Here is a 143,634-nt window from a genome sequence, read left to right as displayed (position 1 = left end):
GATATTAACATTTGGCTCAGCCTAATATGCTCCTTTGGCTTATAATATAGCCGGTGTTTTCACTGCATCTTCATCTCAAACACCCATTATAATTGGCATTAATTCAGTGTTAGCAAGCTGTGAAAATGTAATTTCCAGTTCAAGAGCTCCAATTGGAGCTTAGCTGAAGTGGAGAGCATTACACTGTCTGTTGAATTGGTTTTGCCTGGCTGAGATTACCCCGGCTCCTCTGCTGAGAGGGATGGGTTAATAGATCGAAGGCGGAGGAGGCTGAGAGATACAGACAAAGAAGAAAAAGAAAAGAGCATGAGTGTGGTTATTTAAAGGTAAAGGGAGGGGAGAGGCGTGTGGAGGTGTGAGGGGGGAGTAAGTGATTGGCTTGATTTCCCCTGTGTGTCAGTCATCATTGGGGAGCCGGTCTGGCCCCATCAGCCGGCTGGGAGCCCGGCTACAGCTGCTAATGCCGCTCCTGCCTACATCACATGGCTATTTGCAGGACGGCGCTTTGGTTTGATGGTCAGACATATTGGTCATCATTGCCTCTTTGCAGGAAATGAATGAACAGAGAGGAATGGCAGTTTCTTATTTGGCTGTCCTTTCCTTCCTCTTTCCCATAAATATGGAGGAAAGGTTTTCTATATTGTGTTTATTCATGCTGAAAATCTTTTATTAGGCCTTTGCTTTATAGATGACTGCCAGTTTTCTTTTCTTTTCTCGCTTTTGTTGCTTTGTTCTTTCTATTGTCTGATTAATTTCGAATGTGTGTCTGCACTGCCTGTCTGTCAACCCGCTTTTATGCTGCTGTGTTCTCAAGTTTTGTGGGATTTGTTCTCTTTATTGCCTGTCTGGTTCCTCCCTGAACTACTTGGCTCCATCACAAATCTGTGTGATAGTTGGACGTCTCTCAAGACTTCTCGCAGCTAACCGGGCAACGCTGGCACGTCTTGGTGTTTGTGAGACAGCGGGCATGTGTTTGGTCCCACCTGGCAGGGGGAGATAGAGAGGGAGGGGAGCTTAAAGGAGTGTGAATGAGAGGCCTGTTGTGACATCGTGAGGAGCGGGTGGGCATATTGGAGAGCAGCAGGTGCTCAGCCAATCTGGGAGGTGGCCTAAGCCCCCAAAACAGCCACCTCAAAGGAGGGGGAGCTTCTGATTGGCTGCTGATCAAGACTGACAGGGGCAGCGACCACGTTGCTTTGCCAAGGACCCAGTCTGAGTGCACCTGGCCTGGAGTCACATGACCGGAGATGTCTCAGACAGACCCTGTGTGTGGTGTTTGTGCATGGCTGCTTTGAAGTCCCTGGCTTTGGCTTGTTTTGTTGTGACCACATGGGGAGTGGAGGCAAGTCTCTTCCTCTCAGGAGAGCCGGTGGGAGTGGCTTTGTCTGTTTGCCAGTCTGCATGGATGTGGTTGCTTTTCAGCGGATGCCTCTTTGTTTCTCAGCTAATTTGATTTCATTCTCACATCTCTCATCTCTCCAGGGGTGGCCGGTCAGTGTTCAGCCTCTTTGCTATTAGAATACTAATCAAACACCCACCAGTACCAACTAAATACTCGACAAACCCAGAGCCAAGAGCATCCGCCTCCTCACCTTGTGTCTTTCAAGTGTATACTTGTAGGCCAGCAGAGCCATCTGGATGGAGCATGACTGCTGCTGCTGCCTGTATATTCCACACAGATTTTTGAAGCATTGGTGGAAGTAAATAAAGCATTAGGATATCACGGCAAAGCTAGTGTTGTCAAAACAGCGGAACTGGCCTCATTTGTCAAGGAAAAGCAAGATAAATGCAGAGCTAATGCATATTTAATAATTGTGTTTCTCTGGACCTTTTAAAAAGCATGTTAACCAGCAGCTCCTTAAGATACTAAATGGGTTTTTGAAGGACAAGCAAATGCACATGCTTGAGGTCACAGTGAGATTACTCTCTCAATAATTACTATTTCAAAGGATTATGTTGTGAAGCATTTTTATTTCTTGCTTTTTTACCGAAGAGAACCGACTAGATAAACAGGGTAGAATGACTCACTCCATGTCCAGTCTCGTCCTCAGTTCTCAGCTCTCAGACTTTTCTCCTTGACCCTGAATGACCCATGACTCTGGTGGGCTGTGACCCAAGAAGATTAAATTACCAAGAGGAAACAGTAACCCCTACCTCTGACTGCCACTGACCCCTGTCTGCAGTTTGCAAAGAAAAACTACAGCTATTATGTCATTATTTCCATCCTCAGCAATAAAAGCCTGTAGAGGAAAATGAAGGGAGATAAGAGCAGGGCAGAGCACAGAAGACTGAATAGGAGAGTGTTGTGAAAGTGTTCGTTTTTCTGTGTCAGGACAAAAGGTAAATCAATAGGAGATATTGATGCTGAGCTCCAGACTCACTTGTATCATTTCTGCTTTGTCATTTTTCTCTCTCTATGAAGTGTGATTTTGAAGATGTGTGTTGATACATGTCTGTGTGTTTTGTGGTGAGACTACCTTTCCTTTTCTTAGACTGATGTCACAAGATTGTTTTGTGGAAATAAATTAGTTCATATCAGTGTTCAAATTCATCCATGGATGGATGCAGGCAGAATTGCTTCAGCCTGTTTATGTTTGGTGTACAACACTCACCTGTCACTCAAGACAATCCTCGTTGTCTCCTCGGGATCCGCTCAGCGCTCCACCACTGCTGTGACCTCCTCTGTGAAATTCAGTGACCCCATCCTCATTCTGGAAGAGTGTACACTTGTGTATGTGCATGTTTGTGTGTGTGTGTGTGTGTGTGCTGGTGAGCCCTTGAGCAGATGGCAGAAGGACACCCATGTGTCAGTGACCCAGAGCTCAGCACTGCACCCATCACTCACCTCTGTAAATAATTAGTGCTGTGAGTGCTACAGAGATGCTGAATGTGTGCGTGTATGAACATGTGTGTGTGTTAGTGGGGGAAGTGTATTAAGATGTTTAATCTTTCATGAGTGCCTTACCATGTTATGATTAAGATAAGAGGGCTAAAATGTCAAAATCAATACTTTTAAATTAACAGTTTCTAAAATTACTATGTGTAAAATGAGGGTTTGCTTGTAGTGATGAAACCTGTGGAGCTGTTTTGGTTTAGCTCTAATCCTACCAACAGTCTGCAGTCCCCAATGGTATACTTTTTGTCATAACTCACAGGTGCTTTATTCTGTCATTCCTCTTTTTCACCACTCTGTCAATCAATTTGTTCCTGATGACTTCATATAATTGATTTCTGTTTCTGTTTTAATTAGCGCTTTTTAAAAATACCAATGTATTGGGGTCCCATGGGACAGCAGTCAGAAGAATTTAATTCCACCTATGCAGTTGTAATAGATAAAACCATTTATTGAGTTCATGTTTGCCATGGCTCCTAATTTAAAGTATCTTACACTATCGGGAGGAGGGTGGAGGGGTGGGTGTCAGTCATTTTGAAGGAGACCAACACAGATACAGCAGACAATTTATCTCTTTTGATTCAGTGTCACTGCACTCATTTATGACAGGCAGCTGTTTTCAGCAAATAATCACTGTACACTACCTGCCAAGCACCAAACAGCAAACAGACAAAGATAGCAACTAACTGGAGAACACAGGGGGAACATTTAGAAGCTGAAGAGTCATTGAGTATTTTCCTCAGAAGTTAGTGGAGACCAAAACTGAGCAAAACTGAGAGTGAATATTGGACTCATCAGGTGTACAGAAACATGACTTAAAATGAATACTAATGTCGTTCTGGATGTGTAAATAGTTCACCATATCAACTTTATGAAGTGATAATATGTCAGGATGGATTAACAGCTGGTTTTCATTGGCCAAAAAAATCTATTATTGCAGCTTTAAATGATCTTGATTTTCCCACACCTGAAATGATTTATAAACTGAATTTAAAAACAATATTTGTTTAACCTTAATCAAATGTTTTAGTTGCCTAAACTTAAACATACCTTAAAGTCATCATTTATTTGGGATGACAATGACCTCCAACCTTAATCATACTACATATTTGCAACATGCACACATTGGCATTGGATGTAAACATTTTACTGAATGTAATCCAAGATTTTAGAGATTTGGCCAACGCTAACGTTCATTTGTGTTGGTACAGCTAAGTCAAACCTTAAAGTTTAAAAATTCCTGGTTGATTTTGATGACACTTGTGGTTAACCATGGCAACAGCACGTTTCGAACAGATAGAACAGATGATAAATCCATGGTGATAAATACAACAGGGCCTTCTGTGGTCAACACAACCAAACAGACTTGCATTATTTTTAACACATTTATTTTAAATAAAATGATAACAACCACAAACTGGCACAAATAGCCTTCCTCACAGCAGCAGGTCACAGTAATGTTGGTAGGTTCGTAGTCATGCTTAGGAGTTGGATACATGCAGCATGTCGCTGGCAGCTCTTCATCTAACATGTCATTATAAATGTCTAATACTGTGACTGAAAACTCTTTTAACTTGATACAGCTATGACACAGTGTAAAGAGAGCAAACAGTCAACAGTGAAGCTGTTATCAGTGAGTTAAATTGGATTAGATAATTACTGTGTGCAAATACATTTAATTACTTTTGAAGAAAAATATATGTTGATAAGCAGTATAAAAACCCAGATTTGATTACATGAAAATCTCCAAACTTCTTATGAAAACTATTATAACTACAGTTCTACAGGAAGGATGGATTGACAACTTTGAGCTTCCTACTTCCTTTTGCCTAAGGAGTCAAAATTACTAGGTCCACCACTGCATTGAAGCTTTTCATTATCTGTACTCTGTATCTGATGCTCATCACTCTCCCATTCAGACTTGACAAGTTGGATCTTTCATTTCCACCCAGCTTCCTGTTTCAAAGATACATAAATTCTGTAGGTAACAAAGGTTTATTCTAGGAACACAAAAGCTCTCATTTCTTGTTTCCAGGAGACAAACCTGAGTCAAGCTGTCTTCAATAATTACCTTCATCTTACAGTGCCATCATTACCTGTGCCCACACATGTGTTATACAGTCAATCTACATAATGTTCTCCTTTTTCCCCTACGTAAATCAATTGTGCACAAGTGCAGGGATACATAAAACACCTACGAGAACACACACACACACACACACACAAGTAATTAAGTCAGAAAATCTGAAATTAAATCACAAACAGAGGCTAATTTCCTTGGCAATGGCACGGCGAACACATCTCTCCTCATAACTGGCCATTTAAGACTGAGCTTGTGCCATTGTCTTTGCAAAAAGAAGTAATCAGTGCAAGAGAGATAAAGAATTACAGTAGAGTGGGAGATGAAAAAGAGAGAGGTTGAGGGGATGGCTGACTGACGGGAGAAAAAGAGAGAGGGCCTTTGTGAATGTGAGTACTAGATGTATACATTTATAATCTGCTTAATTTTACATGCTGTTTAAACAAGCAATCCATTTTTAAACACTTCCATTTTCCTTGGCAAGCACTTTCTGTGCTGAGGTAAAGGAACTCTTTCTTCACTGCCATTTGCCATTTGGCTCAGACACTGAAACATTGAGACGAGCTGGAAGCACTAAAGTCATTACTGTGATGTTGTCGTTAAGCTGTGTCAATCATGGCTATATTTCTACTTTGAAAACATTAAACCAAAAACCATTTTAAAATGAGTGATTATTTTTGCTTTTTTTACATTTTGAGGCTCAAAGAGATTTTTTTATTCAAATTTAAATTCATAATAATCAAGGATTCAACTCGGCAGCTTTAAAACTATTTTTATGCTTCTCTGTTATCTCTGTCATTTTTCTTCCTCCTCATATCCAGTTAGACCATACATCTTAGAATATGCACATGTCAGACCACCTCAAATATTGAAAGATAAGCACCATCAATCAATGAGAAGTGTCTGCTTTATTTACTAAAATTAATTTTCTTGGGTCTCTTATCCCCCCGACAATAACCTGGATGTGTGGCAAATGAGTTCATGAAGAAAAATAGCACTCAGGTTGAAAGTGATGACTGTACATTTTCATTTCACCCATTGTGCATATCAAGTGAATCTTGAGTCTTGAAAAGGAAAGGCATTTAGCTGCCCGCAGAAGATTTTCAGGGACTGTGTCAAATATCATTTGATAAAAAGCGCCTGCCTGTACAATAAAGTCATACAAGGAATAAATGGCTTGTGGGAAATGGAGAACAGCAGCGCAGCAAGGGAAATAAACCACTAAGTTAAAAAATCATGAGGATTTCTTTCAGCCAACCAGCTGTCAGACACGTACCTCTAACAAAATCACACTTCCTCGTGGCTGCCAGCTTTACCTAAGTCAACAAACCTAAACATGCACTTGTTTTTGCCGCAGGAAATCTCCCCAGTATGAGATGCGTTTACGCTTGCGTGGCTGCAGCGGAAAGCTCTTGGCGTTCAGTGTGGTCTTCTGACTCTGCCTAGCTAACTTTCCTTCAGTGTGCCAGACCCTGACCCTGGCCGCAGGCCTGCCCCGGGGGTGTGTACGACTCATTTATAAGCCAGGATGACATTCTGGTGTTGGATGCTTCCTCATAACTAGCTTAGTTGGTTTCTGACTGGTCTGAAAATTTCATTAAAAAAGCCACCAGCTGTAGCTTGTATGTTACCGGAATGTGAATGGAGAAAGGGGGATCTACCCGCTGTGGTTTCCTCCTCTGTTACTGTGATAAGTTGGGGGAGGAGAGAGGAGATGAGAGGAGAGGATCTCATGAGAATGAGCTAAGACTGAAAAACACATATTAATTATTGCATGTGGGTAGGAAATATATTGTAAATACCTAAATATATATATATTGGTGTATAATAATGAGTGGGGCCATTATTTGATTTACTCTGTGGAATTCAATTTCCTCTGCTGAGTTAAAAATACTTACAGCATGTATTGTATGTTTAGGGATAATTTCTTCCCTCATTGCGGCCAAATAAAAGAGTTAGTGGAAGAAGTACTTTGCTACATGTCGCTTTGCTGTGGTCAGGGTTATTTCTGCGTGATGGGTTTTTGTGGTGTAAAGTCATTCAGCGGGGGAGTCAGTGATTTATGTGTCGTGCAGGACGGGGGCTACACATCTTGCTGACACAACTCGGCCATCAACAGGAGTTATGTCCCCCCAAAAAACACAAAGCTAACTCAGAATGTGGACCAAACCAGAGCATAAAGTAAGCATTGGTTATTACCTCTCAGTCTCTCATACACACACACATACACACACACACACACACACACACACACACAAGCCTCCGGGCCAGCCCTCCTTCACTTGCTGTTTGTTCATCTGTTCCTCTTTGCCCAGCACGAAATGTATGCATTGCCACAGAGCATAAATAAACATAGAAACACACATGCACACGAGGGGAAGCATCAACACTCACACTCTCTCACACACACACACACACATGCAAAACATGTAAAACAAACAAACCCGATCACACTGTAAATAAGCATATTTAAACACTCTCACAAAAGCAAACAAAAGTGCCCTCCCAGTTTATAAAAATCAGCAGCCAACCTGTATGTGCCGGTTTGGTTTTTTATTTATTAGCAGACTGTTTCCCCAACAATAAGTTTCTTTTGAATTAATGAGGTCTATACCCCCTTATCTTATCAGGAAGACACAGACTGATGGATGCAATTGTTGTTGATAACGAAGTGGAGCAGAACTCAAAGAAAATAACTGTGCGCTCATTATGCATGTAAGTGCACGATAACATGCAAAAAACATGCATAAATTTGTGGTCATGGTCTTGAGTTGTCAATCTCCCACTCACTGCACTCCTCTGAATCACCAATTGCCACTGAGAGCGAGCCAGCCAGCTTTATGCTCCTGCCATTTGACTGCAGAGGCAACATATAACGACCGAGTCTGCAGCAGCAGTCCACAAAACAAAGTTGCCATTCTGTTTCTTGCTCTGGCCCTCTGAGTCTGAAAGCAGTTGCTGCCAACTTGGTGATATGCCATCCAAAACTGGCAACGACGGCTTAGCTGGAGCTGGATCGTAGCCAACATATCCCCCCTTTTATGAACTACACATGCTCACAGAATAATACACAGCTGCACTTGCAAACCCAATGCAAAGTTCAATATAAAATACAGAAACAAGCCATACGCTCACCACACACACAGTCTCCCACCACCACACACACACAGAGAAGCTCATTTGAGAGTCTTGAGGTGTCTTGGCTTAAAGCAAAATTTCTTATTTAAGTTGGAGGAGTTTATCATGGCAGTATAGTGTCCTGAGTGGCAGGTCAAGACAATATTAGTGACCTTTCATAATGCAGAACCAACCAAAGCAGGATGAAGCGAAAGGAGGTGTGCAGCCAGCTTTGCGTCACGTCGGAGTGTGTGCTCAAGGCTACACAGGTCTGATTAGGAACGACTCAGTGGCTTTTTCCATACCAATAAACCACCCGTGTCCACATTTCCTCCCTCTCTCTCTCTCTCTCTCTCTCTCTCTCTCTCTCTCTCTCTCTCTCTCTCTCTCTCTCTCTCTCTCTCTCTCTCTCTCTCTCTCTCTCTCTTCTTTTTCTGTTTTTTTTCCTGCTATTTCCTGCCAACATGCTTGCTGCCGTGTGTTTCACTCTGAGTAGTCCTGAGTGACTCACCTCAGCCAGGTAACTGACAACATGTCTTGGACATCAGTGAGCTCATTAACATGCTGAAGCATCACCGGCCACAGTTGCCATGACGTCAACGGCACTGTGGAAACTCAATTGGGGATCGAGGTCAGACTCACATTCTGCCATGATCATATTACTATTCATCCCATCAGGTTGTCAGGAGAGGCCACTTTGGATAATTTGCTATATATTTCTTGTCTGTTTTCTCTTCTCATAATAGCCATAATTTACAATCAACACTGTTGTTCTACGCTGTTGATGAAGAACTGTCAAACAGTTTGAAATGCGAAAGACAAATTCAACAGCATTGAGAGGTGACAAAACACCTGACTGGCTCACTAATGTGCTTTAATTGTCCACACCAGGCTCACGTTGTATCAGAGAGCCTGCTAGACCATGTGAGGTGGAGGGTGGCTGGATGTTAGCATCAGATGAGTCAGCCTGACAAACCTATTCATTATTCTCATATTCAAAGGTGCAGCAAGGTTATAATTACCTGGAGTGTTGTTCTCATGCACATAGTGTACGGTATTATACACAAGCAGCAGCAGGTACATATTTCAGTATCAATCTGTGTGATTGCTATATACAAAGACAATCAGTTTACTGTTTAAAGGCTCCAATTAGGCTCTTAAATCTGCTTCTAGATTTGTTTTAAAAGAAGGTAATTTCTCTAAAAATCTGTATTGCTAAAACAATAGTCCATGAATGTGTAATGAATAGTGACACATGTTTTTCTTGCTATAATCTTTCCTCCTGTTCATACTGGTCATTAAGGGATCTCTTCATAATACACTTTCAATGTACGTGACAAGGGGAAAACATCCACAGTTCTCCAACATATATTTAAAAGTTTATTTCAAGCTAATATGAGGCTTCAGTCTTTTAAATTGAATCAAGTCAGTATATTTCAAAGTTACTGTCTTTTTGGTGCCAAATGCTCTCTTTTTGTTATGATCCTTCAACTGCAGCTGAACATGAAAACACAAACAGGGAAATTTGACTGAAAAGACTGTAGCTGTGAACAGAGATATCGACTTTATTTGACTAACTCAGACGGCTGAAGCCTCATATTATCTTGAAATAAACAGTTCAATACATTTTTGCTCAAAACAACGAGAGTCGATTTTGTTCTCCATCACTTACATTGTAGACGTTTGGGATCTTTTAATGGTTACTTTGAGTAGGGGGAATGATTACAATGAGCAAAACCTGTTTTAATGTTCACATGTGCACCTGACTGTTGTTTTAAGACAGATTTTAAAAACCTACTATCCTTTAAAGCTGGTACATTTACAGCGGTTGTTTTATTTCTGTCGATTAAACCTCACATTGCTCTGAGCAGTGTCTGTCTTCCTCCCTTGCTGACAATAACAACAATGATCATGGAAATTGGGGTTAATATTGCTGTGAACTTACTTTTGTATTACAAAATCTACACCATGCTGTAACTTTAGTGTGTAAATTCATCACATAAGCATATCAAACAGAACATCAAGGTTGAGGTCATAAACATAATTTTGGATGCCTTCCAATATAGGAGGCTGTGCTTGTACAAAAAACTAACAGCACCAGTCATTTCAGCAAATGCCCCAAAACTATACTGCATGTTTACGCTCAAGTGACTAAGCCCTTTGCTGGCCTTAACCCTCACATACTGTTCAGGATAGATCTGATTCAACATTTGAAAGCAGTAAAAACACCCATATGCTTTAAGTCTAAAACAGCCCAGAATATATAAAAAAATATATCAATGGTATTTATTATTATGACCTTCATATTCAAAAATGTTGTTTCATACTATTGATCATTATTATGGCTGTTCTGTTCTCCTGTTTTAAATAACATGAGATCATTATATACATTGATTTTTCTCTATTACGAAATAGTGTTGGACCTAAAGAAAACACTGTCTCTGCTCTCTGAAGTATTATAATGAAGAATAAATCATCCATTAATTGATGACTGTTAAAATATACTGTATAAGCATGCAAAACACATTTGTGGTAAATAGTTACTTGAGATGGGTTAAAAAAGATCCGTCCCATACTATGAAAGGTCAGAACAGTATGTAAGGGTTAAGAATGATGATTCTTGTCGTAAAGGAAGCGAGTGAAGAAAAAGTGATTGTTGGTGGTTGGACTTCCCCTCATCTTTCTAACAGTCAACGTTGGTTTCTTTTTTGTGCCCTGACCTTAAACCATGTGGTTATAATTTTAGCCATTATGATAAATGTAACCTGTAACCTTGATGAAGTAGTCATTTTAACCCAAACCATGAGCTTTCCATAACCCTGAGCATGTAGTTTTTGAGCCTTAACCATGACCACAGCTGTGTTAAATCAGAAAACAGTTTTATTTTTGCAGCTTGGATTTCTAATGGTTTTTCTGAATGCATTGAGAGATGACAGAGTCTTACTGATACGGATGTCACACTAGAAAATGCTTCTCCAGTATGTGTCATTCTGATGGGCACTTAATTAATTTGGAGGACCTGCTGAAGGAAACGATATGTGGAAAGTCAGGGATTTCAGCTTTTCTAAACGCCCAGCTTCATGGCAGTATGGATGTGTACTTCACGTGTAATTCTGTGTGCATGGATTTCTTAAGTGTGCCCTCGGATTCACAAATGGTTTACAAATCTGTGCACACAGAAGTTTTTTTCTACCATGGGACTCCAGGAGGGCTCCGTATGGCAGAGAAATGTGATGTGACAATACTGCTTTTCATCAGATGGGTTCATTTTTTACCTAATTATTGAAACCACTTAATTGGAAGTGAAAAAGAAAGGGAACCTAACCTTTGAATGAGGACATAGCTCTGGAATCAATCATTCATTTAAAAAGTGAGCATGATTATTAATGATAGGATTCTTCCTATGATAACAAATATGGATAGAAAAGAAATGTAATTAATCCTTCGACCTGGCTGTAGTCAACTCCAGTCATACTGCTACATATTGTAGCTTCTGCAGTTTAAAGCCAATGCACTCATATGCAATAAGGTTGTCTATTTGAGAATCACACTGCACTGCAAATATATATTTTTATTATGAGCTTACTGACCAAGTTTCAAAGGGAAATGTATCTTTTACTTTACTAGATGACATTGGTCAGATCAGCTATCTGACACTTTTCAAGATATATTTTCTGCATCAATTTTAAGTTTTCACAACAAGTCAAACTGTAACGGTGATAAGTAAAATTATCATACTCTTCTGGCAGCAGTGAATAGATAATGCTGTCCCCTTCCTCAGCAGTGACAGTGACGTGCCCTTTATTAAGGCACTAAACCCCCAAGTGCTCCAGTCAAGCTGCTTGGTGGCTAAACAGTGAACAACTAAAAGGGCATCTCCCTAATGTGTGACTATGTAAATGGGCGACGCCCTGCAGCAAATATGAGGATTTCAACCTCAAGAGGATGAGGCGGTGGGGGGTTGATATTGGGATTTACTGACCCCCCGCAGGCAACACACAAAAAATATAAATAAATCATGTATCTGCTACATTAAAATCATGATTGTCACACTGTAAGGCGCCACATAAACACAGCAGTCGTATCAGTTAACTCCATTTTTATGGTGATGTTATAGAGAAGGCAGCAGAGCAGATTAATGACCCCTAGTCCTCAAAATTGAAAGAGTTGAACAGGAAAACTCCTTCTGGTGGATTCATGTCCAAAAATATAAGAGCTATTTGCAATGTAAATGTATTTAAACTATAAGTTGCTGCTATAGGTGCTCACCATCTAATTAGCTGTTGACAGGTAGACAGGTGCCAGCGTGATCATATAGGCTGAAAACAAGCTGATAACAGAATCAGGCAGTTATTTTTGGAGCAGAGAATTTCTATTATGTAGGAGACACTGACACTGTGTAAAGCTTTGTCATCGCTGTCACCTGACAACAAAGTAACTAACTACCTTGAATCAGGTGAAAGAGTAGCTTGCTTTTTGCTTGAAATAAAAAAAACAAGTCATCGAGCCCATCTAGACTGCCACAGACACGTAGCCCTCAATAAATACTAAAATTTGTCCTTCACAATCACAGATATTGCCGGTTTATATTTTCTTGGACGCTCTCCAAGATGTCTATCAGCCTGCAGACTCCAATTTAAAAACTCAAGCACTGGATACTGAATATCATTGCCAAACCACTCCATCTTTTCCGTCTTATCAGACCTCCCCTCGCACAGCTTGGTCTCACAAGCAATTCATACACAACCTCTAATCCCTCAGGGAAATATGTGTGCATCCACCTGAAAACACATGATGGAGAAAAAAACACTACCTTCTAAAATATCAATAACTCTTACCATCAGTCAGTCTTCCTGTTCTGCTTTTGATGTGATACGTTATATGTTTCTCTGCAATAAGATGCTGGTCCCAGATGTAAATTCAGGCACCCAGACAAATACAGGTAAAGATATGCACTTACACACACTGACAAACTATATGAAACTTACACTCACACATTTTAATTAGCAGCACTTTAGCGCAGAAAGCACTAAACCGTAGGCTAATTAATCTCCACAGTCTGTATTTTCACTGCTACCACCTCGGGGAGGGTCCCAGGTTGGTCTTTATACATTCTTGAATTCATCTGCAGGGAAACAGGAAACAATTAAGTTGAAAATGGTAAGAGTTAACGGTGGAAAAGGTCGTCAGATTAATATGCAGTTGAAGGCATTTGCTTGTGCAGTACACTGATGGTCAATTCCTGCAAAATGAATGTGGAATGCCAACAATTTCTGCTGGCTTCCTGTGTGTGTGTGTGTGTGTGTGTGTGTGTGTGTGTGTGTGTGTGTGTGTGTGTGCCAGTTCAGCTTGGTCACAAACTGCTTCTCATTACAAATCCTCTCATGACTGTATGCAATTTGCTGCTCTGCTCTGTAGCCTTTTGTCAGCAGGCAGGAAAAGTACTGTCTCTCTTGTTGTCCATCACTGCCTGTTGAGGTGTCTCTGTCAATCGCTCTGTCTCTCTCTCTCTCTCGCTCTCTTGACCATTTCTAGGAACACAAGTCTATCGGCAAATTGTAGTAATTACCCAAGAACATCTCTGTGTGTGTGCTTCCTGTGTAGATGACGTCTGCTCTGGCCATTCAGGGATAAAATGACTGGGCTCTCTGTGCTTGTCGGAGCCACTTGGAATAGCACAGAAGGGAGGCGAAACTCAAGAATGCAGAATCAGAGCGTGAACCCACAAAGGTACTTCTAATCCTTGTGGTGTCTCAGCAGTAAAGGGCAAATGGCTGATCAGATTTCTGAAATCGAGGCTAGACATCCTGCTGTAATAAACCTGTGTGAGTGGGAGTAGATTGTAGAGATAAACTCTGATGCCCGTCTAATTTCACAAACAAAGCAACAGCTTTTTTGTCTTCGTCTTGGCGAGAGGTATGTCTGTATCAACTTCTGGATGACTGCTTCATTTGATGCATATGGAGGCTGATGGGGGGAAATGCAGGCCAGTGCAATGAAGATGATGCTGCCCAGTGCCCCTGTGTTAAACGTACAAACACACACACACATATACACACACTGGCACCACAAGACTAATCCTCTTAAGTGTCAGTCTGAACTGCAGGGGCACAGCAGGTCTCGTGCCCCTGCTGTGGGTACTGGCCTCATTTCCACTGCTCATTTCCTGCCCTGGGCAACACCTTCCTCCAGCTCATCTCTTACTCCTGTGTCCACCCAAAGAAAATGCCCCACTTCCTTTCTTCTGCTTAAAGGATAAAAGGATAAAGCGATTTTTGATATTTATCTTATTGTGAACAAATCTCATGAGCAGGGCTGATCTACTTAGAGGTATTGTGGTTATATCCAAATCCTGATATATATAGTCTGTTATCTGCAGACTTCTATTTTTATCCAAAAATGATTAAAACATAATTGAGCCACACCGCTGCTCTTTGTGACATGTCCCTTCACCACAAAGGTTATGGTCACGTTAATTAGTTGTTTCAAAATGTCTCCCAAGACTAATGACAGCAATCACATTTTCCGTACAAACTTTGAACTTAATTTATTTATAATGTACAATGTCGTGCAAAGTCGAGGTTGTGATATGTCGCAAAACAAGCTAACAAAGCTCTACACGGAACTACTCTCCAAAGACTGAAAATGTTATTGCTGTTTGTCTTTGGAGTAAAACTAACATGCCTTTGTGGTGAAGGAAAAATAGAGGTCTACAGTACATAGGAATACCACATCAAACTGGATAGATCAGTTCATTGTTCGTTTGACTCTGCACATGAAATTTTTTATCATTAAGAATAATTTAGAAATTCACCAGATTTATGCTTTAAAGGAATATGTCACTGAAAATATTTTGAGTATAAGTTTGTAGCTTGCACTTAAGAAGCCAGTATCAACACCAAACTAAGTATCTTAACATTGATAACCACCCATAGTATGCTTCTCCATCACTGACCCATATGTTTAGTATCTTTCAAACACTGATTGTTTCAGGGCCTCCTCATGCCTCTGAAGCACTAGCAGTAGCATATTTAGCTATTTAATGATAAAGCCACGTTTGTTTGGAACATACAGTAATGACCATACAGGTCTTGGTGGTGATCTCTGTGAAAGAGTAAGCTGCAGTTCTTTCAGAGTCACTTCTCAAGCCTAAAATATATTTTTGGAGGAGTATTCTTTGAATTCCTCCTTTGCCACCTTCCCTCTTGCTTCTTGTCTCATCTTGTTTCTTTCTTCTTCTCTCCCAGTTTCTTTGACATTTCATCCATCATTTGTGCTCATCTTGTCAATGTTTTTATGTCAAGCAGTGAAGTAAAATCAGACAACCCTGACAGTTATTAAGGTAAAGCTTTCACTTGCTGCCAAAGTGTTTTGACTTAACAGTAGATGGGTCTGTCCACTCTCACCTCCACCTAAATGCTGTCAAGATACAGAAGCTTGCCAACAGCAAAAGCACTCCAGACAGAAACTGACTAATGGACTACTTTACTGAGGCAGCTCAAAAGAAAAAAAAACTTTGAAAGGTCTGGAGTCCCAAAATCAACTGGATAGCAAAACCATTCTCTGCAGATGAAAGAGCTCACATGTCATGTCATCTGTCGTACTGAATAGATTTGAAGAACCTTAAACAGCATGGAGTCGGTCATTTAAAAACACTACATCACTGTTCTGGTGCTGCTGCAATGCAGTTCAGTTTTGTTTTTTGCCAGCTGAGAGGTCCGCACAGAGTGCACATTACCTTAAAAGACTGACTCATTCCAGAGGCTGCAGTGCTGTTTGACTTGCACGGCAACATGAGAGCAAAAAGATGGCATAAACACGGGAAATGGACAGTTGTGATTAACTGATTTGACGTTTGAGAGCTTGTAGAGGAAAGCATGTGGGTAGCAAAGCTGTAGAGTCAAGATGGAGCATTTTGAATGATACATTTGCTCCGTGAGACAGTCGGTTACAGTTTGTATTTATGGGAATGCTCTAAATCTCTGATGCCATTGCAATAAGACAAAAGGATGGGAACTTCAGCCAGGAATGATCCTTTCCCTATGCAGTCAAGCTGTTGCTTTATTTTAGACTTTAGTGAAAGTACAACAAAATAACCCTAACATTTAACCACTTTATTTTCCACAAAGAAACATCTTTAAAATAGCGATAACAGCATTAACTTGAGAGAATCAAACTGACATGATTGGAGTTGATGAGAAAAACTGTGTTAAATGAACAAAAGAAAATCAGATACTGTATTTTGTGACTTTTCTTCTCTAAAATGCACTTGTGGTAGTAATGCTCGCACGCACCTTCACAATATTGCCGTAACAAAAACACAGCTCTAGCTCCTAATGTTTGGTTTGAGCCATTGTTCATCTGATCAGTAGAATCCCTTTTCAGCATTACTATACATACAGGTTTTCCTCTCAAATATGGCGACTGGAAGCATCTTCAGGCAGTGCAAATGGACAAAAGTCATCATGTCCGCTGAGCAACACAGTCTTTGAAAATGAGCTTCATCCTCAGACGTCAACATGGTTCTTCCTCATTCTCTCCACTCTCTGCTCCATCACCTCTGCCATCCTTTTGTGAGAGCGGTTTCAGGAAATTAATTCCTCTTTAATACCCGGCACTAGACGACACTTCCACTATCACAGCTTCCTCATGTCCGGAGGGTTAGTCCAATTTGCCATCATTTCAAAACAACACAAATATGTAAACAGCTTAGAAAATATGCACACACGCAAAAAATTAAAAAAAGGAAAAAAAAATCCAAAGCATTTGTTTCCACAGCGCTGTTTTTTTTTCATCACTCCTCTGCAGTGCAAAAAATGAAAATACGAGGAAAAAAATACAAACAAAAAAAACAATAAATAGACTTCCTCTCTTATATATTTCTGTGTTTAAGTATATACATATTTATATACAGTATTTATGATCGGTCTCTACATGAGCACACAGCTCTTGGCCCGGTCCTTCCTCATGACCGGGGGCTGGTCGATTTGCTCAGTCCGGCCCGGCAGGGGCGGCAGGGGGAGCTGCGACACCCGCTTCAGCCCCCTGCGGGAACTGCTGCGTTTTAGCTGCGGCTTGTGTGGCCTCCGCACCGACGCCACCGTGGTGATGTGGAACACGTCTCGAACACTGTTCTCGGAAACCTTGGAAGTGCACTCTACGTAGGCCACCGCTCCAATCTGTCGACCTATTGTGCTGCCCTGCAACACAGAGAGGCAAATGTAGATGTTTAGAGATGTTTGCAACACCTTACTAGCAAAAAACATGAGCCTGTACAACTTTTGACATCTTCACAATGCATTACTCTTCTTCTCCTTTCAGCAGTTTTCAATAGTTTTGTATTGAGCTTATTTTCTAATAGCACTCTCTTGTATCCTCACCCTTTTAGTGGTTATGTTGGACATGAGTTTACTCCACATTAAGGTGCTGTGTTAAATCTAATGATATGAATCCCATTCTTCATTGTACACTGGAATTAATAAGCACCACATTTCAACAGCGGAAGTCCCATGCTCTCAAAAGAGCAGCACATCTGAGACAAACATGTTGATCTCGTCTGTAGAGTGAATGTCAATGATCTAAACATGTCTGGAGACAGACGAAGCTCCTCCATCTGAAGCATGAATTATGCAGATGCTCCGACTTATCAGTCTGTGGTAACAGCAGCAGCACAGAGCCCACCGGGCCAGTGTTGACATGGTCTATGGAGCTATTTAGAGTGAAGAGACTTAACTCTTACAGAACTCATCCAGTACTAGAGCTCACCCCTGAGTAATGTTACAATACACCCAGTTAATTGAGACTGTAAATTGTTTGCCTGAGATCAAATCAGAGTCAAATTTAATTTCAAATTCCCTCTGTGTCTCAGTACGGTGTGGTCTCTTCTTTTGTTTCATGATCAGACTTTAAACCCACATTCTCGTAGGATCAACACAAGCAAAGGTTGTAACAAACAAGATAGGACTGCATGTCCCATGACCCTAAAATCTCATGCTCTCCAACACAGAGAGCGCTTTTCATCCGCAGTGGATGTGGTTTGATTTTTATCACGGTTGTGCAATGAGCCACATATAAGAAGCAATGAAGTTCTCATTAGGTGGAACGGCAGATTTAGATTCAGGGGTGGATGTGGTGGTGGGAGGAGGGGGGGGGGGGGCCTGAGGTAAAGATTGTCGTGACAAGCGGAAAAGCTCGATCGGATCTCAGGCAGATTAGTGCGGAAACGTCTGGAGTTCACCCAGTGGTCACTCCTCACTGACTCCTCAGCTGTGTTGGAATTCAATTTAAGATCAACAACAGGATAGCAACAGAGGCTATTGGATTAGAGCACCAAAATGTTTATTGTGCACAGCTTGAGCATCTGCTGTGTGATACACATTTTCTGGCTATGTTAGCGAGACAAACGGTAGCTGCCTCAGATGAAAACTGTGACTGAGGAGTAAAACAATAGTTTAATGTAGGCCTTTCTAGTTATTTTACATTAGCTCTGCGGTTTGCCAATCCATCTTTTGTTAATGTATTTTACTTACATAAACTGTCTGTGTTTCAGTTGCTGATTTTTTATTTATTTATTTTTTTGGGGAGGCTGCATGCTTTTAGCCTCCTGCAAGCTCTCAGACAGCGGAGTAGAAAAAAGGCTCCTTTGTTCTGAGGGCTTTTGTGTGTTGGTGAAAAAGCCCCTCCACTTTCAGTATGTCCAACACGGGAGCACACAAAATGAACACGCTAAAAGCTGATTAAAATTCACAGATTTACAGAACAGTTTATCATCCCCTCCCTCTTCTCCCCATCCCCTTGGCTTAGAGGTCATGGCGGTATGCAATAAAAGGGCTCACTCATTTGTCAATGTCCGTTTTTCTATTCATCCTGCATTTTGAAAATCCCTATATCTGTATGAATATTTCATTTCGGGGGGAAAAAATATGTCCCTAGATATAAACTCTACCAACCACCTCTGCCTCTCCATCTGCCTTTGCCATACGCAACCTTACATCGTCTGTCAGCAAATTTCGGTCAATACGCCAACCCCAGCAACATGTCCCCGAGGGGTTTCACACACACAGCTCTTATTCTGCTGCAGTTGATTGTGTTGCATGAGCCTCCTCTCACACTCCCTTCCTGTGGGACTTTACCAGAGAGGAGATGCCACTGCTGATCCTAGATGGAAAAATTGCATATTATTGCTGGATTGCTTTCTAATTTCTTTTCTGCATCCGCTGTTGTTTTTAAAGCTGACTTCCTTCCCAGGGCTTCTTCTAAGTCCCTCTCTCATTATCCATCCCGACCCTTTCTCCTCACATATCCATCACGCGCTGGTTCTCACCTGCTCGTGGGTGACAGGGATGAGTCGCTGCTTGGAAAGTTCCCTCAGGGTGTTGACGTCTGTCCTCATGTCCAGTTTACAGCCAACCAGCACCACTTTGGCATTGGGACAAAACTCCTGCGTCTCTCCTTGCCACTGTGGAGACATGAACGGGCAGAGAGACAGAAAGACATCACTGATAATGCCAAATACTGGAAAGGACAGTGAAGAGCTGTCTGATGTGACTAATGAGCTACTGAGATACAGTGATAACCTTTGGCTTCTGACACCTGAGCTTAGGGAGATTAATGCTGTCTTAAAGGCAGACATTTGTCAGGTTAAAGAGTCAAAGGGAAAATGCAAAGGTCTTACATGTAGATTTGCAACAATTCAATTAGTTGCCAAGTATTAAAATAATCACCAACTATTTTGATAATCAGAGAAAAAAAATTCTCCCGTTCCAGCTTCTTCAATGTGAATATGTTCTGGTTTATTTAGTCTTTTATAATAGTAAACAGAATATTTGGGTTGTGGACTGTTTGAAGACGTCATCTTGGGCTTTGGGAAACAGTGATCAACATTTTTCAACTGATATTTTAATCAACAAATTGATCAATAATGAAAATACTTGTTAGTTGGAGCCCTACTTACATGTATATAAGAGTTTCTTTTAAATTGTTTAATCTAATAATGCCAGCATTACTGACATTGAGGTTCATCCATTCATACACCCAAAGAAATGTATCAATTGGTTGACCAACATAAAACTAATTGGCTTTTCTGATAGTTGTTCCAGCTGTTTATTAAGCAGAAAGCCAAAACATAATGTGAAGATTTGCTGTTTCACATAATTGTTGATTTAATATCTCTGGATTTTGAGCTAGTTTATGGATAAATGGCAATTTGAAGATGTTGCCTGGTTAGCTGTGGTGGTGTGTTGTTTAGCTGTATTTGTGAGTTTCAGCCTGATAACGTATAGCTCACTTTTTATATGTATAAGGGGGGACCCAAAAATTCCCGGAAGCCATGGACAGTACATAGAGAATAGAGTATACTTATTGGGTTTACAGCTTGCTAGCATATTCTTACAGCTTAGTGAAACTAAAATCGGAATTGAAGGGGAGATTCGCCACTGCCGAAGAAGTCCAGGAAGGAGGATTTGGACACAGTGACAAAAGATGACTACAGGAAATGTTTCTAGGAATGGGAGAAATGGGACAAGTGTATCGCATCTCAATGAGAGTACTTTGAAGGGGATTAGAAAGGTATGACTGAAAAATTTATAATGACAGTTGTTTTTTTTTTAACAATTCCAGGATTTTTGTGGCCCCCCTTATATAGCAACACTGTTGTTATAAAGGCAAACCATATTTTTTTCATAATCCCATGCACTGTTGACTGCTTCACTGTGAAATTAAACTTTCATTACACAAGCTAAAGAACCATGTGAGAACATAACAACTTTATTCATGCCAGCTTGGTTCAGGTTTCTGCAGTACCTGAAGTACTTTCTTCACACTGTCACCATCAACAAATCTATTTTCAGGTTCTGCTCTGAAAAGGTTGAGCAGTCTTCCTTTTAAAATCACCTTGAGATTAAATGTCATTTCTGAAACTCAGCTGCACTAACACAGTTTCTTCTTTCTGTGACATAAATACACAGCAGTAGCTGACAGCCCTGAAATACTCCACATGCCATGTGCAGAATGTCAGGGTGTCCATTCATCCTTTGTGTAGATAACAACCTTTGACCTTTTAAGCCCATCCCTATCCTGCCAATAACATCCAATCAAAAGCTTTGATTGTTTAACCCACTCTCCTCCCCAGCTGTCATCCAGCAACCTTGGTAACCTGCTTGTCCCTGGAGGTCAAGAGTCTAATTTGAGATGGCGATTGTCCAATAGGTTTTCCATGTGCCGCTGAATTTCAGAGATTACCAGGGCGACAGCTAGGTGTCAGAGGTCATGGCGACCCCCTGCCAAGGGATTCATGGGAAAATCAAAAAGCCTGACGGCACCTCTGCTTCCCCCTGTTGACTGAGTGCACTGAGGCTTGTGAGATATTTGTGGGTTAAAAAAAGGTGTCTCGGGTTAGATCTACAAAGTCTTCAGGGGTATTTTAGGAACTCCCTTTAGACCACTAAACACGTCAACAGGCCAGCCGTGAGAACTGCCTGTGGCCCACAAGGAGCACAGTTCAAAGGCAAACACACAAACACATGGCTTCAAGATGAGAGACCACTAAAAAGGCATAGGCCTGTTTTACATGACACACATGCACGAAAACAAAGCCATTAAGATGGGAGTTTCTACATACAGTAACAGTCAAAAGTTTGGACACACTTTCTCATTCAACGGAATGGGAAGGTGTGTCCAAGCGTTTGACTGGTACTATATACAACAGGGATTTCACAGTATGTGTGGCAGTCTGCCACTGACTGTAAAAACAAGACCATGACCACAATCCCGCCTGGCCAGGCCACCACCCCAATCTCAACCTCAGTGTCACACCATCTGGCTAAATGTTGAGCCTTTAACTCAGTCTTAAAATTTTAAATGCCAACAGAAATGTAATTTCTACTACTCAAGCTCAGGATAAGTGAACAGGCTCTGCAACAGCTCCTCTTTGATATGGCTGGTGTGGCTAATTTGCGTAGCTGATATTCTTCTCTAACCCACCAAGCTGCAAAGCCTCATTTCTTATTCTTAACTCTGCCCTTCCATTCTTCAGAGGAATGAGGGTCAAGTATCTATAGACATTTTGATGAGATAAAGGAATAGAAGCCTCTAACCTTTGTGCTGATTTGCTCTATTGTTGAGCCATAAAGCCATGCAGGCTGCTGGCACAGAAATCTGAGCAGATACAAAATGCTGATCAGGAAAGAAACTGATTTTTTCCCAGTTAGTTCTCCAGTGTCACAGCAAATATCAAATGCTGATCTGAAGTGTCGAGAGGAGGAATTGAAATAGAAAAAAAACAAAACAAATAAAACCCCACTGACCTTTTTTATGACACTGTCCAAAGTCTCTGGGCGGCTGATGTCGAAACAGATGAGAACTGCATCAGAATCAGGATATGCCAGTGGCCTCACATTGTCATAATAAGAGGAACCTGCGGACACACAATAACATATGGCATGAGGTCATGGTGTCTTCTGAGTAATTCCTGTGTGTACTTGTTTTTAACCTGATTTAACCCCATGAGGCTCCGCGTCCCAACCATATGGCTCATTCTGTCAATTAGAAACATACTGCACATGTAGGAAAGGTGATCTAGAGGTCATTATTACATGTATATCCCATTAAAGCAGTGGCTGTGACATGAACTTGGACATACTGCAGCTTGAATGCGCTCTCCAGATTCAAATGAGTCCTGATTTTAACAGTTGTGTGCACATATTTGAGTATCTTTGTCTCTTGGGCATCCACATGCACACAGCTGTGGCCTCCCTTTATCACAGTGCTTCACAAGGAATGTCGAGGGGTTACTCAGAGAAGCACACACACATACACACACGCACACTCAAAAGTGAATTATAGTGGGTTGAGGACCAGAGGACTTGTGCACACAATCCATAATCATCTTGAAACGACAGCGAATGCCGGCACAAAGGCCAAACTAAAGGTTGAACCCCTTAATTCTCTCGACTCATCCCTCATCCTGTCTCTCTTGCAAATGGTCCTTGTTTTAAAACATTTTTCTAACTGTTCTGAGGTTCACATGCACTCACACGGATTGCACCGCTCTCGCTTTTCATTTCGGTACCTTGATCAAATTTGAAGGCAGAGTGGCGCCTCTGTACTTTCACAAGCTGCTCGGTTACAAGGCTCTTGCTCTCTTACAGCTCTCATTAGGAGGCTTGTAAAAATATCTGGGCTCTCTGGGAAATGTGGCTGTGGCTGTGGGCACCCTCTCTCCTGTATCCCCTGGGAACTGGCATGGACCTGAACTCTTACTTTTTGATAGAAACAGAATCATGACTGCATAATTGTAGCATCATGAAAAGTCACAGATTTGTGGCAATCACTCCATTTCACACCTACAACTGCTACCAATGTGCAATGTGCAGTGCTATAAATCTGCAAATCACATTTTGTTAATTAATGCTGCACATTTTGGTACATAAAACATTTGACGCATTTAATCCCTCAAAGTCACATAAACTGGGTAATAATTGTAGATTATCTTTATAGTTGCTGTTACCGTGTTTCATACCAGATCTGACACAGTGGGCAGTCAGCATGTTAAAGTGCTATGTGCCTTTGTTTGGCAGAGTAAATGGAGTCTGCACAATGGTGCTACAGCCTGTTTTAGCATCACTATGCTTTCTTTGTTAATGATGGAATGAAACCATGACAATAGCTACACGCGGCCTGCAGCCCCAGTCATTCAGGTGGTGGTCCTATGTTGACCTGCTCCCTCCCCAATACGAACAATGCAACATGCTGCCCGTCACAGCATCACGAGCTGCATGTTAAAGATTGATGTATTTTTTTTCCACATAGACATGAGTGAAAGAGTTTTGTTTAAATTTGGTATTTCTCTTCTATTTCATCAAGGGCTAATAAATATCTTGAATGCCTACCCTGCCATATACTTTTTTGAAACATTCATTGCATTATTGACTTCATGGAAAACTGGATGCCAAATAAAAAAGGCTTTCAGAACCTTTGGTCTTATAAAGCGTGAGCATCCTCTTCAATCTGAGCTAGCTGACTCACGCATGGGCATGAAAATCCTGTTTCTTTGTAATCATTGGTTGTGAAGAAAGTTGTTTGTTGGCCCACATCTATTCTTGCGATTTAAAGTGTAACAGCATCATTGACTTACATGTGTGTACCCATACATGTAGAGGTGGAACAAAATAACAAACAATGCAGGGATCCTGCTGTCAAAATGTTGCTCTTCAGCACACCTAGTGTTAAAAACATTCACAGGGTAGTGCCTTTAAACTGAAAAGTTGAGCAAAATCTTTGATGAAAACACTTGTGTTTTCTACACCTTTAAAATACAGAAACATATTTTCAGTGTAATATAGAAGAACAGGGCATTATCAAAAAGCCCTTGTCCTTGCCCATATTGTTCATATAAGATTGCTACTGTGTTGTACTGCTGAGAGAGCAAGACTAACATTCACATTTACCCACGCTGTCCTCCCTCAAAAAAAAACCCAAATCCTGCAATGCCAAGTCCAACAGTCAGCAAAGCACACATTGTATGACAGCAAGCTCTGATTGGTAGTGGTCACAGATGAGGTGCTGTAGCTGCTGAAGTTGGTCTTTAGTATGTATCGCAGTGCAGCAGACCTGTACTGAGGTTAGAGCTGGAGAAGAAAAGAGGACACATGCAGGGGTGGAGAGGGGACAGAAAAGATTTAATGACTTTGACGCTGGGGCGTGGACATGGTGTAGAAGTATGCAATGATGAAAGAAGCAACCAGGGAATTAAAGATGAAGGGGAAGAGATGTCAGATGAAGGAACATTGAGACAGTGGTGCTTGTTTGACATAAAATGCAATTAGAGGCTGGAATGAGGCTGTTGGGATCAATTTGTCAATCCCAGAGATCTAAATGATTGGCAGGTCACGGTCACAACAGACCTTGTCACAGCGAAGCAATTCTTCAAAACTTGTACCCTGAGCGATAGGGAAGCTACCTCAGCACTTCTGCAAAGTCCTCTGAGGGAGGCGAAAGGAGAAAAAGTGCTGTGTTTAAGACAAGCAGGGCAGGCACAAATAAAAGCCAATCACCATAATGGTCAAGAATCTAATGAAAAGAAGAAAGGAGGATGTAAAAAGGCTCCTCTCCCTTTTTACTATGCCCAGTTCATTGATATTATTACTGTTTTATATTTATATGTTAAATCATTATTGTTTTCAGTCAAGAGTCATTCTGTATATTCTTGGGGATAGATCAGGTTTGCATTATTAGGTCCTCTCACCAGTGGGTACATTGTTAGGATGTAGGAAGATAGGCAAAACTGTTCTGTAGTAAATGACATTTTGTTGAATTTGGTGCACTTATGAACTGTTAGTGTGCTTAAAGTAGATTGTGATTGTCAGCAATAACAGAGAAATCCAGTGTGGTGTTCTTTATGCCGGTGTAAGAAGTGCAACAGGGATAGAGGGGAGGGACCCAAATACAGACATCTGAGGCAGAGCTAGATGCAGTTCAATGATTTATAACACAAAATCAAGGAACAAAGGCTTATGGGGTGGTGAGGCAGACATGGGTCAAAACCAGAGAAGGCAGTCCAAACAAGCAAACAAATCTGACAAAGAACAGGCAAAAATCAAAAATCCAATACACAGTCAAGGTCCAAAACAGGCAAATAACAGGTCTCAGAGCAGAATACAGAGGCTATAAAGCAACAGGATGAAACCTAAAAATCTGATAAAAAACAATGAAAATTGACTAGTATAAGTAGTGAGTGTCTGATGAGGGAAGCTACAGAGTATGGACCTATTTTCTTTAGTGCAGTTGTACTCCCCTGTGTTCTGTAGCATATCTGTTAAGTGGTTGCCTACGTGCATTCATACACGATTTCTCTGTGCTGAAACCCTGAAGCAAAGAGAGCAGTGTGTCATACTGAGACTCCAGGTCCGCCTTTAATTTCATTACAGTTGTCAAAAAAGACAACAAATTGGCAATGAGTACAGACTGAGACGTGCAAAGAAGTCACCGGCTGCACTGACAGTTAAATGAGAGAGACGAAGAAAACCTGCAGTGAGACGAACAAAGGGATGCGGGATGACTTCCTCTTCGCATATCCAAAATTCCAGTCATGCAACGACAAACCAAACATCTGCAATGCTGTTCATCAACAGAAATCTCAAATCTGCAAGAGAGAAACTCTGAGATTGGACAGGAAGTCCCAGCAAACTACCAAGAAGAAAAGTGGACCCATGGTAGGATAGCCATAAGAATCAGACACACACACAGTGGATGTTGGAGACATCATGTAAATCAGATTCTGGATACAGCCAAAGAACAACACCTCACCATTTTCAGATATAACCCCCAGTGACGATCACGCCACTAACATCAACATGACACCTGCAACAGAGACTCTTGCCCTTGACAGGACCCCTGCTACTCTGCAGGTCTAGAGGCTGAAAGGCACAGACTGACCCCCAAGACACTAGTTTTGTAATGTACATTGTTATGGACAGTAGAAACACAACTTTTTATATATTATATGTGTTTGGTACTGGGATAGATTGTTTTGTTATGACAGTCTCTACAGTGCAGTTATCTACAAGGGGAGCAGGTGTAGTTTACGGACCTATTTTTCTCAGTGCAGTTATAGCCCCATGTGTTCTTTAGCACATCTGTTAGGTGGTTGCCTATGTGCATTCAATTTCTACACATTTTCTCTGGGCTGAAACCCTAGAGTAAAGACAGCAGTGTGTCATACTAAAACTCTAGATCTGCCTTTAATTTCATTATGTAGATGTCACAAACACAACAGAATAAGTTGGCCAGATAACTACAGACAAATGAGAGGTGGGAACAGGTATGTAGATGGGGAAAGGAGGGAATATCTGAGGGCATCTGGTGGACAGCTTGAGGATCACAGGTCTTGGGAGTTGGGGAAAGTACCTGGACGAGGTGGACAGGAAAAGAGACAGAGAGCCTTGTATCTGTGTAGCTCACCCACCCCCATACTTACCTGAGCACGTGGTAGGTTCCAGTTAGGTGAGACTAACTAACCACTGGTATTTTGAGAGGGTAAAATGCCACTCAGTGATCAGTAGTGAAAAGAGTAGGTGGCAGTTTACTGTGAGACTGCAGATTTTATTTGTTCGTTTTGGCTTAACTTGTTTGTTGAACTTCCCAGGGTTCATTTTTGCTGCTGTTCCATTACTTTTTAAAATAAATATTATGATTCGGCCTGCCGGCCTGCTTTTTGTAACATCTCTTTAAAAGGTTTCCAGTGCCAAATACGCTACCAGCAGAGAGACATGACCAGAGATAAAAGAGGATGTAGCTCTACAGCAGAGTTGAGGAGAGAGAGTGTGCAGTGGTTGTTTGGGTAGGTAATGAAAGCACTGGACACGGCAGGACAGATCAAATAAAGAAGTATGAGAGCTCTGAGTTGGCTATTGGTGGAGCTGGCCTGTGCCCATTCACTGTGAGGTGGAACAAAAGGTCAATTGAATTTCAGACAGAGGCAGAATGAGATGAATGGGGCAGCAGGGTGAGGGAGCGAAGCGCAGTCTGGCAGGAACCACTAAAAATCATCACGTCTGGCAAGGAGTGGGAGCCTGCCACACTGTGCCAAGGACAGACATAAAACACCCCTCCCAAACCCCACCTCAAGCATTAGCATTAGCATTGGCGATCTCTCACAGTAGAAAGTGGATTTCTGCCTTTATTTCCACAGGGCTAATTAGTACTGAGCCACGCTGCAGCGCCACTCAGGAGGCTCCAACGAGCAGAGATGACAGAGGTGGGAGGAAAGAGTTCCTCGCCAGCCGTCTTCATCAAAGGCCAGAAATATCCCAGAGGATGCTGAGGCGGACAAGAACTTAGTGGAGCGCTAATATACAGTAATAATGCTTGAGGGTTTGTGGTATGACTTCATTCAATGCCTCCTGCCCCGTACCCCCATAGGGACAAACTGTCTAAATCATGACAGCTCTCTATCTGCTCATTCAACTCCTCTTCTGTGACAACTTAAGAGAGCAAACAATGAAATAAAGCTAAAAAAAATAAAACATAAATGGTGCAGAAGAAGTGTACATTAGCATCTAACAAAGCCTCCTAGTCTTCAGTGCATTAATCTGTACCATCACAGTAGGAATTTTCTCTTTCTCTCTTGGTTTGTTGCATGCTCGTTGCAGACAAAGCTTAAAAGCAAACCATTATGAGTGAGGGGAAAAGCATCGTCTTTGCCTGGAGGCTTTCTGATATGTTCATGAACATATGGCGAAGAATCAACAGCAACTAACAGCCTCATTAGGCTATATAGACACTCTGAAAAACACCCATGCACACAAACAAAGGCAGGGTTTGAGGAACAAACACCCTCTTAAATGTCACCAAATAAATGAAAACAGTGTGACTGAGTTAGCCGCAATCTTAGAAACACAACACATTCAGCAGCACATACACTGTGTCTTTTTTTATTCTCCTGCAGCTGTTTTTCTCTTGAAATCAACCTTCAAAGCAATGGCAAAACATTTCAAGTTGGGGTGGCCGAGTATCGTAGCAACCTGGAAGGATGCAAATGGCTTCATTGTGAGGCCCTGAAAGCAAGAAAGGAGGAAGGGAGCAGGAGAGTGAGGGGATGGTGGAGGCTAATGACTCCGGTGCATTGATGATTTGAGGTGACTAAAAGCAGAGAAGAGGAGGGTTGGGGCACCATTCTTCAAGAAGTTCGGCAGACTTTTCATTGCTGAATGTCCGGTCAGAGATGTGGGACGCTTAGGGCTGCTACAAAATCAGAGTACTCAAATAGAGACCACTGCCAAAACGCACTTGGAGAGAAGGGGGGGGGGGGGGTACTTTGACCCAGTGAACCCCACTCTACTGTGCAAGACAGTGTGTGTTTTATTATGTTGGTACAAGCCTACACAAAACTTTCTTTTACAGTCCCAAATTCAGAATCTAATACCGACTGCTGCATATGGTGCCACTTATTCCCCCTGGCAGAAATTTTTAACTCACACTCCAGGTGGGAAAATTAACCTTAAGGATTGGCATAAAGCCAGTGGGGACTTCTGATAGAAATCTAACACCGGTTGTTAAGGAGTAACAGCTATAAATTGTCACACCAGTGTGTTAGCAGGCTTTACATTTTGCTCTCAAATCCACACTGCATACTTTTAGGTTTTTAGATGTATTTTTCTGTTCCAGGAAGCAATTAGTTTCCATTAATTTCCACATGATAAGAAAATCAATTAGCAGCCTCTTGAAACTTGTGTTGTGTAATCCATCAGAGCGAAAATCAAGTCTGCATTAATTTTAGTGAATGTGACATTATCATCACGTGGTAATGAAGTTTAAGTGTAGACTGATGTTGAAAAGTTGTCACGGCAATGCTTCATTACAATAATGTGACCAATATTAATGTAGATGTGAGGTTAACTATGAGGGATTACACAACTTGAGAAAGTTTGCTAATTGATTTTCATACAATAAGGAAATTAATAGGCAATAATGAATAATGCCAGGAATGATACAAAAGCAGAAATTCAGTCAAAACATGTTAAATTGTTTGTATGGTCCTTTAAAGAAAGCTATAGCTTTAAAGGAGGCTTTTGCTTTGTCACTAGGGAGGTAAAACCATGCTACAGTATCACACTCAGCACAGACTTCACTGTTTTATACACAACTGCAAACATGGGCAAGGAGCACAATCTTCCATTCCTCTCAGTTACATGACTCAAGAATATGTTAGTACATACAGAAGGATATTATTTTACATTCATTGATCCTAATATGTCTTAATATGACAATGTCTGGGACAGAAGACAGTGCAGCATTTAATTTAATGATACAAAGGCTTAATAGGGATTTTTAGATTTCATGGTCTTCCACAGACATATTCTTAAAAATGTGAGCCCATTATTCTCATTTAGATCCATTAATTTTTAATACATTTATGATTGCTTCTGAGGGAAACGTGTCAAATGAATTTTTATCCAGTGTTTGGTTTTTCCTGGTAACAGCTGGACATAGATGAGCTTACTTGTTCCTTTAAATAGCCCACCTGCGGTAGAACTTCAAAATGACCACCACTGAGGTCTAAATATCTGAAATGTTCAACTTTTAGATTACACCATCATGTGAATTATTGAGATTTTGTACAGTATAGAAAAGGCACATAAACAGATGATTTAGGGCTTAGATATACTCAACTCACGCTATCAGACACAGCCTTCGTGTAAGGAGCTCGAGGCAGTGAATCTATGGGTGAAAAATCAGTGAAACAAGCCATTTGAAAAGCCTTTAATGAAGCAACCTCAGCTGGCCTGCACGCTGGACTGGGGCTTAGATCACTGGTTGCTCATGCGGTCCGACATATAGGCGGTACAAGTATATATATACCTCTCACGCACATAAACACACACACACACCGATAAAGCTGTTGATCTGTAATAGAGATGGCTGTGTCAAGTTTTCAAAGGTGTTAGCGCACAGCCGGGACAGTGGAGGTGACACTGGGTTAAATGGCCATTAACCTTCCATGTCGGCAGTCTTCACACAGAGGATATTGATCAAAGCCCCCGTGCTTACCCTCTGGAGGAAGTGCAGCCTTTGAAGGGCGTCGAGCACCTTCCACGGATCTGCTCTCAGCTCTGTTGCCGAGGACTTAATGCTTGTGTCTGTCGTCCAATCCCAGGTTTAAAAGCGGGGCCGGCCACAGCGCTGAGAGCACACAGGCAAGGGGACAGAGAAGCATTACTGTCTGTCTACTGCTCGCCCTCGGGGGTATGGAGATGGAGTAGTGTGTCCGCTTTCAGTTTCTGCTCACCCGCAAGCTCTTCCTTTATAATCACACACACACAGACACACACAGACACACACACTTTCATTCTACTGGAGAAAGAGCTATGCATTTCATCTCCTGTTGTTTGATCTTGGTGTCTGTTCATGTCGTGCTTTGCTTTTAAAGATCTCTCTGCTTCTTTTGTTGCTCACTTCTTCTGTCAATCTATATATTCACTGTCTTTGTTTAAAAGAAACACCAATCATGTCTCTATTTTGGTTTTACTCTTTAACTTAGGACTTCAAAATAACTTCAGATTTGGTGTGACAGTCTATATCTTTGTACCCCCCTCCCACCACCACCCCCCCCCAGTGACACTCTTAATTCCTTGGAGATGTTCATGTGTTTAGATGTTATAATACAAACACTACCCTGCGTTTGTTTTTGTGAGGAAGTCAAGTATCTGTGAACGTCTGTTGGCTGTGCACAGGGAGCACACAGAACCTGTTTTTATCTGTTTCTGCGTCTCCTCAAGCTCTGCGCCTCTCGCACCAGAACAGTTGAGTCTCGTCAAAGCAGCAGCAGCAGACTGTTTGGACAAGATCCACTAAATGACGCAGTAAAAAACAGACAAGAGCCTGTTAAAGAGCACCAGATGCTGACTTGAATATAATTTGTTCTCTGCACAACCTCTTTCACTGCCCAAACCAATCAGCGTTGGACCTCAGCTGGGTCTGACATCCCCAAGACAAACTGCAAATCCCTTTGCTTTATTTGTTCTTGTCTGGTTGCTCAACTTGAACGTTTAAAAAAGACGAGAGGGTCTCGGAAAGGGAAGGAGTATTTTTTCTAAAGAAAGAAAGTTACTTGGAACACCCAGTTTCACTTCTTAGAAGATGATGTGTTGATCAGATCAGACAAAGGCCTTGTGGACCTCATCTGTCCTTCCCTGGGGATGGACGAGTCACTGCTTTGCACGGATATCCAGATGAATTTGTGACAAAAAACCCCCCACTATGTTTCGCTTTGATTAATGCAGTGTGCACAGACTTTGCTCAAACCTCCTAAACTCATGTTATCATTCGTGTCATTTAAAGTTATTGTTTGTAGACTAGAGATTACAGCATCATTATTTTAATGTCTGCATCCAGACTAACATTAGCACAGCTTGAGAAAACGCAGTCCCCTCATTTATTTGATGGCACCACTGTGACAACACAGAGCACTGTCACACATCCAACAAAAAAAATGAATCTGGCTCAACTTTTGCCACGATGCAGTCCAACATCATCCGGCAATACACTGTGTTGAACAGTCAAATATGTGCAAGCAGACAATCCTCGTAGATTTGACTGGGGTGTGCATCGCTATCTGCCACCTGGTGAATTTTCAGATCCTAGACAGTCTAATATAATAAATCTAAATCCTGTAAATTATACTCATATACTGCAAATTTCAAATCACAACAGCAATACATTTTGAGGGAAAAAGCAATACCACTTGTGTTATATTTTCTATCAACATTTGACTAGAAAATGTTGACTCTAAGAGTATCAGTAAAATGAGCTGTGATGACAAATTTCCTTTTCATCCCAAAATATCTTTTCTTGAAATAGAATAATTGCATTGTGTAACATTTTATGGTAATGTTTAGGCACTGGCAGAATGTGAAAATGGTGCTGTTGTTGCCTGAACCAACCACCTGAACCTCTGTCTCTGGTATGAACATCCTGTATTTTGTACACCCGTCATCCACATAACTGTCGCGCTTTATTAATTCAAAAAACTGTGGCTTGTGAACATACTCCAATCAGCTATTATGCCTGTCAATGTAAAGTATTTATGACTAGTATAATAGTATATAAAGGTGATTTCTCAGAGATAGGGATACTGAAAAACTTATGTTGTAAAAATGTCTGTTAGTCTAATAAACTGTTAATAGCGCCTCCATCTGGTAAAGACACCATTAATAGGAAAAAAAACTTCAAGCTCTATTGGGTTTGGTGTTTGTTCTACAGCTCTATTTTCAACAGTCTTTGAGATCAAGCCAAATAGTTTGGAGTTTACTGCCAACGTTAGACACCCACTCTAATTCTTTGACCAAGTAGTGGTGATTGCCATGTCACAATGAATTCTGCTTTGAAAATCTCCCACTCCTCCCCAGGCACTACCATCACCTCACATACACTCACACAGTATTCCAATTCATCTCTTTTATTATTCCTTTTCACCTGTAAAACAGCAGAGATCACATCCTTTATTTGCACTCCTACACACCTTTCAATCTCATACTCTCTCCTTTCAAAACTTGCACTCCTGCTCAGGGATTTTCATTAAAACTTGTAATAACACTGACTGCTGGTTCTCTGTCCACAGCGGTCTAATATGAAAGAAGAACTGAAAATATTCAGGCTGCAGCTACATAGCCGTATAAAAGAAAAACTTGTGAGTGGAAAAGGACATCCTCGGCTCCATCGACTCCACTTTCTCCAATGCATAACCATCCAAACACATCTCTATCATGGTGCTATCTATCCCACAGCCCACTCTGCGACCCCCCCCTGGGAGACCAGCAGGGAGACATGGCACTACTTCAAGTGCAATTTCACTTCCACAAAAGCAGCAGCAGTGAGAAACAGAGGGCATTGGATCTTGTTTATAAATAAAGTCATCCATAAATGATGGGACCTGTCGAGTGTGTGTGAGCGAGGTGCAGGTGGGGGGTGAAGGATGGAGGTGAAAGACGGCCTCTCGCCCTGTATCCCCTTACGCTTGGATGGGTAGCAGACAGATGCTGAGAGGGTTTCGCTCCCATGGAGGTGGGGGGGCCAGAGGGACTGAGCGATAGCTTTGGGAGCAGCAGAACCAGTCAGTATGGCTGTTTGAAGTGGGCTGATCAAAGCTGGAGCTGCATTGGGTTCTGTTGCACTCAGCAGAGGGAGTGGACCAAGAGAAAACACACAGAGCCCCAAGTTCCCAGAGTGGGTTTCCTGTCTGCCTGCATGACTCAAGCATTCACTGCAACAACCACTGCTGCTGCTGCTGCTGCACATCAACGTATGCCTGATTTTGGTGTCAGGGTACATTAACTTCTGTCTCTTCAAAATAAATATTCCAAAAACATGGAAAGTACTTGAGTAATGTTTTCTTTTAATTACATTGCTACTCCAAATAATGTAGTAGTTTCAGTAATGATATTACAGTTACTGGCTGGCTGAAGACTGTGTTACATGTTAGGACATGTTTAAAACCTGCAAGAATATGAGTAATGTATAGTGAAGGATTTCTGCAATGTCCACATGGAAGGTTCACACACACAAAATTACAAGTTTTTTTAAGATGAGCTAGTATTTTTGATGTGTATTTATTAGTTCAGAGTACAGAAGAATAAGTTTGCTTCTATCTGAATATCTACTGGGGGAACATAAATAAAGCACAAAATGGAAGAGAAAGGATGCTTTGATAAGTGAAAATACTCTTCACAGACTCAACAGACTTATGTTTTGACTTCAAATATTCATACAGAGAAAGATATCACTGTATAATGTGAGCTGTGTCCAAGTCAGATCCATCAAAGTACCTACTGATAGTGTTTAGTCAGTTATTCATTTTTTTTAAAAAAGGATAAGAAAGCTCCCCATTCATCTGGTCAAGTCTATATGTGCCCTTGAAGCAACTTAACTTAGGATCAATAACTTCCTACTGTGTAAATGTATTCCTTTGCATGGTGCCATAGATCATGTTACTTCAGGTCAATGAAAACAGAGGCTACAGATTTTGGCACAATTAAAGCATGTCTTTGTGCAACAGACAAAAACAGTGCCTTAATTCACCTCCAGGACTGCTTTATATCGCCATATGTGCATACTTAGCTGAGTGTTTAGCATATAATGAGAACGCTGTGGTGGTTTTAAAAGTGTGACACAGTTGGCGTTTGTGTGTCTGCTTCCCCTAAGGACTATAGTGGGTCACGTCCCAAGGGTGCCACCGACAACCCTTACTCACAACACAATGCCTCGAAGGGTGGGGTGTTGGGAGGGGGTGGGAAAAGCACAGATGTACGCTTCTGCTTCAGTCTACCCCTTCTGTCCCCTTTCCCAGTTTTCAATCTAGTGAATACTTGCTGCTCTTATAACACGCTCTCAGCGAAGCCCCCTTCCCCACCCTCCTCCTCCTCCTCTACCCCCACACTTTTACTCGCCTCAACCCCTCAATCCCCTTATCTCTTTGCCTATTGGTTGAGGCAGCTGCTGCGCTTTCCAGCTACATTCTGCCCTGGCCCCTACCACAGGACCCCTCTTCAGCCCCCAATATGCCTCTGGTCAGCTGAGAAACAATAGGAGGGGTCACAGGGTCAGAGCTGTTGGAATTCCCATACGCAAACTCACTCAATCATAGACATGCCCACACGCATCTATACACAGAATCACACTAGTTCATCATGCACATACATATACACACACACACACACACACACACACACACACACACACACACACATTTCTTTATTATCTGTGGGATCTCTCTTTCCCTTTGCAATATTTTAATTATGGATGCACACTATATAGAATCAGCTTAACTTTTGGGAGATTTAAAGCTTATCCAATTTATATGAGGTTCCATTTACAGCAACAGTAGTTAAAGTTAGTCAACAAACGTACTGTATATCTTGTATGTCATTTAAAGAATATGGCTCTTGAATTGCTATATTTTTCTCATGCACAAATCTCATGTGCAGACCCATATCAACAATGAAATGACTACTCCTACTTACAAGTGTGTTCATATCCAAAGCCTGATATATCGCATTCCTCTGAGTTGCAGATCTGTTGTTGTCCAAAAACTATTGAAAGCGTGTCAATGAGTCACACTGTTTGTTTATTCTATGTTATGTCTTTGAATGATTTAGTATATTTGAAAAATGAATCATAATAACACTATTACAAGTAAACTCCACTAAAAATACACACATTTCGGTAATGACATTGAAAAAGTTGACATTCTAACAATTTATGATAATATTGTGCCTTACTCTGATTAATATGAATGTATCCTCAATCCATCAAACCGTTTGTATTTCTTTATGCTCACTAACAAAACTGCTCAAATCTTAATTTCATCCTTTCATTCTCTATACGTCATTATAATAGCTCAATTTTCCTGTCAGTAGCACAGCATGGCAGGGTTTAAGACAGGGTTTGTAATCTGAGTCAATGTGAGCCCATCAAAAGCCTTAAGTGCTCTTTTTTTCCACTGTGTATCAAAAGACTCCTTTTAATTTTATCCAGTGAATGTTCAATCCCTAATAACTTATCACTCTGATTATGCCTTTGCCACATTAACGGAGTAAAAGCCACATACAGCCTTTCAGCAGCGTGCCGTGCTGCTCAGCAGTGGACGTGCTATTTAAGCAGATTATACACTTTTGCCTGGTGCTCAGTGTTATAAGCTGACATGAAGGAATGTGTGGTGATGCTCTGGTCATAGCTGTATCCATGGTCGCATTTACAGGCTCCTCTGAGAGAGATAAAACATCAGAGGGACTGGGAAGCTATGTCCTCTGGGGCCTCCAGAAGTGTTTGTTTTCTTGTTTATGAGAGGGAGCACATGTGGGCTGCTCGAATTTTGTATCCACGTAAAAACAGACGGAGCAGCAGGCGCATGCCCACATGGCTCAGGTGGCAGTCTGCATTTCTGTGTGTGAGTGTATGTGTCTGTGTAAGTGTCTGTGTACGTGTCTGTTTAAGTGTGTGTGTGTCTGTGTGTGTGTGTTTCACTGTGACACTGAGGAAAGCAGATATTCTGTGTGGTAATTACAGCATGTGTGTTCCTGTCAGTGTGGCTGGCCGCCTTTCATGAAGCACTTCTGCCCACCCCCTGCTTAACACGGCCCCTGACTGCCGGTGACCTAAACGCGGCCGCCTTGACTAATGGGCTATCTGAGATGAGAACATCCAGGAGGGAAAGAAAGAAGGGAAAGATAAATAAATAGCACAGAGAAAAGATAAATCTATCTCATGAGAAATTATGTTATCCTTCCCTGCGCTATTGCTGAACCTTGTGTAATGCTTCCTTTTGTTTCTTTCATCTCCTCTCATAGCTACTGTAACACATGGGCAGCCATTTCCTCCTCAGCTTGTTGACCCTTTGTGTAATAATATGACTCACGGAGTGCTGAGCTCCAGGGATGGAGCACAGCTGCTTGCCTGCTCAAGAACCAAGACATTCAGCCCAGCAGCCAGGACTGCCGGCTGTCCTCCAGAGTTTCCATAATGTCACACATAGCCACTCAGAGGGTCAGGGTGCAATGAAGTGCAGCTCTGTGCATGAGACCATCATTATTCAAGAAGTTCAGAGCTGGAGATCATTTGCAAGAGGAGGAGGGGGAAGAGGAAATGCCCAGAACACAAAGGGGATTAATTCATCCAATGCCGAAATAATTATAGTTATCTACAATATTAGGTATGCATTCATCTGTATTTCCGTAGGTGCCATATCAGCTATGTGCAGCAGTCATATTTGTGAGCTAAAAAATACATTTATAGTGATTTCTTTGATGAAAAACAGCAAAAAGCAAGGTACATGTGTGTCCTTATTTGCAGTTTAAATATATTAATTTGCTTGTATTAGTGAGTGAATTGAAACCCTCATCCTCTCATAGGAGTGGTCAGTTAAGAAATCACTGAAATATGCTAAATGCTGTCTAGTGGTGTTTATAATTTACAGTACGATGACACACAAAGACTATATAATAATTTTATCCCACACAGTGTTTGATTCTTAACATGAAAAACGTCTATTTAGACTCAGCCCATTGACTGTAATCCCTGGGATTATCAGGTATTGCTCGACAGACAGGCTGCAGGCTCATCCCTAACTTGAAGCTGAGGACAGGCTGATGATGTTCTCTGTGATTCTGCTGTCGAGCTCATCAGGCTCCAGACAGACAGACCGGTACCCTGCACTGTCCAAAAATACCCCCACAGACATGCCAGTAACTGTCTGTGGATTTGTTTATTTCCAGAGCTTGGAAAAGTCCAACATGGCAGTCACATGTCAGACAGCATGATGACAAACTGCATTCAGTGATTAGCTGTTCTTGTGTTCAGACACTATTTGAAAAGCAAAACTTGCATCAATCTTCAAAAACAGGAAATTAAAATATTACATGTGACACTCTGTGATTGTATCTATCTGTCTGGTGCTTGGATAAAACCAGGGTTGCAACTAATTATTATTCTCACTGTGAATTAATAATTTTTCAGATATAAAATGTAAGAAAACAGTTTTTAAAAATGCAATTCGAATTTTCTTAGTTTTTACAAATCAGTACAAAATCCAAAGTTTACTTCCATGAAATTGTCATAGATGTCATGTGTTTATAGGTTTTTGGTTTTGTTTGTTACATAAAGGGGATGTTGAAGTATTGTGTGTTGGGGTTATGTTTCATGCTATGGTTTTGTGTGTCAGTTTATTGGAAATAATTGTTTATTGGGGTTTTAGTTTTCCCTATTTTTCCCTGGGTACTGATTTTCCCTCCTTTGCCCATCTACACACCTGACCTGTTTCAGCATTGTCAGCCCTGCTCCTTTGTTTCCTCCAACCAATCTGCTTCCTACCTGTTCGCCTGTCCAGTCACGTGTTCCCCATTCATTCATTAGTTCAGTTTGGAGTTTAGCTGTAGTTTCAGTGCAGTTTCTGTTGGATCCTTTGTTCAGTTTTGTCCTATATATACTGTTTTGCTCAGATCAGTCAACTTTTGTTTTTGCCTGCATAATTTTAGAATAAAGACTTCAAACTCACTCAGCCAGTCGTCTCTGCTCCACTACCCTTAACAGAAAAGCTTCATACTCGCACAACTGAGAAGCTACAACCAGCAAATATTTGGTATTTATCTTGATATGATTATTTTGATTATCAAAATCCTCACTGAATAATTGTCTGTTGACAGACTAATCGAAGAAGACAATTTTCACACTTTCCTGATATTTCCAATTCATTTAAACAATAATACTTAGACTGATCAATAATGAAAATAGTCATTAGTTGCACCCCTACTGAGAATCTTACATATAATAAAGGACAAACTGTTGGGTAAAGAGAGGCTTTCCAAACTTCTTGTTTAATCAGTGATACACAAACAGTTGTTTCAAGTTACAGTATTTCACCAATCTTGCACTATCTTCTGTTTACTCATTACCCGAAACCGTCATGCAAGCGTTCTCCCCCAGTGTATAGGAGTGCCTTCCAGCCTGCTGTGCATCATCAAAACAGGTTTCAGTCAGGCAGTTACTGCCCTGGGCTGGTTAGGCAAAGAGCAGGAACAACTTTCGGGCTTAGGCTCAGTGCATACATGTAAGCTTCTGTGAACAGTAGTTAAAAGGATATCATCATCCTCCCTTTAGGATGCTGAGAAAAATAAACTCAAGGTATATTTGATACTCTGTGGTTAAATGGGTGGCTGAGTTGCAAGTTGCCACCCAGCTAAGCAGTATATTGTTTGCAAATTGCAAATTATTCAGAGACTACCATTACAGTAATGATTTAAAGAGGCCAAATAAACCAAACGATAATGTTATCTCTTGTGATCAGCAGGCTCTCTACTCAGATCACATCAGCTCTGATAGAGGTTTCTGAGCATCCTCCGGCTCCAGTGAGACGTAGGTGTGAGGGCATAGGGGGGTCTGTTGATTTTATTTCTTCGCTGCGTTGCAGTTGTAGTCCACTCATTCCCCATTAAAGATTAATCAAGCGGAAAGTATTGAGGAACGGAGAGCCCACTGAACTCAGCGTGTTTTTACAGGCCTCTGGATGCCCTTACTGGTCAAGTGCACTGAGAATGTGAGGCTTAAAAAGCATAAAGACACCAGGAATGTTGGAAAGTCTGAATGATAAGAGAGAGAGAGACAGCCAGACTGTGACTCTGGCGCTGGGAGTGGTGTTACACACTTGTAGTGTCTTGTTATCGTCTCTCAAGTCAAAAACAATCACACCTCTGACTGGCAAAGCACCAGGCAGCTTTGTCATGAGAAATGAGTCACATATAAACATTAAACATGACTGTAGCACAGGAAGACTCAACAAAAAGAAGGGCTCTGAAATGTGTGTGAGTGGTAATGTTATTTACGAATCTTTGATCGTAATAATGGGATATTTTCCGACAAATAAAATCTCTGCACTTTATCGCTGACTGTGCTGCAAAATACTGTACTGAGTTCATGAAAGCATTTATAGGCAGGTCTATTCGAGGAAAAATCCTCCGCTGCACAGCAAGTGATGCGTTTCATGTTCCCAGCAGCAGCAACAGCACTTTGTTTGGAAATAAACTGAGAAAGTACTAGGTGGTTAGAATGAGAAGTGATAGCCCACACTGCCGATCAGACAAAGAAATGAATCAGAGTATCACATTTTATTGGAAAGAACTTTTCCGGATAACACTTGGTTTGGATGACAGGTGATCTCTGGAAAGCACAAGCGATTAGCACCAAAAACGTCAGTGGAAGATGAAAGAGAAACAAGACCTGTGGATTGCCACTTGAAAGTACACTCCAGCATGACTAAACAGAATATAAGCGTTCTAGTTTTCATGTGAGAATGAGGTCAGGTCTTAGAGAGAGGCAGCAGAGAAGAGAAACAGAAAGAGACGTGAGTGTAATGCCGTAGGAACTTTGGGGAAAGCCAGGTCTGTCATGACTTGGGCTTGTAAGAAACAGCATGGGTACCTCTTAGTGGGGTATTAGTCAGAGGCCAAGTTTAGCGGGGATTTTTCCCAGGCACCACTACCATATTGGGAAGGGAGGAAGAGTGCATTAATGCCTCAGGCTTGGTGGAAAACCCAAACTGGCTGACTACCAATGGGCCCCTTGAGCATTGACAGTAATCACTAATGGCCCTCAGACAAGTTATCACCAAACCATACCGACATTTTGAACACTTAACAGCTTGGCTTGCTTTAAAAGTCAATTAGGACAGAGAGACATGCAATGCTAAAACAGACGACACCATCTATTGTAATGAGTGGCAGCTCACTCATGTAACATAGATACAGACATAGAGTGTTTTTCTCTCATTTGAATTCAATTCAATCGCTTTCTAATTTATGTAATTCACCACATGGTCTGGGAGCTGAACGCTGGGTAGAATGCAAAGCACAGCTGAAAGTTGCCCTCTGGTTCCCAGTAGCTATAACATCTCCCTGTTTGCTTAATGCTTCTTAAAATGTCCAGTCATTCAGGGAATGCAATACAAATAAACAAATATCAGTAATGACCTCAATTAGACCTCAGACTTGTTCTCACCTATCCTCAAGGACTAGACCTTGCATAGGAAATGGAATTAATGAGACCAAACTAATCAATGGTCGACTTGAATACTACATTGGTGAAAGCTGGAAGTATTTTTTTTAATGGTAGTACACATTTAACCATTCGGCAGAAATGTGAACAAGGCTAGACACGAGTAGCTTAAATAGCCTCGCCTCAGATAGTGATCAATAATGCTTTGTGAGCGGAGTCAGACCACAGCAGGCAGACTTCACCAGCAATTAAAAAGGAGACAATACTTGAAGAGCTAAAAAAAAAAGGTTGTCAGAAAAAAACAGCTGTATGTCAGGTGGAATGGGTTGTGGCTTAGAAAGAGCAGGCGCAGGACTGACTGCTGTAAATGTCAGGTCAAAAAGAAACTGTCCAGTGGACTGTAGTTGTGGCACCATAAAATGGCACAGTGAAATTCATTTGCACATCCTCTGAAAATAGCAGGTAATGGAAGCTCAGTGACGTGTATGTGGCTGCTGCTGGTGGTGACTAATTTTGGTGAGTTGAAAAGGAGCACCATTGGTTTCATTTGCAACAAAATGACTATGATAGCTTTCTCAATTTTGCAGTTTGTACCCCCAAAGGTCAAGATTGCAATTGGCAAACAAATGAAATCCAAAGGTCAAAGTTAACCAAAGTTAAAGGAAAAAGCTCCCACAAATTTAGTTCACCTGCACAAGCGAATCCAGCATGTGTGTGCAGCAGTTTCATTGAGATCAATGGATATCTCAATGAAGTTTAGCCGTTATAAATTATGCAGTGGCCGAGCCTGACCACTGCACTGGTGCCTCTGCTGCTGCTGCTCCTGGTTTGTACTTTTTTTTTAACAGCTAGAAAGGGAGAGCTGAAGGAGGAGAGGGGATGAAGCAATAAGAAAATCATAATCTAAAAGAGGAAAGATGGGAGACATGCTATTTTCTTCAGATGAAAGCCTTTTTCATCTAAGTGTGAGCCAATTATTTTTCTTGTTGAGAAAAAATAAGAACATCTGTGTTTGCTGTGAATCAGTCAATAATGGCACACCAAACAGTGACTACTGAACGTGCACACACATACACACAGATAGAGAAACGCACATGACTACCACACACAAACACATTTGCCCTGTGGGCTGGGTGACGTCATGTTTGTTGTGGGGTTGGCGGCTCCTGAATGAAGATTAAAGACTAACACTGCCAAAGGTGGTTTAGGGTTTTTAAGATGGACAGAAGCACAACATTCCCACTACATCATTAGGCTCTTAGAGCCATGAGATAAGGAACTCTTCTAAGTTGTGGCCCTGGGCCCCAAAGGACCCGACCCCTGACTGACAAGCTCAAGCAGATTTACTCTCCGGGTCGACACAGGGTCGAATAAAAACAACATTCTTTCGCTGACTGACCATGTAACATGAAAATACTCCCAACGTTTCCCCCGGAAGATAGTTCAAGGTTTGGGAATGTTTATGGTAAAAGAAGGAATTCCCCCTGAGATGATCTCATATTTAGGCCTATGTTACTGGCCACATTGATGGTGGGAGCTGCTGGCTAAAGATGGCTATGATGAGATGCAAAGTATCAGAGTAGGTCAGTGCAGTAAATCCATCCACCCTGACAAGACTGGGATGAAAGTAGAGCCTGGCTTCTATGCAAGCATCTCATTGATGTGACTTTTTCCCCAGAAAGCAGAATCACTGTGATCGTACAAACCCAGTGACCAGAAAAAGTAAGAATAATTCACTTTTAGAGAAAGTCTCAAGGCTGCCAACATGGATCGAGGTGTAAACGTGAATGTTGTTCATGATTTTAGACTGAAATCACCAATACTTGTTATTCTGAGTTTAGATGAGTTTAAATTTGACATTTTTAAGACTTCAGAGTGAAAAAATCCCTGAAACAACATTTACAATATCACAAGTCATTAAACCCACTTAATTGAAACCTTGATTAATGAATCTGGAAGAAATGTCAATGAATTAATTTCTTTCAGGGTTGAGGCAGGTAGGTGAGGAGGCCACCTGCGTAAACTCTAGGATAGATTGCGCTCTTTATATTTAACAAATCACAAAATGAAATATGTTAATATAACAGTTGACTGTACTTGTGAAGGAAGAGGAGATTTCTAACACAGCTGCAGAACACATATCTCCTATCTCATATCTGATATTTAGCCCAGAGTGTCTCCAAACTGGACTCACTATGATAAAAACCTCCTTAACAGTTGGGGCAGTTACTGGTCCCTTCAGGGCAATCCAGTCTGAATTATCCACGCCCTCACCCTTTTCTCCCCCCCACAGTTCCCTGACCCTGGGCCAGAGCATGGGAAGAGCCAGCCACAAACAGCGGACAGCACAGCACTGGAAGGAATGCAAACACAAGGCGCAGAGACATGGCAGGCACCGACATTTCTAGCAAAGACAACAATCATAAATAGCAGATGCCCTAAGCTAAAAAAAGGGGGAGGCAGAGGGGGGGGGGGGGGGGACTAAAAACATAAGACATCCATCTGAAGTTGCTAGGTCAAAGCAATTTGTCAAAGAGATGACTGCTAGAAAAGTTGAAGATGGGAGTTAGAGGCGACACTCCCACGGTCGCAGTCAGGGACAGGCACCATAGTGGGGATGGGAGCAGATTGATTTGATGTCATCCTTTAAGAGACAGTGCAGACAGAGATATGAAATTGTCTTACCTGACGTGTCCCACATATTCAGCTCAATCCGGTGCTTGTCTATCTCAAAACTGGCTGTGTAGTTCTCGAACACTGTGGGCACGTAGTTCTGAAAGTAAGGGATTCATTTTAGTTATCCAATTAAAATGGACAAGATAAGCCTTTGTTTACACAGCCACAGGCTTCAGAGGAGTAGACTAGTGGGAATATCACATTTGTAGTGATGCAGCTGACAAATAAAGTAATGGCAGACACCAAAATTTCACACTAAAGTCAGTAATATAAATCCCTTTGGGGGTGTTATAGAAAGGTAGGCCTAGTATTATAGTAGATGAAGACAACGCCTTAAAGTTTTATAGGCAGCACTGCAGACACAATAAAAGTGAATTTAGACATTATAGGACTATTATAGTGATTTTACAGGCATTCATTACTGTTCCCTCTCCATCAGCTCTTTCTCTCTTCTTGTCTTAACATGTCTGTCTGTAAGCAGGTGGAATCTGCTGAACAAGTGCTGAAGTTGTCCAATGATATATTTTAATGCCAGTGCTCCACACTCATGCACAAACTCCTGATCTGGCTGCTTGTAGATACAATAAAATAAAAAATGATCAAGTTTTTTTAATAGACGTACCTCTGGATAGCAGTCCTTGGCAAAAACGTGCAGGAGTGCCGTTTTCCCACATTGCGTGTCCCCGACTACCACAATTTTACAGCGGCTGCCTAGACTGTCCATGGTTTGTCCTTCAGAGGTGTATCGTTGACGTGGGGATAGATTGCATCCAGCATCCGATACGAGACGCAGCGGAATCGAAGATTGGAAAGAAAAATGAGCAAATACATGCGCCAACCCGGTGCGCTTTTTTATCCAGCTCCTGCTGTCCGACGCGCAGCCCTCTGGTCCCGCTGGCAGACTCTGACTGAGTGGTTGGTAACCAAAACCACAGGCAGGACGCTCACAGCCCTCCCTTGGAACTCCGACACTTTGATTACTGGCCACGCCTTCCTAATATTCACGTCTGAGTCACATCATTCAGATGTAATAGCCTGTTCTTATGGGAAATAAAGGGTCTGGGACTAATGGTGACCTCATCTTCCTCTTTGTTGTTTGCCTCCCATGGTAGCCTTATGTGTTATTATTATATGAGTCAGTATATCATTGAGACACAAATAGTTTTTCTGCGTCCTGTTCTATCTTTATAATATATATTAGGATATAGTCCCTTAAAACACTTGTATAGCCTATTTGTGAAACCTAATAAATCATTTCTGGAAGTAGCTTATACCTCATATTTTGTGTTTCTTAAAATAATATGTCTGGTCCTTCACATATAAGTAAATATTTCTTGTCACACTTTATATTTACCTAATTATCTCTGTTGCATTGTCACCAGGACTAAGCAGAGTCCACTGATTATATTATGTCTTTATGTTATAATTGTGTTTAAAGGATAGGTTTACAGTTTTTCAAGTCATAAAACAAACACTCAGCAGCCTGTATGAGCACTGAAACAGGTTTTGCTCGGTGTAATCCTTCCTCCTGTTCATAGTGGCTATTAAAAAAATCCTCGTCAAATGTTCTTACAATGGAGCCTAAGTGTTAGGGGACCAAATCCACAGCCCTTGTTTTGAGAAAAAAATGTATTTAGGTTTCTCTGAAGATAATATGAGGCTTCAGCCATTAGAGTTAGTCAGATAATATCTTCAGTTACAGTCTGTTTAGTATACAATCCCCCCTTTGTGTTTCCCCAGACAGTGTTTTCCTGTTCAGCTGCAGTGGAAGGACAGTAATAAAAAGAGGGAATTTTGCTCTAAAAAAAGACTGTAACTATGAAAGATGTTGACTTGATTGGACTTATTTGGATGGCGGAAGCTGCATATTAGATTCAAATAAACTTTTCAGTACATTGGCACAAATGGAGAGCTATGGATTGTATCCCCCATCATTTATCTCCTAGTGGTGGGTATGAACAGGAGGAATGATTACAACAAGAAAAAACATGAGTCAGTGTTCATTTGGGCAGCTGACATACTTGAAAATATATAAACCTGTCCAGTTGGATCAGTGATACCAGTGGCTTTAAAAGGTCTGAGATTGATTTGATACACTACACAGATACTGCAATTAATGAATCCCATTTTTGGTGAGCAGGTAGTTCAGTAATATTTGATCACTACAGTCTTAAATGCTGGCATTAAATACTGCAGCTGGAGCTGATGACATATGGAAATATGTCATCAGTGGGTGCTTGATGTTCCCCTTTGAATTTGTAAAAAATATAAGTTCCAATAAGCTTTCACATCCAGATATGTGTATAAGTTGGAATTTTAAGTGAAGGTACTAAGGCAGTAAATACCATTTTTCCATCGCTATTAGGAGAACAGCACCAATACTACAGCACATTATGTCTCTTGATTTATTGCCAGCATGACCTCTTAATGGAGATACAATAAATGCAGCCTACATAGATAAAACAGTCCATCAAATTAAGTAGTCAGAGGTGAATGGGTTGTGTTTATTGGCCTCTTTGTCGTGGATTTCTGCTAATATTCACTGGAAGGGGAATTATTGGTTTCGTTGGAGATAATTAAATGACGTGGTACTATGTGTGGTGCAGCCAGGTGAGCACTGTTGAGTTATAGTTTCTTCTCTATAGACCCATACTGACACCTTCTGGAAAACACTGGTATAGCATTACATTATATGGGAGGACAACATAATCCAATAAATAGCAGTGCAATATGACTCATCCCAATACAATAGACGTGGAAAGAAAGTTGTTGAGATATTATGGTCTTGTCACACTTTTGTTGGAGATAGCATGTTGTAGTGTCGTTGGATTTGTTGGAAGTGCCTCTCTTGTGTTGTTTACCTCCTTTTATAGAGGTTACAGGACAACTAAAAGCAGATTAACTGCAGTCTGTGAGATTTAGTCTATACTGGAAGATTTACATACATGACAGCAAACACCACCCTGATGATAAGAACACAAGCCTGTAAATACTGTGTATAATAACCGATCACGAGACACAAGTAGAGAACAAAAAAACATCTTTCCTATTGTAAGATGAAAAGAGATGTAAGAGATGAAAGTCCTCAATTTATGAATATTAATTAGGTAATTTATCCTGGTTCTTATGGCAACACTTCACAATTATACGCTCTGTGTATAATAACATGAAGAATGATGAGGTTAAAGTATTAAGTGTAAGCATCCTTGGGTTTGTGAAGGTGCTATATAAATCACACCTATTATCATTATTATTAATATTAAGTAGTCTCTGTCTTTAGTTTAAAGAACTTCCCTGGTGGGGGTTGCATGATTACGGTACCAAAGACATAAACACAATAAAAACTGTTGATAGTTTGTCCTTTAGATTATCCTGAGGTAGCCTACAGTTTTGTAGAATTATGGTTACAGACTCTCTCCACCGCCCTACATATCATATTTCAACTGTAATTAATTTGCCAGAAAAGATACAAAACACACGATAACAAGTTAATGATGAATTTGACACGACAAAATAATTATGAAGAATTCTTTTAGCACCAATAATTGTGTAATGAAAATCTGATATTGTACACACATCATTAATATTGTATATCACACACCTAATCTGAATATCTGGAGTCTGGACTTAAGTAAAAAAAAAAAAAAAAAAAAAAAAAACATCTACATTGTTAGATACCACAGGTGAATGGGATTTTTTTTTCTTTTTGAGGGAAATGACCCTTTAAAATCAGAGTCGATCCCCTGTTTTGAGGTCAGTAGAGCAGCAGGTGGCAGTATAGTTTTTCTTCTAGAAACGTTGAAAAGTGAAGCCAAATACGGAAGTGGTTTAAATCTCTAATTCTTCCTAAATGGCCCGTAGGGGGCGACACAACAGGTTGTAAAAAGAAGCCCGATTGTTTAAACTCTATGAGAAAATGACCCAACTTCTAACTAGATTTACTATTAAGTAGCTAATCAGTCTATGGTCTCAGTTTCTAGTTTCAAGTCTTCTTCAATGCAGCAAGGTGTTTGGTCAGTGGTCCCATTTAGAGAAGCAGCGGGGCTATGTTATGATTGACAGGTCACTATGGTGTCAAGTTGATTGTAACATAACCTATTTCACAGTGTATTTCCAGTTCACAAATGATAGTTGTAACATTTTGGCTTAAAAAGTCTTGTTCAGCATTTGGTTGTACTAAAATACCCTCTACGGAATGGCTGTTCAGTATTTCTGGTGAGTACATTTGGTTTTAAAGGGTGACAATTAGCATTATCAACATTGTGTTAACTATACACTGTAAATGCACCATGCTAACAACTCACTTTGGGTTATGACAGTCCACCTTCTCGTCCACATATGGTCACTTCAAAAATCCAAGTTGGCGATGGTTAAGTTGCTAAACGGGAGGCTTCACAACATGGATGTATTACTAGAGCTCTTATAATGGATCCATGCTTCACACCGGAAGTTAACAAACTCCACAAGTCTAAAACTTCTCTCAACACATCCATGGTCTGTACTTCTAGATCAGGCTTCTGTATAAAATATAAACCCAGTAGAGCTCTGAGATCTACTGACTTAGGTCAGATAGTTGAGCCCAGAGTTCAAACTAAACATGGTGAAGCAGCTTTTACACAACTGGAACAAACTACCAGCAGAACTGAAATCAGCAGAACATTTTTAAATCCAGGTTAAAAACACTTCTCTTCTCCTGTGCTTATGATTGAGCTCTTTTAAAGCACTTTACATTTTAATCTTTCATTTGCACTCTATGTCCTTTTAATAATTTTAAAGCAAATCATTATTTTATGCTGCAATCTTATTTAATGCTCTATTCTAGCATTTTATTTATCTCTTTCTATTTTTCTGTACTTTGTTTTTATTATTAGTGTGGGGGGTTAATTGTATGTTTTAGTGTTTCTCTAATTGCATGTTTTTCTGCCTTGCCTTGCCTTGCCTAAATTGGACACAAACTTATTGTATTTAGAAGTATACTACCAATAGCATTTTCATATGTCAAGAGAATGTGAGAATGGACTACTTCTAGGTCTTGCCTGGCAGACAGCAGATTAAACTAATCTTTCAGTAAATTATACTTTCCTATATCAGTTCAAATTAACTGAGTGTACAGTAATGCCCACTTGAACCTCTAGTGTTCTCATGCTGATTATCCAACACAGTCTGCTGCACTTGCCAGCAGGTGGATATAGTGTTCTGCATAGTCACTGCCTATATACTGCATCAGTTGGACTGTGCAGCATGGTCGTGTGGAGGCTTTGATGGAGGCCTTGATGGATGTGTTACTCAACTAGTAAACTAATTACACTCATGTCTAAGTAGAGTAGAGATGTGCCAGATCACTCAGCAGAGGAGTAAAATGCGTAAATGACCAGAGATTGAATTGGTGAGGAGCCAGTATGCTGTATCTTGTGATGTCTAAGCCCTTAGTTTCTGTAAACTTTGCAGGCAGGGTTGATGGATCCTTACAGACTAACACATCACTGTTGCCTGTATAATAAATAAACACTTAGACACACTAGCATATCACACTAACACTGAAACTCTGAGACCAACCACTGATTTTTTATTACCCCATGTGGTGCAATTTAGTGGGATGAGAAAAGAAATGTAATGCTGTAAGGCACCAGTGAATGAAAGCATGTACTCAAGATTTGCGTGTTCTAAAGTATTCCCACATCATTTATACTTATACACCACTACATTTCAGAGGGACATATACTTTTCACTCCACTACATTTATATGACAGCTACTAGTAGTACTAAATGTATAGTTCTGCACAACCACACAGGTGTTTTCAATGACTGTAGCTAATTAAACTTCTAGTCAGGTATAACTTAGGAGGAGCTTTGCTGGGAATTAGCGATGTCATCTACATCTGTGTCCTTAAGAGAACGATAACAGTGTGAGTGGTCCTACCCTGTCAGGTCTGGTACAACAAAATCAATGAAAGCATGACGGTAGATGTCAATCAAGCGCAGTAGGTGAAAGCACTGGTTTACTGCTTACTGATAAAGTATGATGCATCATTTCTGAATGAATATAAAACAGTATGATAGCAAGTTAGGATTTGCTCTACCCATAAGAGTGACAATATTACAGTGGTGCTTATTCTTTAATGTATGTTGTAATAAATCAATATGTATAAAAATATAATACTGACAGAGTTCACACTGCATAATAAATACTTTACCTTTGATAAGTATTTATGATAATCATTTTTGAGTGCAGCAGTTTTACTTTTCAGACTGCTTTTCTTTTCTTGCCTTTTGCTAACAAAGTCTGAGCATAGTTTGAACACACGTGTCAAGATGATAAACAAGATAGAAAATAAGACAGAAAAGAACATATTGTTGCCACGCAGATTGGGTTTTTTGGGTTTTTTTCTTTACTTTTCTAAAATATGGATATTTTTACCATTTCTAGCCTCTAGAATTCTATTAAAATTGAAACAGTCTAAGAAGGGAACATAATTGGTTGGACTATTCGCAACACATAGATATATGCAACATGTGACATGGGGTTTACAAATAAGATAAGATAATAGAAGAGAAGATAATTCTTTATTAGTCCCACAATGGGGAAATGTACAGTGTTACAGCAGCAATGTGGATAGCAAAAATAGAAAGAGCATCAGTAAAAAAGAATAAAAAGCCATAAGTAATAAAGTAAACAAGCAATATGAGCAATTGGAAATAAAACAAATGTAACATTATGTACAAAAGGAATATTGATTCATTTTAAGCAATGTCACAAGCTAAAATGACTGAGAGCTGCTGGTTTAGTAGAGCAGAAGCACTCAAACTATGAATGCAAAGCTCTGCTCGGAGATACTGTAATAATACATGAAAGAATAACATTTACCTGTATGTTTTAAGGAGGTGCCCACACTGCAAAACTTTCAGTCTGGTGTCGTAATAAGCAGATTATTCACCTTAGCCACAGACCATCAATGGTAATAATTCATGCAGACAACATGTGTGGGATTTGCGTAGTTCTTTAGAAGATTTGTTGTAAATCCCAGCATGTATCCACCTTTAATGGAGAATGAAAATACCTGTGTGTTTGTAGATCAGACACACACACATCCTCAGAGACTGTCCAGACTCCCTGCAGACTCAGTCTATTTGCTGGCAGAGTGGTGACACAGTACTTTATCCAGGCCGAATTACACCACCGAGCAACATTAGGCATTCAGTAACCTACTTAGACAATAGAAGAAGTCTCCAAACTACACCAGGTGTCAAAGGCAGTACATCTCTGTTCCTGTGTCCTATTCCTGCGCTCCTTTAACCACAGCCATTTCCTGTGATGGAAACCCTATTTAGCTGCTGGAACATCTTCTGAAATTTTCCCCTCTGCCTCACTGTGAAGCTTATGAAGAAAGCCTTTGCGCTAGATTTATCTTCTTTGTCATTTTTTCACAATCTCCAAGTCATTTTCCTGACTGTGCTTTGCTGGTACATTACCATACTGGCCCTGTCGGAGCTAATGAGGAGATGAGCCACTCTGCAGCACTCCCAGCATACTGATGTATATTCAGAGTGGCTGAACGTGGTTGGTGGGGATGAACAGACAGTCTGCCTTGTACCATTTCTGCCTGTGTCAAAGCAAAAGATCAATAACGCCTGCATCCTACATCATTAAGGCCCTTGGGGATATTGATTGGGACGCTGCTGACTTTGGCCTCAGAATTGCTGAGTGGCACTTTACGGCCACAAGGTGTCTCACCACTCCTTCTGTGGTCACATCACTCTGAAGAGACAGGGAGCTGGTCTCTTAGCTCTGCATGCACAGAGCTTAAAAAATGTGAATAAAATCTGGTTTCATCTTGTGACATTTTGGTTCTATGATCACAAAAAGGTGTTTAACTGTTAGTTTCTTCCACCCGAGCCACTGGGACTTGCTCCAAAATGCTCATTGTAAACCATCTGAGTTTCATGAGTAGCCCTGTCATCCTGCACTAGCTCTGGCTCCTTGTACAGAAGCCAAATAATACAGAAAAGGGTTATAGCCGATCATTTCATCAAAAACTGGCATGACCTCAACACAAGCTCATATTTTTCTGAGCTGCCTGCACAGGGAAGTTATAACAATGAGTCGTACGCAGGCCCAAAGTTCCTGCGAATCCTACTGTAGAATAGGCAGCATAAACAGACGTTTCCTCTTGCTGATACTGTTCCAGCACCAAACCTCACATGCAGCAGTAAACAGCCAGAAATGCTTCTTGGAAGAAATATTTATCCATTAATTGTGTCAATAACTTGTATTTTATTATATCTGATGTGCAGAAATACTCTAAAAGTATTTGAAAGAAAAATCAATATCATATTACAGTACTGATGTTTCTCAGCCATTGTTTATCTCTAAAGGTATTGTCACTCTTTCACAAATATTTATTGAAGGCTTAGAAATGTTTCTTTGGAAGACTTTTTCCTGAAACCTAACTTGCAGCAATCAACAGATTTTGAGTGTTTGGCAAGGTTTGTTTTAAGCTTTATTTGCCTTTTAGTCTTAATGGATATTTTTTGCATAATCACTTCTCTGCTTGATGCAATATAGGCTTATCTTATAGCCCTACCCAAACAGCCAAACCCACCCAATCACACACAGGAATCCTTGGTTTCATCAGCTCTCCGTGTTTTCCAGCCTGCCTCTGTCTCGTCCCACTCGCACTCTCTGTCAGAGCGCGGCGTTGACAGCCACTGGCCACTAAACAGCCCACTTTGTCGGGGATTGTGTGCATGCAAGACTGCTGAAACAGAAGCTCTGAACCTCACATTTTCTTTTCTTTGCAAGGCACTTGCAGCTAAAGCAATCAAGCCCGTCCACGGCACTAAAAAGCTCAAGCTAAAAAGTCATTTTCATCACTGTCTCACAAGCCAACACTCCCTGCACAATGTCTGGAGAGGACGCACCTGCCCAACAGCAAAACGCCGTGGACCAGAAGCAGGAGACCAAACCCACCGAGGAACCCAAAACCGAGACGGAATCGGCACCCGCCGCCGGAGCAGCTGAGGCAGCTGCTACCCCCGCGGCCACCACCGAAAAGGTCCCCGAGGAGGAGGCGTTTACCTACCGCGCACTGGTGCTCACCGGTTATGGGGGCTATGATAAAGTCAAGCTGCAGGTAAAGAAGGGCAAGCCGGTGCTCAAGGCTGGCGAGATCATGGTGCGGGTCAAGGCTTGCGGGCTGAACTTCGCTGACTTGATGGCCCGGCAGGGGCTGTACGACCGGCTGCCGTCCCCGCCAGTCACCCCAGGGATGGAGTGCTCCGGGGTGGTGGAGGCTGTAGGGGAAGAAGTGACAGACAGAAAAGTAAGCACACATAACTCTCAGCTTTCTCTTAGCACACGAAGTCTCATTTTAAGTTTGTGCTTTATTGTTTAAGTGATGAATAAAAGTCTCGCTTCATTTTGGAGCTGAACACATACATCTGGATATGGGCGTGTCAGGCTTGCTCGCTCCTCTATATGCCGTAGGCTACACTCTATTAAACAGTATGATGCTTTAATGAATTTAATGCCTATGAGCTATCAGCCTATGTAATTAATATGATGATGATAATGACAAAAAGAAGCATATAGTTAATGTTTGATCTGTGATGGGTGTTCATCCATTAAATCACTGGTGCGTAGAAAGGAGACATCACTTGTTGTCCCAAAGTGCAAAGAAGCCTGTTTGTGTGTTCATGTGGTATTTCATGTGTATATAAGTACACCAAAGTGTGTAAAGTACGAGTTGAGTACAATGAGAGGAGCAGCAGGCGTCGCCCCTCATGTCTCCCCGGTTTTTCAAATTGCGTTGCCTTTGCGCAACTTCAAGTGAGCAAGTGCGCGATCGCAGTAGTAGTTTTCTTGGGGTGGAGATGGATTCACTGCTCGTGTGTTTTGTAAGTCTTAAGTCTTAATAAGCACGTGCAAATCCGTGGGATGCTCTCCAAGCAGGCTGCACCTACGCTTTACTTTACTGCGCTTCAATGTGCGCCAAGGCGCGGAGAGCTGCGTAAAGCCACCCAGAGATATTCACGATTAGACCGGAAATCAGACCGTCGTTCCTTCAAAACTATGGCTTTGGGCATTCGCCTGAGAATTTCTTTTGTCTTTTTCTTACCGAGACAAAATAAGTTAAGAAGATATGTCCTTACAAATATTTGCAGTAAAGATAACAGATATAAATGTAACCTTGCATTATAAGATTGTCAAAGTACCTATACGGCCTATAAATGCTCGTAATACTGTGCGTAAGGTGTCAGAGTATATCTCTCCTTGCAATTGTCAGAATAACGTCTTTTGTGTGAAAAACCATAAAACGATTCCAACGCTTTTCTCGCAAAATGTGTATTATTAAGGGACTTTATCTTGGAGGGTACGGGAAGATGCAGTGCACAGTTATTAATGTGTCTGACTTGACACCGGTGGCTGAGACCGGAGTCACCGACGCCTTTTGTTACCGGGAGCGGTGGCGCACAGACTAGGGCGAGGCGCGACGCAGCAGACAGCACGGTGTGAGAAATGGGATCACTCGCCCTCTTTGTCACCAGATAGCGTATCGCCTCTGCTGTGTTCAGAAGATATTGACAGTCATCAACATGTCTTAATTAAAGTTCAAGCAGACAAAGAAGACAAGTTAATTTCATTCATAATGCAAATAAATGAGTCAGAGTTCTTTTTGATATCCAACCAGGAAGAATTATGTAGTGAATGAATGATATGTCCCTTTCTTACATAGCATGATGAGTCACAGGCCTATATGTCTGCCTCCTGGCTGCATGGTATCACCAAGGTAACGCCTTTTAAAGGCAATTCAACTAGAAAGCCAAAATGTTACACACCAGTGATGATGAGTCACTGCTGTTTGTTGTAAGAGCACTTACATTTTCTCACATCAGCCAGTTAATTTCTCTTGATAACACAATTCTAATCACAAGTGTGGTACAAGTGCAGAATCAGTGCATCTGGCTGGGAGTGGCACATATGTCTGTCAAGTCTGAATCCATATGGATGGGGGCTCTATGCAGAGTAATGGGAGAATGATTGGTGATGGGTCAGCCAAAAGCAGCCAGACATCATAGAGGGGCATGAGCCCTGTGCCTCACAAATACTTTATAGCTTCTTTCCACACTGTCAGTAATGTAAATTGGATTTAAAGGTCAGACACTACATGCACACACATGCACAAACACACTTGTCATCAAGACCTCACACTCCCACATCCCCTTCCAGCCCTTACAGAATTAAGAGCCAATCTTCCTAATGGATGGAGATCTCTGAGATCTTTTGGCAGCTAACTCAGAGAGAATGTGCTGACCCTGATGGCACAGAAATTTTTGGGAGGCTCATTACTCACTGCGGTCCTATCTGTCTGCCTATCTATCTCTGTTACCACCCCCTCCACCACCACACACACACATGCACACAAAGACTACAGTAATGGGTGTGTCTGATGTGTGTTTTCTACACATAGAGCATAGAGTGTACACACATCCATGAACACATTCATAGCACATTTAATTAGATATCAGCAGCTGAGTAAAATGTGATTGATTTTTAAAAAAATCTTTGCAACATATCAATGTAATGTTGAATCTCATGTTCTCCAGTCTAAGTGCCTGTTTTCCCACACAGATATGAGAAGAACATGTTACAGCTTTGGTTTCTTTTATTAAATGAGAAAAAACATGTTTATATTTGGGGGGGGGGTCATGTTAAGTTATTGAACTAAGCTACTGAATTGGTACACGTATTGAAAAATGAAAAACATCCAGCCTGAGGTCTAAGCATCCCTTGACAATTCTTCCACTTGCACCATTGTTGTCCCTCATACTTCTTCTTCTCCGTCTTTGTCTTGTTCATTGTTTTGACACTTGCTGGCTGGTGTGTCTTTATATGTACTGTATTCATTATCCTCTGCATGCCATGTATTGTATTTCAATAACCGCTGCGTCCCCTTGAAGAGACAATAAAGTAGAGTGAAGTCATACTACAGTGCCCTCACCCGAGATGACCTAAGAAGGAGTGCAGGGAAAGTGAGTCTAACAGTGAGTAAGCGAGGGAAGAGGGGAAATATCACACTCAAGCTCCCCTGACACCAAGAATCAGCACTTTTGTCTCCAAAACCTGCTTTAAAAAAAAAAATTCATGCTCTCCCTCGGTGAGTTTTGGTAGGATCTGACCCATATGTTCTCAATTACCTCCCTCTGGCCCACATTGTCAGTCTGGTATTTCCTCCATCCCTCCCTCTATCTATCTCTCTTTCTTTTGTATAATCCCTTGATTCCTCCACCATTGATCGTACTGTCAGTGAATCCTGAATCTTGACACTCTCTCTTTCTTTTATGCTAATTTGTCTTTCAGGATGTCTATCCCTTCCTATTTGTCCTGCTCTTCCATCCTATTTGTCCTTTTCATCATTTAGTGTTTGTATTTTACATGGCCTGGTGACAGTTGGCTTTAAAAGCTGCTGATGAATTAAAGAAGAAAATCAGATGTCTCTGTTTTGTTAGTTTTTTGCCCCATTTCAAATCTGTCTCGTGTGGGTTTCCTGAGGTTGAAAGTGAAGAGTTGCATCGAGGCTGTTCATGTTAATCAAGCTGAAAAATAAGATGAAGAATAATGGCATTTTATATGGTGATTTGCATAATCAGAGATGCAGTCAAGTGCAAAAAGCAGCATGTAGGCTCTCTCGTCACAGACTCTGCTGTATGTAAGCAGGGTGTGGTCTTTATTGGAACATCATATAAAATGTGTTGAAACACAATAACACCTATGCTGATGCTGGGGTGATATTCTGTTCCCTTTAATTACATTAACAGGAGACATTCATACTCGTGTGGATGTCACCTTTAACTTTCTTAATTTGCCTCAATCTGACTCATGAACACCGTATGAGAAATTTTGTTCCTCCTTTTTTTTCTTTTTATTCTCCTGATAATTTTTTTTTTGCTGACATCATCAAAGCTGCAAGCTACGAAGCAGCTGACTTGGAGGCCCGCATACCCCAAAATTGAATCACCATCTGATTAAGTCCATTCATATACAGTTAACTGGAAGTGCCTTTGTTTGGTGCCCCCGCACTGCTGACCCCAACTGTGAGTGCATTTTGACGCAGTGGCATAAAGGCTGAGAAAGGAAATTCAAGAAGCGCCTGTGTGTGTGTTTGTTTGTCACACTGTAAAGATGTTGTAACAGAAGTGTCACAAGGCTCGTTCGCTCGGCCTTGAGTGTTTCTGCCCAGCTTCTGTGTGACTGACAGTAACTCACATGCTTTATGTGGGCACAGAAGAATAGCTGCAGATGCGTTCAAAAGCAACGTGTGAGTCATGTTTGTGTGTGTTTCCTGTAAAGGCTCGAACTCCCCCGTCTATCGATTTATGCTACACTGTACCCCCAATTAAACCGAGCGAGGCTGATGAGTTTGAAGACTCCAAGACATTAAAAAAAAAAAAAAAGGGAGATGGAGATGGGAGCAGGCGAGTCAACATGAATAACAAAGGGAAGGAAGAAGAAGTAGCCCACGGTGGAAAAGTGAAAGTATAGTTTGAAAATAAACCCAAACGACTCGGCCTCGGACAGAAAGATGCGGGTATGAAAAGAGAAAGAGAGAGGGAGATCTCTCTAATTGGAGTGGATAGACAGCGAGGCGCATGGCTCCCTCTAGACCATTAGAGAGGCCCGGGTGGAGAGGGTTTGTTCCCAGGAGGAGAGAGCTTGTCTTATGCTCAGCCATGGGGAAGAATCTGGCAGGGACTCTGATGAGTGGAGTGAAGCCAGGGGAGAAGATGGGCCCCATTGTCCTGTCTCGCTGATGAGGAAGAGGGGATACAGGACATTTCTCACAAGGGAAAAAGAGAAAGAGGATGGCGGTCAGATGAAGTATGGACAGAAAGAGACAGTTGAGGATGAAGAAATGGGGATGAAAGAGAAGGCGTCAAAGAAAGCGGCGAGACTGAGATGCAGACAGGATGAGACGGGGGCCACTGGAGAAGGGGAAGGAAGACGTTCTAAAGTTGTAAGCGGAAAAGGAGTCAGGAAGTGAAACAGAAAGAAGGGAAGAGAAAAAGTGAGGGGAATGGAAACAGGTTGGGAGGGAGAGCTGTGTCAAGAGGGGTGGATAAGGGGGAGGAAGAAAACAGGAAGAGAGTTATAATGCTGCAGTCGTCTCTGTTTCCCGTGTCCCTCGAGTGGGCTCCCCTGATTTGGTGGTTGGGATGCTTGGGGCGGGGGTTTGCATCGAGGTTCTTCCTTCTGCAGAGAGACAGTTATGAATTGGAGGATGCTGCTTTGATAAGGATTGGTTGGGAGGACAAAAAGGCTAGATGGTGATGAAATATGTAAAATGTCTCAAATCAAAGAGCAATTATGACATTTACAACAAAGTCAAACCTCAACTGAGACAAAAATCATCAAGATCAGCCACATAAAGTCATACCCAACAAATTTTAACATTGCCTCTATGCTTTCAACCAGTTTTTAGTATATGTCACCTTTTATGGCCTGCCACAACAAACTACAGCAACTTTATATGTCCACATGCAAAAACCTAATCACCTCAAACCACTACATTACAAATCAGGAAACAATGAATATATTTAATATTCCCAAAGCACCATTCCCGTTTAGCAATAAAATGATCTGCTTCCTTTTCTGTCCTGGTTCTGGTGCTGTCTCATTACACCACTTGCCTCCATTAGCCACTACTCCTACTCTGCAGTGGTTTAGCGCTTTCCTTGTTTGCTTTCGCTCTCTTTGCAGAGCAAACTCTTCACGGCTTGGCAGTCGAGGTGGCTACATGTTTGCATGCCTGCCGTTGTTGTGAGCAAAACAATAAAACACGCTCTTATCATCTCTGTTATACGACTCACATCTTTCCCGCTGTGCCAAAAGCCTTGGAGGCTGCAGATGGGAGGACGTAGCAGATCACCTCAGGGTCTAGCAGTGGATTAGTATTAATGAAGTAGTTTATGGTATTGGCCTGAAACATGGCTCTTTCTCACCAAAATAAACAATTATAGGAAAAAACATTTATAGTTTTAGTTATGTTTCCAGATATGGTTAAATGTCATCCACATAAATCTCAACTGTTTTTAAAAGAGGATATCAGCAACACAGCTCCATATCTCACCACTTTTCCAGTGTATTTGGGGTATAATCCTGATCTTTTCGGTAAGTACAGACCGAGATTCCTTTGCTTTACCCTTGTTCTTACCCCTCGTCTCTCCCCCTGCTTTCTGTTCTAGGTTGGTGATAAGGTGATGGTGCTGAGCCGCTTCGGGCTGTGGCAGGAGGTGGCAGTGGTACCAGCAGCCCACACCTTCCTCATCCCAGAAGGCATGAGCTTTGAGGACGCAGCAGCCCTCCCTGTCAACTACATCACCGCCTACATGATGCTGTTCGACTTCGGCAACCTGCGGCCCAACCAGAGTGTCCTCGTCCATGCTGCTGCAGGTACGAAGTCAGGAAAGAGTAGTACATACATGCTCATGGAGCACACATATACTGCCTGGGGTCATTATTTCCAAACAGTGGTTGAATTAATTATAAATAAATCAATAATTCATTCTCAAACTAAAACTTACCTTGCTGTAATGCAGCTGTGGATAACTGTCAGTTACTTAAAGTTTCTCTATGAATTTATGTTGTAATCCCTCAGCTGGAAACCACATTTAATCAGTTTCATCTCAGCGCGTGTCAGCCCACTGATTCAGCATTGAACTCTACTAAGTGCTCTGTATTTATCAGCCAAACTGATGAATACAGTATTACACCCCCATCCTGGAAAATGCTCCTCAATAATTTTTGAAATCCTCTGAAGTCTCAGCGCAAAAAATGTGAATTATGACGTTAAGGAAACACTCCTGAATGTTTACAGTACAGGACGTCTTCCTTTTCTATGCGTCCTGTTTATACATTTCTTTTCTTTATGAATTATAGCTGTTGGAAAAGGTCCCACTGTTCATTTGTATGAGATTGCTCATACAAATGCGTGTTCTGCACTCTCTAGGATTGCACTTACACTGGAGCACCTGCCACCTGGAGGTCAAAGTTAAGAGTGAGTGGGTTGGAGAAGGATGGGGATTGAGGGAGTAAAAGCACCTGTTTTGGGGCGTAATGCAACAAGCCTGAGAGCATTTGATTTTGGTGTGTTTACACAGCCAGGCCAGCTGGAGAGAATGGAAGTACATTAGCCAAAAAGAAATTGTTCTCTGCCTCTTTTCTCACTCAGTATATGTACTAGTGTGCAGCTCTCACCATTCCTTTCATTCCCTCTCTTTTTGTGCAGAGGGAGTCAGAAAAGGGATCCCTCGGCATTTAGGACAGTATGTGGGTGTATGTAGACAGTTAAGAAAAGTGAACCCACAATGAAACCTGAGCCTGTTTTCATTCTGTGAGACAAAAACTGACAGCAAGCTCTGGGGAGACTACCAGCCCAGGTGGATGTATCCCTTGGCATTCACACAGAGACAGAGGGAATGAATGAATCTGTAAGATTGTTATTAAACTGTGAAGCTTCCCGAGAGCTGAATGGCAGCAAGCAGACTCATAGTTGTGGGATTGGTGGTCTACCGAGGAATCTCAAATGTTTGCATCCAGCTGATGTCACTCATCCCCTGTAAAACACATATTGCCAGAGGGTTTCTAATCTGTGCGGCGTCTCTATAGGGGGAAAGCAGTGGAAGTGCAGCGTTAGACACTTTTCCCCGCTGGTTTCATCGAGGCGGCGTCTCTGGTTTCTCAGGGCAGGCGGCCAGTCTCGGCTCGCCAGCTGTCCGGACATCAGTATTGTAAAAGCACATTACTGAAGCTACAACAAAACCATTTGCTTAACAGTCTGCTTCACTGTACTCTGTCATTCTTTGCATGTGTAAACCATAACAATACTGTACGCTCTACCCTGCTCGATTGTGAATTATTAAAGCTTTGCAGTTATATGTGTTTTGTTTTAGCTATGTACATGATAGTAGTACCTTTTGTGGAACCAGCCTGTGAGATATACACACCCTTCTCTTAACACCCATCTCCCCGTTGTGGAGCTGCATGGCTCACGTGGTGCTGGGAGCTGTGTGGCGGTGGGGGGTCCCACCTCTGTGCCTGTCAAAAATGGTTCCTGATGTTCTCTGATTAGAGGAATCAAAGGTATCTGCTGTGACAGAGCCTGAGAGACAGAGCGAGAAACAGAGAGATTGTGATTGTGTCTGTGCCTTCTGTTGTCTTCTCCCTGTTGTGTTCTTCCTTCTTTTAAAGGGAATTGCAGCCATTGTTTCATATTACTTACTAAATGTATCCTACAACTGGAACTAGTTATTTTTAGCAATAATATAACCAGTAATGTTAATGTAGCACAACAGTCATCTATTAGTCAACACTTTTGATAATGAGTTAATCAACTAATCAGCTCCTACAATGGGAAGTAGTGGCTGCTTTTCTATGTTTTCTATTATTCTAAATGAAATATCTTTTATAAGCACTTTCAAGGTGGGCTGATTTGTTTCTGTTTTCTGGCATCTTAAAGACCAAACAATGGTTCAACTGGAAAACAAATCAGCAGAATAGTTGATAATGTAATCTAAGGGTGCGGTTCCCCCTTTTTGGCTTAAAATGAAGCTGTGATGAACTCTGAGGAGCTAATACTTTCTAGAATTTCAGAAGAAAAAGAAAGCAACAAAAACTAAATCTATTTATGCTGTATAAATGTGATTTTTCTTCTTTCTAATCCTATTAACCATCTTGTGACCCCCTCAGATTTATCTTGTGATTCTTGGGGGATCCTTATCCCCTAGTTTAAATTCACTGGTCTCAGGCATCATCCAACCTCAGTAATGCGCCCATATTAGATTCAGTTACTTTGAGATTCCATTCAGATGTAATTTATTCGATTGTGTTCGTACGTCACATGAACATGTGGAACACCACCACTCTCGCCACCATTTAAATTCCTCACTTCACTTCAAAGTTTTCCAAGAAGTAACATTCTTCACTTGTATTTGAAGTCTAAATAAATTCTGTGAATCACATACGTATGAAGTGTGACACACAGTGTATTTACATCATGAAACTGAAATTAACAAGTACTCTGTTACTGCTCAAGTCTGCCCACAGCCTCAGTGAACTTCCCATTTAACCACACTTTTTATTAAGCGTGTGGTTAAATGGCTGTACTTCACCTCGTCTGACTGTCTCAGAAGACATAGTCGTACATCCACACGAACAGCAGTGAGCTAATGTGCCAGACATGTCTGCACAAAGCTGCATTCCTGCTCGATCAGTTTATGTTGTGCAAAGATAAAATATTCAGCTTTTACGTGAGATTAACAGAACCTTTTTGCACAAATGAGACAGTACAGCTCTGTCATAAGATACAGTGAGGTAATTATGATTTAAACATGTGTGATTTTTATTGGAAGCTCATAAATCAACCTTTTTTTTATCACAGCAGCCGTAGACTGTGTTTGAGGAGCCATTTTTGTCTTCTACCGTCATAAATCTTTTCATCAGCACGTCTTTTCAGTGAATGTTCGAGGGGTTCATCTCCACTTGATCTGTCTCATGGTTGACCTGTTTATTCTCATAATAAGGACATAATCCACTGATTTAATCACTTTAGGAAAACAATCAGCCTCCTTTAAATTACTTTTGGATTGCTTTGTTTCCAGATCCCCTGGAACATGCAGTTACATTGATACATTTTCTCACATTTTGTCTTTGACATCAATTAGTCATTTTGATTGATTGGAAAATATAATAAGTGCAACTGCAACTCAGTCAATCATGTGTCATAAATCCTGTCTTATCATAAATAAAAGAGTTGTATTTTTTATCTAAATGCAATAAAACATAAATAGAAAGTCATTTCAATTTGCTGCCAAAAATCACAAGTATGTCTCAGAAGGATTAACAGTCTGAATGACACAGATACCTTCTATCCTCAGATCCTCCATTAGGATAACAGGAAGTACAGAAAGTATTTTAATATGTTAAAAAAAAAGGGAGCAAACTGAGCTCAAGATCCTTTTTCCAAGACCAACAGTTTGTAGAGTAGACAAAGGAAGCTGCGGTGCAACAATATTGAGAAACATACTAACAATATAAAGTATTATAACATTAGTAAATATGTAGAGTTTTGGGAAATATGTACCTCTGCATAAATTACAATAATATTTTACAGCTGCTCATATTAAATAGTGATTATATAATTTAGTTTGGTATCAAACTTGGACAGAACTGGTAGGACCTGTTTCCTTAAAAGTGAGATGACCCTCTACTTGTCAAGATCAGGTGATCAGTGCAAAATGTCTGACTATCAGTCAGTCATGCCTTTCTGTGTGTGTGTGTGGGGGGGGGAGTGGGTGTGTGTGTGTGTGTGTGTGTGTGTGAGAGAGAGTGTGTGAAAGTAAACTCTGGTGAATAGTCCTCAGCTGCCTCTCTCGTGGGTCTGCTCCTGTCCTCTATCTACCAAACAATAGCTTGTTGTATTTCCTCCCATCGTGCCTCTCTTCTCCAGCGCACCGCACATCTGCATCCTCCTTTCTCCTCCTCCCCCTCCGGCCCTCCGTAACCTCCGCTCCCGCTGCACGACCTCACCATATCCGTGCTCGATTCCTTGTCATCGGGGAACGTGTGCACTGTGCACGTTTCCCCCTTTGTTTTCCCCAGAGGACTTGGGCGGGAGGATTTACAGCGACATTTGGATGTATCTTGTGGGGCTTCCACTGTGCCCAGCCAACAGCCTTTCCTCTGACCTCTCCCTGAACTGGTCCTAATGTTTATGAACCCTGGCCAGCCACCCCGCCACCACACCCACACTTGCGCATTCCTGCATACATATGGGGTCTTCTGCTTCCAGTGATGACGTCCACCTCTGTTTTATTTATGAGCTCCCAAGTGACTGCAGGCCAATGTCAAGTGTCAAGTATTTAGTCGCAGATGCGGACTGCATCATATGAATTAATTGGTGATGCAGGAGTCTGTATAATCTATTTATCTGATGATTTTCTCCTGGGATTTAACCACCTCTCCTCAAATGTCAAGACTTTGTGACGTTTTGGCACCAACGCTGCCAGAGTTTGTGGTTTAATTCCAGCTGGCACTCATACTGTACAAAACAGTCTCACTAATAGCTCTGTGAGGTGTGCTTAGTCTACTAAATATCATACTTTATCAATGCTCTCTACTCATAAAGCTCCACAGAAGTGTGTTTGAGGTTTTTGTGTTAGATTCCACACATCCTCAGCGCTGTTTAAGCAAGCTCTTATTAATTTTTTTATTTTCCCAACCAGCCAATATGGTGGCTTCACCACTTTTGCAGCTGCTTCTTGCTGGAGTGTCTGGTATATGGGATAAAGTTTCACCAGGTTACATGAAGGATTATCTGCAAATACTTGATGTAAGAGTCTGCCAGCTGCTGCAATACAACTTTGAGAGTGATGGATGACAGCAGTCCCAGTGGAGGGGTTAATCCCTGCTAATGTTTATTTGAAGTTGAGAGCTGCTGGTTGTGGAAGAATATTTTACCTATGTGCATCTCTTTTTGGAAATTTTCTTTTAATTGTAATACTTAAAATTGAAATAAGAGACTCAGAAAACATGTTCATGGCTCTAAATACTACAATTACTATACAGCAGGATCACATTCACAATGTGTGGTTTGTTGCAATTTGGAGCAAAGCACCAGGCAGGGGTTTCTAAATTGATCTTCAGGTTAACTAAATAGATCATTAGGTTTGCTGAATGCATTATCAGGTTACCACAAAGCTCAATCTTTAGCCTCAACTCACCATTACCGGTGCAAAAAAAAAAAGAGAATTTAAAAACTCTGAAATCCTCCTCGGGAGTTGTACCTGACCTCTGTCTTTCTTCTCTTGTATCTCTAAGTTTTTAAAGAACCAGATATTTTCATATGCAGTCGCTCATCTTTTATTAATATGAATTATCCAGCAGAAGTTCCTGGCCATTTAAGCTTTGTAACTGCTCCAGCTGTCAGTCATCTACCATTGTCCATGCAGAAAATGAACACTTGAACCACTTTATTAGCTGACTCTGACAGAGAAGGTGATTTTCGTGCTTTAAACATTTCTATACCACAATCTTAGAAAAATGTGGTGTTGTTCGAGGTGTTCTGTAAATGCTTAAAGTAAGTTGAACAGGTGTCTGGATCTCTTGTATTTCCTGAATGAGAGCTCCATCGTGGTATAGATCTGCTGCTGTCAGACCTGCAGGCAGGGGGGCGGCAGGCATACTGTATGAGCCCTCAGTGCACACTTGAATGCAAATAAACTATTTATTTGTTTTCTTATTAGCTTTAAGGAAAGATGTACAGCTTTTTATTTCCATGCATCCTATTTCTCCCAGGACTCCTTCACACATTATTGTAGTCATTCATTATTCACCAGCATTAGCTCATGTGTAGTTACATCTCTCAGTTTTATAGAGCCATTGTTCCTGGGAGCCATGATAAACTCTGCATCTTGAAAATGGTTCCCTCTCTCCTCTCCGCTGACTGTCTGCTCGGAAGGTCTTACCCTAGTTTAGAGAATGCTAATTCAGTCTGACCACTAAGCGGGAGTCTGGGCTGCGTGGTTGAACCGTCTCTGTGTTCCCCGGGCCTGGCATCGCCGGCGGCAGATCAGCTGCACTGATAGGAGAGGGAAACCAGGGCAACCTCCAAGCCAACCCACCAATCACATTGCTTGCTCGTAGCTGCACTCGTTGCTGCAGCCGTTGACAAATGACCCCATCCACTCTCACCCTAACCACCTCATACAGTGGCAGGTGTACGTGAAACCTGTGTCAAGACACCTGTGTGTGTGTGTGTGTGTGTGTGTGTGTGTGTGTGTGTGTGTGTGTGTGTGTGTGTGCATGTGTGCGTGTGTTTGTGTGCGCATAACTGCATGAGTGTGCACCAGCTTGTGTTTCCTTTTGTAGCTAGGTTTAAGGCAAGGCAGGAAAGAAAGTGGTTTATGTTAGAAAGACATTTATTTTGTGTTAATTTATATATATAATGTGTGTGTGTGTGTGTGTGTGTGTGTGTGTGTGTGTGTGTGTGTGTGTGTGTGTGTGTGTGTGTGTGTGTGTGTGTGTGTGTGTGTGTGTGTGTGTGTGTGCTGTGTTTCTGTGTTTGCAGACACATATCTGTTAGTTAGCAGTGTGACAATCCTTGCTCAGGAAATCACAGGGATCGCCTTCAAATACCAACAGAGGATGTTTTTTTTTTTTATTTCAGTCACCCCAGTAACTAAAAATGGGCTTCCTCTACACTGCACAGAGAGAAATCTGCCATTAGAGAGAGCACATTAAATCGCTGTCCAAGCCCACAGTGCACACACATACACACACACACACATACACACACACACACACACACACACACACACACACACACACACACACACACACACACACACATACACACACACTCATCTTAAAAAAACACCATTGTTACATAATGCAGAGTAATACTTCACGAGTAACACGTTCACAAACATCCAACCACAAACTCTCTCTGTTAAAGGACTCGTATCTGAAGTATCTGAACTCTGTTTTGAGGCTGCAGAACGTAGCAATAAAATGTTCATTTATTTGCTTCAGCTTGTTGATGTTGTAACGCAGCCACGGCGAGTTCTGCGAAAGGGAGATTCGTAGGTCCACATTTGTATTTCATTCTTTGTCGGCCACTACTACCACAGGCTAATGATAGGTTAAGAAAGAGCCCTTGAGGAATTGTGGAGGAAAATAAAAAATCCAGAAATCACACAGGAAAACTACACAAAAGCTCTGAGACAAGGGATCAGTCATCTCTCTGGTGTTGACAGCAGCCATATGGCCACCATTCATCCCCGGACTAACACCTGAGATCATAGCCTGACTCATGATGTGAGATCATTTTTATTTAGATAAGAAACACAATCTGTCAATGAGAGCGTAGCTTAAATGCAAATTGAGAGATGGTAGAGATTATCAGGACGATGTAATGCAGGAGCAGAAGTGGTTTATGACTCTGAAAAACATTTCTGATGTCCCCACTCATCCCTGCTGCTGAACTCTGGGTGTGGAGCAATAACAGTGGCCTTCAGTGTCAGTCTGGATTCCACAGTGTTTTGGGGGAAAATTCCTCTTCGCTCCTAACAGTCATATTATGGAAGCCAAGTTCAATTTGTGCCAAAATTCAAGTATGTTAGGATTCAGGAAAAGACAAAAACCCTACTGTGTGTGTTTATGTGTATATGGATTCTCTTGGGAGAGAAAAACAAAATAGATAGGTGGATGTTTTTTGGCCTTTTCCTAATTTCCAAATGTAAACAGTTCAATTGAATCTCGAGGAGAACAAATGCAATTAGTGGCAAGAATTTGCTTCAGCTGCCATCTCTTCCCGAGCCATGGGTAAGTGTTTGTGGATGGTGTTAAATCACACTCTCTGCGCACCCCATTTACCAAGAGAGAAACTATAAATCAAGAAACCAAGGAAGTAACAAAGATTAAAGCACTGGGGTAATGAAAGGTTCATGTTTCAAATCGTTGTGCATATTTGTGAAGATTAGCAGATACCACCAGGCCATTCAGGACCATTCGAGGCTGCGGTCCTGCGACTCTCCCCTTTGAAATCTCTATACGTATGGATGTGTGTGTGCGTGTGTGTGTGTGTATTTGTGAAGTGAAGTGGGGTGTAGCAAGAGGTTCTTGGCACAGCTCAGGAGTCTTGTGATGTGAGATCAGGCGTTTGTTCTCAGTGGATTCAGAGGAACAGGTACCTTCTTCCTCCCCCGGCCACAGTTTCTCTTTGACTGGAAGCACATTTCTGCACGTCCACTTTTTGAGAAATGAAGCTATTTCTATAAAAATAATTTTCTTCTGTTGTGTGTTGTTCTGATCTAAGTGATGATTTAAGGACTGATAATAAAAAAAGAATAAAATCTGTTCTTCACTGCCTTCATAAAGCAAAAATAGAAAGGGGAAACACTGTGTTTATGACAGCAGCATTAGTTAAATATTAATATGTGAGTGCCTGGCTGTAAGTATCACCCTTTCTCACACCTGTATCTCTAAGAGGGTTGCTACTATGTGACAGAGCCATTTAGTAAAAACAGCTTTTCAACTCCCCACCCAGACATTTGCATATACAACATTTCTCACATTTATTTTCTCTCACTTTAACAGTTGCTCATGCACATGTGTTAGACCCATGTGTCAAAGGCAAGCAGGCACACATTTGGTTGTAGTATCTGCATATGTAAAAAAAAAAAAAAAAAAAAAAAAGACATTGTCGACATTTGTTACTACATAACTGTATAATATAGATGTACTGCCCTTTCCATTTCCTGAGCACACACATTTCTTGACAAAGACTCACAGATGGCTGACTGTCTAAAATGTGGTGGCCCCTTAAGAGGAAGGTATGTCCTGTATGTCAGTCAAATATTGTGATTGCTATCAAATGACTCTATGCCCAAAGGAAGAGCAGTCAATGAAACAAAATGGCTCCCTTTGCTCAGTCATTGCCGGCAATTTGGCCGAGGTTTCCTTGGCAACACAAACTTGGTTTCTCGCTGAGGACAAGGAGAGATGGTGCTGTTACAACGCAGCTGCAAACAACGCTCACATCCAACAGCAACAGCCTTGATTTTGTTTTCTGATCGGTTCTCCCCCTCAGTGTCAGCATGCATGATTATAGTAATGCAGAGGGGTTTATTTACTCACATGGATTGAAGCGGTTTCAAGCTCTAAGATGAGAACCACAAATCAGAACTGATTTTTACCCTTTATACTGAAATTGAGGGTGAAGAAGTGTTTGTGTTCTCATTATTTCTGCATTTTATTTCCATCTGGGAAATCGTGTTGTAACAAAGGCACACAGAAGGCTTTTAAAGGTTCAAGTAAAAACCTTTTGAAGTTAAATGTTGCTGAGTGATTCCTGGTCAGAGATTAATAAAGAGAATAATTTGAATTGGCCTCAATTTTATCATTACATCTCAGTCCATTTTTTTGGCCTGTGTTTCTGCTGTTTTTATGTGACAGCGTAGCTTCAGAGAGCAAGGGTGTGATAAGGAAACTGCTTTTTGAATTGGTTCACTGGTTCGAAAGAATTTTTATGCTGAGATGAAGGTGAATCAGTGTTATCTTACGCACAACGTTCTCCTTTCATATCTAAATATTACAATCAAGTTATAGACAGAAGATACACATGGTCAGACATCTTCAAACTAATTAACTTCTGAAAATAATTGTACCAATACTTCCAGCTGCATTAAGTTTCCACAAAATAACCGGAAGAAGCAGCATAAGCATGACTTGTATATGTGTGTTTGCAGTTTATAAAGGAAGAAGACTTTTTTTTAATTGACTTCAAATGATAAAATCAGAAAAGCCTCCAGATTAGAAAATATCTTCCTCTTTGGTTACTGCATCGACCCATATTTATACATGTGTGCCTGTCTTCCTGCCTTTCTGATTATGTTACAGGGTGTGTGCATGCAATATGCAGAAATGTTTGGGTTTAGTTGCCTGTGTAAGCAAATGAAACATAATTATATCATTCATTCAATTCAAACCTAACCAGCAGTCTGGCAGCTCAGTTATGCCATTAAGAATGGATGTTATTTAAATACACGTGTTACTTTTTGTTGCTTTATTCTCTGCCATCAGATAAGATATGCTCTTTATTTGGTCAGGCATGAATGACCTTTATGGATGCCTTTCAGTTCAAGTCCTCAAGTCAGCCTCCATTTCAAACAGGCCACTGCTTATCAGTAACCTATTACTTCTTGCTCTGGCTGCCTCCGCAAACATTGGCTGAGGCATTTGCCACAACTATGTACACACTTTCAAATACACTGAACGCAAACATAGATATCCAAAAAATCCACTGAAGCACACAGAGACTCACAGCACCTTGTCTTTTAAAAGTTATCTTGGACAATGCAGCACATTTTGTTTTTTTTCAGCTGGCACAGTTATAAGGAGCTGTGTTTATGTAATTTGCGATAGGATGTCATCCAGCTCTCCTCTCCTAACAAAACCGATAACTCAGCTACATTTTATGTCCTGTGGAATTTTAGGCAGGTTGTCTTGAATAAGGAAACAAGAAAAAAAGAAATACATGTGTCATTTGAGTTACAATGGTTACTTTCTCCAGAGTTGGATGTGTTTTTCTGTGCATCTGTATGTGGGTGTCTATTCTCCCCAGGCTAAACCACATAATGTGATTGTGTTTAATACGTTCTTTACATACCCCTGAGGAAAACACAGATGAGCTGTTATTGACTGTCTTGTTTGGGACAATAAATAATGCGAATCTCATTTACCTGCCGTAGAAAATACACGTGGAATAGGAATTCTTGTGTGCCTTCAGCGATTGTTCCTGTCAGCTGAGTTTTATGTCCATCAGTCTGTTAAAGTATCCTGACATGTAAAGTTTTTTTCCCACAAAATCATGGCTCTATATTAACCCTGTTCCTCTTCCTGCAGGTGGTGTGGGGATTGCAGCCACTCAGCTGTGCAAGACAGTGAAGGACGTGACCGTGTTTGGCACGGCATCAGCCACCAAGCATGAAACCATCAGCGAGGGCGGAGTCACACATCCTATTGACTATCGCACCAAGGACTATGTGGAGGAAGTCCGCAAGATCAGTCCAAAAGGTGAAAAACTTTGCCACCTGCCCTGGAATACGTGCTCTGAATTTAGTGTTATTTTAAATAAATGATCCACTGCATCAGTGAGCTATAAAATCAGGGGTTTACAGTCATATGCATGTTGTTCATTGAGATTGTTTCGTAACACAAATAGTCCAGATCGATTTACTCCCTCAGGCACAAAGCAATACTGTGGGACTGCAGCTTTTGCTGATCAATGTTAAACAAACTGCAGACATAGACAGTGAGATGATACATTTTCATTCGCTTTGTTTTTACGTTGCTTTTTTTTTACGTTGCTTTTTTTTCTTCTTATAGCACAATTCTCAGCGGATCTGGCTAACCATGTACACTAGACTGACAGCACGTAGGGAATTATTTTCTCTACCAAGCAAACTCCATTTCACTAAGCAGTGATTGTCTGGATTCTCGCCGCCATCAATAATGTATCCGCAGAGATTTATGTAGATGTGGCCCTGGTTTCACAAAAGTGGCACAAAACACGCCGCTTCTCAACAAAATTAAACGACGTCCAGTTCCCGTTTCTTCTTTTTCCCTACTGCTGTGTTCATAGCAGGATGGAGAATGTTATTATGCTTGAGACTCATTTCATAGTCCCCTCTCCGACCCCTCTGTGTTCTTTGTAGCATAGAGCGAGACAGACAGACATTGCAGAGACGGATAGGAGGAGAGCGAGAACTGACACTTTAGACAGAATGTATCTAATTAGAAGCCTGGATCAATGTGCAGCCCGGCTTGCTACCTTTTCCTCTGTCTTTGGCTCTCTGTCAGTTCATCTGTGCTGTGGTCAATGCAGAGTCCCGCTGTGAGCCTCCCACAATCAATAGAACCATAGTTTAACAGAGCAAGGAGGGGTTGCCCAATTTGAGGAGTCCCCTCTGGCACAAAGGAACATCATTAAGGCCGGGCCTATATAGCCAGATATTAATAAGCCTCAGAGAAAGCTTCATAGTTAGGTTGCCATACTTCTCCGCCTGCTCAGAGGTTGGCTTGTTATTGTCTCCACCTAGGAATGGAATGGACAATGACGGAGAGACATTTTATCCCTCTTATCAGTGACAAGAATGAAAAAACATGAAACAAGGGAAAAGTCTAGCATCTCATGCCGCTCTCCTCCTCTCCTCTCATGGCATATGTATGTGTTCCTCCTTGTGTAAACATGACACAACTTGGCTACATTCACTACTCCTAGTGAACTCTGGCATGCAGAGGGGGCTGCTGAGGAGACTTGGCAGGCTGCTCTCTCTGAATTCACACCAGTGATAACTGTCCGCTTCTCCTCTTTTCCTGCTCCAGGCCTGGACATAGTACTGGACCCTCTGGGAGGATCAGACACCCATAAGGCCTACAACCTGCTTAAGCCTATGGGCAAGCTTATCACCTATGGTAAGTAGAAAGAATATGCTTCACTTGAACACCAACCACTGCAGTTTTGCACACAAAATAATCCATTTCAGATTTCATTCACTTTTATGAAATTCTAATCTCTATCTTCATAAGCAATCTTTGTGTGTGATACTAAGCTTCTTTTTCACAGGCTGAATGTGTTTCCAACCAAACTTCTCCCAATGAAAACATTTTAAAGTTACTTGAATTTCTTATGTAACACTTGCCATGTGGTTTAATTAAGCTTGTTGGCAGCACAAAACAGCATAGTAGGAAGCACAAAGATTTTGTCATACCTGCACAAGCTAGCAGCCACCGACATAAATCTATTTCACTGGAACTCGTCAGCTACATATTATGATACTTACAGCTACTGATGACAAGATAGCCCAAACATTTGGAACAGCAGCTGCAAATTCATCGTGGACTGCAGTAATCACAGAGAACTCCCAGTGATCCCTGAATATAACTGAGCAATATTAAGACAATTACTACTGTATTTGTGGGTTTACTCACTTGCTACAAAATAAAGCTGCTTCCTGGTGGGCAGTGCGACCTCTACGTAGAGGGCCATGTCCTCAGTGTGCTGTGTGTCATCCGTGGGAAGGCCTTTACGCTCGCTCTGTTGCGATGCCAATCTGAACCCAGCGTGCATGCAAGAGTGGGCGGGGTCGGCATCCATGGAGAACAGGGCTTTGCCTTTGCATGTTGCACAAAAACCCACTACCCAGCATGGTGCCCCCCACCCTCGCCCATTCTCCCTCTCTCACCCTTACAAACGCACCCCCCCCCCAACCCTCCAACCCCACCCCACCCTCTCCGGTCCCTCCGTGCCGGCTTCTCTTCCAGCTTATCAGAAGTATGCATGGTGGAACAATGGGCATTTTATCCACACGAAACCTGGAATGTGTCTGAATGTAGCGGGCTGGGTCCCTCTCTTCTCTCAGAGCGCGCTTTGTGTCCCCTATTTCCCCCGAGAGAGAGAGAGAGAGGGAGAGAGAGAGAGAGACAGTGAGAGGCATAGCCAGCACAGGAGGAGGGTAAAGGAAGGGGATGTGGTGACAGTGAGAGCTGAGGTGCTAAAGAGGTTTTCAGGGTGGAGGGTGGAGGTGAGAGTGTGAGTGTACGAGATGAACGGAGCATGAACTGCCGCTGAGGAGTGAGAAGCACACCTGACAGGACTCAGTGTTGATTTGACATTTCACTAAATAATTAATCTTTTGAGTATTTTATATAATGTCATAAAATGGTGGGAAATCAGCAGAACTACAAAGATAAAATCCAATTCATAGTGATGTAAAATACAGTTTGAGATACTGAAATCTGTGGTGTTTTTCCTTTATAAATTGACTTGAGCACTAAAACAGATTTATTACAGAGACTAAATGATGATTAGATGACATTAAAGTGGGTGAAGTCAGAGCTATAAAGACCATGAAAGAAAGGACAAGTGTGGGCAGATTATTTGGTAGGAAATTAATCAGGCTCCTGAAAAAAACCACATAACCAACTAATCAATTATACGCAGGGATTAAGCACAAATTTACCACACACATAGAAACACCTACACACATTGTCTACTGTCTTTCACTTTCAGGATATAGAGATTCAGTTTATATGTTCTTTCATCTTCCTTTTTCTATTAGGTACATCTAACATGCTGGCGGGCCAGAAGAAGAACCTGCTCGCTGTGGCTAAGAACTGGTACCACCAGTTCTCCATCCACACACTCAGCCTGATCCAGGGGAACAAGTCAGTGTGCGGCTTCCACCTGGGCTACCTGGATGGGGAGATGGAGCTCATCAGCCAGGCCATGGACATCGTCCTGGATCTTTATAAGCAGGGCAAGATCAAGCCCCGCATCGACTCCACTTGGCACCTCGAGCAGGTGTGTGCTTATGTGTTTGCACCTGGAATTAATATGTGTCTCATGTTAAGTTTACATCTGGATGCATTATATTCTCTTTTATAGATAGACTGATTTATTTGGCAGGAGTGGATTTAGAAGATTTCAATGCAATTTAGGATCTTGAATTATTTAATTTACTGGATTAGCCAAAAAAGAACCATTCTTATTTGTTTTATTTATCTAAATTAAATGTTCAGTTGAATTTCTAGTAAATATACAGTATATTGCTGTCATGATTTAAAAAAATACATGTATCATGACAGAAGATTTTATCCTTATCATCTAGCTTTATATCAAAGGGACAATTCTCTAGCCACATACATACCAGTCAGTTTCTGTCTGTAGATAATCACCTGTAAACTTCTTATGTTTTAGTTCTTTTAGGTTGATACTTAAAGGAGTATTTCCAATTCAAAAGGCGTCTATACGTACATGCGGAGTGCAGATACATTTACGCCTGGTTATTAATGTGACAACGGGCATCCTTCAGCACATCAGTTTGGATGACATGAGTTTGATTCATTGTGACATTTGCGCATTTACGTGTGGATCACATCAATTTTTACGCTATGTATGTTTCCAGTCCAGTCACCTAGAATGCATGTCAATGCCAGGTGGGTCTGTGTGTGTGTGTGTGCGTGCGTCCGTATGTGTGTGTGTGTGTGTGTGTGTGTGTGTGTGTATGTGTGTGTGTGTGTGTGTGTGTGTGTGTGTGTGTGTGTGTGTGTGTGTGTGTGTGTGCGCATGTATGCGTGTGTGTGTGTATGAGAGAGAGAGATTTATACATAGACATGCAGGAGCTGGGTGTGGCTCAGATTTCAACAGGCGCAAGTTTGTCCACAAGAAGGACTGTGTCTGTCTTAGTATAACTCTATCAGCCAGACAGAGTCAGATTGTTGGTGACAAAGATTAACACTGCTCGCAGATATGAATAGAGAAGAGTGTGAAAAACGCAGAGAGAAAGACAGAGTCGGAGGCTGACATCTTCTGTTGTCAAAGTCGGAGCTGGTCAGTATTTGGCCTGTGTGGCCAGAGAGAGAGAGAGAGAGAGACACCCGCTGTCTTTCTCTGCCATCTGACGCTCTTTCTCTGCCCCTCCATCTGTCTTCTCTTTATATCAGACTCTTTCGCTCTGTCTTTAGGTTATTGACTCCCTCTCTCTCCCTCTCCCTCTCTCTCTTTCTCTCTCTCTCTCTTGCTGTATTCTCTCCTTCTCTCTCCTCACAGTGTATCTTTTTTGCTTTTTCTCTCTCTTGTTGCTATGGTGACATCCTTTAGTCAGTGTGTGCGTCTGTCTTAGGGAGGGGCCCTGATGTATGAGAAAGAGACATGGAAGGAGCGTGGAAACACAGAGGAGAGAACAGGCTACATCTCAGTCTCAGACTCGGAGCTATTTGATGTGTAAAGTTTTCGGTGGATTTCAGCAAACGCTGATGCTGATGCTGCTGCTTGTCGTAGCATCAAAGACAAAAAGCTACTGGGAAATAGTTAATCAGATAGTTGATCGATTATTACAAGCTGTACAAATGCCACGCCCTGACCTCATCCATCACTACCCCTCCCCACCCCCCACCCCCAACCCCCTCACCCATGTCACAATGTGTTTTTGCTCCAATAATCAATAAAAATGTTTGGACAATATTTTAAAATTAGCATCAATCCCCACCCTCCCATGTGGTTTCTTTTTGTTCGTTATCTACATCCGCACCGATACCCATGAGGATGTCTGTAGCTGCAAATAGTACACTCTAGTCCGAGATGCCTGGGAGCCGAAGAGGTCGACAGATCTTCAAGAGTTAAGGCAGGAGGTGGGAGGAGTCGTCAGAAGAGCCTCAGTCTCCCTCGCTGTGACTTTCATTCACATTGAAGATGATTCTTATAATTCCCGGATTCACCCCTCCCTCCTTTTCAGTTTCAACGAGGCGTGTTCCTCATCTGAAGGACACCAGTTGCTCCCTCTGTCTGTCCTCCCCCCCACCTCCCACCTCCTCCTCCCTTTTCGAACTCCCACACTCCTCCTCTTTCCCATGTGTCTGAGTCGTCGGGGCCACGTTTCAGCCAGGCTTTACGTTGCTAGGAGATGGCCCTGTTGCCGTGGCATTGGTCGTTAGGTGGTCTGCCTGCCTCACACAAATAGGGGGATTGGAGGAAGGAGGGAGGGGGCGAAGTGATGGAGACAGGAACAGACAGTGGACAGAGCACGGTGGTCAAGAGGAGGGTGGGGCCGGTCTGGCTTGGATTCTCCCCCTTGTCGCTATGATTGTCAGTCAGTGGGACCAAGTTGATCGATCCATTATCGGTCGGGGGTTTGGTTGATTGGCTGTCAGTGCACGCCTGCATGTCCCCAAAAGAAACATGATTGATTAACTCCTTTAAATTCAGCACCAGGCTTCTTCAGGTGATGAATGTCAGAGTAGCCACTTCTAAAGTTACCCCTGCTTAAGTGCCTGAGAAGTGCTTTGCTGTCTTCAGGCATATTTAAAAGATTGATTCATATTTTTAAGTCCGTCTTAAAGGAGATGTATCATGCACTTTTTCAAGTCTATATTTTCAATGTGGAGATCTACGTATGTATTTTATACTGTCCAACATCTGACATAATAACAGCATAAAAATAACAGAAAATCGACGTTAATTTTAGTTGCTGTAATGGTTCCTCCTGTCCACAGTGACTGTGAAGAGATGCAGGACAAATTGCACAATCCTCCACAGGCCTTTTAATAGTGTGATGCAACACTATCTGATAGCAGCGGTTTATTGATTGATTAATCTGCAGTGACCTCATTTATCACTGGGAAAAGAGTGAATACAATGAACATTCGTCATTTTATTGAACTTATTAGTGATCCCGATGAATCAAAGAGGAAAGAAAACATCACAACTTAATTTTATACAAATTACGACATATGAATTACAGTTTGCTTTGTTATTTTTGAACCTTTACAGTTATCCTCAAACAAGCGTCTTTCTGCTTCATGTCTGTATTTCTCGCCCACATACAATAGTATAACATTTCATTTCATTTACACTTAATGAATCCTAATATTGAAAGTATCTGTTTGCAGTACGAGTAACCCCCTCCCCTCCCCCCCATTTATTTTGTTATTCCTCTGCTTCACATTTTTTTATTTGCTGCTGCAACAATCTAATTTCCCCTCTGAGATTATTAAAGTCTTGTCTAAACAAATGTATTATGTATTTCTCACATAATCCATATTAAAGTGATATTTTAGGAGTCCAAAATGTGTTTCTGTCCAGAGGTATCAAAAAGGAAGATTAGATGCACAGACTGCGAGGGGGCATGTATTTTTGTGTAAATGCATTGGCGGAGGAGAAACTAGCTACTATACCCTCAATAGATTTTTCTCAATGACAGGTGTATTTAAAATCTTCCTTCACCTCCTTTCACCCTGCATTCTTTCTTCTTGCCTTTATGTAATCCTCCTTCTTCTTCTTCCATCTCTCTCTCCAGGTGGGCGATGCCATGAGAAAGATGCAGGAGAGGAACAACATCGGCAAAGTGGTCCTCACCACAGAGCCGATGCCCGAGGAGGAGAAGAAGGAGGAGCCCAAGAAGGAGGACAAGAAAGAGGACAAGAAGAAGGACGACAAGAAGAAGGACGACAAGAAGAAGGACGATGCCAAGAAGGAGGAGAAGAAGGACGACAAGAAGAAAGAGGAGCCCAAGAAGGAGGAGAAAAAGGAGGAGGAGAAGAAGGAAGAGCCCAAGAAGGAGGAGAAGTGAGAGGGAGGAACCGATAGTCAAGCAGACCAGCAGGGAGTTTGTGTCCTGGGAACAGGGGGTGTGGTGTTAGATGGGGTGGGGTGTGGGGATAGGATGGCGATGGAGATAGAAATGGATGGGGTGGAGGAGTTGGGGGGTGGGGTTGGGGTTGGGGTTGGGGGTGGGGGTGGGAGGGTAAGCAAGGATGGGAAGGAGTTAGAAGGGTAGATTACAAAATTACCACACCACTGTCAATCTTTCATTTCTTCCACCTTCCGTCCGCTTCACCCTTTTTGAGTCCACCAATGCTAACTCAGGCCTGGCTCCACCCACTCCCTCTCCCCCTCCCTTTTTCTCATCTCTATAAAAAAAAAAATCTTGTAACACCTTGTAAGCTCCAAATATATCTCTCTGCCTTACAAGATCAAGAAAACAGCACTCACAAGATTTTGTTATTGGGACAAAGAGAGCCATGGAGGATTGTGGGTACAGTCCAGGCCTGGGGCAAATTACTGTTTCCTTAACTGTAAACCCCTGCTCGCCCCTCCACCCCACCCCCCGTGCTCCTCTGCACCTCAACTCCCACTGTACTAAATTGCTCTGCTCTGACTCCCACCTGCCACCTCGCCCCCCCCTCCCCCCCTTACTGTGCTGAGTCCCCCGCCTCCAGCCCCCCTCCCCCAAACCATCATCACCACCACCACCAAAACCACTTCCACCCCCCACCCCCCTCTTTTGCCACCACCACCACCACCTCACCTCCCACACCACCACCCCACTCACTGGCCGGACCCACAGACAGGCACAGAGAAAGGCAGATAAAAAGGAAGAACCACACCCACCCACACATTGCTCTCTCTTAGTGTCCAATGCTTTGTTATGTCACTGAGGATGAGTCAGAGATGCCTGTGATTGGCTGATGCACCTAACCTCCCCTGGAGATATTGGCATTGTGGCTCTGATCATGATGTTCAACTGTTCAGACAATGGTGTTAATACTATAACACCCTACCAAACTCCACATTGGTATTCGGTTATTACTTATATGGCCTTAGCTTGGACACATATATCAGCCTTCACCAGTGGCAAGGGAAACAGCTCCATGATGCATGCATTCCCACCACATTTCGGTGAAGTGAATATACTGTACTGGCTGCAGTTGTTGCCCTTGCCTGAATATGAATTTATCCCTCATAATGAGCCTCTCTGTGCAGTGTTGAATAGGGAGGCAGAAATCATTGCTCAGCTTCATTCTCCTTAGTTACAGATTTTTCTAGCTGACCAACTGTTGGCAAGAAGTGCGCGCTGCCAATTAAGAGAGAATTTGTTTCTGCTCAAACAAGCCACAAGTACACACACAAACACACACACGCACACAAACATACACACACACACACACACACTGACTGTGATGAAAGAGGCACTGTCATGCTGAGACACTGAAGCGTCTGAAATGAGCAAGTTAAGAAGGTGAATACCAGTCCCTTTTCCTCTGGATCAGGCTTTCATCCTCCCTGATCCTCCTCAAGGCATTCCATGGCATTGTGCTCCTTTCACGGCGGCCGCTCGCCCGTCGATCACCCTGACCTGGGAGAGGAGGATTCAATTCAAGCTGGCATCCATACTTTGCCTCCCCTCCTTCTCTCAACTCCACTCCACACTCACTCTCACTCTCTCTCTCTCTCTCTTGCTCTCGCTCTCTCTCTCACCCTCCTCTTTCCATTTCCCTCTCTATGGTCGGCATAGCAACAGGCGTCAGGCTCGTCAGAGATGGCACTGTGGTCTGCTTCTCTGACTCTCTCCTTTCTGCCTCCCTAACTCTATATTTGCCAACAGTCGGTGCTGTCCACCAGTATTTCAACAGGTGTTAAATATATTAAGAATTTCATCAGAGGGGTAAAACAAAGAGCTGGAGCCAGTTTCAAGGTTGTTGCTCGACCAAACCAGTCTTGAAATTTTAATCTAGTATTGACAATGTGTGCAATTAGCAGTAGTCTGGCTAAAACAGTGCACCGCTTCCCTAATGGCCAGTATGAATTTTGTCTGACTAGCATCAAGTCAAAAGTCGATTAAGTATAATTCGACTCTAAATCAATCTTTCACATAGGTGGATTTCAACTTTGACATTTAGACATTTATCTGCCTACTTGCCTGCCTGCCTGTCCGTCCGGCCTCAGTGTTGAGACTCAGATGGTGACTAGTGACTTTGTAAAAAAACAAACAAAATGTTTAAAAAAAAAAAAATAGAAAAAAAGTTGTTGTGTTAGCATGAGTGGCCTCCCTCATGTGCTGTGTGTGGTGTGCCATTGTGTGTGAAGATGTGTGTGTCCTCAGGTCGTTTGTCAGGTTTTAAAAGAACCCACCCTTACCCTGCCACACCCCACCCTCCTCCTCCTCACACTACTCTGCTACAGTATTAATGTAGCTTCAACCCAGACCTCCCTTCCTATTCTATCTCTCCCTCCTGTCTGATAAGAGGCCTGTGTTATGAGGACAGTTGGTATTAGTATTTTGCACTCTGCTCGCTGATCTTAATGCACTTACAAGCATGGCAGTCACACTCCAGTCCCACAGGCTTTGATTCTGCTCCAGGTTTGCAGCCTGTTTCCCATCATCCACTCCCAGTGTATCTGCTGAAGCTCACTGAAAGCACAGGTGGCACACACACACACACACATATAGAAAAAAAACATACACACACACACTCATGTAAAGGTCCCCTCATTTTCAGCTTGCCAGTCCCTGCCTGGGCCAACTTCTCCTGGGTGGCAGCTAAAATCAAAGCGTTCATCCATCCTTGACTGTGGGAAGTAAAACGTGGAGCAGGGGCGGTGTCGACTGGGCTGGAGTGAGACCGTCACGCTGGTGTGGGGAGTGACTGTGTCCTGTCAGCCTCTGGTTAGTGTTCTGTTCTAATCTGCTGGGCTCCCTTTGTGAACCTGTGGACGGTGCTTCTGTTCTGAGTGCCATGTGAGAAACAAACGCTTCAGTAAGAGAAAAAAAAAAAGATGTTTTACTTAATATGTTATTTTAATTTACCTTTATATTTTCGTTTGTTTGTTTGTTTTTGTTATCCAAGGGTTTAAAGTTCAAAGCTCATACTCTTTATGTGGGGACCTGCCAACCTGCACTCCTTTTTAAATGTGATGAAGTCTTTCTGTTGGTCCGAACCATGTGTGCCAAATTGTATGTATATTCCTCTGTCAATGCTTTGAATATTAACAGTGCATAAAAAATATGAAGAAAATTCTGTTTTTGGATGCATTTCCGTCAACCTTGAAGAAAAGTCACAGTGTGTCAGATTTGTATCCCAAATACTCACGGGTGCTGACAGAATTTTTGCTGCAGTTTACAAAAGGTTTAACACAATTTGTAGTTTTCGATTGGTTGCAGTCTTGCTCAAACGTAGGTCTGCACTGTGCCTCTCTCCTTGCACACAGCTTACCTCAATCCGAGGCGCCTCCCTCCATATCTGTATCCTTTTCACTGTGTTTTACCAGCTCTCATATTACGTCGACCACTACAGGTTGACTCCTCCGACGTGTTTACAACCCTAACATCAGTATCACAGTGAAAAGGAACTGGACAAGGTGCATTTAAGGTTCAAAATCCCATTAAAAAAACATATAGATACACAGAAATCTGCAAAATTCCTCCAATCCAAAGCTCCATGGTATTCCTCTCTATGGATTTCTGTTTATTTCAGTTTATTTCCAAGTGGCTTGTATAGCAAGTGAGGGAGCAGATGTTTTCACACAGCTGTGCAGGGATGCCAATTCTGTAACACAGCTGCACAAAACCCCAGCTTATTGGCTGATCATAGCTCAGCCATGGCCTGCCCCAGACACAACATTTCCGCTTTACAGCTGATCTCAGTTCACTCAAGGATTATTAGAGTTGTTCTTCTTTTCCTGTGCTGCAGCCAAGAGGCTCTGCGGATGCAACAGTCGCAGTTCAGCAGGAGCGGGCCAAAACTCCTCTCCATATCACCCCCTTCTCACTGCATACACATTCATAGCAAATAAAACATTTCTTTGACATCTGGAATTTGAAATTGCATGCATTCATTGGCATGTGGAAAACAGATTATAATCGTTTTCTTTTTTTTCTTTTAACATTTTCCCCTTGGCTCTTTTGAGCTGAGATGCCTTTGAAATGAACTCAATCAGTGAGGTGGGTGTTTCATGTCTGGGTATGGGGTTCAAATGGATCTGTTGGTTGAACCCGAGTCCACCCCTTCCTACTTTGGCCTGCTGCCTGAGCGCTTTTCCATCGTGGTGAAGCTGCAATGTATGTCATCTTGAAATGGTTTCCCAGTCATTGCAGACACGTATGCAAGAGTACTTAGCAACTCAGAGATGCACAGTAGTAAAACAGTGTTTTTAAGTAAAAATGAACATTTCTGAACATTTGCAGTTCTAGATTTGATATTACTAATAAACACTCGTAGTTTTAAGTCTAAAAAAATGCACTAGGACAATGAGTGTAATATTTCCAATAGCTATTCTTCTGTCTGTCTTGGCTTGTATTGCTGAAGTCCCTCACAGGCACCCACCGTTCAGCTTTGAGGTGAATTTCTTTCACTTTTATATGGTTTCTCAGGTCATTCCAAACAGCAGTTTTCATCATGTAATAATTCACATATTTTGCATTCACAAAAACATTTTGTTCCACTGAGTTCACTGCACAAACTGTCACATCAATTTTCCTTCACACCAATAGTATTCTGAGTCCAAAGGAGAGGGCTCTGTGTATGGGTTATTTCCAAATTCAGAGCTGCTGTCTTCACTCATCTTCACTCACATCTGCTTGCAGCTATTTGTTTTCTTAGCAGTCTTGTTTAAGGTATTGCAATGCACCACAATCACAACATTGCAGAGATGCTAAGAAAGTACAACCTGACTTGTCATGTACAGTACTAGGATGCATGTTTAGTCAACCAGAAAAAAAAGGCATGTGTGTATGTACAGCTCACCGTCTCTTTCATGTTAGTTTAGTAGTCATGTAGTGGCGTGGTGTGAGGGAGAAAGCCCTTCCAGTCGTATCAAGTTGCCAACTGAAGCCAATCCACTGCCTCCTGTGCCACCTGACTCCCTGTTGTCACCTTCAGCATGGCCTGGTACATTCATGACACACCTTAACCTATCTCTGGGAATGCTTCAGAAACTCACTTCACATCCATTCTGCTACACACTACCCTTTTAGAAGTCAGTCACCACTGGTAATTTTCTACAAGGCATACCCAACAGGTTGATTTCTAAGCTAGATCTCCTCTACTCTGTCCTTCCTTGTGTTGGTTTTTTTCTCCCCTAGTTGCAACAACACTCTTCTCGTCTCTACTTTGTTTTTTAAACCCTTTGAATTGATGCTGCTTCTGTGCTTGACTCTGGGTTTACTGCGTGGTGCCATGTTGTCCACATGGCCTCTAGAGCTTGTAACGCTTCAGTGTGTAATGTTACCATATGCCTTACATGTTTTCCAGGACTAATAAAAAAAGCATAACAAAAAGTCAGGAGATGTGCTTTTTTTATTTCTGTGCCCATACTGAAAATAAAAAAGGAGAAAAGCAAAGACAGATTTCTTTAAATTAATTATTCTGTAGTAAACAATCATTAAAACCATTTGGGACGGTATAAAATGTATACATATATATAAAACTATCCACACTATACAGTATAAAATGCACTCATACAAAATAAAGCTGAAGCTATAAATTGTCAGGAATTACAAAAATAATGAAGATGTTTGTGATTTGTCAGACATTTAGGGAAAATTGAACAACATTGAGGCAAGTTCTATAACAAAAAAAAAACAAAATAGCTGCAATAAGAGCTAAAACTCAATAGACTGGAATTTGTATAAGAATGCTTTTTGCTCTACAAAACAGCATAATCTGGGACGAATCAACAAATACAGTGCAAATGGCATTGCCACAAAAAGATAAAAAGTACAAACTACATAAACTCTCTGACTGTTTCTTATTCTTGAGACTTGGCTGGTGTCTCCTTAATCCCATGTGAGGCCAAGACCTCAGACAAGCGATTCAAGTAAGAGGAATCTGGGTATCCATTCCTGAGAGAGACAAAAAAGAAGACTGTTCATCTCAGATACATGGTCTAGTGTTTGTGACCTTTATTTCTGCAACTCAGTTAGACATTCTTAGTAGCCTCACTCACCCTGATTTGCCTCCTTGTAGGCTGGTCTTGTGTGGGATGCAATCCCAGGTAACCCTGGCCTCTGTCTCTTTGCTGACCACTGTGAAGGTGAGTCCCTGCCTGAAGGCTTTCTTCAGCCTGGGCAAAAGCTTCTTGGTCTTCTCACAGTCAGGAAGGTAGGCTTCATATACGCCTCCATAAAATGGTTTTCCAGGAGAAGGGTCGTCCTCCTGGTACAATGTAAAGTAAAGAACAAAAAAATGAAAAAAATCATTAGATACCATCATGCATAAGCTAAAAGACCCTGCATAGAGGGTGAGAATGTGCTGCAGCCTGTTTTTTTGACATTTGACATTAAATAAGTGCGTTCTGTCTGGTACCATTTCTGGTCATTGTTAACAAAAAAAACTTTCCAGTACACTACAATTCAGAATACTATAACACTATAAAAATAAAAATTATTTTTCATCAAAAAATTATACACATCTTAATTCTATGTCTGCATATATTTGCTGTTTAACAAAGGTCCTGCAGAAAATGTCAACATTCTGTAAAGATGTAAAGCAGATAAAACGTCTATAATCAGTAAAAGTCTGACTTAATACAACAGTGGAACAGGTTTTGATCGCTGTGATCATTCCTTCTGTTCATACTGACCATTAAAAGATCCCCCTGCTAATGTGCTTACAATATAAGTGATGTGGGACAAAATCCACAGCACTCAATGTGAATTGTGAAGTGTGTGTGTTTAAAACTTTATGAGGATGATATGAGGCTACAGCTGTTTGATTTCGACAAAAAAATTGGATATCTTTCACAGCTACGGTCTTTTTAGTAAAGAATACCTTCTTTGTGTCTCAACGGACAGTGTTTTCCTGTTCAGCTGCATTGGACAAAATGTAACAAAACGAAGGAATTCAGCACTAAAGAAAAAAAGACTAACTTTGGAAGATATCTACTTGATTTGGGTCATTTGGATATCTGAAGCCTCTGTAGAAAGCATTTAAATTACATTTTTGCCCAGATGGAGGACTGTGGATTTTTTCCCCCATCAATTATATTGTAAGTGTAGTAAGAAGGGATCTCTTAATGGTCAATATGAACAGGAGGAATGATTACAGCAGCAAATGTGTAAATGTTCACTTGGGGACTTGACTATTGTTTTGACAAACCTGAAAAACTGTGAACCTATCCTTTATTACACATTTCAGTATATTCTGTAAAAAGTCTCAGATACATCAGTGACAATGCATATAAAATAATCATCTCACCCCTTGGATGCCATCAGGAATTCGGTAAGTGATCTTGATAGCAAAAGTCTTGTTGTGACCTGGTACAATGATATTTAGTTTAGAGTAGCTCATTTGGCCCTGGATGCCTCGGGGTGTCGGCTCTTTCCCATCACAAACTCTGCAATGGATATGCACAGTGTCCAGGCACTTAAAGCACATAGCAACACCACAATCGGTTCTTGTCATTGACACCCCCCTCTCCCCACACACACAGATGGGCCCCAGGTCCGCTTGACCTAACCTGGACTCCTCTGGGGTGTCCTGGATCTCTCCTTGTTTGGTTGTCTCTTTCTCCTGAAGGCCCATTTCTTTATCAACATGAGTTGATGTTGATCCAACACCATTTACACGTCTTGCGCTTGCATCATTTCCTTTTGTTGTCAGGTTGGCAAATGTCTCAATCTTTTGTCCATCCAACTCCACAGTGCCTGCCATTTTAACTTTCTCCTTAATGACAGGATCTTTCCCCACTAATGGTTGCCTAAAAGATCCATTAAGAAGCTCGGTCTCATAAAAGTCACCCCTAAAGTTTGTTCTCCCTTCCTGACTTCTACTGTTTTCAAAATCATTGCCTGTTTGGTTCTCTAGTGTAACCTGAGCATTACTATGACCCTGCAGACTAGTACTCTGGTCCTCATGTGTGGACGGATTCAAGATGGATGTAGAGAAGCTAGACAAGTCTTGTAGTTCAGGTATTTGGCCCAAATCTCCAGAAAATACCTCCCGCAGTGAAGCACCTACCTGAGAACACAATTGCTTTGGGCCCAAAAGAAATATGCTATTGCTTAAAGTCTGGATAGTTACCTTCCTGAACCGGTTACGCACCTCAGTACAACAAACCTGTAAAGTTTCATCTGCTGGGTCAGCCACACCTAGGTCTGACAAGTGTATCTCCTGCACAGAGAAGTCTGCATGGACCGTGTCAATCAGCTTCTGTAAACCTATCTGACATGAGCTTACTTTGGAGGAAACTGCCCCTCTTATGATGATAGTCAAATCCCTGCTACTTTGTGGGCCACTCTCTTTTATCTGGACATCAGAAGTCAGGTCTTCCACTCGCATGTTGTAGGCCTCCTTTATGTGATGCCACAGGAGAGTGAAAACTGTAATCTCTGCTTTATAGACGTCTTGCTTGTCCCTCCCTTTTTGGTTACTGAAGCTAGAAGACCTGCCCCTGACTCTCACACTGGACTTGCCCGAGTCATCTTGATACTTCTGACCCTTACCTTCAGCTTTATGCTCAGGCATTCCCGAAAAACTGCTGGATCGCTTTAACGTGGACCCATACCCAACAGGCGGGAGTGTAGTACTTCCTGACAGACTGGGCTGAGTTGTGCCAAGGGCTGTTGCACTCTTGGGTCGAGTATCCATTAAATTTGAGTTCAAGGAGGTTTTACTCTGCATAGAAGCAGATGAATGCAAAGCATCTCCACTCTTAAACAAGATGTCACCTCCAGTGTTTTGAGCTACTGCACTAGAGACTCTTTCACCATCAATCCCTGTGGTTTCTGACAGAACATCATGCCCTAACATTGGGCCAGGGCGTGTTTGTCTACTGGGTGATGAGAACCCCCGTACAGTGAAGTCCCCTGGTCGACTCCCTAATACAGACAGCCCTGAATCCTTAAACCGTGCGGCAAGTTTATACCTTCTGGCTCCTTCATCTCTCCTCTCATTCTCCTCTGACTGCAGCATTTGATCTATCCTAACATCCAACGGTCCTGCAGGGGACAAAGAAAATCTCTCCTCAACACCAGGAGTTGATGAACCTGAATCATAAGAGGGATATTTAAGAAGACTGGCTACATCTTCTTTTTTACCTCTCTCTTCATGGCCGTGGTCCAGGAGAAAAAAATGCTTAGCCTCCGACACATCATTGCTGCTCCCAATAATATAGACATTACTCTCATCTTCATTCAGAAGAAGCTTGGGAAGTCTGACACTTAATTTCTCAATAGCCCTTCGCAGGCCTCCCTTGGGAGACAAGATATTCTTAGATAGCTGAGCTCGGCAGATCTTGGTCTCATTCTCCTGGTAAAACTTACTTATTGCCCTGCTTGCCAACTTCAAACGCTCTTTCTCTTGACCATCCTCCCCTACTGCTGATGCAACCTGCAGATACAGAGTAGTCAAGCCCTGATTTGTCACATCCACCACCTCAACACCATGCTGACTAAGGATATGCTGGTATTCCTTCCTACAGCATTTCTGCAAATACTGGAACATGTCTGCATCCAGAATTAGTGAGTGGTCCTCTGACTCTGACATGGTCGGATGCCCAGGCAGCTGCAGAGCTCTACATTGCAGCTGCCCTGTATCATCCCAGTCATATCCATCAGGTGCAAGGTCTCTATGTGAGCTTGAGCTGCGCTTGTCAGAAGGCCTGCCAATGTTAGCTTTCTCTCTTTGTTCTCTTTGCTTAGTTGGTGTCCTGCTGGAATATTCTGGCTCCGAAGTATGATGCTTTTGCACTGTATGAGTAGACTTGGGGGCACTGGTAGCGGGTTGAGCTGAGTCTTTATGTTCTGCTGATTGTGAACCTCCAGACTGTGCGAGCAGTTCTGCCAAGGCAGCCTGGACTTTGCAATAGGCGCCCTGCACAGTGCACAATGTCTTAGTAACATTGTAGTTTATCTGGATATCAGGGTGGTTCCTATGTAGGCCTGTCAATGCTATTATTCCTCCTGAAAGTTGGCTGTAGTCTACAGTCGCTGACAAACTTACGATGACCTATGATAATAAAAGAAGAGAGACAATAAACACCCTTGGATTTTATATTCAATATTTGTTGAGAAATTTTCCAGCATTATAGTTAAATATACCTTGTCTGGGTCCAGGCTCTCGTGATGCTCAGTTACAATGAGTTCATACTTCTTCCCATCCACTTCCAGAATGTGCCAGCTATGTTGAATAACTCTCTGTGCCACTGTGTGAGAGGGGTCACCAGAGGGAAATCAATCTCAGCCTGTGAAGCATCCTGACTAAGCACTTTTACCACTGGCCACTTCATTGACTTGCATGCCAAAATTCCAGCTCTGTAAATCACTGGTGACAGCCGACATAGCGCAATACCTAACTAATACTCTGAAAATCATTACAATTAAATTTGGGGGTCTTTAGAGTGAGTTAATTAAGCATTCATTGTCGTATTGTGAGAACTTGGTGTTCATATAGTTAATATAATAATGCATTGTTTTCTTACCAACATGTCTCTTATATAGAATAAATTAAGTAGTCAGAAAAAGGTTTTGTATGCGCAGACATGCGCACATCCTGAATTTACTAACCTTCACTGTCCTCAAAGGTGATGAGGGCAGAGTCAGGTGTTGCCTCATCAATGGCAACAGAGTCAATTTCCCCTCCTCCATTCTTAGTTCTCAGGAAGTGGATAAATAGTTTGTCTCTCAACCTGTCATCCTCAATGTCTGTAGGCAGACCACTCACCCTCACAGTCCTGCCCAGCTCTGCCATCTGCTGGGAAAAACAAAACCATTGCTGTGAAGAAGAACCTCACAGTGACTGCAGGACAGCAACACAAAAATTACTCTGTCGAAACGATGAGCATGTGCATCAACATGATGATGACAAAAAAAACAAAAACACAACACCTCTTTGTGAAAGCTGTTAATGTTAGTATCAGGCAACCATTCAAAGACCCCACCCTTGCAAATGGGAAGAGGGACATATTTTATCATCTACCACCCTCTATTGGAGGTTACCAGGACAGTACATCAACATACCCAAAAACTTCCATTTCAGCTGCCATTACATATTAGGCTTTTTATTCCAAGTCTGAGCAAAGATTTCACATTTATTAGGTGTCCCTCAAGCTCCTCTTAACTGATTTCTTTAAAATAATTACTGGCTAAGACAATGACAGGCTATGACATTTGACCTTAAAACTATAAATACTGAGAGATTCGCTCTGTATTATCATATGCAATCTGTTTCCTGCTTTTACAGCAAATCACACTAGGTTATGTAGAACTAAGGTCACAGTTAACGCCCCTTACCCCCTCCCCCGCCATAATTTGCTGCAGTCTTTATGGCAAATAATTGACAAAACCTTAAAAAGCCTAAACTATATTTTTATTAACTGGATGTTAATGTGGATGAACACACACGACTTGCATTTGAAGTGGTTATCAAGCTTCTACACTTTTCTGGCCTAACTTGCAACCAACCTGCAAAAATATAAGCAAAATGTGAATGTTAACAGGATGTCAAAATGTATCATTCGAAGCGAGTGAGAAAGCCACATTACAGAGTGCAGTGTCGAGGAAGTGAAAACATCAGACACGTATAACCTGACAATCTGCCCACCGCTCTATCGACGGATCTTGTGTTTGGGTCAGGAGCTGTTACTATCTGTCACAAAATATGTTGAATATTTTCAAGATTTGCAATGATTACTGACCTTACAAAGGTTTCACGGTAGCTTCAATGTTGCAATCTTTCCAGGTTCGCCACACTATGCAAACCATAGAAGAGAGAAAAGTGAAACTATGACTTTGGTTTCGTTTGTTGTATCCTCGACAGGGGGCGACCAAGAGCCGGTTTCACAGATTACATGTGTGCAGATTCCTCGGATGGTTTCCATGCTGTTGTGTTTCTCACAGAATAAAAACAAGCTGTTGGCATGGATCAAGCCTTCCCACAGTTTATTAAATCACCAAGCATCTGGTATTTGACGGCCAAAATCGAGCCAAATCAATCAAAGCTGACCAATATCCAGTGCTATGAAGCAGCCTAATTTACTCATGTGGGCCTCTGTAGTAAAATTAGGAGTTATATGGGACGCTATACTTCTTATTCACTACATTTCAGAGAGAAATATTCTGCTTTTTTCTGACAACTAGTGCACTGGTTCAGATTAAGATTTATGTCAATAAAATCATGGCCCTAAAATACAAGGCCTTAAATATTCTACCACTAGTAGACCACTTACAATAATAATAAAGCAGACTTTTAATGTTTAGCAGTTCCACCAAACAGAGATTACCCTATGAACTTTTTAAATTGCATCATTTAATAATTAAATATTGTTCAAGGCCCAGTATTCTGCAAAACAATCAAAGATTAGAGAAATGTAAAAGAAAAAAAAGAGTAGTGTAGCTTCATTTTGTCTACTTTGCTATCCCACTAAACATCTCATGACCCCTTATATTGTGGCTCGGAACCACAGGACTAAGCTACCTAACTGTATATTAGTTAAAACTATAGCTCCATCTTGAATTTCATTAAGGGTCTACTTAAATCAGTCCAAGGGAAGTGATAGAGAATGGTTTATTTGACCTATCTTGACCTTATAAAAGTCTAATATGCTACAGTCAGTCTGTGAAAGACACAGACTAATTTATCTGCCCAAGAACAATTTTCCAGTAAGATGCATTTAATTACAGCCTCTGGAACTGAAGAGTGTTAAGATCAGATACAGTAGTGTTATTTTCTGTGGGGATGCTGACATCCAAAAATGTAATTGTTCCCTTCACATAGTTAGTTTACATGCATAGACACAAGCGCTAAGAGTTTCTAATAGGTACGTTTCCTATGCCAAAAAAGCCCCTTTAAATTTAACTGAGAGAAAAGAGTTCAGTTTAAACGCTACACTGCAGCTACACAATGTTTTGACGTTATTATGACTTCAGGATTTAAGATAAGATGTATCTTTATTGATGCCCCTTGGGAGAAATTCATTGGCACAGCAGTATAGTGGGGGGAAAAGTGTCAATGTATGGGTGAAAGTGATAAAAATAAATAAAATGAAATAAAATACAATATACAGTAAACAATATCTGTGTAAATAAAAATGCAATAAACAAATGTGCAATATGCAAAGGTGCCTACATGTGTGCAATGCTTCTGGGGTTTACATAATAAGGAAAGCATCAGTCTTTTTATAGTGGGAGCGGGAGGTACTGGGAGTTGCAGAATATAGATTGTGGATTTGACCATTTTAATCAATTTATGTGCGACTGAGTGAAGGTGGACTCTATAAACACTGGGTGTCAGTAATGCATCATCGCAATAAAAGCAACAGAACCGTAGAAGAAGAGGCATGTCCTTTCTGTCCAATCAGAAGCTGCGTTGCAACAAGGAGCACGCATGCGCAGTGAAGCAGATATTTCATGTGTTGTACGTCGTGTCCGGTGGAGGTCACAGACATCTGAGCATAACTGAGGTGAGTTACAACACACAGCGTGCTCCTAACACTGCAAAACTTACCTGTTTAGTTAAACCTTTGTATACCCGTCATTACACGGCGGATTTGAGAGGTAATTCTTACGTGCATACTTAAATAAGGTTTTATCACGTGTGTTGAGTAGAGCGGACATGGGCAGGTCGATTAGCCAGAGATAACATGCGTAATGTTGCAGCTGCCCGGCGTGCTATTCAAACGCGAGCTTTACTACCGTTTAGTGCATCTTAAATATTCTGTATGTTGTGTTTTATGTTTTATAGCTCGTAGCCACACAGCTTGGTTTAGTTGGCTAAGCCCTCCAGCTGTGTCAGTCCTCAACTAGCTCCATAAGCTAATTTTCTGCTAGCTAGCAAGCTAACACCTTCAGCCTTGGCATCCCTCCCTCCAAGGCCAAAGCCAACTGTCACTGCAAGGGGGAGATTTATAACCTGGGTTTTTCAAGGACTGTCACATTTCGCACATTTCGCAGTGCTAATGTTAGTGACGTGTACTAATAGTTTCTTGCATAATTGTCCTTGCCTGTAGATTGCTGTCATGGCCAAGTTGTTTGAGTCTATTGGGAAGCTGGGGCTGGCCCTGGCCATCGGTGGAGGTGTTGTGAACTCTGCGCTGTTCAATGGTGAGTGTTGATCAGTAGCATAAGCATAAATCACAGTACATGGATTAAGTTTTTTTTGTACCTTTCTTGTCTTCTGACCACTCCAAGTGCTTTACATATCAATTTTCACCCACTCATGCACACATTCGAACTCATGATGGCAGAGGTTGTCATGTAAGGTGCCAACCTGCTCATCAAGAGATCTAATCTAATACTAATTCTCACATACACCAATAGCACAGCCTTCAAGAGCAATTTTGGGATCAGTAATCTTGCCCAAGGACACTTTGTCATGCAGACTGGAGGAGCTGCAATTTAAACTGTAGATCTTTAGGTGGGCACAGAGGAAATGTGGTGGCCTAGCCTTTCCAAGATCAGTTATACTTAATAGTTCTAAAACACATGTTAACCAAAATAGGCCATTAAAACTATACTTGCCTGAATGCCCCACAGTTTAATCATACTAGCCTTATACATCACCAGAGGTAATGTTACAGACACCAAGACAAACATCAATCGCATCATATAGCTTGACTTTGCAGCCACATATTAACCCAGCTGAGAGCAACAGCATCATTTAGTGTGTGAATAGAGGTACAATGGCACCAACATGCTTAGTATCATTAAAATGGCACATGAACATAGTTTGGTATTATTGGTATTATGATGGCCACATAAACCACACACACACACACACACACACACACACATTATTTCATAATAGTCCCAACGCTTCAGTCAGTTCTCTTTCAAAGGACAGCAGGGACAAAGAGTCCAGTCTGTATGTCATCTTTGATCCCAGCCACATATGTGTTGTTACTACTTAGTCTGAGTTAAACATGATAGCTTCATGGCCTTTTTTGTGATGACTGTTTTGTTTGCCATGCTTTTTATCATAACATACATGAAAAGCAGCAGCTAGTGGGCATCTGTCTTTCTGTGCAGCTGCACAGGCTGTAAACTGGGTGACAGGCTGCTAACAATCTGGCATTGGTGAAATGCACGCCACCCTACACAAATCTTATGGGAGGAGTTAAAACCATTTTGTTTTCATGTGTTCTCCTGCAGAGGGTTGTATAATAAAAAGTGTTTTCCTCGTCTTACTTAATAATAAAATGCTCACCTCAGGCAATGTCAACATTTACATTCAATATTTCCACAGACTGTGTCGCTTTGCTCTTCTCCTCTTCCTGCTGTGGCAGTAATAGAAACATTGCTATTAAAAGGTGGTTTTGCCCTGGGGAAAAATTATATTATTCTGGACACTGTAAACATTTGTGAGGTCAGAATATACAACCCAGGGTTTTTTTTTTAGTTTATTGATAGTTGTTCAGCTTTAAACAATACAAACTGTACTCTGTATAAATAAAACTTTTGGTTTTGAGCCTAACTATTGTTCTTCCCACAGTTGATGCAGGGCACCGGGCGGTAATATTTGACAGGTTCCGAGGAGTTCAAGAAGCAGTCGTTGGAGAGGGAACCCACTTCCTCATTCCTTGGGTTCAGAAACCTATCGTCTTTGATTGCCGCTCCCGTCCACGTAATGTGCCCGTCATCACAGGCAGCAAAGGTACATCAATTATCACATTAACTGCTGTTATGCTGTCCTCTGCTTTGGCTCATACATGCTCTGTGTTCCTCTAAACTCAGTAGGCTGTATATGTTTAAATATGTGACCAGCCTCCTTCCAAAGTCATCTTTCCTCTATTAGTAGAAAATATAATAACTGACACAGCTAACGACCAAATGTAACGATACACAGAAAGGTTTAGACTATGAAAAAACAGTATTCTCCTTCACTTATTTATGTGCAGTATGAGTAACTCTAAACCATTCACCCCGCAGATCTGCAGAATGTAAACATCACATTGCGTATCCTCTTTCGGCCTGTGAGCGGCCAGCTCCCCCGCATCTTCACCAGTATTGGAGAGGATTATGATGAGAGGGTGTTACCATCTATCACCACAGAGGTCTTGAAGGCTGTAGTGGTGAGTATCAGTCAAAAAGAGGAATTACTAATGAACAGGTCATATGTTTGGTTAAGTAAGATGACAAGCCTCTCTTGTATAAACTATCGTGTGTGTGTGTGGGTCTCTCACAGGCTCGGTTTGATGCTGGTGAGCTCATCACCCAGAGAGAGCTCGTGTCTCGGCAGGTCAGTGAGGACCTTACAGAAAGAGCCTCCACCTTCGGCCTTATCTTGGATGATGTTTCACTGGTATGAAGCTGCTGGCAAAACTTTATGCATCAGTTATTTGTTTAATACTGTAAGTTGTTTTGGTTTGATTTTGACTGTGGAAAATAATTAAAATGTGTTCTTTCAGACACACTTGACCTTTGGCAAGGAATTTACGGAGGCTGTTGAAATGAAGCAGGTGGCCCAGCAGGAGGCTGAGAGGGCCCGATTCGTTGTGGAAAAGGTAATAGTTTTAACACACAGGTTGTCCCTATAATGCTTGCATTTAAAAACTTTGTATGGTTAAAATTTGCAAGGTTGAAACACAGTAACTGTGTTTAGCCGCTAATAAAAATGTCATTAAAATGAATAAAGCAGCTAATAAAATGTCCTTAAAATTTGTCCTCTGAAAGGCAGAGCAACAGAAGCAAGCTGCCATCATCTCTGCAGAGGGAGATTCCCAGGCTGCCTTGCTTATTGCAAACTCCCTGATGGAAGCTGGTGATGGTCTGGTAGAGTTACGTAAGCTGGAGGCAGCCGAGGACATCGCTTTCCAGCTGTCCCGCTCCCGCAACGTCACTTACCTGCCCCCAGGGCAGGGCACATTGCTCCAGTTGCCCCAGTGATAGCATCTCATATCCACCCCACTCTGTCACCATCAGCCATTACATGGGCCATGGAGAGGGTGGTTGAAAGATTCATGATAGAAACTGTCCCAACTTCATACACATTCCTCCCACTCTATCTCTAACCAAATCTGGACTTGTCTCTGCTGATAGTAGCACTGTGGGAGACAGAGTGAGAGGTCTGCAATGGATACAACTATGAAGTCCACCTATGTGTAAGGAAGTGGAGAGGTTAATCACTATATAGTACAAAACAAATGTTTATATATAGTTATATAAATAATATAAGCACTTGTTTTGGAAAGAATTGACTGCAGTAAAATTGTCTTTAGATTAACCTCTGCCACATAGTTTCAGATTCAGAGCACTTCATATGTGGAAAGCAACAGCGTGATTTTTACATCCAAGAAATATCGTTATTCCTTTAAAGAAAAGATAATTAATTCAGAATGATGTTATTGCTCTGTTATTGTTGTGCTGGACAGTTTCATTAAATCGTATAATCTTATTCAAATGTGTAATGAAAGGCTGTCCTTCTGATTCACTCTTGAAGATATAACTGACAATACAAGGCTTATTCATTTGACTCTAATCTTTGTGCACATACTTGCTAGAGGGTGTAACTTTCTGGAATATATCTGCTTTATGGCAAATATTACTGTCATGAATATATTATTGCCACCCCCAATCAATTGGAACGCAATGTGCCTGTGAGATAGTAGAGGATGATCTTCATTCTTTACAGTTGTCATTGTGTCTTTAGCGTAGTTGGAGAACATGTAAGCCCCGTAATTCAGAAATGGATCAACTCAACAATAAAACTGTCTTTCTACCTCCCAGTGGTCATGCTTGTTGTTCAAATCTTCAGAGGTGAATATACAGCTTTTCGTGTAATCATAACTGTTACCACAGGAGGGTGCTTCATAATTACATCTTTTTGATAAAGTAAGCAGACAGTGCCATTATTCAGTGTTGATTACTAGATTGTTCAGATATTTCAAGGAGTATTTATTTTTATTTTTTTTATCTGTAATTGGTAGGTTTTTTTTAAACTACAGTAATACTTTTAAGGAGGAAGAATGAACCTTTATACAACCAAAGATGAGCTCGTGAAATGCAGAAGGAAATCTCATGTACTATATGCAGCCACTTGGTAGCACGTGTTTTTTCTAATAATTGCTTTTTCCGATTTCACACTACCCTATGTATCAGTTTTGGAGGAAACCGCAGATACAAAGATCATAGTTTAAGAAAACCTTAATTTTAGAAGAAGGGATAGTTCAGTTTATCACTACATTACAGATTTCAGGTGTTCATAGCCATCATCTATTAATGTATTGTCGAGGATGTCTTCTTTCATTTGAAAAATATAAAAATATGCAATTTGTTCACTTCCCTGAGAGCACATAAAACAATGGGAAATATTAAAAATAATTAAATGTGACACTTCGAGTGTCCAGATAAAAGAAAAACTCAACCTCATAATGTTATGAACTCACAGGAACCCTCAGATCATGGGGGGGGGGGGGGGGGGGGGGGGGGGGGGGGGGGGTCTATCAAGTTGTCTCAGCTAAACACTGAGCATGAGGAAGCAGCTTGTAGTTACGCTGTACAACCCTGCCTGTTACTGTAATCAGCTTCCTGAAAATATAAGATAGGCCCCATCTGTAGACTGATTTAAAACCACACTAAAAAAACAACCCTGCTCTCCAAACTCTTTGACTACCAACTGTGACCTCAATACAGTAACTTCAAGCACTTTTATTTGAATGTTGTATGTGTTTACAATTGTGTTCTAATTTATATCGTGTTTTTACGTGTGTCTACATAGATTCAATATTAATATGCAAATCTTCTTAATATATTAATTAGATTGTTCTAATAACGTGTGCCTCAAAGCAGTTGGGGGGGGGGGTGCTTTTCAGCCATCAGACTGCACAACAGCACAGCTCTCAGTACCTCCGACTAAAAAAAGACTGTCCTTACTATGTAAATCCCAGAAATATTGAACACATTCATAACCTCAGGAACTTCTGCATATTGCACATGTATATATTGCAGAGTTATTTACACAGAGTTTGTTTACTATATTTCATTTTATTTCACCACTGTCACCCTTACACTGCTACTTGTTTCCCACTATACTACTGTGTCAATTTGAATTTCTCCCAAGAGGATCAATAAAGATACATCTAATTGCTCTCTCTCTCAGAAACAGAAGCATTTTTATTGGCCAAGTAAGTTTACACATACGAGGAATTTAGTTTAGTGTCTCCAAATGTGCTCAGACAATCTTCAGAAATATACACAAGAAATAACCAGCCTATATACAAGTGAAACTGTTTCTGTGTAACGTAAACAGGATGCTAAAAGTAAAGAGTGCAAGACGTGATGAGTAATTTAAGGGTAAAAAAATAAGGTTAACCCTCTCTACATATGCCTACAGTAGGTGGATATGTTGTTATGTGGTTATGTACTTTGAATTGCCCTGGTATGAAATTTCCTGTATAAATAAAATTGAGATCCTTTGAGCCTTTGAGATCAAGAGTAGATGGTAAAATATGATCCTCCTTTGAGAGGATAAACACTCCTGTGGGTCTTCTCATTATTATTATTTCATCACTCAAGGATGATATAATGTACACATGCCTATAGTAGGTAGTTATGTTTAAATTGCCCTGGAGTGAAATTTGCTGTATAAATAAAGTTATCTTTGGGATGAAGAGTAGATAAAACAGGATCAATTCATCAGTCTTAAGATCCTCCTTTGAGAGGATAAACACTCCTGTGGGTCTTCTCATTATTATTTCATCAATCAAGGGTGAAATAATGTACACACGCCTATAGTAGGTAGTTGTGTTTATTGTTATGTAGTTATGTACTTTGAATTGACTTGGTATGAAATTTGCTGTATAAATAAAGTTGTCTTTGGGATGAAGAGTAGATTATTCATTAGTCTTAGGATTCTCCTTTGAGAGATAAACACTCCTGTGGGTCTTCTAATTTATTATATCATCACCCAAGGATGAAATAATACACATGCCTATTTGTGATATTGCCTATATATGTGGTTATGAAATTTGCTGTATAAATAAAGTTGCTTTCGAGATGAAGGATCCTCCTTTGAGAAGATAAACACTCCTCTCGGTCTTCCCATCATCACTATTACTATTACCATTATTATTATTATTCCATTAACCAAGGGTTTCTTGTGCGTGTGCGCGCGTCGTCTGGTTTTGGAGAGGAGACCCAGACACGCCGGGGCGCGCCTGCCCAGACAGCGGCCTGAATGCTTGGGATGAGCGCGGGACGGCAGTGTGCGCGCAGGAGCTTGGCCGGGCCACGTAGCGGGGCTGAGGACGCCGGTGCGCAGGTAGCCTATCTCCGCAGCCCGCTTACGCACACCCACAAGTCAACATAATCTCCTTCTTACAGTGTATTTATTTATTCTTTTTTTGCACAAATGGAGCAGTCCCGTTGCCCTTTTTTTAAATGCACGGACGAGCGAGAGAAGTGAATCTGTGCAACTCTGATTGCACGAACGCAAGGAGGAGGAGGAGGAGGAGGTCGCTCTCGACGGAGGTAAGCCAGCAAAACCCCCGACACCAAAATGTTTTGCTGTGTAACTTAATTTTGAATGCACTTACATGTATGACAAGCTTGGCAGCCGCCGGGGGAAGCGTGTGCGTGTCCGCCGGTAGCCGGTGGCCGAAGCTACGGTGAGAAATGTCGGTGAGCTGCAGGCTAGCACTGACTTTGTGACAGTGTCGAGTTGAGTGGGTTTGTCAGTACAGCAGTCTTGTGGGGGGGTTTTGTTATAGGAAAGCGAGTGTCTTTCTTCTTTTTTTTTTATCTCTTCATTGTGCACGACAACGCTACAAGATACACTGATAACAAAGCGTCACATCGGCTTTTGTTCATGTGTAGCTCCAGTGCGGGTTAATAGCTGCCACACTTTTCTCACAGAGGCAGCCAGTGTCGACATTTAAGTGTTGATGCTAAAATATCTGCTGTTAATGTTAGCTGTGTGAGCTAACTAGCCCCAATCCTGGGCGGGTTGGGGTTTTTTTAAAACAAAAAAGTGAAAGTACTGCATTTGTTGTAAGCTAATACATGTCAGCAAATACTATGGTTAAGATTGGTGTTGCTTGTGCATGGTGGTATGATTTGTTCTTCATGCCGAGGAGCCTTAGCTGGACTAAAATATCCACTGTGGCTGCACCTTGGGCTAATGTAGCCAAGTTAGCTTGTCATGTGTGTGTGTGCAGGTTAGTACCTATGGAGTATTGCTAGCAAGCTAAAGTAGCCTGAAGTTGGCCAGGCCTGCAGTGTTAGAGCTGCTCGGCGTTGAGTGTTACCTTTTAGTTTTAACCCTGTATATGCTTTATAAACACTACAGCCTTAGCTACAAGCTCCTGTAGCCGAAATGGTTGTGCCGTCTTGCTAGACGTAAGTTAGCCCCAATTTAAAACCAGAAAGTAGCTGCTGCTGCTGCATCAGATCTCGTCCATACTTCCCAAAAAATATGTGTAGTGGTGGTTTCGCACCTTGTATGTCAGAAATAGAAATGTTAGGGGCCCTTGTTCTTCCTTTTTTTTTTTAATAGTGTTTGCTTGTTTCATTGCACACCCTATAAATTGGCATCACTTTGCAAGAGCTGTAGCTGGTAACTTTTGAGATTTGATTCTACTTCAATTATGCTTTTTATTTATTTGCAGGCAAGATCAGATTTTTTTACAAAAGAGTCTGCATGTTATCTTCCACTCTTTGTAATAGAGATATCCCAGTAGTGAACAGTGGGCTCGGACTCTGTCATCTGTCAGTCTTTGCTGTCAGTGTCTCTCTTCCTGAGTTTTTGGAGTGATGACAATACAAATGCTTGGGCATTGACAGAGTTGTGTGACATAATACTTTGTGATACCTCAGATGACTTATACCAGACCAAAAAAAGAAAGAAAAACCTCTAGGCACTGATCTATGACCTGATTTTTGGACATGAAGGCCAAATACCTACAGAGGCAAGGAGCACCCCTGCAGTGCACCACACAGTGAGCTGGTTAAGGTCTTATGAGTTTGGACAGAGTGAGGAATGTGAACCCTCACACGGTCCTCTCCAAGCTGCAAAAGGGAAAGCTCATTAAAGTCTAGACTTGAGAAGGGAGCATGGATTTGAGGGAGCAACTGCTGCATAATAAGAAGTAAACGTGACGCATTTTTTGACTGCTCCAGAGGTCTCATCTGCCTCGCTGTCACACTTAGAGCCAAACACTTGTGAACACTTGCACTATTTAAAGTGCTGTTTGGTTTAAGTGTTGTATAGCGACTTCGCTGTAAAGCTGCCATCCTGTGTCATTCAAATCTTAAGCCACAGTAGCATCTATCCGGTGTTTACTGGCTTTGTGGCTTACCCTATATGAAATGAGTTTTTGGTTTCACTTCATGTCTCTGAAGCTTGATTGAGGAAGGCTGTAAATTGGTTACTGTTCAACAAACTTTGATTTCTGGGCAAGTTGTACTGACCATTAGTAATGCTTTGGATTACTGAAATGGGCTGTCAGAGAGACATTCATTGATGTCCTTTTTTCTTTTTTTTTCTTTTTTTTTGTCAGGGTGCAAAGTTCATATTTGAAAGCCGTCCAAACTTTTAAAAGAAAAAGGCAGTCACAAATAATCATCATTCCAAAAGGTTTGACCTCCCGATCTGAGAAGGTGATTGTGTAGACTAATTACCCGTGATATTGAGACGTCTTCGCTCTACTTGATTCCCACATCAAAGGGCTGCAATATTTCACTGAGTGAAACTCTGAAATGACTCATCATTGATAATGATAAGCGAGTAGAAGGATTTTGCCCAATATGGCTTACATAATCACACTGTTTATTTGACCACGTGTGTTTTTTTGGGTTTGTTTTTTTAGCAGTTTTTGGCAGTAAATTTAGCACTTTTTGACATAATCTCTCAAGACCATAAACACTTATTGTAATATACGTGCTTAAAAGAAGATGAAAACGGCTGATTGCACCTTAAGTCAGGTTCAAGCAGTGGTTTCTCATGCAATTTATATTCCTCTGTCATCCAGACGCAGGATAATCTATTAGGCTTTGTGTCTAAGACAGCCATGTGAGTTGAGTTGCTCGGTTCAGCGCTGAGCTCGCCCTCCCCGTGTGGTCTTAATGCTCTCAGAGCTGCTGTCCAATTCTCAGAAAGGATCAGAGTCAACATGCACAGGAAGACAGGTGTGTCTGTGTGAGGATTGTCAAATTCTACATAAATTGCTTTCACTTGTGCTTGCCAAACTGGGTAGAGCATAGGGAAATAAATGTTTGGCTTTTATAAGTGCATGGATGTGCTCACAGGTGCCTGAATTCTGGCGTGCGTTTTATTGCAATATACCAAAGATGAAGTTACAGGAGGGATGAGAAAAGGTAGATTATGGTTTACAGAGAGAGGTTACAGCAGTTAATTGAGAATCTGTCCAGATTTAGCTCAAATTACTCAAATACATGGATCATTAAAAAGTGATGATGATGATGAGCGATGAACAAAGTCAAATATGATGGAGAGTAAAATCTATTTAAGTCTCCTAAGACAGCTTTTCTTTTCTTTTTTAGCTTCTTGCAGCGTCTGCTCTGTGTGAACTAGTTGCAATTGAACCCTCATTAATAAGACCTGTAGTACTGGTAAAACATGACTTAAACAACATTGTATAAGTGACACAATGATGGGAAAATATTTGCTTTTTGATCCTGAACTTAAATAAAATAATTGTCATTAATGATTGTGATCCCTGTCAAAATATGTTTTTAATAATTGCGTAGCTCTGTACTCAAGATATCTCATGTGATCCACTCCTTTCTTGTTCTTTTGTTTCTCTCTCCGACTAACCTTTCATGTTAATCATTGCTGTAAATGAAAATTTAGAACAAACAAAGTAGTTGCCGTTATTGGGGTGGAGTGTGTTTTTGAATATGAAAGTCCCTCTCGGCCTATTTATGTTGTCTTTGTCTTTGATGAAAAAGAAATCAAGCATAAGACGTTTGTGAAGACACAGAAGCGAGGTTGTTTGCTGTCTCCAAGAAAGGAAATGTGTTTTTTGCTTCTGTCTCAGGGAGGTTTTCTAGTTAACAACCCGCCCTGCTGCATAGTCATTATGGTGAGAAACGTGTAAGGTTGTCTGAGGTCAACCAACTGACGATATTATATGCAAAAATCAGGAAAATGTAGCCATAAAAGCAATAACCCTTAAGAAAGCTGATGTTTGTTTTAATACCGTCTTTTGCATCATTTATGTGAACAAATTTGATATTATCGTAGGTTCCAAACAGCGTAGTGCATGGGGCTTCAATGAAAAGTTGAAATACAGTTTCCTGTGGTTGCATTTGCAATACATGCTCCTGAGTTGTGGTTACACTATGTTGCAGTCAATGGGGAGGTGTGTGCAGGTTGGTGTAGGTTGGTGTGTGTGTTGTTCTAAAACTATGTAATCTTAATTTAATCAGTGCTTTTCTATTAAAGTTAGTATGGCTTTGTGTTTCTAGAAAGCATCATTTTTTTAAATAGCTAATCTCACCCAGTGTTATACTGTAAAGGAGTGAATATTTACTTTTAGAAAGTTTTTGAGTGAAGCAATTTTTGTATATTGTTGAAATTTATTAGGCAAGTTTTAAGATTGGAGAGGAAGTACAGTTACTGCATCTTTTGTTTGTTTAGTATTGTCCACTGAAGCTGACATTGAGCTGTTAAATATGTTCTCCTGCCAAATGCATCTTAAATACTTTATTGTGTCCTCTCTTATGCTTAAGTAAACATTATATTGTGTTATATTTTTGTTTGATTTAGTATAAGAGTTTTGGAATTTATAGAGTACTTAGTATTTGATGCCTAGTATTTGAAATTGAATCCACAGACATTCATTTATGAAGGCTGTGGTTTCAACTTCTACACACAACACTGAAACGTTTGTGGGCAAATGTGGCGTGCAGTTTTGAAAACATCACAATTTGGCTGTAGTTTCAGTTCACAGACTCTCTAGTGAAGCGGAAGAGCGCCTTTTTCTAATCTATATTTCTTTGTTCTTTCTGCGTCTCATCTCACAGGTAAATGGCTCTTCAAGCAAGATACACTAGTTTCTACGGCAGTCGTCTGTCTGACGCTAAGTTCGTCTACACCTGCGCTGCAGTTTGAAGACCCTGGCACCCTGCCGGACCGCAGCCTTCAGAGAAACTGAATCTGAGAGCTCCCCGCATCTCATAATAACTCGAGAGGAATTTAACTTCAAATGTTCGGCATCAAAGACACTGAGGCTTTGATTTTCGGCGTCTGACTTTTAAGTATATGGAACAAAACTTGGAACAGATTGTATGTCTTTCCAACTTCATTTCCTACCTTGGACAGCATGGATGCTCTCTTTGAATCAGGTTGACCATATTTCACCTCATCCCCTCCTTCCTGTCTCCTCGGTAGAAGGAGGGTGGGGGATTGGTGTGGCGCCCCTACCCCTCCTTCTAGAGTGGGCGAGTACCTGAGCACTAAACCAGTTGCTCATTTCTGTTGCCTTGAGCTCCCACCGACTCCATCCCTCCATTCCATCGCCGTCTTCATGAAATCCTGCCAGAGCCTCAAGGAAGAGGTTTCCGTCCCTAGCCTTGGCGGGATGTCACAGGAGGAAGGACGCAGGGCACAGGTGTCCCAGTCCTATTTTCACCCCCCTAACACAGATCTGGACCTGACGGGCAAGCTTCATAGGAGGGAGGTTGGTGGCAAGCCTTATTCTGTGTTAGTGGACAATAAAATGGCAACCAAGACAACCATGGGTGATCTGAACATTGGTCTGTTGCCCACTCAACATGTGACTCCTCAGCAGCATCAGCAGTATTTCAGAGAGGGAGGAGCAGGGCAGGAGTTGGACACACAGGGTTCCCAGGCTGGCAACGAAGGCACCTCTGATGACACTGAAGACGATGATGAAGACGAGGAAGAAGAGGGCGAGGAGGAGGGTTTCAAGCGTGAGCAGATCATCGTCGAAGTTAATCTGAACAATCAGACCCTTCATGTATCCAAGGGGGACAACAAAACTGGAACCGCAGCAGATGACTCTGAGAGACCTGGCAGCGACGAGGACGATGACGAGGAGGAGGAGGAGGAAGAAGAGGAAGAGGAAGAGGAGGAGGAGGAAGAAGAGGACAGCCCCGGTGAAGAAGAGGAGGAAGACGACGAAGAAGATGAGATTGAAAGTCGAAGAACAAGGTCAAAGAGGGCCCGTCGGGGCGCTAGTAGCACAGCGGCTTCCAGCCAGCCGCGGAGGAAAAGCCTCCGAACAACTCTGAGCACCGCCACGTCTGGAATGACCACCAGGGGGCGACGGACACGCATCGAGCCTACGAAGAGCAAGCGCCGATCGGCGAGGTCCGCCCCATCATCTGCCGGCTCCACAACCACGACAGCAGGAGGGAAAACAGATGTGGAGGAGAAGGAGATGCTGGCATGTGAAAAGTGCCCCCGAGTGTTCAACACGCGCTGGTATCTGGAGAAGCACATGAACGTCACACACAGACGGATGCAGATTTGTGACAAGTGCGGAAAAAAATTTGTCCTGGAGAGTGAGCTGGCCTTACACCAGCAGACTGACTGTGAGAAGAACATCCAGGTAAACAAACCTCACCACATCTTCAATCATGACGCTGTAATTACTCTCACAAACACACTTTTTATTCTGAATGGTAGAGGAGTGAGTTTTCCAGAGTTTATATAATGTTACATAAGAGCTTTAGTCACCTAAGCACATTTAGATACTTTTATATTAATTCTGGTGCTTTTGATACACTTGCATGGTGTACAAGTGTAGTATTTTTATAGGGTGCAGTAAAAAATTTAAAACTTAACTGCATTTCCTGTAATGTTTGAGCTAAATATGAAATTCTGATAATGAGCTTGTGATATACGTGATAGGTAAAGTTAATTTTGCTTGTGGTCAAAGAAACTCGTGCACTCAGTATATAAAATATCTGTAACCAAAATAACACTGAATATTAATTTATATTTTCCAATTATGAATTATTATCATTGTTGTTGTTGTTGTTGTTATTATTATTATTATCATTATTATTATTATTATTGCTTCACAACAAAAAAAGTAATTATATCATATCATGCACAGACCCTTTCAAAATGCTAAAATGTAGACAACATCTGTTGTAATTAATGACATTTCATAAGTAGGTCCAATTTGGTTTCAGTTCTCTAAAACTGTGGTTTTCAATAGCTTAATTTAGCCCCCTTTGGCTCAGCTTGATTTGCATTTTAAGTTACTTTATTGAAAAAAAACAACTGTATTTTACCTTTTCCCAGCTGGTGAAAGCAAATGAGGCCAGGAAGTTAAAGCTCTGAACTGTGTTGCTGCGGCCAGATTTTGTTAATCTCTGTTAATATAGAATAGAATATATAGAATATTCACTCCAAAAAAATATAGAAAATATAGAGCAGGTTCCCTTAAATATGTGCATTCAATCTCCAGTCAAATCATGTTCATCAAATCAAATATATAATTATGTTCTTATTCACACTTCATTACCAACATTGAATCACAGTTTATGTAATAAGGCTTTTTTGACACTGACACAAAACTCAAAAGTTTTATTTGATGCAAAATTTTGATCTGAGGTCTTTGTCAGACGAGTATGATCAGGAAACAACAAAAACAACTCTGTCTACAAGTATGAGATTACATGATACAATGAACACCCATATCCATTTTGTATGTGTAATAAAAACACATAATATCCAAAAAAAAAGAAGAGGACTGTAGCCCATATAGGACATATGTGAAATTCATTACCATAGCAGTCCATTTCAGTCAGGCGGGTATATTGGCACTGAGGGTTGTTGATCCGGAGAAAAAATATCTGTGTGAAACATTTAGGATTTACACACTGTGTCACGCTATGGTTTAAATAAAGAAACCCCTCTTGTGAAACTATACAAATACAAAATGTAATTTCCTATATTCTCTCCTCGATGATATGTCTCCCCCTGGTGCCAAGATACAAACCACTCACTGTTTTTCCCCCCTCATATCTTTACATTAGAGACATCTGTATAGGATATAAGGTGTTTCATCTGATATTTAGATATTCACCTACATTGATATTAAACACTGAACAATTGCACACCAATAAGTATTCACTCGCTCCTATGACTCTGATCATATCCTGTATTTATCATTTGTCATTTTATTGTCTGAAATCTGAAGTGTGAAATATACATTTCCTCAAAATACTCTCCAAGTGTGAAATATACATTTCCTCAAAATACTCTCCATTTACTGCTCACTGTAAACTATTGAGAGTGTGGTATAAGAAATAGTTTATGAAAGAATCAATGAGTGACTTTTATTTTTTATTAATATTGCCAAGACATTCAGAGATGTTCAGGTTAAACATTCAAGTATACGAAACCCCTAACAGCTGAATTTACTGTTAAAAACTATATTATAAAGATAAGGAAACATACTAAAATAAATGGTAGGATACAAGAAATGTGTATGAAATAAAATAAAACAACCCTCCAACTACAGTAAGCTTATTTTTAAAATAAGTGACTGTGTGATAAAAGTACTAGTGAGGCCACCAACAGGCCTGTGGCAGTTCTGAAAGAGTCAAACAGCTGCTGCCTCACCAGTCGTTGCTTTTATTGAACTAGAAAAGAGGAAGACACTGAAAAGCTCACATGATAGCTTGGCCAATATTTGCTATAGGGCATGTGGAAGATCCTAAAACAAAGTAGAGGATTCTTTTCATCTGGCGAGACCAAAATGGAGCCATCATATCAAATGATTTGGTGTTGTGTTTTATTTGTTGGTGCTCTGGGGGGCCCTGCAGTCTGGGAGACATAAAGCCAGCAACAAAGCAAGACAGGAGGCCCCACTTGAAAATGTGTGCAGTTTTGTGAGGACATTTTGAGCCGATACAGACAAGTCCACAGATTTAAAGTGGTAATTACTCTCTAAGGTGCTTCAACTTAATATAAATATAAAAAATGCCAAACTTATGAAATCAATCTTTTTTTTTTAAATGTATGCATTTTACCTTTTTAAGTAAAGAGTCTTCTTCTTTTGATCTTTGTTTTAATTACATCCACTGTGATCCAATTTCAAGTTTGAAAAGGTCAAAGCAGGATACTTTTGAATTAATCAAGGTTGACACTGATAAGTGAACAGGCTTAACTGTTTGATCCTATGACTGCCATCAGAAGGACTTAAGGAAACTGGATCTATTGTGTGTTCTTCCCAGCAGAGGGCGCTGGAGTATAATGAAACATTTACAATATGGCATTATTTTTTCTTGCTCATGATATTTATCAACAACAAAAGCTTAATTTCTGTGTTTTTTTGTTTTTTTAATTCTACTTTTCCAGTGTGTCTCCTGCAACAAGTCCTTTAAGAAGCTGTGGTCACTGCATGAGCACATTAAGATCGTGCACGGCTACGCGGAGAAGAAGTTCTCATGTGAAATCTGTGAGAAGAAGTTCTACACTATGGCTCACGTCCGTAAGCACATGGTTGGTAAGTGGAGGAGCTCGTTCACACTGTTCCTGTTGAGCTGCATAACTCCAGTACTCAATTCAATGTTTCTTGGTGTATTACCTGACTGTACACCTGACACTTGCTCTTTAAGGTGCTCTGTGCAGCATTTTAAACAGCAGTGCTTCCTTTCCAGATATTTTCCACACATTGATGCAGATACTGTAAATTAATGTAATGGTATTTGATATACTGGACAAATGAAGACTTATAATGTCTGTGGTTTATGTTCGACTCTGTGCCATGTACACAGGTTTTTTAGGTGGGATGTTTAGATACTTCAGGGCACTTTTCTGGCACTTTTTGCACACTAGGTATTTAATTATTTATTTTTACCTTTTTCAATTTTTGGGGTATTTTACAAATTATTTTTAGTGTTTCCTGTGGATAGTTAGAGATGTGTTTTACGTTATTTGTTTCTGTCTTGACTGTGGATGTAGCTGCCGTAACCAAGTAATTTCCTGTGAAGGATCAATAAAGTATCTATCTTTTTCCATTTAATTTTGCATGTGCAGGCTCACAGCTGACCACAGTTTGCCTTTTAAGGCATAATAGAGTTTTAACACTGTGGCTACAGATTGGTAAAAATATCATCCAGTTCCTGTCTAGTTTGGTATATGCTGAAGTAACTACTCCATTTGAAACAAGGGATATGAGCTAGTGTGAATTGTTGTCTCATGATTGTTTTTCCTCTTTCTTTTTCCATCCATCTCTTCCCCTAAAACACAGCTCACACTAAGGACATGCCGTTTACCTGTGAGACATGTGGGAAGTCGTTCAAACGCAGCATGTCTTTAAAAGTTCACTCGCTCCAGCACTCTGGAGAGAAGCCCTTCCGTTGTGAGGTAAGACGATCGTGTCGAGGGGGGGGGGGCATGAGATTCTGTATTCAAAATAAATCAAGACAAGAGTGAGATGTAGTCGAGACAGTTTGCAGATTACAACAGGCGGCAGATTGTGACACAACTGCAGCCAGACTGACAACATTCAAAATACATAGCAAAGCTATAAAACTGGAGAACAGGTTTTTCTCACCTGGGATGAGGACTCTGAAAACCTCTAAGGCAAAACCACTACAGTAGTATTAGAGAAGTTAGTCCTCCAATATGATCATATATGCATGTGTTAACTCTGTGCTAACCAGTGTGAATATGATATAGAACATCCCTGCAAATTCTGAATACAGCTTTATCCATGCTGTGGGTTTTTAATTTAAGTGTACTTGTATTTGGTGCTATCCACTTGTTATTGGATGCCCTACAGGACATTTTAATGCTTTTTTTGTATCCCCCCCCCCCCCATTACCTCTTCACATGCTGCTGCTTTTGAAGTATGTGTTGCCATGTGAAAGGTCATTCACGTAACACAGAGGGAGAGACAGACAGACTGTGGCCGATGCATTTCTAAAGCAGTCTAAATTCCACAGTTGAATGATGAGTTTTTCTTCCTGCAGTCATTGTTTAATTTACTTTGCTGCTCCAAACACACATCAATCTGCACTTGAACAAATATGTGTGAACCTAAACAGTGTTGACATACAGGAGTGATGGTGTGCGTTAGATATTTTCATAAAGGCACACACACATGCACGCCCAAAAGTCATCTTTGTTGATTGTTTTTCTTTTTCCTTTTTTTTTTTTTAAACCAGTCTTTTATTACATGTTTGTTTTGAACTGAAGTCAGTACTCTTGGAGCACGGTTTGGTTGTTTGCGTGGAGTGACTGAAGGTTACAGTTTTGATGAATTTGCCCTTGTATGCCTCAAAAGAAGCCTCAAGGGTAGTGTTCACTCATTAGTTTGAGCAGAGAAGCATCTGTGCTTATGTGGTTTGTGACCAACCAAAAATAGTTTTATTCAGTTGCTGTCTTCCAAGGGGGAGGGGGGGGGGGGGGCATTTTGAATATTCATTTGACTGTTATGTCACTGGAGTTAAATACAACCAAGCCATGTCAAATATTAGCAAACCACACAAACACAACGTTCACCAATTAACTGGAACCATTATAAAATAAATAAATGTAGAACGAAATGTTCCTGTGTTTTGACCCCGTTCATGAGTGCATTTTGTCACATTGTGTTTCAACATTTCCCAGATTATTTCAGTTTAGCAGTGTTAGTTTATTATCTTATCCATGTCTAAACTCATGAATTCATAGGAGGTTGACAGATGGGGTGATTTACTTCCACCCAAGGCCTTTTTAGATATCCAACCACTTGACTAGACGGCACACAGGGAACATGTGTGTATGGGTGGAGTTGCTCTAATTAAATGTTTGAGGCCATCCTACACTGTAACATGTGATTACATGCGTATTACAGGAGTATGTAATGTATATGCCATTCTCCACAGTGAACCTATACTGAAGTACCAGATGTAAAGTATTTGATTTTTTGGATTTCTTTTTTTTAGGGTTGGTGTTTGAGACGTTTATTTAGTCAGGTGGTGTCATTGAAAATTCAGGAAAAAGACCTGACCAATAAAGCCTCATAATGCAAACATACACCCAAATAATCTGGTTATCGTTGGCTCGCTGCAAAAACCTGAATTCAGAAAAGTATATATAAATAAATAAGAAACTGTTTCATTCATCAGGATATATTTGAAGAGAAACCTTGTGAATATGGCTAGATTTCTTGGAAAAGCAGATTTCTTGGGGTCATATAGAATGATCATAAATGGTTAAATGTGACTAAAACTAAATAATGTGTGTAATGTCACTTCCATGGTTTACCTGACCTGCTCTAGTAACCTGATTTTTCATGTTCATGTGAAGTAATTCATGCAGAGTGTGGTACAGCTGTGAATGAGGTCACATCATTTATACACATGTACGTTTTTGTGCCTCCACGTCAGCCACAGCCACAGCCAGAGGCGTTATGTCTTCAGGTTGTCTGACCGTCCCATTCTCATGAACACGATATGTCAGGAACGCCTTGAGGGAATTTCTGCAATTTTGGCACAAACCTCCACTTAGACTAAAGAAAGCACTACATTTTGGTGGTCAAAGGTCAAGGTCACTGTGACCTCACATAACATGTTTTTAAACATAACTTAAAAATCCATACACTAATTATTTTACACAAATATCTAATTTGATAAAAAGATAAAGTGGTGACATTTTATACCTAAATAGTCTCTAAGTGAAAACAGCATGTTTCACTGAAAAATGTGATAGCATCCTTTTAAAGTCTTCACTACAAATACTATGAGAGAGGATGGAAACTGCAGCTTGACTGGTTGGCGGAGGCACACAACTGGGAGGTGGTATTTTTAGTTTTAACTTTCTAAAGAAAACACAGTAATAGATCATGAGTCAGTCTCTCAACCACTGATGGATCATTTAAAAGTTGTAAAAATTTCTAATTTTAAATGACTTTCAACAACATAGAAAGAATCAAAAGAGGAAAAGGGGAGTATGTGAAAGATGTTTGACCTAATTCAGAGTTTGGATGTGTGCATGTGTGAGTGTTAGGGTCTCTGTGAATTGACCTGGCTGGTGTGTCTGTTATCTTAAAGCCTCTGTTGTCTCTCCTGCAGAACTGCGACGAGAGATTCCAATACAAGTACCAGCTGCGCTCCCACATGAGCATTCACATCGGACACAAGCAGTTCATGTGCCAATGGTGTGGCAAAGACTTCAACATGAAACAGTATTTTGATGAGCACATGAAAACACACACAGGTAAGAAATGACGTGTCTGCACTGAAACTTACAGAGACTGACTGTGGCAGTGTTTCTGCTCTGTTGTTATGGCCCCTTTTTAACCACAGGAACCTTTTAGGGATCTCAAGAAGTTTCTTTTAGCTTTAAATCGCTTTTTGACTGCAGGAGCTTTTGAAGGGAAATGTGAAGCTTTTTAGAAACCCAGAAGCTTTACTTGTTTTTTTCAACTGCAGGAAGCTAGGTGTAAATTTCATTGCTGCGTTGAAGTTCAATCGGTCATTTTTTAAATCTTTTATTGGCCTACTTTGCTTGATCTTCACAGTTGAGCTAGAAATGTGAAAAGGAATGCATGAAAAGAGCCGAAAGGACTTTGCAGCAAATTCTGAAATATTTTAAAAGGAAAAGTTTGCCAGAAAACATGTTCCCAGACAGTCAATCAGCAAGCCAGCCAGTCTCCATACACTCACTAAAAAAGGAATCAAATGGGATGTTGCCAGGAAGAACATTATAGTGGCACGAACATGGAGACTTCGCCCAGTTTTTGTAATGAGAGGGACCTTCAACATCAAGAAGATCTTTGTGTATATTGTGGCTTTTAATGACTACCCAGACACATGCTGTATTACATCCCTCTGATTTTCTGTCCCTGCTGCATTGCTATTTCTAAGACCAAACCTAACGGAGCAGCCTGTACATCCTTCACTGTTTTTCTCCAGTCATGCCTGTCGTGGGTGGACACACAGCTCTCCATTGGCCTTCACGTTTCTATTTGTGATGTGTAATTATGCTCCTCTTTCCACTCGCTGCTGCTAGCAACCAATTTAGCCTCCTGCCCGGAGGAGACACACCCAGTTGTGCCCTGTAATAGACTGCACACATGTGAAACACAAACTCTCAATGTTTAGTTCACTGTACAACAATGTTTCATAAATACTTGGGAGTGTAATGTAGCAGTTAAAGAAGACTAACACATTAGTTGTCACCTTTTTGATATTCAGTTTGTTTGGAGGAGCTTCACACATAACATGCCAGAATAAGGCATTTGGAGAGCCCTTCAGCAGCCTGTTAATAGATGTCTGTGTGGGTGGTAGCAGGCACATTCAGTGGCTCCATGGAGGGAGGTTAATGAGAGTGGCATTCCAACGGAGCTGCTGTTGTTCACTTTCACATCTCCTCTCCTCAGAGTGTGAATCGTAATAGCTTCCTGCAGAGTGGGAGGGTTGATGGCAAAGACCCTCAATTCATGATGGGAATTTATTAGCATATTTGACTGGACTGCAACAGCAAGGCCAACCTTATAAATGCAAAAGTCTGTCTCTGACTGAATGATGAAGTGACACTTATGGTGTCACTCATTGGATGTATGCGCCACCGCTCAGCTATCAGCCAATTTTTCCCAGTGGTCACTGGCGGTATTGAAGCGAAATATCCTCCTGCAGCCCAAAAAGCATTTTCCCCATAGACCACCACCACGAGAGACGTCTGTAAAACAGTTGACAGGATCCCTTGAACAGCAGACAAGATCGATTATGACTCTTTCAATTATGAATTTTTCACCCAAGGGGGTTTTATATTTGTAAAACTTTCCTCCAGCTGAGAAAAGCAGTTTAAAAATTGGTGATGCCATCTCAATGTAAGTCTATAAGCTGAGCAGGAACCAGTGGGAGAAACACTACTGATAACGTGGAAGTAAACCCAGAAGCTACAAACAGTTTTTTGGCAGATGAGCAAGCTGAGCAATTCTTATATGACTGTATGAGCGCCATTTTTGGTCTGGTATCCAGCTCTGATAATACATCTATGGTGTCACTTCATTACTCAGCTGAAAGTCGCCACTATCTGTTGTTTCAAATTGAAAGTCTTCTAGCGTTTTGGTTTTTTAGTCTTGTTAAAAGAGAACTGTTGCTCTCTGTTTAGAGAAGTTGTTTACAAAAGGGAAATTAACTATCGTTTGGAGAGCTTTAATCAGCTCGTAATTTTAAATTTTGAAACCATCACATTTGACTTCAAAAGATTTGAGTTTGATACATCATTATTGTTTCCTCTGTGTAGCTGCAATCTTTTTGTTGATTAATAGAGTCCATGTTTCTGTGACACATCAGTCTTTTTATTTTCTGTATCTGTACAGGAGAGAAGCCTTTCATTTGTGAGATCTGCGGCAAGAGCTTCACCAGCCGGCCCAACATGAAGCGCCACCGTCGCACCCACACCGGGGAGAAGCCCTATCCCTGCGAGGTGTGCGGACAGCGCTTCCGCTTCTCCAACATGCTCAAAGCACACAAAGAGAAGTGTTTCCGGGTCACCAGCCCTGTGGTCCTGCAGACCAGCGGCCCACCTGTGCCTGTCCGCATCTTTGCCAACACCTTCTCCTCCTCCTCCTCCTCCGGCCCGGGCACCTCAGCTGCCACCCCGGCCACCACTTCAGCACCGCTGGGTCTCAGCCCATCAGGAGGACCCATGCCTCCTCGAGCTCCTGTCGGACACACATTCTCCCATGTGCAGCTCCACTCGACCTCCTCTCACCATCATCCCCACCCCCCGACAACCCAGCAACACCTCTCAAACACACCCCAACATGCCCCACCTCACCCCCACCACCACCTGGCCGGGCCCCCAGTCCCCCACTTGCCCCCTCCCCCAGCCCTTTTCAAGAGTGAGCCCCTAAACCACTGTGGGCACGAGGACAACAGCTACCTGCACCACATGGCCCCTCCTGACAAGGGTCCTGGAGCCCCACAACACCACTGAACTGTGCTCCAAGTCTGCAGACCCACACCAAACTGCGCCTTGTTCCTCCTCTTCCCATAGTCCTGCCTCAGTCTCTCTAAGTTGCAAGGCCCCAAGTGAGGGGGGTGCTCCTCTCAAACAGATTTAAATAAGTCAAGCTAAACATGCACACTCGTGTATGTGTGAAAGATTCAGACTGATACGCCCTCAGTGCACACAGTATTTAAGTACTAAACCTACTTAAAAACCCTGGTCAACTGACAAAAATTTTACAACCTCTAGAGGTTTTTTTTCTTGAACTTTTTCTTAGGAAATCTACACAAAATGATTCCTCCTGTGAGTTCTCTATCTGTACATTGATGGGTGTAAAGTATCTCTTTTTCATCAAAAGCTGCTGATGGAAGTCAATGTATGTATTACCTGGGCTTCATCGATCATCAAAGATCAGTGTCATTGAACTTTCCTCCTTAATGTCCAGTTGACTTGTGGTTGCACATTGGTCAGGACTTTTGCTTTATGTGCAGGTCCTCCCCATAGCAATACTCAACCTGTCCTCCTTATTGTACTGCAGAGCTGGGGGCCACACAGAAATGTTTATGAATGTTGTAACTGGTTCTACCTGAGCCTTTCTCTGTCCTAAGGCCAAAGCTGTGGCTTTCTGTCAGAGGGGCAACAGCAGTAGTGCAAGACGCAGTGCCATAGAATGGAGGGGAGGGGGGTGGGGGGTTGTAAAGAACATTGGGGGGGGGGGAAACATAGGTTTTGTAAATGGTTAGCTGAATCTAGACATAGTCTGAGATTCATATCTTGGTTTAATGGTGCTTTCCATTCCAGTACATAAAATATTTCTTAATTTTGCTTATCCATTTGATTTACAAAAGTGTAATATTACAAATAACAATGTATTGTGTCGTACAGAACATGTCTTGCCAGCCTGATTTTTCTACAAGGGGTTAAAGGTTTGACTACATATTTTGTGATCAACAAACTCATGTTATGCAGGACATGCTCTAGGCACTCACACCCTCACACTTACTCAAGCACACACACACACATACACACACACTCACTCACAAAAGACAAAGACCATACGGCCACTGATTTACTTACTGTGATCAGTGCAACCTCAGCTTTCAGTACTGTTGGTCAATAGATGCTTTTAGATAACAGATGACTGTCAAATACTGCCACTGTGAGGGGCCAGACACATGGCCCCATCAGGATTTTACCCCACCTCCCTTCGCTGCTGTCGAAATGATACGGGTTACCATGTTAAAGGTCATTTGACACACACAATATACACACCTGGGACCTTTTTCATCACAGTTCTTAACAGGCAATTATGCATATTCCTCTCAGCCTATATTCCACTGTTTGGTGTGGGGAGTTGTTATAATGTAAAGTTTAAAAATTTAGACTTACTCCGTTCTGACATACTTTGATCCACACAGGCAAACGCGTGTCTAAACCTGTTGAATGTTGCCTACGCAGAATGATGGCTGATGAGTCATTCATATGTTTTGTTTATTTTCTTTTTTTTTTTTTTTTTTTTTAATGTTCTCTGATTAATTTGCTCAGTTTTAAGCTAATGAATGGTTCTGTAGTAATAGATATACTGGTGTTTAGTATATAGAACTGTCAGGATAAAAAAAAAAGCAGTGGTCATACAACTTCTAATACTTGGAATTATTATATAGATAAGCATACATGTGATCTAAGTCAGCGCAAGAAATTACATTTATAAATGTAACAGCCGATGGTGTGAATGTTATTTGTTTAAAAGAAGCAGATATGGTTGGCAAGTACTTGGCATGAATTTGGGGTTGTTGCTTGGTTGTTAGCCCTTCACCCAGTCTGAGAGTTATCAGATGTGTGTGTTTAGGAGCAACGTTACGCTGTGTGTGTGAGAGAGAGAGAGAGAGAGAGAGAGAGAGTGGACAGAAAGCGTGCATGCATTAGTCTCTACCTGTCTGTCTGGTTGTCCCCAGTGCTCTTGTACCGAAAGCTGCTTTTACACAGCGTGCCCCAATATATTTGTATATGGGGATAACTGAGATGAGATGGACAATAGCAGTACATTTTAACACGACACCCCCCCCCCCCCCCCCCCCTTCTTCTTCTTTTTCTACCGCTTTAACGGTATTCGGTCTGAAGTGGTTAATCTCTGTAGGTTTAGGATGTCCCTTTCTTTGATTTGAGACCTGCAAATTATCCTGCCATTTCTGTGGGTCTTAATACCGCTGCATTATTTTCTTATCATCCTGTCCCTTCGGGTTCACTGCTGTGCTTCAGCATTTTTTTTTTTTTTTTTTGCAGTATGGATCTTTTGTCTTGTCTTTCTTTTTCTTTTTTTTTTTTAAAGCCTTTTCATTTTGTGTGTATTCTCTGCACTTTACTGCTGCGTGGGTGAGGCGCAGGGAAGGGAGGGACTGACAATGCATTGTGGAACAGAGTGCAGTTTTGTGGCTGCATGGGGGTGGGGATGTGAGGGGGGGGAGGCGGGGGTGGAGGTGATTACTTTTGAGTGGATGTTTTTAGGCAAGGAAAGGAGGAGAATCCCGGGCGGAGGTGGGTAGTGTGGAGGGGACCATAGCAAACGAAGGACATTTCTTTAAAGTATGCGCGTAAATTATATTTCCTATTTTTTAAAAGAAATACACTTTTTGCTCTCCGACATGGACCTTCCTTCAAAGTGGAAAAATATTTACTTCCTGCTTTTGGCGACTTTACACTAGCCCCTCCAAGCTATGTCTGAAATACATTCTTCTGTTATGTTTGCTCATGGAGTTTTCCTTTCTGTCATGTCCTCTTTTTTTTTTCTTTGGTCATTGGAAACTTTGCCGGATAGTTCTCCTCCTCCTTTCTTTGTTATATAGAATGCACTTTCTACTAAAATTCTTGGCTAGTTAAGGAAAAAAAAATAACATTGTATATTCTTTAAAGATGTTTTAAAAATCAATATACTTTTTCCCCTTTGTATTTCTAACCACTTAATGTAGCATTGCGTATTTTATTATTGTATCTGGTACAAAATGTGCAGCTTTATAATGTCCTGGTTTGTCTTTTTTTGTATGTTATCTGGAGATTGAGGAGAAGTGAAAAAAGTTGGGCCTTTTTTGATAATGTACATTTAACTGACTGCTAACTTTGAGAAGTAAAAACAAGTAGCCATGATTATCACATACTGCTGTGCCTCTCTTTATCTTCAAATGCTGTTCTGTTGGTTTGCTGGGAACATTCAGTGACCAAAATAAGGTAATTAAACATGAAATATAGAAAAAGGATTATGCACAAAACACTTATGAAAAGTAGGTTGCAGGGTTCATTTTCAGGTAGGTTTCACAATAAGCTTTGTTGCAAAGCTTTATTTCCAGCTGACTGTTGTAACTGCACACAGACTTCCGTGATTTGCGGTTATTCAAGGGTCACAGGGTTCTTGGCGTGCTGCAGGCTGCACATGACAGGTCCAGAGGCTGAAACTTTGTTTTTCATCATTTTTTATTGTACAAGGGAAGTTTTAGCCCCCACCCTCATCCCCCTCAGGCACACACATACACACACGCAGCAAAAACCTTTATTTCATCATGTGTATTTTTAAGTAGCATTTGTGTCTCTTTTTGCAGATGACCTGAGAAAGCCTTGCAGTAGGTTTTATTGTATTCAGAGGCAGTGACCTTGACCCACAGTTACCTCAGTCAGAGATTCTCCAGTTAGGTAAAGTACATCCCCTGTCTTTTTTTAAACCAAACACATCTTTTTTTTACATAATGGCGGAAGTGTCCTAAACTGCAAGAGCCAAGAAACTGGATTTTGCACCCTTTGTCCCCTCTCCTGCATATCAATTATTCCAACTCAAAAAAAGCTTTATTCATCCATTAACAGAGTGCACCTCCTCCTAAAGGCATATTAAGACATTTACTGATGCTAGATTACCTCCCTAAAATGCTGTGCGTCCTCTGTTACCATAGGTGATTTAAATGGTGCACCAATGAGTCACATTAATCCTATAAGGTGGCTAAGCGGGCCTATGTGTAGAGAGAAAAGTGTAAGTGAGTCACTGATGGTGAGTGGGTGGTCAGGTAGCGAGGCTCACTTCACGAGCAGAGGAGATAATAACACACCGTCTGTACATCTCCATTCCCATTTGGGTTTGAAAATAGTCTGCCACCCCAGCTGTTAGTCATTAGGCCTTGTGGTGTAGAGGAGGGTGGAGGCTGCGTCTGTCAGCAGGCAGATAAGGAGAGGAAGGCTTCATGTCGTGTTTTTCACGCGGGTGTTCGCTACTTCTTTTTTTTTTTTGCTGCTGCTGCTGTGCGGTTCATTAATCAGTGTATTTGCAAGGTTTTATTTAGACCACTGTCTTGTGGAGAAACAACATAAACTCCCGTACTGTTGTTACTACACAGAAACAAGTGTTTCAGATATTAAAATGTGTTTCAGATTGATGTTATTTTATTCTAATCAAACCTTCAAATGTGATGCAGCTTTATGCATATTTCTATTTCAACACCTCCCCAACAATGGAAGAGGTCCAACACATGCAGCATCATGGCAGTATCTGTGGTCCCCCCCCCCCCCCCCCCTTTTGCTGACTGTGACCCAAATCCTGATCATCCTGATCATCCTGTTGCAGGAAGGTGTCTTTAAGCATGCGTTTAGTTTGTCTGAGCAGTAAAAAAAAAAAAGTATTCAAAACTGTGTATGAGGATTTTTTTCACACTTTAAACTCTTGAGTAGTGGCAAATCTATCTAATCTTAATTGTGAGCAGAATTTGGCAGATTTCACCCTGAGATTTTTTTTTTTTTTTTGGAGCTGTCATAAGCAGAAGTATTTATCCTCCCCATGTAGTAAAAGCTGCACTGGACAGTAGGTGAGTTGTCTGCAGTGTGTACTGTAGCCTATATGAGTTCATAATCTGCCTGGAGACACAGATCATCATTACAGTAGAACAAATACTGACGCACAACATGCATCCAGGGATATACTCAACAAACAGCATTTTTTACTTTCTCTCTTTTATTCCTTGTTTTCCCTCCTACGCTGCTGCTCCCCCCTTCTCCTCTCACCTCTCTCTTTCTCTCTCTCGTGAACGCGCGCTCACCAGGCTGCTATTAAATGGGCGGACTTTGCAGGCGCAGTCACGTCTTACAGAGACGCCGGTGGTTTTGACTGTCACATAAAAGTACGCGTCCCACCGGCTGACCGGCGAAACTCTGCCTCTACTCTCTACTCTCTACACCACCGGATCGGACGTGGGGACGACAACGGGGATCAGAACCAGTAACGGTGATACATTCATGCGTGTTTCTCCCAATTTTACGAGAGTTCAACCTTGAAAGTCGAATAGGGGCAAGATGCGGGCGCTCAGCTGCTGGCTCCTGTTGATGTTGGGGTTTGTTTGTGTAGCTTGAGGAAATAGGTAGATATAGTTGGCAAGCTGACACGTTGTTTTCAAGATTTATCTGATAATCAGTGTTGGTTTCTTTTAAATTGTGCCATGGGATACTAAAAAAATAATTCCATGCCATTAAATTGCTGCAGATGGCACTTTAAAGGTGTTTGATGGCTTTCTATTTCAAGTCACCAGTAAAAGAATATTTATATCAGATAATATACACGGATTTTTTTCAGGCATATAACTTCCCTCCTGTGTTACAGTAATGGGATTCAGTCATTTCCTATTTTTGTACACTGTTATTAAGTTATTATAAGAGCTTTCTGTGGAGCTTTGCGTGTGTTTTTAGTGAAGTATCTACTTAGAAGAACATAATGCAGCTTCGCTATCTCATGCAACCACTCATTGTGTTTTTTCCTCCTCTTTTATAGACAAAACCAGCCTCACAGCTTGAGGACGCCTGGCTGGGTTATGCGCCACATGAGACCGGCGCACTTCCACTGCTGACATCGATTATCAAAGGTATGCAGACAGCAATCTTAAACACCCTGTGAAAGCTGTCCTGTCTGTGTTTATTGTTTAATTTGCTTGCTTTGCTTGCAGGATCTGCATGGTGGACTCAAGCTGCCAATGTCATTCAGATCCGGACATAACATTTAACTAGTGTTTTTATTTTTTTGCTCCTGTTGCAGCAGGAGGATGATCCCCCCTCCCTCCTCTTCTTCTTCCTCACTTCCCACTCTTGTAGAAATCAGACCTATGAGATGCTGCCTCCCTTGGGGTTAAAAAAGGCTGCTGGTTGGCTGCTATCTGCTTTCTTTTTTAGGTCTTTTAGTCACCTTCCTCAAATGATATTCACATTATGATATTATGTCTTATCTTAAATGATTGTGTTCTTGCCCCCCTTTCCTCGTCTATTTATGCATTAATGTTTCCCAGAAGCCATCCTCCGTATAGTGGCCTGCCTTGCGTGGGATGCTGGAGAGTGGCAAAGCAGGAGAAGAGATTTTGATGCCACTTGGCAACAGTAAAAGAGGTGTCGCATAGTCAATCATGGGGGATTCAATCTTCAACTGCTGTTATGTCCCACCCCATCCCCCAGGCGAGGAGGAACCCCCCAGATCCAGACGCACAGAGATCATGGCCTCCAATTCATCTAACATCTCCTCCGACAAGCGCTTCATCATCTTCTTCGACTTTGATGAGACCATCGTGGACGAAACCAGCGACGACATGGTGGTGCAGGCCGCCCCGGGTCAGCATCTCCCGGACTGGCTGAAGGACACCTACCAGCCGGGCCGCTACAATGAGTACATGCAGCGCGTACTGGCCTATCTGGCGGAGCAGGGAGTCACCGAGAGCCACATACGCAGCATCATGGAGAAGATACCCTCCACCCCCGGCATGCTCACGCTCTTCCAGTTCCTCCGCACAAGGCCCCCGCAGGACTTCGAGGTGGTGCTGGTGTCCGACGCCAACACCTTCTTCATCGAGTCCTGGCTGCGCCGCCACGGAGCTCGTCCGCTCTTCCACCGCATCTTCACCAACCCGGCCACCTTCAACAAGGACGGGCGTCTGGTGATGAGGCCCTTCCACTCCCACGACTGCCCGCGATGCCCCGACAACATGTGCAAGCAGGTGGTCGTCAGGGACTATGTGGCCCGCAGGACGCAGGAGCGGGGTCGCCCCTATCAGAGGGTCTTCTACGTTGGAGATGGAGCCAACGACTTCTGCCCTGCTACAGCCCTGGGGCCCCGGGACGTGGCATTCCCGCGACGAGACTTCCCCATGCACCGGCTGATCACGGAGACCCATGAGGCCATGCCAGGGGAGTTCAAGGCGGTCACGGTGCCCTGGGTCAGCGCAGAGGAGGTGTTGCAGCGGCTGAGGAAGCTGGTGGCAGAGTAGAGAGTCACACTCACAAAAAAAGAGACAAAGAGAGGGGACAATAGTCATATTCTCAGGAAAAAATAGCCCCTATCTAATGTTAAAGGCAATAAAATAATTTGTTAGGCCTACTGTCAGTGAAGCGTCTATATGCACGTGCCTTAGCCTCTCGCGCTTTGTCACAAAAACAGGGGCAGCAGGTTATTGATAAAGGACCTGCCATTGTCACCCAAAGTGATTAATCTTATGTGATGTGATTCAGAATAAGTTAGAAGTGAATGATTGAACTATAAAGTTTGAGGGCATTTGCATAATAAATATCCTTCAATAGGATATTTAACTATTGATCATAACGTTTAACTTAGTCAGCAGGTAAAGTGTTAAATAAATTAAAAATGATATTGACAGCTATTGTGTGCTCTTTGCTATCAAATATCAACTTATGAGTTTTATACTTTTTAATATTAAATTATAGCCTCAGTAAATTAAATTAAAGCATCTTTGGAAGAGCAGTGGGCATTTCAATAGATCTACAATATGACCAGTTTTTTGTATCAACATGATTCTCAGAGAATATATTATGTCTAATTTAGAAATGTATGTCTCGTCTATGTCTTAAGACAGTGTTTGTTTGTTTGTTTGTTTGTTTGTTGAAGTTGTTTTGTCTTTATTGTTGTAGGCCAAGCCTACTGAAGAACATATTTACACCAGCAGGAATAAAGCCATCAACTGAAACTTTGCCTGTGTCTGATTTCATTACCAAACATCCTCAATGATTCATCACCAGTCCTCCTGACAACATGCTGTCTCGTGTGACTCTGCAAAAGAAAAAAAAGTCACGATTTGTATTTGAAAATCAGTATTAAGAAAAACTAAATTTTGAAAAAATATGTTTCCTTAAAATACTTTTCAATTCAACTCAATTTTAAGAATGTATCTTCCTCAGCATACAGCCACCATGCACAAACTTTGATCATAATTATATGTAAAAAAAAAGAAAAAGATAATGATTAAACTAATTGAAATGTGAAGATAAGATAGCCCCACAACGGGGACATGTTCATTATTGCAGTAGTAAATGGATAGCAAAAATAGAAGAGCATCAATAGAAAGAATAAAGAACAATATATAATAAGTATATACACAAACTATATAACAAACAATAGTAGTAATATTGGTGTCGAAGTTTTAAATTAATCCTAATAGATAAGTTCAGTTTCTGAAAGACTTAATACACTTTAAAACCCCATCCATATTTTCTTTGTATTTATAAAATCCATAATTTAGCATTATTTATTGTGATTTAATGTCATACGGTTCTTCTAAAGCATATGGGGTTCAGTTTAACTAACTATGCACGAACGGGTCTAATCTCAATAGATATTTTCCATTTGAATATAACCTAGTATTTAACTGTTTTAGACTATTTGATTAGAACACGGATTAGTATCATGAGTGAGGGTTCACCGCCCCCAGTGGTCACAGTGTATAACTACCGCTGTGTGTTTTAAGGGTATTCGATGCATTTATTTAAGACCTCCAGCAGGGCGATTATAAATATAGTTGTAAATTCAACGCTTTAAATATTACCATAGTGTCATGCTTGAGCCATTAGGTGCAAAATAAATTTAAAAGTGCCAAAGCAGTAAGTAGGGAAGTTCACTGCCATCCTGGAACAATGTAACCATTCATAGACACAGTTAGCTACTATATATAGTCTACATATAGTACAGATATCTCCAAATAAATTGCTATACTGCCTTGTTTCAGGGTTTACAGCATTACCGCTGTATTCATATTTTTAGCTGCAACATCTACGTTTTTCTATCTTTATTTTAAGTTTTCTTTACTTTCTGCAGATTAATTTTATTGTAGACTAAAGTGTAGTTGCACACTATGGCCACTGGAGGACAGCATCACAACCTCCTCATGCATTTAGGCCTCAAAAAGGTTCCCAAACATTCAATCTGGCAATTGTGATGGCCCCTTATTTTCTCATTGATTGCTTGGGATTTGGAAAGTGGCTCATTAGGAGAGATGGCCAATACCTGAATTGGTGTGAATGTTCCTTTATAAATAGGGTCTGAGCATTCAGTCTGTCTTTTCTCTCAGAGTTGTTGGGTTTGTTTGATCTTGGATTATTTAATTGCTTTTTAGGGGGTGGGGGGAGTTGTTTTTCTGTTTTACACCTCCACACATTGACACACCCATACACTCGAAACATTACTGATGAACTCACATACATACATACTTAAATTAGTTTATTTAAATAAATGTATTTTTCCTAGTTTGAAAATCATGTGTGGTCTCCATATTTTGTCTTACCTTTGAGCCAGGTACATTTTCTTCAGATTACGTTGAAATTCAAATAAAAATGCTCAGATGTGTGGTTAAACACAGTGCAGACCTAAAACATCAATTATAAGACAAAGATGCTTATTCTTACGATTAGGATGTTTTGTAATAAAACTTTAAAATTAGATAGAAGTGTAGATACATTGGGTTACAGGAATAGCAATGTTACACTTTAACCCCTACATACTGTTTATATACTGACTTATAATTAGTCTTTACACCAATTGACATTCATTAATACATGTTTGAATAATTGTTGTGTTTGATTAAAAGACATTCAAAATCACTATTTTATGGTCCAGGAGAATATTTTATACCATATGAACTCTGATTTTTGAATAATAAAAAACAGGTCAAATTTGCACATTTGCATTTATATAAAAATGTGTATATACCTTCAACTTCAACTTTCACCTTTGCTTTTATTTATGTCCCCAAGGGGCAATTTGTTTTGCTGCAGGACAGAAATAGACACATTAAAACAACACACCTGAGTACAGTAATAATACAGTGGTCAACCACACAGGGAGACGCAACCGCAAATTAATGGCAGGATGATAAATAACAATAAATACATAAAGTGCTCAGAAGAACACCACATGCTTGATAAGTAAGTTAAAAAACCTGAGTACACAGTAAAAACTAAAACTCTGCCAGGTCAAGGTTTGCTAACTCCTCCCTTGGCCTGAATTTAAAATACAGATGGTTGTTACAGTTATATGGTGTTTTGACAGCTCTCAAATGTAAAAAAAAAAAAATGGTTAAATTTGACCCTGAACAGTATGTAAGGGCTACATGAGGCAGCAATAACCATGTTTACTGCAACACTTTGACAGATGGACTTTGTTGCACCACTTCTTATCTCATGGGGTCGGTAGTGAGTCAGTTCACTGCCGGCATTTCCACAGAAGAAGAAAACCGGAAGTAACGTTTGGTGCGCATGGCGGTATTTGGGAAATAATTTATCGCTTTCTGAAAACAAAACTCAACTTTTATCTTGTTTTGAAGAGAGTATCCGCTGATTGCATTATAACAGCATACAGGTGAGTGTGTTTTGTATTATCCTCAGTATAGTCCAGTACAGTTCTAAACTATTATTATGTAAACAGCGACGTAACTTAAACGTTTTGTCTCCAGAAGTCATTCATTTCTCTGCTTGTTAGCCGACTAGCATGCTAGTTACTGTCGATCCAATGGCATTGTAAACACGAAAGTAGCAGTTTATAGTCAGTGATAACGCTGATATTTAGTCGCAGGTTTTCTATCGACAGAAAGCACCTGTAAACTATAACATATGTTAATGAACTTAGGTGGTAGACGTGATGCTACATGCAGACTTAGCATTAGCTTCAGTGGTAATGCACTAGTATTTAGGTTAGTTAATGTTCCTTATCACCAGTTGAGCGCATATTGCAAATTATAATCAAACATTTCAAATTATTGTGATTCACGCAGGAACAGCTCATGTTTGGTTTGTTGAAAAACAAACATATCTATTGTTGGTGGCTTAAAAACCATCATGTGGTAATTTAATTTAAAAAAGCAAAAATCTTGTTTTACATTGGTTTGTTGTCTGTATTGAATACCACAACTACTACTCCTACTACTAATTATAATAATAATAATGATAATACATGTGTTTAGTATAGCATCTTCAAGTGCTTCACAGAATACAAAATGACTATAATAAAATACATGCAAACATCAAAAACAAAGGCAATAAAAACATAGACAACGAGGCAGAAGGAAGAAAAGCAAAAAAACTTACTTAAAACATAAAAATGTAAAAGCAAAAACACAGGCGAACAGAGGACATACAAGAGAAACAAGTACCATTAAGCAGTCGACAGAATGAGATTTTTTGCCAAGTAAAGTTTGCACATACAAGGAATTAGTCTGGGTGTTGTAGTGCATGACAATCAAAAAATAGAAAATCAGAGTTTTTTACAAATTGGGAAAAAATACAACTACCACAAGAAACACGTGGTATAAAAAGTTTAACAATTAAGAATAAGTTAAAATGTACATTATGTGAAGAGAGCTTCCTTGCATACATGAATGTATATGAATATGTGCATGAATCTAATGGATTTGTGAACTCTCATTAACTCCTCTCTCTCAGTTCTCTACAAGATGGAGGCTGATCTGTATGATGAGTTCGGAAACTACATCGGTCCAGAGCTGGACTCTGACGATGATGAAGATGATCTGGAGGCAGAGGACAGAGATGTTGATGAGGTACTCCTTTAAACTCAGTTAAACAGTTATTACCACTATAATTATGTTGATGTGTACACATGTTATGGTAATAACACTCTCCTTCTGCAGGGTGATGATGATGATGACGATGAGCCTGCAGACGCTGATGACGACGTCCCTGGCATGGAGGTGGTCCTGCACGAGGATAAGAAGTACTATCCGACAGCAGAGGAGGTTTACGGGCCAGAAGTGGAAACTATCGTCCAGGAGGAAGACACACAGCCTCTTACAGGTTAGAAATAAAGAAAATAATGTAGTATTAATCGTCTATAAACACTCACATATCTGATTTAGTGTATGATTGTTAAGACAACGTATACTTTCAATGTAAACATACAAGCTCTCATGTTTTCTCTCCGATCCTACCAGAGCCCATCATCAAGCCTGTGAAGAACAAGCAGTTCACCCTGATGGAGCAGGAGCTACCTGCCACTGTTTATGATATGGAGTAAGTAATCAAAGTGGATTCCTGCTTTTTATGTGTTGAAATAATGTTAAAGACTTTAATTTATTAAGCACTTTTCAACACAACAGATATAAAGGGCTTCACAAAGCAATGGAACCTTGTAATATTAAAATATGTTGTTGTTGTTCTTTTGCTGAAAACCTTTTTAGAAGAGTGGTAAAATCTCAGAGGGTAAAAAATCAGACTTATGCATCGAGTTGTAGAAAAGGTTTATTGCAATAAACCCAAGAAGTCCATTGTACATCTCATATTTGTACATATATTAGACATCATCAGCCAGAACACAAACATTTCCTGTCATTTCTTTGACATTGTGGGGCTTTTGCACACAGTAGTCCATCTTTCACACAACCACCTTTCTCTTCTCTCTCCACAGAGTTCGTTTAATAAGAATAGTTACCTGTCAGTCTCAGTATGTGTCGGCCATTTGTTGTGTTTTTAAAACTGCATCTTTCTCTCCTCTCTCCTCTCTCCAGATTCCTCGCAGATTTGATGGACAGTCCAGAGCTGATTCGTAACGTCACCTTGTGTGGTCATCTCCACCATGGCAAGGTTAGAGCCTGCCAGGAGCTTCTGTATGACTGCTCCCAACTCTCATTTAGTCACGTGCCTTTAGTCAGGGTTCCTCTGTGGCATTTTGCTAAAGAGGACGTGTTCCTAAGATGACCAATTTACAAAGATAGGAATGTTTTGGAGCATATTCTAACAACATGCCTGCCCTTCAGACTCGTCTGAGACTCATGTGGGGGTCTTATGGATTTGCTTATTCCTTTTTCAGACCTGTTTCGTGGACTGCCTGATCGAACAGACGCATCCAGAAATCAGGAAGAGAGATGATGTGGATGTGAGTGCTGTCTGTAATAATGATATCATTTTGCTGTTTAGTTTCTGTATATGACAGCAGACTAACATGCTCTTTCACTTTTTCAGCTCCGGTACACAGACATCCTCTTTACAGAGCAGGAGGTGAGTGTCTTACCCAACTTTTAACCCCCCAAAAAACTCAATCACTGCATTTTCACACATCCTGAAATAAAGTTACTTAATGTTTATAAAAGCAGGCAGTTGATAGAATTAAGTCTCCTTTGCTGTAAAATCAACATACCATCACGTTTAGTTAAAGTATATTCCCCAAATAGTATTATTATCAAAGCTTAATGACTTCAGTTTTCTTTTCTTAAGAGTCTCTAAACAACGAGGTGAGCAATCAGTGATTTGTTCTGTGCTTATTCCACAGAGAGGAGTTGGTATCAAGAGTACCCCTGTCACAATGGTCCTGCCAGACTCCAGAGGCAAATCCTACCTATTCAACATCATGGACACACCAGGTATTTGGTGTTGGCTAGCTGAATGCATGTTTGGGCATTGGTGTGGAAAAAACAGAAAGTAATGTAAAACATTGTGTCTCCCTCAAAGGTCACGTGAACTTCTCTGATGAGGTCACATCTAGCATCCGGATCTCAGACGGCATCGTCCTCTTCATAGACGCTGCGGAAGGAGTTAGTAACTTTTTTTTTTTTCTTTTTGAGATGTCTCCATCCTGCACTCTTTTCACATGTCTTTTTCTATCCATATAACCCTGACTTTTATTTATCTCTGCTGTTTATTTATATCTCTCTCTCAGGTGATGCTGAACACAGAGCGTCTGATCAAACATGCAGTCCAGGAGCGTATGGCCATCACCATCTGCATCAACAAGGTGGATCGGCTCATCGGGGAGCTCAAACTGCCGCCCACAGACGCTTATTATAAACTGCGCCACATTGTGGATGAGGTCAACGGTTTGCTCAGGTTAGCACTTTAACACTTAAAAACATCACAACCACACTGTCTGAAGAGCATGAGTGATTTCAAGTGATGTAGAGTACACCTTTTCTATGAAAGGATAAGCAAATATAACAGAATGCCACTCCTTTTTTTTAAAGAATTTGTGTAATGTGTATTTACTGTACAACAATTCAGCTAAGGTTTGTGCATTTGAATACTGACCAAATATTGGTGAGAAAACATTTAAGTGCTTGTCATTACATTTATGTTAAATTAGCAGCGTTATGTAATTCACAGCTTTTTATGGTCATTTTTCTTTCTCTGTCAGTACGTACTCCACAGATGAGAACTTGGTGGTTTCTCCTCTCCTGGGAAACGTGTGCTTTGCCAGCTCTCAGTACAGCATCTGTTTCACACTGGGGTCCTTTGCAAAAATCTACTCGGACACTTATGGTGAGACAGCTCCTAAGCATTTTAGTAGTCAACTGACACATCGTCCTCATCCCTTGCCTGATACAGAATGTGAAGTATTAATTAATTAACCTGTTTCTGTTTGCAGGTGACATCAACTACACCGAGTTTTCGAAGAGACTTTGGGGAGACATTTATTTCAACCCCAAAACGTGAGTAACTTGGATTTGAACAGAATGTTAATATTTGATGCCAAACTCACTGCTCCACTTTCGTCTTTTAACACATCTGCACTGATTTTCTTTTCTCCTTTTCAGTCGCAAGTTTACAAAGAAACCCCCCAGCAATAACTCTCAGCGCAGTTTTGTGGAGTTCGTCCTAGAGCCTCTCTACAAGATCCTTTCACAGGTTGAGTTTTTTTATTGATTTTTTTAAAACATGCACAGCTTGCTCAATCCCTTCAGGTCTCATCATGCTTGGATTTGCAGACTTCTGTGTAATCCTCCTCCAAATCTTCTTTGTATATAGGTTGTTGGTGATGTGGACACGTCTCTCCCACGAGTTCTGGATGAGCTCGGTATTCACCTGACCAAAGAGGAACTGAAGCTGAACATTAGACCCCTGCTCAGGCTGGTCTGTAACCGCTTCTTTGGGGAGTTCACGGGTAAGATAACTGTCCTTTTTATGTAGCTTTCTGCTTATTGATATTGGTTACTATCATAATGTGAAGATAAATGATCATCATGGCTTTAGTAAAGGAGATGAATTGATGTAAAGCCGAGCACTGATCTCTTCTCTCTGCAGGCCTTGTGGACATGTGTGTACAGCATATCGCCTCACCACAAGAGGGTGCTCGGAACAAGATAGAGCACACCTACGCTGGAGGTCTGGACTCAGACCTCGGGGAGGCCATGGCAGAGTGTGACCCTGATGTGAGTATAATGGAGCTAGAACAGGAGTCTCTTGATTTATTGGCTGGGGAGCAGGTACACAGATTAACCGCAAATAGCTGCAATCTGTTTGTAGTATGTCAATAGTCTCATCCCAGCTGCTCTTACAAATTACACTAACAGGCTGTTGCAATTAGCTTGAAATAAACGAGCTGTTAAATAAGCCAATTCAAGACAATGAAGGACATCAATCATAGTTTTCTAAGGTGCATTTTTAGGTGACTAATCCCTCTTATATTTCCTAAAGAAGAAATGTTATATTCAAGTATTATTTCCTTAAGAAGAAACATTATATTCCAGTGTTAAGACACTCCTGCTCCATTTTCTGTCCCTTTCTTATCTGTCCTTCCTGCTCACCTCATGTTTCTTGCCCTCAGGGTCCTTTGATGTGCCACACCACTAAGATGTACAGCACAGAGGATGGGGTTCAGTTCCATGCCTTTGGCAGGGTGCTAAGCGGGACCATTCAGGCAGGCCAGCCTGTCAAGGTTTTAGGAGAGAACTACACCCTTGAAGATGAGGAGGACTCTCAGGTCTGCACTGTGGGTCGTCTCTGGATTTCTGTCGCCAGGTAGGCTCCACGGGTTTTGTTTTTGGTTTTTATTGTCAAAAATCACAGTCTGTATCAAAGCTTGATATCCCTTCCACCTGTTCTAGATACCAAATTGAAGTGAATCGAGTGCCTGCTGGGAACTGGGTTCTCATTGAAGGTTGTGACCAGCCGATCGTGAAGACCGCCACTATCACAGAGCCTAGAGGGAACGAAGAGGTGAGCTGAAGGGTAGAGATAGCTTTGAGATCTTAAAAATACCTTCCGAGCAAAGAGTTTACATATTTTACTTCCTCTGACAGGCTCAGATTTTCAGGCCATTGAAGTTCAACACTGCATCAGTTATCAAGATTGCCGTGGAGCCCGTCAATCCGTCAGAGCTGCCCAAAATGTTGGACGGACTGAGGAAGGTCAACAAGAGCTATCCTTCTCTCACCACAAAGGTCAGTTCATAAACACACAGGTGGAGAAGTGAATTAACCCGGGCCCACAAGTGCATTGCAGTGACTTTTGAAAAGGTTTCAGTTCAAAGGTTACCACTTTCATCCTGAGGGGAGGAAACATGAAAATCATCATGTTTGACCATATATGTGTGTTTTTTGTATTTCAGGTGGAGGAGTCTGGAGAGCACGTTATCTTAGGCACAGGAGAGCTCTACCTGGACTGTGTCATGCACGACCTGCGCAAGATGTACTCTGAGATTGATATTAAAGTAAGTTTCTCACTGCTGCCTGTTTCTTTTGCACCACCTCTTCTGGTGGGGGGAAAAATATTTAATTAAATCAGTTTGCTGTATTTGCATTTGGACAATAAGTCTTTTGAACCACTGCAAGCCATTAAACAATAATAATGAGACATTACTCGGCCATAGTTGTAATTCCATATATAAGTCTAATTTAGTTATTTAGCTGATTTGTTACCCAAAGTACAATTTCAGCTTGGTACAAACGAGCTGCAGTAACGGATGTTCTGCATGTAGAGATTATAGCTATTTCTCGTTCCCATCTCCTGTTAGGCTAAAATATATATCATGTAAATATTCACCATATACATAGAATAATAATAATATACAGTAAGGATTGTAATAAAAATAGATACAAACTTGATTTACTCTTTGAATGAAATTATAAAAACACATTGATAATGTTAAGGTATTACACATGAATAAAGCCTGTGGTCGAGGCAGATGGCTTCCCATCTCGAGCCCGGTTCTGCTTGAGGGTTCTTCACAATTAAGGGGAGTTTTCATGGCGGCTGACGCTCATGGGGGACTGTTGGGTCTCTTTTAAATTAACGGTAGTGTATGTCTAGACCTGCTCTATGTGAAAAATGCCTTGAGATAACTTGTGTGAACTTGTGATTTGGCACTATATAAATAAAATTGAACTGGTTTCTTTCTGTAATCGTGTCTTCACGTCTTCTCCCTCAGGTCGCTGACCCAGTTGTGACTTTCTGTGAAACGGTTGTGGAGACGTCTTCCCTCAAGTGCTTTGCTGAAACGCCCAACAAAAAGTGAGTATCGGATGTCATGTTCTCAGATTTTAGGCATTGAGAAAAAGCAACGTAAAGATAGGAAGCTTACATCTATCTCAGAAACAGTTCAGCTATAATACTTGCTTCAAACCTCCAGTGTTTTTAAGACTGGTGGTAATGTTGCATTGGTTGTTAGAGAGTTCAAATTCGTGCACTGTTTAGAGTTCGCTGTCGGAGTTAGTCCTTCCCTCTGGCCGAATGTCTCCTCGTTCCAGAGTGAGTGATTGACAGCTGCGTGATGTGATTGACAGGAATAAGATCACCATGATTGCAGAGCCCCTGGAGAAGGGACTGGCTGAGGACATCGAGAACGAAGTGGTGCAGATCACGTGGAACAGGTATGATGCAGAAAGTGTTGAGTGACATGTTAATTAACTGGAAGCGGTGACGTGTGTTTCATGTTGGACGTCTGTAGATATTTCAGGCTGATAATGGCACTAGCCTTATTCACTTTCCATATTTAAGAGCTATTCTGACCAATTTTTCATCCTTGTTTATCCCTGGTTAGCAGGGATTAGCTGAACAGGATGATGATTGTTCTTAAATTAAATGTCATTGAAGAGGGCAGAGGAGAGAAATACCCAGGGCTGAAATATCATTTTAAAAAGTGCAGTTATTGGATTTGTGGATGTTACTCCTTCTGAATTCATAGGTGTGGCACCCAATTTTCTTAGCATGTATAGACCAATGTTGACCAATGTTCAGTATGTTCCTGCCATCAATTTTAAATGATTAAAAGCTGAACATGGAGGTGACAACCATGTACAGCAGTATAACTACAGTTTTAATTCATTCCAGCGTGTCTGCTTGCATTTGAATTAGTTTTAATTAGTTTTTGCTTTTAAAAGGAGTGATTTGAAAGCTGTCAGTAAAGCTTAACAATGTAACAGTAAGTTTTAAAGTCAGGTTGGATGTCACATGTTGACCCATTAAAGCTGAAGGGAACTGTGGATTCCTGCTCCACCTTTACTGTTCAAATGAGGAATTAGAAACTCTGAGTGCGTAAGAGGAGCAAAGTGTAAAAGCAGTCATCGTCACTGACATATGTCTTTAACTAAAAATAGTACAGGCAGATGCAGAACGTGTCTGTACTCGCATATGTGAATAAAAGTAAAAGGCCATCTTCTGTCTTATGTGCTCATTTAGAAACCCTCCTTGGTAGTATTGATCACATCACTCAAAGTAATTGATTCATGAGCTAAAAGCATGCATGAGTGTTCCCGTCACGGTGATATGAAGATCATGCCACGAGTCGAGTGTGTGCGTGTGTGTGTTCTACTTGAGAGCTGCTTCCTGTGAGTACTCGGCTCATATACGAGGCCATCTGGGCCCAGCGGTGCCAGCAAGGAGTAGCAATGCCAAAGAAGTGACATGCTTCACACACCATTAAGCTAAACCTTTGCTCTCCTCCTCCTCCTTCCATTAACCTCTCCGCCCCGACGATCAACCAATCTCTCTGTAATGTTCCAGCTGACACAAAATGCAAACCTGCTCTTAAACTGACTGCTGTCCTGTTTCCTCATGTCAGGAAGAAGCTGGGAGAGTTTTTCCAGACGAAGTACGACTGGGATCTGCTGGCTGCCAGATCTATCTGGGCCTTTGGACCGGACACAACGGGGCCAAACATTCTCGTTGATGATACTCTGCCTTCTGAGGTGGGTTTTACATCAGACTGGACTGTATCTCCTGGACAACACTTTACTCTTAAGTGTGCTATTTGAGTATTTGTTCAGTTAAAGTAAAAATAAAGAAAAACTGCTGCCCTCCAAATTTTTAGAGCCACATAAAGCTGCAACTCACAATTATTCTAATTATGGATTATGTCTCCAATTAATCGTGTTAATTATTTACTCTGCAAAACGTCATAAAATAGTGGGGGAAAAATGTTCATTACAGATTCTTCAAATGAGCTCTTTCATCAGGCCAACAGTCCTTCAACAACATTTAATTATTCATTCAGGGTTGAAAGCAGTAAATTCTCACACAAAAGTTTTGGCAGTTTTACTTGATGAATGACTTACACAATTAATTATTTGTTATCAAAATTATGATTAATTTCCTATGAATTGACTAATGGAGTTAGCCTTTCAGCTCTAGAGATGTATAACTATATCTAGCAATAGCAATCCATAACTCAGATTATAACAAATGTGTGTACAGTTTATTGTTCATTTTTTAGAAAGACTGTACTATACCATTGTTGAACTGTGTGAGACTATGCACATAATGACTCCAAACTAGAAGGGAGCATATCCAAATTTAGGAAACAGTAATATGTAGGGCTGAAACTAGCAATTATTTTCATTATTTATTAATCTGTTAGTTGTCTTTATTAATCCATCACTCACTTGGTTTATAAAATAAATAGTGAAAAATGTTCATTGCTGTGTGCCAAGACCCAAGGATCAACCTAAGATGTCTTTTTTTGTCCCGAATAACCTAAAAGAGTTTAAATTTACTGTGACTGCATGTCATTCCCCCCTCTCTGCCTCCAGTTTCCTGTCTCTCTCTGTACATTAAAAGGCAAAAAGCCCAAAAAATATACTTTAAAAAAAAGAAAAGAAACTTAAATAAACCAGAAAGGTGAAGCTGAAGGCAGAGAATGTTGGCAGGTTTTCTTTAAAAATGACTTTCTTTAAAAACGATTATCAAATAGCAGCAGACTAATCATAGCTAATAATGAGACATAATGCATTTATTGACACTTTACACAAGCATCTCAATAGCTCATCCCATCATAGTTTTTGTATCTAATCCCATTTTTTGTAACCATCTCTGACCATCTTTGATCTGTAGGTGGACAAGGCGCTGCTCGGCTCGGTCAAAGACAGCATCGTTCAGGGCTTCCAGTGGGGCACCAGGGAGGGGCCTTTGTGTGACGAGCGTAAGACCTCTCCTCCATCAACATGTTGATTTTAAGAAGAAACTTTCATTCTCCTCATCAAAATATTTTTGGCTTTTGGGGAGAAATCCACATTGTGCACAAGGAGAATGTATTTCTCTAATCAGTGTTGCCTCTCTGTTGCCCGCAGCCATCAGGAATGTAAAGTTTAAGATCCTGGATGCAGTCATCGCTCAGGAGCCCCTGCACAGAGGAGGAGGCCAGGTCATCCCTACAGCCAGAAGAGTGGTGTACTCCGCTTTCCTCATGGTGAGATCCCCCCCACCCACCCCCCTAACCCCCTCAATCCTATTCTTCTTTTCATTTGCCATTAGCTCCTCCAGACTTCCCTTTCATCCTCACTTTCTTTAATGTTCCATTACCCTGATTACGATTTGGGATTTTGCTGACATACGTTCTTTTTAATTGCAGTGCAATAATGTTCCTCTTTCACCATTTTGGCTTCTCTCCTCATCTCTCTTGGCTCTTTCACTATCGTTATTATAAATCCATGGGTCAGCTATACATGGGATGAGCATACTGTATCTCCAGGCTTTTGTCCTCACACTAATGTGCGCTCCCTCGTGTTCCAGGCGACTCCGAGGTTGATGGAGCCTTATTACTTTGTGGAGGTTCAGGCTCCAGCTGATTGCGTGTCTGCTGTCTACACAGTGCTGGCTAGAAGAAGGTCGGTCTGCTCTCTTTATCCTCATGTCAACCTATAGGGGCATTTAATTAAATATTCCTCTACTTCTTTAAGTAATGCAAATTCTGCAGTTGAGTTTTCTTAATTTGCTCCTGTGTTTGCCATTTCTAACAGGGGTCACGTCACTCAGGATGCACCTATCCCAGGGTCGCCTCTCTACACCATTAAGGCTTTCATCCCAGCCATCGACTCCTTCGGCTTTGAGACAGACCTTCGCACACATACACAGGGCCAAGCCTTCGCTCTGTCTGTGTTCCACCACTGGCAGGTAAGATTTATAGACACAAAGCTGCTTTCTATCTGTCATTATGTCAGTGAAATCCAGGCGTAAATGCAGTCAAGACTCATGTTACTGTTTAGAGGTGTGGGAAAAAATGTATCTGTCTGGCAGCTTTAATTATTAATGTTTGTGTAACACATCTTCAGTTCAGATATAACAGGAACACAAAAGCAAAGAAAGACAACCGAAACAGAAATGTACTCAATTAGCTCGCAGCCAAGGGATGACATGAATAAACATGAGATTCATTCACTCAGCTGTTGTGCCAGGTTTAATAAGAAAAGATACAAGCCCCCAAACCATGTGTGCAACCTTTCAACAGAAAAAGCAGCTCATGCCTTTTGTCACAGGAAGTTACCACACTGTCCAAACACAACACTGGTCATTTCTGAATTGCACTGTAAATGTTGCACATTCATTATTAAGCACGCAAATCCGATTTCAATCTATAAATAAATGAGGACTTCTGTCAGCTTTTCACTTACTCACATGCACGCACACAATACAAAAAAAAATGTGGCAGCTTGTGCAGCAAGCAGAGTGACCAACTTGGTGCACATATCTGCCACTCTGGCTAAACTGCTTTTGATGTGGAGTAGAGTGGAGTGTTGAGTCATTAAGTTTTAAATGTAACGTGGCTGTCTCTGTCTCTGCCTGCCACGTCTGACATGTTTGTGTCTGCAGTCTGCAGAGCTGCGTCAGTGAAAATTAACTCCACTTAGGGCAGATTAATACTTAACAGCGAAAACATTCATTTGGTAAGCGAGACAAAAGGATTTATTGGGTGTAAATATGCATGTGTGTTATATTTTTGGAGATAGAGATACAACAAACATTCCCAGACTGGTAATGCTGCAGTTCATGGTTTCCATCTCAACCCCTAAACCACAGGAGTCGCCCCCTTTTAAATATTTTAATATGTTTTGTCTTCCTAAATTGTGCGTAATCCCCTTGAGGTTAAAATACTAGGCATAAATTATGTATGAAAATGTTTGTCCAATCACTCAGAAAAAGATGTGTTATGTATTCAAAATAAATGATAGTGATATTTTTAAATTTTGCACAACTATAAAAATGTGTTATAGTAATGTTAGGGCTGAGTAGTCTGTCATTGGACTTATTTTCTTTTAATAGCTCAAGGCTTGATACACCATTTTTAATATAAAGTAAGTCAGCTGAAACAGACCGTTATAATTTGATTTCCTGTCACTTCACGGCTCCACAGTGATGGTTTATTTCCATATCGCCCAGCTCTTGCTTGTCAGTCATCCTGAAACAGAAAATATACCTTTTTTTTCCCCCCAGGAGACTCCCCCGGGGGTCCAGAACAAACCACCTTGACCATTTCTCCCCAAATCAGTTTCTAAAGGGCAGCCACCACAGAGTCTGAACCCAATAGAATCAACAGTCTGAATTTTCTCCTCTGCTCTGGGCTTTGACAAAAATCATTCCCGCTAGCACATATTGATCCACCTGTCCTAGAAAACATGAATAACACCGGAGTCCCTGGATCGTGTTGTTTGCCCCATTAAACTCAGGAGACTTTATTGTGCCTCACTCATTAGTTTTATCGTGTTCTGCCAGTATTGGCATGCAAACAGAGTTACTGTTGTTAGCAGCCCTCATCCATCTGTTGATTGGCCTTCAGCCACTCCATTGATTATTCTTTCCCTTTTCCTCCAGTTTTTAATCTTTCCCTGCGGCTGGGAAAGTCTTATTCAGTCCACTCTACCCTACTTATTTCACATTTCCTAACTTCTCACCCCCCCCCCCCCGTTTTGTATAGGGTGAGCGTATCATCATGACAATGAGCAGTTCACTCTGTTAAGGTCACGTTGTGCACTCATCTTAAAGATAAAGCATTTAGCAAGTCATTTCACTTCTTCTTACTCAACCTGCTAACATTGCACTGATGCCGTGTTGGTCACAAACTAAAAGAGTGACAGTACTCGCACGTTGCTTTTTCCCCATCATGTTGATGGATGCACTCCTGAGTCAGTAATAACGGAACAGAGTTGCAAATGTGAAAGGTTGAAATCACTATCAAAAAGTGTCCACTCACCTAAAATTTGATGTGTGTTTCATGTTGACAGTTTGAGCCTCATGTAAGAATCACACTTGCAAACAGATTTGTTCGTAAGAGGCACAGACAAGTGGATTAAGACAATTTGTGATATTCATCCAGTCTCTTGTACTTAAGATTTTCTCAGCAGTGTGAACAAAATAGTCTAGATTTGTTTTAAATTTCATTTCATCATCATGGCTGCCAATTTAGAGAGGCATGTCTACATTTCAGTAGCTGTGTCTTAACTGTCTTTTTACATTTCCTCCCAGATTGTGCCTGGTGACCCCTTAGATAAGAGTATTGTGATCAGGCCTCTTGAGCCTCAGCCCGCCCCCCATCTGGCCAGAGAGTTCATGATCAAAACCCGAAGACGCAAGGTAAGGGTTGCATTCGCTTGTTTATCACACATTTTTTTCTTGTAAATGCACTCTTGTGCGTGACTGATCTTGGATGTCTGTCGCCCCGCAGGGTTTGAGCGAGGATGTGAGTATCAGCAAGTTCTTCGACGATCCTATGTTGTTGGAGCTGGCCAAACAAGACGTGGTGCTTAACTACCCCATGTGAGAGAGAGAGATGCTCACTGCAGCCAAGAACTAAACCTCCACTTGTCACTCAGCAGATTTTTTTTAAAGGATATTTTTGGTATAATTCAACCACAACACCACACACATTCAGGTTACACAGTGGTTATTCTGAATCTCCCATGACTGTGTTATTAGCTGAACTGCCATTTGCTAATATCTGATCTTTAAAGAGGGGAGATAACCTTTTGGATTCATAGAAACCATGAACATAAACTGTCCAGGAGGGTTATTCGTCTTTTCTTTAGAGAGCAACTGTACTTTTCAAACATTGCATATGTTTGTTGCATCTCATCTTGGTCTTGTATTTAATTTTTTTTATATGTAAAAACTTATCAATGTTTTTTGTAGAATAAGGAAACAGGGAATGCTTTTTTTTTTTTTTTAAGAAGAAGAAATTGATCCGATGTTTGTCTGAATAAAAGAATTCTTTGTAATTCAAAGAAAGATGTTTCATTGTTCTCTACTGTGTCAGAGCTCACAATGATGTTACTGTAGTTGAGATATAGATGCCGGATGGGAAGCTTGAGTGTAGTGGACTCAATTCTGTGTCTGGGGGTTGAGACTAGTGTTAAGTTGTAGCTTTGAGTGATCGGTGTGTCTGTTAGGGACGCTGTGTGGGTTGTGACTGATGGACAGGCTGTAGGATGGTTGGAGGCAGGCAGAGAGGAACCAAAGGTTAGGATCATTTGGCTAAATAAAAGGGAAAAAAAGAAGAAATTATGCAACATATCAAAGAAGAAAGGTGTCACTGCAGCACTAAGACTTGGATTGGAAAGTCAAATGGGTTTTGAGTCAGTGCAGGAATCTGTTAGAAATCCTTAATGCCAGTCAGAACAGTGCACAACTCAAAGGTAAAACTAGACCATGCTTGGGTTTTTCTTTCCCTATGCTAAGATACACCCACACCTAAACCACCTAAATCACAAAGTGAGGCTGAAGTAGAAATCCACATCAAACTGGACAGGTACCCATGTGAAAGCTGCTTACAGGACTAGAGAAACTGTCTTCTCAGTCGACACCTCAGTCCCTTGGCCACCAGAGCCGCCCTTAAAGAAAGTTCAGTTTTTACATAATTTATTACATTTGCGGTCGCCAACATGCAATGCAGTTTCATTGAGAATGTGAACAAAGCTGTGAGAATACTGTGATGAAAGCATGAAAGAACTGCTGGCAACTCTACCATTTCGACAACCTCATTTAAATTCACAATGGGCGTCAAAATCTTAAAGCGATACTCTGCTTTAAAAAACAAATCTCAATAGACGAAGAAGACGTTAGAAGTTTTTTACGGACATTTATGGGCCTCCGACTGCGTTGAGAGTGCGTTGTCTCTTTAAAGAGCAGAGTTTGACTTGCACTTGATGATCCGACTGACGGCTTGATGTGTGAGTCTTGTCACACCTTCAGAAGACTCTGGTGTCTAAACGGCTCAGTCCTTCATCACTCATCACTGACAATCCCCCGAACAGTCCTGGAGGTGGTGGAGATGTGGAAGGTAAGAACAGGGACGGGGAAGAGTCAAACATGGCTTGAGCTGCTTTGACATTTGGTCTTAATGTCAATCCTGTCCAGAGAGACAAGATATTTTTTTATTTCGGCAGACATGGGTTGACGGTGATGGAGGGTGGGGGGGTAGTGTGCCCTTTTCAGATGAATGAAGGGAAAAAGAAATGAGGAGATTGACGAATTGCTGTAAACATGAATGCATCTTTAAGAGGAGTTAAGTACCGTCAATGATTTCCTCATCAGTGTATCAACAAGCAGATGATTCAGTGTTTGCTTTACAACGCCCACTCTTGTATCCTCTCACCTCTGCTTTGAAGACATATGCAGTGACAGAATGTGATCAATTCTGCTCATGTTGAGTAAAGATTGCACTCAGACAACATGGTCCCATCATTGCTCTATTGCACTGGAGTGAGCTGGGACCGTGTTTAGCCCCAGGTGATGAGACGGATGGCATCAGTTCTTGCCGGTCTGAACACAAGGCCCCGGAGCACTTGTTACAATCTGTGGTCCCTGTGCTAAATATAAACAGGAGCAAGACTCTGCCTCAGTGTAGGGTCGGCGAGGGGCACCCTCCTCCAGCAAGTCAGGCCTTTTCCTTCCCAGATCCATCTGCTCTCAACCACCTCATCAGTCACCTTTTCCTGCAATGAATCTGTCCTCTGCTCTTACCTCTCCTTCATCTTGTCCTGTCTCTCTGCACCTACACACCTCTCTGGCTCCGTCATGTGTCTGTGACTCAATCACACTTGTCTCTTCCTGCTAACATCACAAGCAGACCTTACCCTGTAGAACACGCAGTCCAAAGTGTGTATGCAAAGGCATGAGAGAGTCCAGAGAGGCAATTTCATATTGACAGCTTGCCCAAAGCGAAGCAGAAGCCACTTATACAAATCATTAAGCGATCTATAAGAGGTTTAGTAGCCCCCCAAACAATGTCATGTCCCCAAAAAGAGTCTGCAGGTTGTATATGACTTCAGATACAGTAAGGATGTGTTCTTGCGTTCTCCGTTGACAAATGAGCATTGTATACGTCTTGACATGTCCCTCCTAAATAGTCAAACGTAGCCTATCCTACAGAAACACAGGAGGGCGCCATCACTACCCAGCAGGTCCGTGACAATTTGAGGTCTGGCAAGGTCGGAGCTGTGAGCAGACATTAAAAAAAAACAACACAAAACCAAATACCACCACATGACTGTGTGACTCCCACACCCTAGGGCACCTGCTGGACCCGCAATAGTGAATCATTCCCCAATCACAGAGATCAGAAGATCCAGAATTTAGCTCTCAGACTGATTGAGGCTGCACATGATGCATGGGTGCCTGAAAGGGCTGCAGAATCAGAGAGAGGGGGGGTTGGAGGATTTTGTGAGCAACCCCAGTTTAGGACAATCAAGCTACAAATTCAAACAACTAGCTCTTTCAATTTTCCAAAAGAGCCATATGTGTTCCCTCGCTTGAGGCCTTTGTCAAAAGCAGATTGAGACCAGACATGGGCCGTCACACAGTGGGTCCACTGAACTGGTAACAAGTGGTAAAAGCCCTTGGACTGATTTTAATTTTAATTTCCACTCATTTATTTGACTTTATGGAACTGCGGACATCATCCACTGAAGGGTTCCAGTCATTTCCTTGGAATATGGTTTGCGGCCTGGTGGTGAAATTTGACATTTTTGTCACGGGTGACGGGTTGTCCAATTATGTCACTTCGTTTTCCATCCAACAGGCTTAAGTCATCAAAGTTGCACTTTATCTACGCCTTGTGGGCTCCATAATGACAACAGAATTCCCAGTGCTTAATCTTTGGGGGCCCTTTATGTTTGACTGCTCTATGATTACACTGCAATGTTTAGCACTTTATTTTCCTTTCCATTGTCTTTAATGTCTGTATTTCACTTTAAATTCTTTATGTTTAAAAGCTGCTATGGGCTACAAATGTTATTAATAATAAAATCTTCATGGCTGAAAAAATAGACTATTTACTCTTGTTACTTTGTAATATTATAATGCAAAGCAGAGAAAAAAGACACTCCATTAAAAAAAAATGAGAATAAAGAATATTATACAGCTGAGTTACAACATACCAAACATGCCCACAATAATCCTACCATATATTTTTAAGATGCACAATTATGAGTCTATAAAATATCATGATATTAAAATTATAGGCAATTATAGGTGATAAAACATTTTTGAATATGATTATGCAAATTATAAATTAAGGGCACTACAGGTTTATATAAAAATCAAATGAGAATATAATAGTGATTTCTCTAAGCACATATTTTATGTTAAATTGGCTTATTTGCTCTTAATATTCAGCAGATGTTTACCCAGGATGTGTGACCTATCGGGTGCGCGCACTGTCAAAGACGCGTACGCGCAACATCCTGCTTTTACTGCTCCCCTGCAAAGACGGGTCAGGGAATCCAGCTGTCACTCAACCAGACCCCCATTCTGCCAGTGTCGGACTGTATGTGGCAGACGGCGGAAAGCCTGGTCCCGATATACACGAGACAGAGACACCGCTGGATGTTAGGAGGACCTCCAGTGATCAACAGATCGTCAACTCCGCTGTCCACTCCTCCTGCGAAGCAGAAGAAGAAGAGGAGGATGAGGGACCCGATAGACAATACCGGAGCCAACTGACACATGTGAGCGACTGACATATTTATTCTCGAGCCAGTCACAGAGATATGAACAAAATAGCGCGCACGATTTGGTTTTAAATAGCCGATGCGATTCTTCTTGGCAGCGGGGTAGGTTCAGTCCGTGCCAAAATGACCAGACTATTGTCTAGCATCGTAGTATCGGAGTGGGCCCGCAGGAATTTTGGCACCGGTTTTACGCAGCAGACCACATAGTTTAATCGACGCTCCTCGATCGAAGAAGGCAGAGTAGTGTGGCTGGCATGGACAAAGAATGCTTACAAATCTCGCAGTGATGCTATGAGATAAAATACAAAAAAACCCATCAGTGAAAACACCCTGCTGGTTCCAACTTCCTTCCCTAGAAGTGGAGCAGATAATCAACGGCGGGATTCAAGTTTGGACCTCACCAAGTCCAAAACGACCTTCCCCTCCCAAGAAAAAAGATCATCTTATATCTTAAAGCATCTTCACAGACTCGCACAGCGGTAAGAATTCATCTCATAATTCCCAGTGTTGTGGTGTTTATTTCCATCTTTTTTCTCAATGTGTAATTTCTAAGCCAATTGGACTCCTAGTGAGTGTGAATGTCGGGGGTCATAGACGCACCATTTGGCACCATAACGCACAGATGATGGTTGCATCTCCGTGATTTATTTCGTTTTTAATTTGCACTGATTTTTCTCTCCTTTTCTGCGTGTGTAACACATTGATAAAGGCCATGCTGTGAGCAACAAGAGCTCAACTTCACTATGAAAACGTGCTTTAAGGGAGGCAGCGACCGGCGCGTCTAATTGACATAAACTGCTAATTTAGACTCCATATGCTTGTCCATCAGCTTCAAATCAAACATCATTTTAGCTCTTGAAAAGCCATTCCACCACCAGTTTTGAGATTGAGCCAATGTGTCTCACAATCTTTTGTTCTCAAATCATCTCAGCAGCAACATGGTGTGGATGGGCGGTGCATGGAGTCTCCTTAGGGTTTGATTAAATCCTGCAGGATCTGTTCAAATTAGCGGAAGCACGCACAGACTTTATAAGGACTTTATTGGGGAAACTCTTGAGATTAATTAATAATGAATATATTACACAAGTGAAGCTTTGCCAATGCATTTTGAGCGTTTTTTTTAGTGGAGTAGCTTGTCCTGAATAATATTGTATATTGGCATTTGGGCTCATATTATCAAAGCTGTAGAGCTGAATTATTTCAATTAGCATGACAAAAGAAATTAATGGTGGTTGTAGCGTTGATATAAATGAGCTTCATTTCTCAATTAATTGTCTAAAACTATATAGCTGCCAAAAAAACCTAACAGTAATCCAACATGGCAATTCCAGGTATAAATAATTGCACAAATGAGTTTTAAGTATTTTTAATATGTGCTTAGATTGTGTCACTATAAACATTACATATAAAAACCTTTACTATTTTATTTTGTGGTAGTAATTGTGCCTTTACTATGGCGTTCAAGCTTTAATAGCCTTCCTCTCTTAACAGAATATACTAACTATTGGTTTGACAGCCCCTTCATTTTCCCTGATTCAGTGATTATCTCATCATTTCTGAGGTCAATATATCAAAAGAAACTCTCCCACCACCACCCAGAGCAGTTAAGGAGCAGCAAGCACCCAGCATTATTCACCCTGATGAGAAACTGTTTCATTGTGCTGGCTGCCTTTGAAATATGCCACATTGGCTTCTGTGGGGAGCATTTGTCAACGCCACACCAGCAACGGCTCAAATATGAGCCACCGTGATGAGTTTCTCCTCTGTGCTTCAGAAAATCCCTGCTATATGTAAAGTCGTGATGGATTTGGGATCTGGCCAATTGAATGGGCTTAACGCTGGTGAATAATGCTTGCTTTCTACATAACATATGGATGCTGTGTATTTCATCTAAATT

General features: G+C 41.3%; 7 protein-coding genes across 14 annotated transcripts; 5 read left to right on the top strand and 2 right to left on the bottom strand.

Moving 5' to 3' along the window:
* Positions 1 to 16,282: 16,282 nt before the first annotated feature.
* Positions 16,283 to 44,654, bottom strand: rnd2 (Rho family GTPase 2). Its single transcript, XM_053337948.1, has 5 exons — positions 44,422 to 44,654; positions 43,809 to 43,896; positions 22,394 to 22,503; positions 19,414 to 19,548; positions 16,283 to 17,290 (listed from the first exon to the last, which is right to left on the bottom strand). Exons 1-5 carry the CDS (start codon positions 44,521 to 44,523, stop codon positions 17,021 to 17,023), a joined length of 705 nt encoding a protein of 234 aa, XP_053193923.1. The 5' UTR covers positions 44,524 to 44,654; the 3' UTR covers positions 16,283 to 17,020.
* A 7,750-nt stretch (positions 44,655 to 52,404) lies between these two features.
* vat1 (vesicle amine transport 1) lies at positions 52,405 to 77,595 on the top strand. The gene is made up of 6 exons (XM_053337935.1): positions 52,405 to 53,119; positions 59,040 to 59,247; positions 70,258 to 70,428; positions 71,740 to 71,829; positions 73,476 to 73,717; positions 77,211 to 77,595. Exons 1-6 carry the CDS (start codon positions 52,700 to 52,702, stop codon positions 77,481 to 77,483), a joined length of 1,404 nt encoding a protein of 467 aa, XP_053193910.1. The 5' UTR covers positions 52,405 to 52,699; the 3' UTR covers positions 77,484 to 77,595.
* A 5,382-nt stretch (positions 77,596 to 82,977) lies between these two features.
* On the bottom strand, positions 82,978 to 89,441 carry si:busm1-163l24.3 (uncharacterized). Of its 2 annotated transcripts, none has more exons than XM_053337923.1 (6): positions 89,327 to 89,441; positions 88,197 to 88,380; positions 87,732 to 87,835; positions 84,889 to 87,639; positions 83,639 to 83,847; positions 82,978 to 83,534 (listed from the first exon to the last, which is right to left on the bottom strand). In XM_053337923.1, exons 2-6 carry the CDS (start codon positions 88,378 to 88,380, stop codon positions 83,441 to 83,443), a joined length of 3,342 nt encoding a protein of 1,113 aa, XP_053193898.1. In that variant the 5' UTR covers positions 89,327 to 89,441; the 3' UTR covers positions 82,978 to 83,440. The 2 variants fall into 2 exon arrangements, with proteins under 2 accessions (XP_053193898.1, XP_053193899.1); XM_053337924.1 differs by lacking the exon at positions 89,327 to 89,441 and having other exon boundaries at positions 84,889 to 85,027; positions 85,151 to 87,639; positions 88,197 to 88,429.
* A 1,582-nt stretch (positions 89,442 to 91,023) lies between these two features.
* phb (prohibitin) lies at positions 91,024 to 95,345 on the top strand. The gene is made up of 7 exons (XM_053337942.1): positions 91,024 to 91,090; positions 91,637 to 91,730; positions 93,118 to 93,279; positions 93,555 to 93,697; positions 93,811 to 93,927; positions 94,034 to 94,129; positions 94,299 to 95,345. Exons 2-7 carry the CDS (start codon positions 91,646 to 91,648, stop codon positions 94,509 to 94,511), a joined length of 816 nt encoding a protein of 271 aa, XP_053193917.1. The 5' UTR covers positions 91,024 to 91,090; positions 91,637 to 91,645; the 3' UTR covers positions 94,512 to 95,345.
* A 2,702-nt stretch (positions 95,346 to 98,047) lies between these two features.
* Positions 98,048 to 114,189, top strand: znf652 (zinc finger protein 652). 4 transcript variants are annotated; one of them, XM_053337932.1, is made up of 6 exons: positions 98,048 to 98,093; positions 102,609 to 104,158; positions 106,924 to 107,071; positions 107,819 to 107,934; positions 110,628 to 110,772; positions 112,883 to 114,189. In XM_053337932.1, the coding sequence occupies exons 2-6, from the start codon at positions 103,112 to 103,114 to the stop codon at positions 113,500 to 113,502; spliced, it is 2,076 nt and encodes a 691-aa protein (XP_053193907.1). In that variant the 5' UTR covers positions 98,048 to 98,093; positions 102,609 to 103,111; the 3' UTR covers positions 113,503 to 114,189. The 4 variants fall into 4 exon arrangements, with proteins under 4 accessions (XP_053193907.1, XP_053193906.1, XP_053193908.1 ...); XM_053337931.1 differs by lacking the exon at positions 98,048 to 98,093 and adding an exon at positions 98,122 to 98,230; XM_053337933.1 differs by lacking the exon at positions 98,048 to 98,093 and adding an exon at positions 98,136 to 98,243.
* A 4,419-nt stretch (positions 114,190 to 118,608) lies between these two features.
* Positions 118,609 to 121,499, top strand: phospho1 (phosphoethanolamine/phosphocholine phosphatase 1). Of its 4 annotated transcripts, none has more exons than XM_053337940.1 (3): positions 118,609 to 118,768; positions 119,309 to 119,399; positions 119,980 to 121,499. In XM_053337940.1, exon 3 carries the CDS (start codon positions 120,018 to 120,020, stop codon positions 120,783 to 120,785), a length of 768 nt encoding a protein of 255 aa, XP_053193915.1. In that variant the 5' UTR covers positions 118,609 to 118,768; positions 119,309 to 119,399; positions 119,980 to 120,017; the 3' UTR covers positions 120,786 to 121,499. The 4 variants fall into 4 exon arrangements, with proteins under 4 accessions (XP_053193915.1, XP_053193913.1, XP_053193914.1 ...); XM_053337938.1 differs by having other exon boundaries at positions 119,817 to 121,499; XM_053337939.1 differs by lacking the exon at positions 118,609 to 118,768 and adding an exon at positions 118,810 to 118,901 and having other exon boundaries at positions 119,817 to 121,499.
* Positions 121,500 to 124,039: 2,540 nt separating this feature from the next.
* Positions 124,040 to 138,009, top strand: eftud2 (elongation factor Tu GTP binding domain containing 2). Its single transcript, XM_053337925.1, has 28 exons — positions 124,040 to 124,162; positions 125,242 to 125,357; positions 125,448 to 125,610; positions 125,748 to 125,826; positions 126,321 to 126,396; positions 126,623 to 126,688; positions 126,775 to 126,810; positions 127,082 to 127,172; positions 127,261 to 127,343; positions 127,469 to 127,635; positions 127,940 to 128,064; positions 128,171 to 128,234; positions 128,340 to 128,430; positions 128,551 to 128,686; positions 128,827 to 128,954; positions 129,350 to 129,543; positions 129,630 to 129,741; positions 129,825 to 129,965; positions 130,133 to 130,234; positions 130,952 to 131,034; positions 131,307 to 131,393; positions 132,584 to 132,710; positions 133,852 to 133,939; positions 134,088 to 134,206; positions 134,530 to 134,624; positions 134,757 to 134,910; positions 137,257 to 137,364; positions 137,456 to 138,009. Exons 2-28 carry the CDS (start codon positions 125,253 to 125,255, stop codon positions 137,549 to 137,551), a joined length of 2,916 nt encoding a protein of 971 aa, XP_053193900.1. The 5' UTR covers positions 124,040 to 124,162; positions 125,242 to 125,252; the 3' UTR covers positions 137,552 to 138,009.
* The last annotated feature ends 5,625 nt before the right edge of the window (positions 138,010 to 143,634 follow it).

This window comes from Scomber japonicus, chromosome 18 (genome assembly GCF_027409825.1).
Source record: "Scomber japonicus isolate fScoJap1 chromosome 18, fScoJap1.pri, whole genome shotgun sequence".
Classification (NCBI taxonomy): domain Eukaryota; kingdom Metazoa; phylum Chordata; class Actinopteri; order Scombriformes; family Scombridae; genus Scomber; species Scomber japonicus.
The sequence above is the reverse complement of the archived record's forward strand: the minus strand, read 5'-3'. Positions and strand labels throughout refer to the sequence as shown.

Excerpts from the sequence above, each read along its gene's own strand:
- rnd2 (XM_053337948.1), bottom strand. The coding sequence starts at position 44,523 with ATGGACAGTCTAGGCAGCCGCTGTAAAATTGTGGTAGTCGGGGACACG. Across the intron at positions 43,897-44,421 it reads CCAAGGACTGCTATCCAGAG|AACTACGTGCCCACAGTGTT; the intron begins GTACGTCTATTA and ends CCTTACTTTCAG. Across the intron at positions 22,504-43,808 it reads GAATATGTGGGACACGTCAG|GTTCCTCTTATTATGACAAT; the intron begins GTAAGACAATTT and ends GTGTGTCCGCAG.
- vat1 (XM_053337935.1), top strand. The coding sequence starts at position 52,700 with ATGTCTGGAGAGGACGCACCTGCCCAACAGCAAAACGCCGTGGACCAG. Across the intron at positions 70,429-71,739 it reads CCGCAAGATCAGTCCAAAAG|GCCTGGACATAGTACTGGAC; the intron begins GTGAAAAACTTT and ends TTCCTGCTCCAG. Across the intron at positions 71,830-73,475 it reads GGGCAAGCTTATCACCTATG|GTACATCTAACATGCTGGCG; the intron begins GTAAGTAGAAAG and ends TTTTTCTATTAG.
- si:busm1-163l24.3 (XM_053337923.1), bottom strand. The coding sequence starts at position 88,380 with ATGGCAGAGCTGGGCAGGACTGTGAGGGTGAGTGGTCTGCCTACAGAC. Across the intron at positions 87,640-87,731 it reads AGAGCCTGGACCCAGACAAG|GTCATCGTAAGTTTGTCAGC; the intron begins GTATATTTAACT and ends TTATTATCATAG. Across the intron at positions 83,848-84,888 it reads TTCCTGATGGCATCCAAGGG|GAGGACGACCCTTCTCCTGG; the intron begins GTGAGATGATTA and ends ACATTGTACCAG.
- phb (XM_053337942.1), top strand. The coding sequence starts at position 91,646 with ATGGCCAAGTTGTTTGAGTCTATTGGGAAGCTGGGGCTGGCCCTGGCC. Across the intron at positions 91,731-93,117 it reads GAACTCTGCGCTGTTCAATG|TTGATGCAGGGCACCGGGCG; the intron begins GTGAGTGTTGAT and ends TTCTTCCCACAG. Across the intron at positions 93,698-93,810 it reads AGGTCTTGAAGGCTGTAGTG|GCTCGGTTTGATGCTGGTGA; the intron begins GTGAGTATCAGT and ends GGTCTCTCACAG.
- znf652 (XM_053337932.1), top strand. The coding sequence starts at position 103,112 with ATGAAATCCTGCCAGAGCCTCAAGGAAGAGGTTTCCGTCCCTAGCCTT. Across the intron at positions 104,159-106,923 it reads ACTGTGAGAAGAACATCCAG|TGTGTCTCCTGCAACAAGTC; the intron begins GTAAACAAACCT and ends CTACTTTTCCAG. Across the intron at positions 107,935-110,627 it reads AGAAGCCCTTCCGTTGTGAG|AACTGCGACGAGAGATTCCA; the intron begins GTAAGACGATCG and ends TCTCTCCTGCAG.
- phospho1 (XM_053337938.1), top strand. The coding sequence starts at position 119,931 with ATGGGGGATTCAATCTTCAACTGCTGTTATGTCCCACCCCATCCCCCA.
- eftud2 (XM_053337925.1), top strand. The coding sequence starts at position 125,253 with ATGGAGGCTGATCTGTATGATGAGTTCGGAAACTACATCGGTCCAGAG. Across the intron at positions 127,173-127,260 it reads CAACATCATGGACACACCAG|GTCACGTGAACTTCTCTGAT; the intron begins GTATTTGGTGTT and ends TCTCCCTCAAAG. Across the intron at positions 127,636-127,939 it reads GAGGTCAACGGTTTGCTCAG|TACGTACTCCACAGATGAGA; the intron begins GTTAGCACTTTA and ends TTTCTCTGTCAG.